We start from the raw sequence: 134,414 nt of genomic DNA on the forward strand, positions 1-134,414 counted from the left end.
GGGAAGCCAGCTCGAAACTTGTACAATAGCAAAAGAAAGTTTCTGCTGGACCTATGTCAGGATGACCATATGACATTACTAAGACTTGTGTAGAGCTCTAATTTTAGTTGTTCCTCCAGGCTAACTAACAATTTAGCTTCAAATTTGGGCAAATACGCTTAGAGGAACTCCAAGTCATCAGTCTAGATAGAAACACACTCTCTCACACATATTAACTCTTGATTATTAGCAAACTTTCAGTAGGAATGTCTCAGTAACACAGCACACTCCAAACAAAACCCCATGCAATAAGCTGTGTTGCTTACCCTGTCTACTTAAAGCAGTTGAAGGCTAATTGCAGACTGCAACTGTGAATCTATTGCACCCCTACAGGCTAGGAGCCTAACACAGTAGTGTTTTCACTCCTGCTGTTATGGTTACTAGGTTTCCCCACTACAGTTCCTCACATCAAATATTAAATCTTTAATTTTGCTAGCGCCAACGTAGTTGAAGTTGCTAATCTTGAGACATCATGAGAAACTACCTACTACTGCAAGCTTCTTTCCTTCCTTTTCTGTGAGACTGAGTCCAAAAATAAGTTTTACCTCACCAAGATTTCAGGAGATGAAATACTTACGCAGCCAGAAGAATCGCTGCTGTTCCGACAAGCTGCAGCTTCCCTCTGAGAACAGACATGCAGGAAAGAAACCTGTCCAGGAAGTTCACTGCCAAGTACAAAGTCTCTGTCCGAAGTTTATACTCTTCCCCTACTTCCACCAGCCAGTCTACCAAGATGGCACGCATTCCTGTTGTGATATCTGGCTGCTTCTTCATGTAATAGGGCTTGGGCCTGAATCTTAGCTGTTTGGAAAGAGTTGGATCAGGATGTTCACCTCAAAGAGAACTATGGATTTCTAAGCTTGTTAACATTCTTTATACTTACACTAAAATGAGCAGCAGTGTTCCACTGTTAATAACTATTACTACTAAGTACAATTATAGTGCCAGTTGTAATAATTACCAGCTAGTGGCATCTCTCTACACTGAAGAGATAGAAGCTACTGTATTAGCAGCAGAACAGTAAAAGACTTCCTGGACTACAGACAGCCTTTGCCATCAAACAATTAAATCATTCAGAAGGACCTGAAAATGAACAACTCATATTTTCCCCCCCTTCTTATTAGGAGCCTGCACTTCACTACTCTGACACAAAGTTAGGAAAAACTGCTTCTATAGCAAGACAGCTGTCAGTGGGATCATATCAAACTGCTTTAGTATTTTTTTCAGCGTTCTATTCCCATCTGCAAGAATTCTTCATCCCAAAGAGTTGAGATGCTCCGATCACAGGAAATTTCAGGAACACAATAATCCTGAAAGATCTTATCACTGACTATATACTGCCTTCAGAGATGACTTTTACTATTTGCTTTCTCTCCTCGGTAGTTCAGTGGCAGCCTTGGGTTATCCCAGGGCAGCCATACAGCCATACATCTCTGCAATACTGTAGCCCATCACAGGGACCACAAATACCTGTAAGCTTCTTACAAGCCACTCACTTCAGCCTCTCGGAGGTACTGATGGATGTCTTCTGCATACTCTTCCACAGTCAGAGTTATGACATCTTCCATGTGATCCTCAGGCTGGGACTGGAAGGATGTGTCCACTACCATAGGAGATCCTAACAAGTAATACGAAGCAGCAAGACATTTGTGTAAGTAACCTCTTCCTTCACATCCTCCTGCACCTTCCTATTTTAACTCAGAAGTGTTGTGCCTCATGTAGACACAAACAAAGTTATCTTGAAGTGTTATTTATGTAACATAAGCTACTCACTACTTTACCAGCCTCACAGTTCATAGGCACCCTAAGTGTAGTTGCACTATGGATACCATCTGAGTAGTAACAGGAGTTACCTGAACTCAGATCCAATAGCAGGTGAATACTGGATGTCATTGCACTAGTATTCAGGTCACACTGGCTTGATTCCAGCTCTTCAGACACTTGGTAGCTGTAGTTTTCTTTATCTTCTGGGTCATCTATGTAGATAGCAAATCCTTGCTTCGATGAAGCATTGAACAAGCAGCTGGGCACTTCATCTTTTCCAGATGAAGGGATGGTGTTTTCAGAGCCAGGGAAGCGCTTGGTAACAGCAGCACCCTGAAGCAGAGCACACAATATAAGCCGTGGAAGGGCAACTCAGGGAAAAAACAGCAAGTGCCACTTGTTTGCAGAAAGAAAACCACTTTCCTTGCCTAACAGACACCAATAACATAAAAGTTCATGGAAAAAGCCACCAGCTACAATTGGTGCTTCAGAAGTACCACCTGTTGCTGTCTTGCTATGACAAACTCCTCACAGAAAGGGTGAGGTGTAGTGAAAATTAGGAATGGGGGGGGGGAAGCAGCCCCACATTCAGTGCCTAACACCAAAGAGAATAAGGGTGCTGCTTGGTTCTAATGCGGCTGGAAAATGCAGAGTCTGCTCCACATTCAATTCTGGCAAGGAGCAGCTGCAAGTGCAGCAAGTTAACAGAAGTGCTTAGGTATTGCCACAGACTTATGAAGGACTTCACTTGCAAGAAGGCGCTTCAAGCAGAGTTGAAAAACTGAAGTCCGAACTTTTGCGCTTAAGCATCGCAATCCCTAGGACTACAGGCTACAGTGTGACCAGGCTACAGTCCTTCACATTGTCTACTACCAGTAAGCCACAAACTGAGTTAGGGGCTTTATAGAGTCACAACCAAGAAGAGTTTGTGTACGTGTACTAGCTGCTATGTTAGATCCTGTAAGTCAGCATGGTAACATTTTCCCTGCCACACTAGCAGACCCCAGGAGGACCCAAGGAACAGAAAAGCCAGACAACCTGCCAGGAACTTGAGCTTCTTGAAGGCTCTGGTACCTTGAAGGGAATATGGCCAGCACACAGCAGTGGGACCTTTGGGTTAGCATCAGTGAACAGCCCTTCCTTAAACTACCCGCTACACTACAGGTGGTAAACGCTCAAGTCTCCCTTTTTTCCAGGATGAATTATTTACTCAAGAGTATTTCCACGAGGAAGTGCCTGCAAGTTACGACTGAGCAGGGCTTCTCGAGAAACTCACACTTATATAACTGGAGCCTGAGTCACCTACTCACCCCGTCATCCCCAGGCCTTCACCTGCAGCCTCGAGAGCCGGTGCGCGCACCGCTCCTGCCGGCGGCAGGGCCCCAGCCCCAGGGCCTGACCGGGACGGGGAGCTCACCCACGGCGGCCCGCGGGGAGGACTGCGGCCTCTCGGCGGGCAGGGAGGGAGGCTGTACCGACGGCAGCGGGGCTCACCTGGCCGCCGGGCCGCTGCTGCCGGTTCTCCGTCAGCACCCCCAGCACGGCCTGCCCGCCGGTGCTGCGGAGGGCGGCGGGGCACGATTGCCGCCGCCCCACCCGGCTCTTCTCACCGGTACGACGCATCGCCGCCCCGACGTCGGTACCTTTCGGAGGAGAGAAAAAAAACCCACAAAAATAAAATTAAGTTGTGGGAGGGGGCATTAAATCCTTTAAACCACCACAAATAGTTGGTGACGCCTCGGGCAATGCCTGCCTGCCTGCCTCCCTCCTGTCCGCCCCGCTGCCAGCGAGCCCGCACCGCACCGCGCCGCCCGACTCAGCTCGGCTCCGCTCCGCTCGCCACTGGCCCACGCAGGCAGTTCTGCCGCCCTGCGCCACGGAGACCACCCCCCAGCCCGGTGCCCCTAAATAGGCGGTGGGTGCGTGTAGGCGGTGGCTGTTGGCCGCGGCCGGTTGGGAGCCCGGCGGCTCAACCCCCGGCGCGCCGCCCCACCGGCCCCAGCGGCGGCGGGTCGTCATGGTGACCCCGGCGGGGGCCGCGGCCGCTCAGGGAGCGCTGCGGAACGCGCGGAGGGTGAGGGAAGGGTGTGGGAGCGACAGCGGCGGCTTTGTAAGTTCGACGTCCCTCTTTGATAAACGAAGAGGGAGAAAAATGAGATTATAGTTCATTTAAGCGTGGATTTGACTCCCGTGGCACTTCGATATAGTCCAAGGCAAGGGACAACTAGTTGCGGAACTGCATGCGGGGCTGTACGGTTACATGTCTGAGCAGTTCTCAGCTGCCAGCCGTGGAAATGCAGAGCTTTATAAACGCAGAGGTTCATCCAGTGCAGCGAAGTTTTCCACCCGTGATATGGATAATGACACAGGCAGCACGCTTGCTGGATTTGTGGGTAACACCGACTGTGCTGCTGAGAAGGCTGGGAATATGCTGGGGATCAAGATTAGATTTCAGACATGATCTTGACAAACTAGAAAAATGTTCTGGAGACTCAGGATGCTCCTGAAGCACAAAGGCAAGGTGAAAGCCAGTGGCTGCTAGGGGTGGAGAACAGCCAAGTATGGAGCAGCTCCATGAAGAACAATCAGATTATAGTGAACCTCAGTCTGAGCATGATTCACCAGGCTTATGGCTATCCTAGCATGAACAAATAGGAATATAGCCTGTGTGGCACATGAGCGCTCTGAAAGTCCACAGTGAAGACGAAAGAGCAAGCAGTACAGCAGATGAAACCTCAGCATGAGATTTAGGTTAGGTATCAGAATTGTGATGCCCCAGAAGAGACAGCATGGGAAATTTGGGGATTTTCCTTGTTGCAGATCTGTAAGAGCAAGTTAAAGAGACTTCTGTCAAAACTGTCTGTGCCTTGGCAGTGGTGGTATTTCTTGAGGTGCTCTCCAGCATGCTTGAAATGTAGGAGTTATCTGAAATTTGGATATATCAAGCAGGGTCTTATGTCAGAATTGATTTTTGCAGTTCTTGTGATCCAGCCTGTCTTAAGGGCTGTATTTTTTCTTCCCAGTTTTCTTATATTTATTTTTTAAGTGACTTCCCCTGACCCCCCAAAAGGAATTTACTATAGGAAGTAAGTGGTACATGTGAAGTTGAAAAACTTTACGTGTGTTTAATCCGTTGTCCATGTCACACTACTTTTTTCCTTTTCGGTAGGAGAAGCTTCATGTCCTTGCAGCAGCAGAGTTGTAAGCAGGTCGTTATCATAGTGGAGCTGTCACAGCTGCAGGTGTGGGCAAATGCAGGTCAGGTGGACAGAAGGTTAGGCTGTACTTCTGTGTTCTTCTCCTTCTTTAATTTCTGAACTCCAGCTTTGTACAAGGAATGCTTCACTTGAGGACATTTATTTAAATATTTTCATGTGAAGTTTGAATTTCTGAAATAAATCAAGATAGTTTCCAACCACTGAAATTAAACATCAGCTTAAGCGGAACTTTAAATACTCCTTGTCCTATTGTTTTGATGGGATTATTAAAAAACGTTGAAGAAATCCTGTGCTGCAATATATGTAGAACCTAGAGCAGTGTAAGAAGGTTAATGTTATTCAAAACAATTTCTAAGTGTGTGACTATTCTACATTTTAATTAAAATTTTCAGATTTGATAATATTTTTAAATAAAAGGCTTTTGAAGTGTATATATTTTATGAGTAAGCAAAAAGTCCAGTTGCACACTTTTTAGCAATAAAGGAATAAAAAAAATTAGGTTTTTCCATCAAAGCAAAAAATTTCTTTTGCTTCAAATTACAATTTAGAAACATTTCTGTACTTCAGGAGTATGAGGACTGATTTCTGTCTCTAATTATATTTTAAGTAGCTGACACTATTCTGACCTTAAATCAATACTAATTGATAGTTTCAAAATCTGCTCCGAAAAGAATAGAAATTATATATTCAATAGTAAAACATTTAAATATAAAACATAAGGGAATGAGTCAGGAGACTCATTGCCTCAGGACATCTATGAGATGATGGTTCTAGGACTCAGATCCCCAAGAACATACATGTCCCTGATGCCCTCATTTCACATCTGTTTGCATTCAGCATGGTCTGACCTGCTGTGGACAAGGACTGTCCTGCTCCCAGCCACTCATTGCTGCTGCCACCCTTCTGCTGGCAGAAGAATTTGTGTGGTTGTGAGACAAATCAAGGACCTAGTCCACTTGAAAAGTAAAACAGCTGCAACAACAACAACAGCAACATAGTGTTGCTACTGGCAGGGTCGGTCCTCTGAGTTTGGTTTCTAGACAGCTCCATGAACTGTAGGTCCAGCACAAAAGAAATTATGAGACCGCATCAAGAAGGAAGTGGGGGTGGTGCCATCCCTTGTCTTTATAGACCTAGTGCTCCATGACTGAATAATTTTAGGTGCTGTTAAATTTTTCACAATTTTAAAAGTGTTATGCTATTCTTTGTCAGCATTGAAAATAACAGCTGTTCTTTCATTTGGCAGTGTCAGAGCTGGTTTTTATTAATTTTCAGTAAAAGTGTCTAGGAATGATACTGAGGTAGATGAAACATTATATAAGTACATATTTTCAGAGAGGTAAATGCTGTTTGTGAAAACTGCCTGTAGCTTATAAAAATAATCTAACCTTTGCTCAAATCTATTTTTCTAACTGCTCAGTCTCTCCATATGGTATTTGTCATGAGGAATGTTAGAATTTGGTAGTTACAGGTGTAACATTTAAGTGCATTCATAGAAAGATCACGTCACTACTAGCCAAATGTGTGGATGGAATTTACTTACTGAATTCATCTTCACTCAGTGACCATCCTTTATATCCAAATGCCAATATTTGTATTCCATTTAGACATAACTGAAGAACCTTGGCTACCCAACAGATGACTTACTCATATTTTTATATATGAGCAGTATGGGTATACTCAGTAGTCATACAGTACATTAATGTAACTGAAATGCCTCTCGAATAACTTTTAATGAGGTTATGTAAGCTCCAGTTTCTCAGGAGCTCTTTGAAACAGCCCAATATAGATTAGTACCTGGGAGAGGCCAGTGAGCTTTGCCAGCCACTACTTTAATTGTAGCAGCAGATCAGATAAAGCTTTGGGCCATTAATCATTTACTTTTGAGCTTCCCTGTATGTGCTTGAGAGGAAACTGAAGCCTTCCTGAATGGACTCCTTAGGGCTTCTTGCGGTATTCACTGTCTTACTGATGATTTCTAGGAAGACAGAGAAGTCAGAGCAATTCCTGACTTGGTGAGGATGCTTCCTCTGTGACTCTGGTAAAGACAGTGTTAGAGGGCTCTGTCTCTGTCTTGTGAATCTTTCCTAACCCCTTAGTTCTTTCTCCTTTTTGCAGGTTTTGCTTCAAATGTTGAAATTTCCACCTTTGGTACCTTTTTCAGCTAAAGGGCTGTGGGAGCAGGCACTGGCTCCTGCTTTCCTCTCTGAGGACCACTGTTAATTCCCAGCTTTTACACAGCAAGCTCTGCATAGGCTTCAGTTCACGGATATCCTCTGCCCACAAATCAAACCACTGTCGCCTTCTCTCTTAACCCTTTGAAATATCTTTTGGCCTCTACTGTGTTTTAATTCGTAGGCTTTCATCTTGGCCTAAAAAGCTATTGGGCCTGCACCCTTGCAAGTAGCATCTTCACTCGTAATAAAAAAAACATAGTCTTGAGAATATGTGTAAGTATAAGATGAGAAGCAGTTAATGGAGGACGGTTGCAGCTTCCCAGCCTTGCTTCTCTAAGTCTCATATTGAATTACAACACACTATTCATAAAGAAAAACCCATTCAGACAGGTGAGACACAGAGTTACCTTGGCCAGGTCACATTCAGTATTCGGCAACTTTTTCCAAATCAGCATATTAGCAATCACACAGCAGGCCCACACGTGCCGCAGGCTCTTCTTAGGTCAGCTTCCTCGCAGAGCAACAATGGAAGTCCCCCTGCATAGCAAATTTGATGCACAGCTGCATAACACCCTGGAAAATGTGCTATGGGAGCAGTTTTTGAGTTCAGAAAGCTTCTAAAAAAGATTATGAAATCTCTTTGACAGCGAGACTTGCCTGGACTCAGTGACCCGCAAGGTCCCATCACAACCTTGTTGTATGGTCCTAAAGTAGCAAAGCAGTGAAGAACACGACTTCTTTTCTTTCACATGGCTATGGTTCCTGGGGTTATGAGTAGTCCCCTGGCTGCAGAGTGTTTTGATTATCACACCAATAAATTAATTTAATATTATTTGAGAATATGTGGATTTATTGTGAGTTTCAGTGTTTTTCTGAACCGGTAGAATCAGCAAAATGGTCAAGAAGTAACACATTAGTCCAGGGCTCAGGAATTGTTGGGCAAGGCATAGAGACAAGACTAAGAAAGTCTTGGTTGAGCCACCAACTCTCCACATATATTTGGTAGATCACTTTATATTTATTCTGTCTGTACTGGATATTTAGCATAGACCCAAACTAGCACTCAAGTTACTTAATATCCTTCTGCATGAAAGTCCACAGTGAACAGTGAGTTTGGACAACTCTGTAGCCGAATATGGAAAAGCTCTGTGCACCCAAGCACCTAACAGATAGCATCACATATCGCTGGTAGTGGTCAGTCACAGACACAGTCTGTATTGCATGGTTTGTGACAGTGCATTAAAAAGGGCCAGAAAATGTACACTACCATGCAGTTCAGTCATCTCTACTGTACAGTTGTTAGTACAGCTCTGACCTGATTCCTGCTGCAGCTCAGGCTCATGACAGATTGTTCTTTTCAACAGTTTGTGAGCATAATCCAAAGGTAAACATGGCCAGTTTTTCTGAGGCTGTATTCCTAAGCATAGAAGACATGGTCTGTGGCACCTTCCAGAAACTCAAAAAAGGCCATAACTGAAGGAGGTTGTCAGGATGCAATCAAATCAGTAATCTGCTACCTGTTTTCCTCTCATCTTTTTGTGTTTTTCCTTTTGCCCTTCCTTAACTTTTCTAAATGCCCTTACCTTTACAATGTTACACTTGCCCAAATGAAGAAGTAGAAGAAAACCAGACCTATAATTTATTCTGTTGCCTTCACAGACAAAATGTGGGCAAAAACATAAAGGAAGAAATACTGTTTAATAAATTAGAGTTTTAAAACACTAAATTGCTTTTCTAAAATGTTTTAGGAAAGTTAGAAAAATGTTCTGAGTCCTAGAAGATAGAAGATATATTGAGATGTTCATGACTTTTTTTTTTACTAACACTTAATCTAAACTTAATAATGCAGGTTGTACTGATTATGTAGTGTTAATTGGTATCATTTAAATAGGGCTACATGAATGCTTGTCATACATACAGGCTATGTATAATATTTACCTGTAATTTAAAACATGTAAAAGAAAGTAGCTTCTTCCAAAGGACATATTTCTTTAAACTGTTGCTTATGCATACCTGCTATACTTTAAAATCTACGTTTCCCCTTTAAGCTGCTTCTGTGAATGATATCTACATAATTTTAATTTGTAATGCATCAGTATTCCTTATGCTTCTTTAGAAAAATATATTTTCCTTTCAGAACCATATAGTGATCAAATTTGCTCTTGTAAATTGCCAGTGTTCTCTATTAAGGTTAACTAGGTTTCATGCACTAAACCTTTCAGTTATACAAAACAAAACAAACTGACATAAAAAATATTTTATATTGGGCAAAATTATTATTTCTCTGTGTGTATTAGAGCTGTGCTTTCATACAAACTTTTGTGTATTTTTAAATATACTGACTTTCTAAGATCAATTAGCTCTAAGGCTTAGCATTAAAGTTTTCTTCCTGAACAGAGGCCTAAATTACTAACTTTTTCTAGTTACCTGTATGATAGCAGATTAGCAAATCTGAGAGCTGAAATTTAAGTGGAAAGTGAAATAAGTGTTTTTCCGGAAGAAAAAACCATCAGTCAGTGGGAATGTTTCATATTGCTTGGCTTGCAGGATCAATCAAGCAGTCCATTTTGTTACATGGAGTGCTATGAGACAATTTCTGATTCTTGCTGTACTACATACCACTTATATTAAATGTAAAGTGAGCATGAGGGTGGACAGTAATGTAGAACCTTAGTAAGTAGAATGTTCTTGAAAATCCATTCTGTAGAAGAGCCCAGAGGCAACCATGTGAAGCTGGTGTAAGAAGAGCTATGATGATCCCAGAGCAACCCTCAAAAGCAGATGTTCCCCAGATGTTGAACATGTTCAGTTACAGTACACAGTCTGTGTTCTTGGCAAATGCTTTGCAAGGTGAGATGTGAGATTTACTTGTATTGTGCACATACTCATCCGCCACTTGCTACAGAAATCATCTGATGAAGTCCCAGGGCATCTATGTAAAGAAGGGAAGCAGCGACATATCCTACATCCCAGACGGAGCCATAAGTCTGGATTCCTTTCCCCACCCTCGGCGTGGGGTGGCCCAGTTCTAGTTCCGTTTCCATCTGAAGAACCATTGCGACGCTTTGAGGGATGGGGAAAGGGAAACTCCAGGGGTTTCTCAGGGTTTTTTCAGGCCCTGAGCCTGGAGGGGAGAGGTGCTCCCCCCTCCCCCCCCCCCGCACGTGGCCCCATGGTCGGCACGGAGACAGGTCACAGGACACCGAGCGTGGAGAGGAGGCAAGAGAGCGTTTATTGTGGGGGATGTTACATTTATAGGGTTTAGGAGGATTCACAGAGTAACCAATTAGAAGTCTCAAGGGGTTTACAGGAACACCCAATCACAGGAAGGGCTCAGGACACCTTCCCAGGACATTCCTGCATGGATAACATGAGGGGTGCTGGGAAGAAGAAGCATGTGTTTGCAAAGACACCACCAAAAGCCATTTTAAGACATGTTTAAACCACAGTTTTCCCATATAATGCAGGTTTAATGCTACACATAAGCATCTTGTTCCCTGTACAGTAGGAGAATGCTTGCCCCTGTGCTTGCAGCTGTGTTGTGCATGCTGTGGTTGATGCTGGGAGAAGCCTGATGCACTCTACATCATTATGGTCCCCTGACCTTGGGGCATAGCCTGTCTGCAAATCCCATGGCCCTATTGCTTGATAATAAAGGAACCCTTCAGCAACAATCCTTTGCTGCTGTGTCTCATGTCTGATAATAGGCAGAGCTCACCTTAAGGAGCTACCAAAGTGTCACAGAGCACCATCCGATGCCCATAGCAGGGAAGCAAAGCCTAAAACCTTAAGCAGCTGCAAGATTTTTTTCCTTTGGGATTGTAACAATCCTAATGAGAAAACTATTGTGCATCAAAGAGTTAGTGATCCATGTAGGGTGCCAACATGAGCAGGCATAGGCCAGTGCTGTGCTGCACTGTCGTGCAAGTACAGCTTGTCCTTCAAGCTGGGCCATGGTAACAGAGGAGCCCGCAGGCAGCTCCCAGGCTGTGTGGCTGATTACACCGCCTGTGTGGCCTTTTCTTTTTCTTAAAGAGGAGCAGCAAGCTCTCATGTAAACATGTGGTTGTTTGACAACAGATATGATGAATACAATATTTTTTTCTAAGAAAATTCTAGAAGAGGGCTCAAAACCAAAATGTACTTTTCTGTGGTACTTTTCTGTGGATAGGATCCATACATGCCCTGAGCAGAGGTCTGTCTGATGCTGCACAACTCAGGGCTCCCAGTACCTGAAGGGGTGTAAGATTATTTGTATGCTTTCTCTTTGTTGGGTTAGCTCCAGAAAATGGTATTTTACACAATAGCTTATGGAGACTGAGTGCCTTTCTTACTGGGATCATAAGATACACTAGCCTTGTACTAGAGGGTATCAGCAGAATAGCTTGAAGTTGACCCCAAAAATGTTTCTGAATCAAGTGGTGTAACTGGTGACAAATACTGCTCCAAACATTTCCAGCTTTGGGGTTGCTTCTCCACAGCAGTCTTGGGCTGCTCGTGCTAGCTTTGTGACTATATAGGATGCCCAGCACCACTGCAGTTACTCCCATTTCACCCAGAAGTACAAGAAAATGAGATTTTTCAATATCAGAACAGTGATAGAATATAAACTATACCCTTTAGTGCTGTATTTGAAGGGAAAACACCAAGCTTAAAATCAAATATTTCTGCTGTCCTTATTTTATTCCCTTACAAGCTTCTCTGTATCATAAAGCAGCTGATAGCATGCTTTAGCCCTGTGCATGTTTTAAATTAATATCCTTCACTGAACATTATTATCTCAACTCTGCTTTTCATTTCAGAACAACACAGGAAAACACCCATAACTTTGACAGAACCTTGAAACAGTACTGCATAATTCAGAAACAGACATTTCTGAATTCTTCAAATCACTTTCTTTAATAACCATCTAGCTCCACTGCCAGGTCCTTTAGCCCGATATTGCTGAAGTGCGTGCTGAAATGCCCTTGTTGTGTACTAGGTCTGTCTCAGTCAGGCCCCTAATTTATGGTCCCTATTCTCATGGTATTTGTTACTCAGCTGTTATGGACAGATACTGTTCATTTCTACTCACAATTGAAAAGTTTCAAAAGGAACTTATGTTCTAACTTCATGATTCTGTGGAAGCTGGCTCTTGGGCACTGTTTCTCAGGTTACAAATCACAGACTAGTTCTCAGAGTGCAGCATCTGGACAGAAAGCCAATTAGATCCTGGGCTGCATGAAGAGCAGTGTGGCCAGCAGGTCGAGGGAGGTGATTCTGCCCCCCTGCTCTGGTGAGAACCCACCTGGAGTGCTGCATCCAACTCTGGGGTCCCCCACACAGAAAGGACATTGATCTGTTAGAGCTAATCCAGAGGAGGGCCACTAAGTTGATCAAAGGGTTGAAGCACCTCTCCTATCAGGACAGGCTGAGAGAATTAAAATTGTTCAGCCTGGAAAAGAGAAGGCCCTGGGGTGACCTAATTGTGACCTTCCAGCACCTGAAGGGAACTTATAGGACAGATGGAGCAAGACTATTTACAAGAGCATGTAGTGACAGGACAAGGAAGAATGGATGCAAATTGAAAGAGAGTAGGTTTAGATTAGATACTAGGAAAAAATTCTTTACTATGAGGGTGATGAGGCACTGGAACAGGTTGCCCAGGCAAGTTGTGGGTGCCTTAACTGTGGAGGTGTTCAAAGCCAGGCTGGATGGAGCACTGAGCAACCTGGTCTAGTGAAAGGTGTCCCTGCCCATGGCAGGGGAGTTGGAACTGGATAATCTTCAAGGTCTCCTTCCAAACCAAACCATTCTGTGATTCTGTGATTAAAAGAACAGTTAATTTGTTGATAGCAGTTCTACTTGTTTGTGTTAGTAATTAAAATGTAGTGGCCTGTATGCATATAAAGCAGATGAGTTTTGCTTGTGTGACTAACTGAAGATCAGCTATCTGTAACAAAGTTGAGGCAAAATTTATAGCAATAGCAACAGTAATCTTGGGAAATATTTTTTATCTTTGTTGTTTGGAAAAGTAGGTGCAGTGATTAACATCTGCAGTGTTGTGAAGGCAAAGGCTATTCATGAAGGCCTCAGCTCAGCAGAGCTCTGAAGTACCAGTGTAAATGCTGTATGTTAGATGTTGACAGTGGTGACTTCTTTGTGACTTTGCACAAGATCAAATTTATGCTGAAAAACTTTGCTGCAGCTAAACTAAAGGATGTGAGCAGAACTGGTCATTATAATTGTCTGAAACCATTTTAATATTTTCTTTAATAGAATAGCAGTTTGATATGAGATTTCCTTTTCGACTTACAATAGAAAGAATTCAAACACTAAAACTTTCAGATCTTATCTTTCAGTAATTTAGCTTTTTTGATATTTCAAGAATTTATTTCAAATTGAAAATCTCTGTTGAAGGCATGAACAATCTCTGAACAAAATCAACGCATATTTTGGTTTTGGAGGAAATTATCAAAATAACAACTATTTATCAGAGTGAATCTTGAAAATTAACTGTTGCTTTGCGTGAAATATTAAGCATTGTGGAGTCTGGTAATGTTTTATCTAAACTAGAAGAGAAGTTGTCCTCTGAACTCTATGCATTAAATGTTAAGTACATGATTTCATGCCACTACGCATGGATGAAAGAGTAGACAGAGGATGGCTTAACAGAGCCATTGCCTGGTAGATTCATGTCACTGGCACTCATTCCCCTTCTTCCTCTAGAAGGCAGTGATTAGATGCATCAAAACTGTCAGATGAGCTCCTTAAGACATCAGGCCATCAGTGTGGATTCCATAACCTGTGAAGCAAATAGGCTGTACTGTACTGATCAGACCTGAAGCACTGCAGTGTCTCTATTTTCAAAATAAGAAAAATGTAAATATATGGCTGCTTGCAGCAATGCACTGTTTGTCCTGAACTGTATACCAGGATTATTAGCCTTATGGCCAGGACAGTGTATTGAAAGAGGAAACGAAAGTAGCCAAATTCTTCCATTACTTGGATAGTTCCCCTGCATTTTTTCTTTGGTTTAATTGGAATAGTGTGTGGTTTCTCCACAGTGTAGTGGAGAAATTTTAGTTGGCCCTTGATTGTTTAAGTAAATTAGTTAATGATGTTTGCTCATCGCAATTACACTTTCCCATTGCAATTATCTGAACTCTACTGTTTCAAGTCACCTATAATGTATCTGTGTTCATAATCACAATGTATTCATAATGTTTGTAGTAGATGTATGGTACATCACTGCTTATGTACGTGCACAGCAGCTGCTCTTTAAGTTGAGCTCACACATTTAAGTGAGCTCTCTACAAGTTGAGCTCACACATTCTTATTGCTTACTGCATGCTTTGCTAGTGATAAATGATAGCCATTTTTCTCTACCACAGCCAAGAACAGAGATTAAAACTGTAGATACCAATCTGATCTCACAGGTCACAGCTTGTCTGTGTAGCCCATTTTATGTTGTAACTGATAGCAGTAAAAGGTCTTTCATCAACCTTGTTTATTTATGTCTGTGATTCACAGTGATGATGATTTATAGAGCACCTGTAATTGCAAGTGTATACCTCTCACGAAAATGCAATGCAGAGCTGCAAAAAATGACCCTTTGGGAGGGAGAGGTATTAAAAGACTATTATGAATAAAAAAAATCCAAACACTGTGAATAAAGAAATCCAAACAATAGGATAATCCAATTATTAAATATAGAGCAGATCTGTATATAAAGAGCAGAGATGGATAATTAGGAGGGGAAAATAGAGGACTGGAAAATTCAGCACATCTATTTTACATTGTTTAAAATTTTAAAAGCCTATTGGCGAAGTCATATCTGCTCTTTGGCCTACTTACATTAATCTTGGCTACATCTTGGACATCTGAGAAGCTTTGAGATCATAGAGTTTGGATTTCCAAATTCAGTCTAGTGGAAAATAACTCCATAATGTAGAAAACACAATGATTTTAGTAGGGAAAACCAAAGTCTGCATATAAAAAAGAGGTTGAAAGTGTAGCAAAGGATGCAGAACAAAATAAATGCTAAAAAAAGAAGGGGGAGGTTTTTATTAAAAAAAAAAAAAAGTGTGTTGCAGGAAGAGATTTAAATATCTTAACATCTTACTAAGCAGAAGACTGAAGGATGACAGGATTGCATTAGGATTCCCCTGGGAAGAAGATACCAAGCCTGAAAAGCCCATTTATTTTAGCAGACATGGAGATAATAAGATTCAGTGATAGGTACCTCAAAACAGTCAGATTCCAATTAGACATAAAGCAAATGTTTGTAACATGACCCATTACAGCAAGGCCCCAGGGGAAAGCAGGGTGTCTTTCAAGGTTTTCAGTATGCCTTTACTGAAGATATACATTGTATAAAAAATATACATGCTACCAGACTGTATACTGGAGTAACTGGGGAAAAACAGATTTTGGTATGCTAATAGGTAAGAAGATCAATGTAATGATCTAACAGACCTTTTGGCCTCTAAGATCAAAACAAGTCTTCTCTGAAAATTAGTTCCTGTAGAGCTATGTTTGGACTGTAGCATCACAGGCTAAGTGACTCCATAAGCCCTCACCTGCATGTTTTTCTTTACCTAATTTCCTACACTGGAAGCAGGTCTTTCCTCAGAAAACATAGTAAGAGAACTGCAAACTCTTTCCTCCCTTTTTACTCTACACAGTCAAGAGATTGGTGTCTGCTCTTCTGTCCTGGTTTTGTCTTCGGCTTCAGCTGTAGTCCATTCAAGCCTTTCATGCTCTTTATACATTTTAACAGGTGAAAGACGATTGCTGCTTTCTTCTAAAACCTGGGAAAGGGCACTAATAGCTTGCTCTGTGTTCCCAGAAAGTCCAGCATCCCTATATTTGAACACCACAAAAGATTTGGCAGTGTTTTCCCTCTAATCCATAATTAGTTAATGGAGTCAGGTTGCTTGTTACAAGTACAACACTGACATCTTTTAGACATTCACATGTAGCCATCCAAGACTTATTGCATCGTTCAGAGAACTGTCAGAGTCATGCTGGGGATGCAATTAACTATTTTTTGGTTTTGTTTACTGCCATTAAAAAGCTGTGCTCAAGATGTGCTCAGACACGGTGGGGGGGGGGGGGGGGGGGGGGGGGGGGTAGAAATCCTCTCAAAAAATTAATTACAGATTTTATTAAAAGCATCCAGAAGACTTGAAGCATAACTAAGTGAACAATCATTGTTCTCTCATTGTAGGAGAAGGGAGAAGAAAGAGTTCAAGTGGCAGGGAGCTTAGTCTCTTTTGACAAGAAGGGAAACACAGACCTCCTAATTAACAGTGCAGTTAAGGAAGGGTGAGCAGCTTGTTGCCAAACATAACCCCAGGGAAAACTGTAACTGCTGCAATCAAGGGAGTTATTTACCCAGTCAATAAAAACAGACTGAAACAAATTACATGACCATGAAGAACTGTGGTTTAAGAACAGGAAGTTACCAAGGAAGGTGGCTGCTGGCAGGTGGTTCTCCCTCAGTCTGGAGGAGTATGATCTGGAGGGGTGATGCAGGTATTGGACTGAGGGTTTGCTGTGTTGTATGTGCAGTGATAGGCACTGAGCTTGGATTTCATTCTTGTGAAATAAGAGAAAGACAAACTTTCATCATGTCCACACACTGTGAATATCCAAAGTGAAACGATGGACCAAAAACTCCTCAGCTGTTGATCCAAGTCAACTTCCTGGCTACTGGGTGTTGAACTGGGCTGCACTGTTTTGGATTTTGTAAGGAATCTCAGGAGATTGGTGTCTTCATCTAACAATGACTGGAGACAAAATGAGGTTTTCCATTCATCGCAGCATTTATTGGATTAGGACTTCATTAAACAGCTGGTTAGCCATTTTCACAACCTTGATATCATCTTTCAGAGCACTCTAGAAAGGAATTTCACAAATCTCAATCCAAAAGTGATTTGGCATGCCTCAAAAAAGCAAAACAATGCTGTTTATGCTTTGGCTGACATTTAGGATACCTCTAAATGCTCCAGATTTAGAGCTTCCTGGTCTATCCTGGGCCCCTCAATGCTAAGTAACTCAATGTCAGTGTCAGGTTCAGTCCTATGTGCACTGTATGGCATGAGCCAATGATAATAGCTACTATGGGTTTGCTTTTTTTCCCCTCCCTCTCCTTATTAGATTACACAGAACATCTGCCATAGCCTCATGTAATAGTCCATAGGCTCTGGCCTACATTGCTGATGTCCTGATGTCTTGATATCACATGGATCAGTGACAAAAGGTGGTTAAAATAAAGCAGTGGCTACATATTTGAAGAATACTGGATACTGCCGATTGGAGTACCAGTAAAATCTTAGTGCATATAAACGTTTTTTTCTTAGCTTCAGAAATATTAATGTATTGAACCTTACAGCCAGGTCCAGGTAATACGTGATCAGATTTTGTCAGACTCTTTGGTACTCCTTCTACAGATGAAGAGGGCTCTGATAAGGAGGAAGCGGTTGAGTAAGTCAGACTACTGGGATCAACAAAGATTTTAAGGACTTGGTCTGACATACCATAGCTTTCCTCTAAAACTGCTTTTTTTATTATCTTTAATGCAGTCTTCTCAACTTGTGCTAGCAAGAAAGCCAGCCAGTATTTTTTGTAAAAAATAACATAAAGGTGATTGTGCAATTGAAATGATTTCCAGTTTTTGGATGTCTAAGTACATGTGTCCACTCTGAAGTCAACTGCTTTTTTATTCAGACTGTTATTTCTACACAACTCCTGGTGGACACAAAGGATCAGATTCCAAGCAGATTCCCCATCAGGCAAGACACTTGCGAGATTACATATGCACACCCACAAGATGTGAGTCATTGGTCTGATAACTACTCATTCCTCTCTTGTTTTCACAGGTTTAGCAACTATCTGGTTACACCAATGCAAATGAGTGGAGGATGGCACCCATCAGATGTGAGAGACCTAATTTTCTCATCCCCACAAGTGTTAAGTGAAAGTAAACAATGGAAACAACTAGATTTATAGTTGCAAAAAAAACTTTGAAGGCAAATGAAAGATCTGACTCAGCTGGAAAATCTGCTGTTAAGTCCTTCAGTAAACTCTTCTGGTTGTTCACTTTCCTAGAAAATAACTGGAGGCAAGGTTCCTAGGTACCAGGGGCAGTGATAGAGCAATTAAAGTGTCTCTCTGTGCTCCCTGTGCCACAGATTTTAACATTGCATAATGCTTGTCATAAAGGCTGTCTCCCATGAGGCCTGGGTGCTAATGGGTGTTTGCTCACAGGGCTGGGGGATCCACAGTTGCCAGACTTACCATACAGCCTTGCCTACCGACTCTAACATCCCTCAGCTGCACATGCCACAGGCATTCTTGCAGCATGGAGAATCGGAGATTAGAGGGAAATGGAGGGAAACATTTTATCTGCATAAAACCATAGGAATGGCTATCAGGAGATAGATCCAGTTGAGCTGGGTGTTCTGTTACCATTATTTAGGCTTTCTGTGAAGCAAATACTGGGTAAGAGACAACTTTAACATTGTGTAATGCACATAGCTTTTAATTGCAGCATGGTAGCAATGGCACCTGCTCACAGCACACATCAATCTTGTCTATAACTACCCACATCATTGCAGAACACAGTTACAACTGTCTCCTAAAAGTATATTATTTTGTTGAGTGATGAATGGCATTTGATATATTACCTATGATCAACACCCATTATGGCAAAGCTCATTAAATTTTTGACAAATCTAGTGTTGACAGCACTTTAATTTTGTTTTATTGCTTCCTTTTATCTCCACAATTTCTGTCTCTGGTTTACAGTTAATAATGAAAGACAGCAGAACTGCACTGTGCTTGAGAATCAGAAAAATAAGTATTCATCTTTTAAAAAGTCCCCGATTTAGGCCATAGGAACAGCAGGTACTAAACAATGCACTCATTGAGAAGGTGATTAAAGTTTAATAAAACTGTCAAGTGAAATAACCAATCTCCTTGCAAAACACTCTGTTTGCCAGGTGCTTGGATTTTAGCTGTTAAAAAATTCTCTTTCAATAGCCCGTTTAAATATGTAGCAGACTAATGTTGTGACTACCAAGACACAATTCATTTTTTTGCATGATCTGTTGAGACTTGCAAATAAAAAAGACTGCTGAAACGATATATTCAGAAGCCACTAAAACAAGTGGTTTGCGGAATAAATGCACGATTAATTAATTAATAAAAACATTCCTGTCTCTTAGAGTCCAAATTAGGCTTTAGAGCCTGGTCTTTCACCCTTGTCTTCACAGAAGAGGATTGAATTCTCCACCCATCTGGTCATCTGTAAATATCCAAACTGTGTCACTATCTGCCTGACTTGATGGAGCTTTCTAGCATTTTTTCCATATCCATATGATTATACAAAATCCAAGGTGGTAAGAAATCAAACACATATGCATATAAAATCTATAGTTCCTAAAATCTATAGTCCCTGTAACCATCTGAAACAACCTTTCATCACAGAACTGTATTAAACTTTAGAAATTGGTTGTTATTAGTGGATTACTAATTATTAATCGATTTGCTATGCAGTACCTCAGGTAACATTTTAAGATTTTTTTTACAAGTTGTATTCTCTGTAGAGCTGTAGGTGAGTTAATGCAGAATGATTCATGATTGACATATTCCTGTGATTCTGCCCAATGTATCAGTGTAAGCACCATATGTCAAATCTTTCCTCTGTGTGGCCTCTCTGAAGAAAACAGGTCAAACAACAAACTGAGTTCCTTGAAAGTCAGGATGTTCCCAAGGGATTCAGAGTTACTTTATCGAGAACATCACCTTGCCTCTCACAAGTTTTGCAGTGCACACTACACTGGGCCTCTGACTCAGGGACAGCTCTGGCCAATGGGAGAGAGAGACCTCAAAAAACAAGGAAACAATTACACCCCAGCACTGCCCTGATTTACAAAGGCAACGTGGCTCTCAGGAAGACAAGCATTTTTGGGTGCACTCTGGAAATACCATGTGGCCTTGACTGAGAGGGGAGAAATGTCCCACTGAAGAAATCTGTCTGTGCAGCTCCCAGCAGAGCAGGCTCCTGCTTTTCCCTGATATCAGAAGCAGTCAGAAATACCCACCCAGCCAGATGCTTGCTACATAGGAAATTAAAAGAAGAGCTACATCTACAATGGCTTGTGTATCTTGGTGCTATCTGAGACATCCTGTCCTCTCCCCTTATTCTTCCCAATGATGATTCCTTTCCCTTGCAACTTATTTTAAATTATATTGGAAAGCTCTTGGGAAGAGAGTGAATGTCCCTCTGTCTGTATTAGCTCAACTTTAAGTGTGAATTTTGTGTTGCTGGTGCAAGTACTGCTACGGTTAATACACACACATATAAAAGAGCTCTCTTAATATGACAGCATTGACTTCCCCTCCAAAAGTTCAAAACAAAGATAGTAAAATATGCAAAATTATCAGGTCATATGCATGTATTACATTTTTAATTACCCCATACTTTTTCTGTGCTTGTGACAAGATGAGTGAATTTATACAAAGCTTTGATTGATACTGGATAGTGAGAACTGGAAAGCTTTATGAAAACACACATTTACAATTTTATCTGGAGGCACCTAAAGAAAATGAGATAAACTTAATATTTTTTCTTCCCTTGTGCCTGGCTTTTCAATAATACTACTGGCATATATTGTACAATGCACAGCATTATGTATAGAAACTCACTGCAAAGTAAGGACATTAGAAAAATAAGATATGCTATATTTAAAGAAATAGAATTTTGTTTCTTTATGCTTTTGACAATGAATTTGAAAAGAGTGTGCATAGCCTCTGAGTAAGGAACATGCATGACTTTTTCAGTGCACAAAAATCACGCTTTGTAGCAAGATCCATGTTAACTGATATGCCTGGCATTCCACTGAATGCATTGCCAAAGTGTTTCACTGAGGGGGAACCCTGCTACCTGAAGCGGGGCTACCAGAGGGATCCATTCCTCTAGTCAACACCCAGGGTTTGAATCTGCTGCCTGGTAGCATAGATCAAGATTGTGGCATTATCCTTTTTTCTTTTCTGGCCTGACCAAAAAAACCCACCAAAAAACCAAGAAGGTATACTGAGATAAAACAAGTATCTTCAGGGAGTTGCATTTATTTGATTTCGTAACAAAGGAATTTTTTTTTCTGATAACTTGTTTTAAGACCATTGAAAAGCCTGGGAAATGACAACCTAGGTTCATAAAATTGTTAGTGCTGGTGGTAACAATGCTGAGCTAATAAGTGACCCAAGCTAAGATGGGGGAGGCTTCATGCCAGATGTCTCCTTAACAAAGGGAATGTGAACCCTGTCCCCTTTCTGTCCTAATCACTTTATAGACTGCTCCCAGTCACCTCAGCTCTAGAGCAGTGGCCAGGGCAGACCTCTATAAAAATGTCTTCAAGTAGAAAAAATAAAGTGTAAATGGAATATGACATTGGATAATGTAGTAATTTCATTTTTGGAGTAAAGGGAAAAATACCTTCTTGACAAGAAACTTCAGTCTAATGATCTAGGCCACCAAGGGCTCTATATTCATTTTGATTTTTGTATGTTAAACAACTCTTTCTGAAAAAGCTATATTTAGCAAAAGTGGAGATTTTTATGCTCAGAGTGCTATCTAAACCTGGAGTGGTTACCCTTTAATTCTTGATCTCCATTGTCTCATAGGCCTAGAATAGTCCTTGAGCCCCCATAGGGCAGAGTGTGCTAAGGAGATTATTTGAGCTCTCTGTGGTGGGAAAAAGCAAACATCATGTCCTGCTAAGACTGCCATCAACTTGCCCAACCTAGCCTTATCCTGCAAAAATGAAGTGCTAGAACCCTGAGAAAGCTGCTGCCTGCAAACTGGTCCCAAAGCTTATAGGAGATTCTGATATGCAGCTTGCAGGGTCAGGATCTTTTGGCTACACATGATCTTGAACAATTTGTTACTGCTTTCCTTCCTACTGAGAAATAGATGTTTTGGATAGAAATGTATAGGAATTGCTGCAGAAAGAAATTTTCTCCTGCAAGTCTTTTGCTGCTGCATGGCAAGAGGATGAAACAGACTGCCCTGGCCTCATGTTGGCTCAATACACCTCCTTAATCCACAACCTCATGCATACAGCATTCTCTCAGACCACCTTTTGTTGATTTGAAGGAAGATGAAGGATGCCATCTTTCCCTCTTGTGCTTTTATCTTGCTTGGAACAAAGGAGTTTATTCTTGTTATCTCCCTCTGGTGAGCAACAAAACATAAACCACAGGACTTAGAAAAAGCTGAAAAAGAAAAGATGAAAAGAGTGAAAAGAAAAAAGGCCGTCTGCTGCTGGGACTGCAGACAGGCAAAGCTGGTGGGGTGCCCCATGCACAGCACACCCCTCTGGGCCTAATGGATGCAAGTAAGGTCAGAGAAGAGTAGCAAAAAGATGACAAGGATGTCTCTCTCCAGTGCCCTTTGGTCTTTGTTTTAGCATTCACTAGGCACCTTCTGTGGTGCCCAGATCTGTATCTGGATTTTTTTAAAAAAATCTATAGCTTTTTAAATTATTATTATTAAAAAAGAATGGTTTTGCTTAGTCTGTTTCAAAGAAATTGTTACTACACCTTAAGCTCTGTATAGATTTTACCCCTACGGCTTTAAGATCCAAAATACCAGATCTTCTAACCTGCACTGTCTTTCACTAATAGACTGCAATACCTTTGTAATTCCAACAGTGTAGCATGACAGTGATGGCCACACATTTCTTCAGTTATGCAGCTAGTTGTAGCACTGCTGATATTAGCTACCGAGAAAGCTTCAAGCTGATGTGCAGTCATGCTAATTAGGACTAGTTTACACATCAACTAGCTTACAACTTATAGAAACTCATAATAAAACCAAATACATGGGAGGTCACTCTCTTCCACTAGTAACAGCTTCTCTAAGCAGTCTTTTATAAACGACTGTTTATCAAGAGCCACCTTCTTTATGTGCCTATTGATATTTGTTTATTCATCACTGTAGAATATTGATGTGCAGTTCCAGTGATACTAGTCTCAGAAGGAAAGAGTAAATGAGTGATCCATATTGTTTCTTTACTGTCTGTCTCCAAGTCATAAACCAAGTGTTTTTCCAGCTTTAATTAGGAAAGAGTGAAGTGATAGGATTTGTTTCATTTTTAAGAACACAGGACACTATTTTTTTGAATCAATGTAATGTTTTAAGACTTGAGTTGTTTGTAAAGGTTATGTACATCAGGAGAACTAAGGTCCAGTGGTTTTTCTGGCTTAGAATTTGCTTGGAGGACAGACAAGCAAATTCAAGGTGATCACTAAGTGTAATTTAAGCTGTAATGCAGTCTCCTACTAAGAGTTTATATTGATTCCGTGCAATGATGACTGCTGAAACAGATAATACCGACATATCTAGAAAACTAAAGCAATAGAAAAGATGGTATCGTCACATTATTCATTATTATTATGCCTATTTCCAAAGGAACCACAGTAGGAAAATAAGATGGAGATAAGCAGGGTTTCAACATCATTTTGGTAATGATAATAACATCTATATAGAACATTTCATTCAAAAAAGCTTTGCATCCAGACATTTTAATTAACTGCATACACCAGACAAAGGAATCACAGAAACTCATTAATTTCTGAGGAAGAGCACAAGCAATTCTACAACAAACATGAAGGATGAACTGTGTAAGTCAACTTCTCCAGCTGATACACAGGACTTGCTGCTTACACTCACTCAAAACCACAGGGTCAGTCTAAGCAGCTGTCCCCAGGGCAGTGGGGAGAGGCTGGGAAATGCAAGGACTTATTATGTGGGTCTTGGCAGGGATGAAGCAAGATGGAGTTTGTCAGTTTTCAAGCAACTGCTGCTGTAGGAGCTCCCACAAGATATGCCCACCCCCACATCTCAGATGCACAGCCTCTTGTGCCCTTACATACCAAGCTGGGCTGGACCATACCTGTTCCTGTCCCTCCCCCTGTCCTTGGCTGCCTGGCTGGGGCTCCCCCCCACCCCTCATGCCACCCAGCACTCTCACAGCTGCCAGTGCCACTTCCTGACACCCCAGGTGCTCTCAGCAGAGCTAGCACCCCACATCACCTGGGCCTCTGCAGATATACAACAGTTACAGCAAACAGACCTTCCTGCAGTTTTCCTAATTAATTGATCCTTATTGTCACTTCTGCAAGAAGTGCAGAGACTTCAATAAAAAGCGAGTGGTGCCTGGAGTGCCTGTCTGAATATCCTCACCACTCCTGGACTTTCTCAAAGTCCAGCTCTCAGCTCCCACAGCAGCTGTGGCAAGGGGAGCCAGGCAAAAGTGAGGCTCACAGCCAGACATCAGTTTCTTGTGCACAGGCCATCTTTTTTGAAGCTGTGGGCAGCCAGCAAACCTTGAGGTATTTCATTCCTCACAAGTTCTTGATCATAAAGACATTCTCATCTGATAGTTTTAAGAATGCTGACATTATAAAAGAGCAGCAAAAGATGTGCTTTAAAAGGCTACAGCCCCAGATCAACCTAGTTGCTAACATATATACACATCAAATGACAGAGCCAAAATATTGATTCCTTAGGGAACAGTTATTCTATGGGGAAACTGAAGAAATTAGTGGTTTTATTTAAGTGCAATCACTTCTTTGCAAGTACTTGCTGTTATGGTGCATTGGAGGCATTAGCCTGTGTCAGTTCCAGCCCTAAAAGAATGAGAAAGAAGAATCAAAGCATCTGGAGAAAAAAAAGGGCAACTGCATACAAGACATGGATTCAGCTTCTGCAGGTAGGGATATCCTTGCACCTTCAGGATTGGGAAGCCTTTTTCTCTTCTCTTTTCAGTCCCTACACAAATCCCTTCATGTACAGAGGACAAGTTTTCAGGAGTCACTGTGAGAATACTGCACACCTCCTTTCTATGTGTAGATTGAAAACACTTTGGTTTTCAACTGCTTCACAGTAAACTTGTATATTTTACCTGTCTCACAATGAGACACTTCCTCGGCTATATAGAAAGCAAATCACAAAACATGAACAAGGCATTGGACATATGTCCTTTTCCACTTTCGGCTTAAGAACTCCTGGCCCAACTGCAGCCACTATTAATATCTATTAATTTACCTTTCACTGACAGCTGATAATGTATATGTAAAGTAATATACTCAAGTATCCCCAGAAATGCCAAGGCAGTGGAAAGAGTTCAAAAAGTTTATTTAGAAGGCCAGAACACAAGAAACTTACAAAGTACAGTTTACACACCGGGCCCCAGGGAGAAAAAGGTAAACCTCCTGTTTGCTCCCTAGCTTTATCATCACTGGCCCCCTTGACTCTCACCAGGCTGCAACGGCCCTGTAGCGTTTCTGTATGTTATCCCTCTCTTCTCACATGTCAGAGAGAGAGGCTGAGAACTTCTCTTGCTATGTGTGGGGGGGGAAGAAAGCATTGAAACTGCCTTTGAGAAAGTTACCTTCTAGGCAGAAAGCCTTCCAAGTGAAAACAGAGTTCCTAGCTCCCGTTACAAATTCTTCCAGAAAACAAACTACCCCTACAGTGTAGAAGGATCATTTTCCTTGATGATGTAAGCCACCATCCTCCAAATGCACATACCTCCTTGTGCACAGAAGTGTGCCTTTCTCACAACACCTTAGTTTTGCAGAGCCGCTGTTCTCAACAAAGAATGGTGATCCATGTCCTTATTGTTAGCTTATGCTAGCAAAAGAAATGAACTAACTACTGCACACCCCATAAATAGCCTAGAGGGTGTATTTTAGATACTTAGGGTGCTGCTGGTGCCTTATTTTCTCTGGCAGTAGGGCTATTTTAACAAGTTCCTCACCTCCAACTGCAGTTCATCATCCCGTCAGATCTGCAGATGATGGGAACCTACCATGAATAGCATCAGTGCCATTAAAACACCTGCCAAATCAAAGAAAAAGAAACAGTTTTTAATGGCTTATTTTTGTTTGGTTGTTTTTTAAACCAGGATGATTTGACTGTTAAGGTAATTATGGTCTCGGCCTTTCTGCATTCCCTGACAAAGCAAACGGCATGAATTCCTGCATTTTTGAAGGGTGAAGTGAATATTAGTTCATTTGATCTGCAAGAAGGAAATTGATCCTACAAGTACAGACTTCAAGCCAGGTGAATTCCCTAATAGCACGTATTGAGATGTTGCACATAAAAAAAAATCTAGGTTATATTAAGCTGCATAGTATGTTTTCTTAAATATTTTAATAAATTAATAATATTTGAGGGTAATAAAATAATCATGATGGAATATAATAATGTCTCAAGCACTGAGGGAATAAAAGGTATGAAACTCATTAAAATGTAATCATTGAGATATTACCTTGTTACTTGCATTTCAATATCATAACACATACTTTATCATGTAGGTTAAAGAGTTCTCAGTAATAGTTATTGGGACTCGTTTGTTTTAAATTAGCCCCAGAAGGGTTTTCCTTGTAATCCTTTTATAAAAAGGAAGGATATTAAATATTTCAATTACAATAATTCTGAAGTCTAATGTAAATTCAAGAAAATTAAAAAATACTAATTTAATTTCAGGAAAGTTTCGTGTTCATGAAATTTAATACATATTTCTCCTTCATTCAAGAAGATTGAATGTAGAAAATAGTAAGTTTACTGTAATTTATGAATACAGTTTTAGAACAACATGCCAACACCTGTACTAGGCAATTTATCTATGGAAGTACATAAAGATAATTAACAAAGAAGCTTTTTTTAAAGTTCAATTTTTATATATGCTTCAGGTACTTAAGTATTGTGATTTCCAAGCTGGAATAACCATGAGGTATGTCTGAATAAAGGATGCAGCCTCCTAACCTAGAAAGAAGAATTAGCATAAGCCAAGTGGTTAACAGGTCACAAATTCTCTAGACATTAGGACAAAATCCTACAGATGTAGGTCCAGTTACAGCAGGTCAGTCATTACATTCAGTAAGTACCTAGGTCTCTGTATCATCATGGTCTCATATTTCTCTATGCTTAGCAAATGTACAAACAAATCGAAGCATACTGCAAAGAAATATATTACCTAGCATGTTTATCTGTGTATTCAAGGCTAAGGCTTCACACTGAGCTCTCTAAATATTGATAACAGATCTGTGAATTTTCAGGTGATTTTTTCATTTAACTTTTACAGCTTCTGATGATGAGATTTAATGAACTATTGACCATTGTTCCATATTATACAGCTTTTTACTATGAAATTTACTGACCTTTGCTTGATATTATCCATCTGCAGAAACTTTGGAGCTTTATTTCAGTTTCTGATGGCAGTTCTCAATTGAACTGAAAAATATAAAAACTTTCCGATAAACTAAAAAGCACAGGCATTGGATTTGCAGGAATAAAGCAAGCTTTTATTCTATGGGTTAGCAAGTAATGCAGTCAAAACAAGGCTGTAAAACCAGAATTACTCAATAGAAATCTAATTATACATTTTTGCTAATAAAATCATGCTTAGGCTTTACATAATGACTTCAAGTAGATATGTCCACAGTATAACCCTCAGTGTTATGCAGAAATACTGAAAATAGTTTTCAACATCTCTGTACTGTCCTATAGTCTGCAGTACAGATAGATGCTGAGCAAAGCCTGATTTTCACTGCAGTATTATTTGATTTCAGGCTGACATCTCTGCATACTACATAGTTATCCTGCTTTCCTTTCTGCAGTTTAGTCCATAAACTAGAGATAAGAAAGTACAAAGAGTGTCAGAAAAGGTTCTTCCAATGGTACCTCCAAGGAGAGTTAGCTAACATACATAAATAATTGAACTGTGATAGCAGCACTAAACTCAGCCCTGTTTTATGGCTGAGGCCACAGCAACAGCTCACCAAAAAAGACAATGCCAGGATCTCCTTTGGCCTCCAGATCAGATCAGCCCAATCCTAAAGGCTCTTATGATTAGTGTCACCATTGAAATGGTGGCTAGCACCTGTGGAAAGCCACTCCTGTAAGCTTTTCCTCTTCTTTCTCCCTGCTAGGGAGCCAACCTGTCTGATGTAGCCCACAACCATTCCCATGAACCCTTCAAATGCAGCAGAGCTGATTTTCAGAAGACATCATAAAACACTAATTTACTGTTTAACTTACTTTAGTTTAAGGGTCTGAACAGTCCATGGCTTTCTTGGACTTCTCATCTGTATTCTCTGCTGTCCTTATGGATAAGACAAGTCATTCCAGCTCAGAAGCTTCCCTGCTGTTCTCTTCCTCACTGCAATCCTCAGCACAGGAATGTCAAGCAAAGAAATGTTCTAGGAAATATTATCTCATGAGTAAATGAATATATCATTTTCATACATTTAGAGACAATTTTTAAGAAGCCAGAAGTGGAATTGGAAAAAACAGAACCAATGGAAAAGACCCTTAAAATCATCAAGTCCAACCCAGCACTGCCAAGCCACCACTAGACCATGTCCCCATGTACCATGCCTTCGTGGTTTTGAACATTTCCAGGGATAGTGATTCCATAACTTCCCTGGGCAGCCTGATCCAGTGCTTGATAACCCTTTCAGTGAAGAATTTTTTCCTAATATCCAGTCTAAACCTCCCCGGTGCAACTTGAGACCATTTCCTCTTGTCCTGTCACTTCTTACCTGGGAGAAGAAGCTGGCCCCCACCTGGCTACAACCTCCTTTCAGGTAGTTGTAGAGAGCAATAAGGTCTCCCTGAGCCTCTTTCTCCAAGCTAAACCACCCCAGCTCCCTCAGCTGCTCCTCATCAGATTTGTGCTCCAGACCCTTCATGAGCTTCATTGCCCTTCTCTGGACATGCTCCAGTACTTCAGTGTCCTTCTTGTAGTGAGGGGCCCATAACTGAACACAGGATTTGAGGTGAGGCTTCACCAGTGCTGAGTACAGGGGGACAATCACTGCCCTGGTCCTGCTGGACGCACTGATACAGGCCAGGATACATTGCTGATACAGGCCAGGATGTCACTGGCCTTCTTGGCTACCTGGGCACACTGCTGGCCCATGTTCAGTAAGTAGGGAGAAAAATGTGATAATATTCTGAAAGGTTCTTGTCCCCTTACAGGGTGAGGTGGGAGTTGGTAGGATTATGCTTGAGGGAGATCGGTAAGGCTTGGTGGGATAGATGGAAGGAGCTTGTTAGACGTTGAGAAAGACTTTGTCGAATAAGAATTTTGTTCTGTGTCTGAAAGGAAGAAATTTTGTGTATCATCAAAACAAGCTTGTTGTAGATTATTTCATGATACTATCATAAACATATATTTCCCTCTAATGCTGTTTAAAGTAGCTTCTTAGGATCTACTGTTTCCCTATTCACTGTGTTTACAGATTAGCCTATTACAGACATGTTCAATAGCTTGTGCACTTTACTGTACTAAGTTCAATTGCTTTTGTAATTAAATGAATGATTTTGGAAGGTTTTCTACTGAAGGAAAAAGAAAAAAAGATAATTTTAGGAATGATTCAATACCTGTTGAGTCAATTAAATTTTCCCATTACTATTGCCTCAAATTTTAGAGAAATGGAGTATGTACATAAAAAGAATGTATTTTATTGCACTATATTATATACAAAATTCTTAAATGAGTCTTATATAATAATGCATTAGTCTGTTTTCAAATATGTAGACACATAATCAGATTTTTATCTTTTTAGATAAATGGGGGAATATACACTTCATACTCATCTGTAGGGCCAAAGTATGCATCTCCAACTTAGACACCTAAATGAAATGGTCAGATTTTCAGATGTGTTAGGTATTCATACATTCTTAGGCAGCACATTTCAAAACAGGACCATGCCATTTAACTGTTACAGAGCAGCCAAATTTTTCCAAAATTCTTTTAAATAACCATAGTTTTTCTCAAAGCAATGTGAATGCTGCCATCTAGCTACACAGTATCAGCATATCTTTAGTCCAGTTCTGCTAGACACAAACCTTTCCAGTTTCAGTTTGGAATAGAGCAGAATAGAGATACAAAAATTCCAATTGCACTTCTGTCAATTTAAAGAGGTGATGGCAGCATTCATTATTAAAAAGAAATTATAATATTATAAAATACTCTTTTGCATGCTGAAAGGATAAGAACAAAAAGGTTAAAATTGTAGCATGTGATGGTGAACAAATTTACGAATGCAGGATCTTATTTTTCAAAAGTTTATACATGCCTTCAGTTGAATGGAGTTAATGATTAAGTTAAAACACACACTTGGAAATTGAAGTCTAGATCTGCTTTCCCATTTGAGATTGATCTACCAGATCTACCAGAGGTCAGTATTTCTACAAAAAACTTTGTTTAACAAATATCCTTATTATCACGTTTGATCCATAAACCATTTGGAAGCATTCTCATTGTACTATTTGAGTTGTACTGTGGCTGTATGGAGCCACTTCAGGATGAATATCATTGCATGTTCAAGATGTTGATTCACCAAGCATCCTACTGAACACCTCTTTGGGTAACCAAAGGACCAAGAGACTGAAGACACATGCACAGGACTTGCATACTGAGAGGGATATGGGTGGGCTCAGCATACAGACTTGGGAACTAGAAGAACTGATTTTCACTTTCACCCAGAGCATTATGTACAGAGCTGTGCAGAGTCAGACTCTTGTTTGAGTTTACTCAGTGGATAGTTAGAATCACTCTGGTTGAATTCCTGCCCATCAATTTGAGGAGCTTGTATTTCAAGACAATTGGAGATATACAAGTCCTTCAACTTTCTTTTCTAGGTGGAGAAAAATATTGTAATTACAGGACAGACATGCCACCTAGTTAAATACACAGTCTCTAAGTGGAAAGCTATTGGGAAAGCTATCTGCTTCCCACCTGAGAAAAAAAAATTCTACTTCATCTAGCACACACAGAGTCGTACTCTAACTAGATTGTAAAACTTATCCAGAGACAGACAAACATAAAAGGAGAGGAAATCTACATAAGCAGATGTCTTTTAACTAGTATTTCATATATCCATACTGAACAGGACACAAAATATGACATATATCCTTGCACAGGACAAGTTAATACAATTCTTTAGTCCAAAAACTGCTCAATACCAGATTCATCAAAGGAAGATGCAAGAATACATGTTGTTATTTACAAAATAACAGCCATCAGACCCATTTAATTCAAGCAACAGGAGATTAGTCTGAGTTTCAAATTGCAAAGAGCTGAGATTACAAGAAAACAGGGTCACATATTGCCTTATCTAAATCATTAGGAAAAGAGGTGTTTTCCCACATCATCTGTGGCAAAATCTTGATGAAAGTTGTTCTTACATACAGTATATCACGGGGCCTTAATTCTGCCAATAAGATTTTGGACTGGTACAGTTTGGGTATATGTGCTTTTGTACACACATGGACACTCACACACAGCTAGTGAGAGCTACAGCTTCTTATTAAAAGATGAAAAGACTATATGCAATCAAATTACTAACTCAATTTATCACAAAGGCAAAGCCCCTTGGCCACTGAAAAACAATAGAAAAAAACACCTGATGTCACTGGGGCTATACATTAGTTTTCAGTTTGACACATTAGTGCTTGATGGTGGTGTGAGCCACAAAAACCAGAAGACAAAAAAGAAGTTATCTTCCTTGTTCCCAGAAAAATTAATTTATGATGCAGACATCTGTTTCTCCCAAACATCAAGAGTGTTTAAAAAGTGTTTAATTATGGATACAGTATGAGATGCACTGCTTTCTAATTCTGCACTTTCACTTTTGTATTTTTAATCTTCTGTGTAGCCTTACACCCCCCCCCCCCAAAAAAAAAAAAATCCCTAAAACAACCACCAAAAACCCCCAGGATAAATTGCAAAATGCAGTACTTATTAATCGTAAAAAATTTCACTCCCAGACTTATGAAGTGCAAAGTGCCCTTCCAACTTCGGTGCTGAAATAAATATAGTTCACCACCTCTGCTGCCTTCTGCAGTATGACAGTATGTAAAATCATTCTGGAAAACACATAGCTGCTATCTAATAAAGTAGCCAGTATTCCAAAGTGCCATAAAGGGGCATGATGAAATACTGACTCCATCAGCATTTGAATTTATCTTTTCTCTGAACCGAACAAGCAGCATCTCAATATTGTAATCAACATGTATGAATAACTTGAGTTTTGTGGTGCCCAGCTTTACATCCGTCTGTCCTGGCAGAAATGTGTTTATAAACAATCCAACAGAAGAGCTTTGTTACCACTAGTCTTTATAGAGCCAGGTGTTTCCCTGGTATTTCCTCTTCTAACCATTTTGTTAATTTCTGACCATTTTTGTCAACTTTATGTACTGCTGAATTAACAAACTGAACTCCCAGTCAATTTAAGCTGGTCCCTCATCTGTCTCCTTAGTTCTCATATTTCTATCCCCATTGCTGCAGGCCCTGCTGTTAGCAGACCCGGCAAGAGCACCCTGATCCCTTTCCAGAAAAGTTTTCCTTGGGCTGGACTTGAGGACCATGCCTGTAGAACCTCTGAAGGTGAGAAATGTTAAATCTGGGGTCCCATAAAATGGTCTAAGTTTTCTGTGCTTACTCTGAGGGTACTCCTATTCAACATAACAATACAGCAGATATAGACAGATTTAAGGATTGCACACATGCAAATGACTGCTCACAGTGAAGGGCAGGACAAAACCTTGCACAAAATGTCTGTAGCTTGGCAAGTGGTCAAATGCAATGCAGAGATGGTATCTGGACCTGTATCTGTGTCTTTGAATTGGTAGAGCCTCCTCCTTCCCAAGGCAGTACTGTTAACAGGCAGGTTATTCCATCACCCTTTGGGAGCGGGAATACTAGATGAGATTGTCTCAGGACGTAGGTGCCTTTTCAGATGTTTCACACTCTTCTGCCATCCAGGTTGTTAAGTGCATTACCCCTGCTTGTAGCTCAAGGCTATCAACACTGCACATACACTCTGAAGACAAGTTCTTGCACCTTAACGAAGTGCCAGTTCACTCTGAGGTCAGTGGCTGGCATAATTTTAAAAAGGTGCAATGTTACCTTTGTCAGACAGCTGATATGGCAGAGCAGCATCTGGTGATAGGAAATGTTGTCAGGGCCATGTGCCTGCATGCTCCTGACAGCTCAGAGCACACAGCTAGGTGGCTTTGGTGCACACTTGACCAGCTCATCCCTCTCTCGCTTGTGACACTACTGTGCCCTTTACCGACTTCTGGACCTTGCAAGGCCTGCTCCCACGAAACAGCGTTGGTAAAGATACCCCCTGCATGCTTAAAAAAAGAATTAAAATGTCCCTCTGTTGACTTGCAGCACTGCTTCAGAAGAGAGTGCCACTTTTCATCACAAAACTGGTTTTTATTTCCTTGCAAAACTTGCATATATGCACATAATGTAATTCAAGGACATCTAGCTACCCAAGCCCATCCTACCATCTGTTTAAACAAATGTTTATGGCCCTCTCCACCTGTCCAAACCCTCATCTGTATGCATACTGCTTCATATACAAACATCATCCTCACTATATTACCCTCACTGATGTTTGAAGAGAGGAACTCTCCCTGATTTTGTGGACAGCTCGTCTCTCCTCCAGGTTGCTCTCTATTTCTTGTTGGCAGGAAAAGAAGCGAAGAGTGGGCATGTGAAAAGTTTGAAACAGAGAATTCCTAGATAAACATTATGCTAGAAACTACAATGTGTAACGAACTTCCAGAGATATTTTGGAGCTAAATGAAGCTAAGAGGTAAACCCATCTGCCAGGGCAGGGATGGACAGGGCTGCCACTACCTAAACACAATGTTTACTTTGAATTTCCTGTGTTCTGTGGTCCTGAGTGTGTCAAAGGTTGATTCACAGTCAACATGCACATCACAGCACCTGAGAAAGCAAGTTAATGGGCCTCAACATGCCCCAGACTCAGCGAGTTCCGGAAGAGCTAGCTCAGGTAAAGAGCCATGCACCACAGAATGCACCCTTGCTAGATTTAACCTGGTTAGAAATTTTCTATGTGGAAGTCAAATTGCAGAAGATTTTTAGCACTGATTATCAAAGTTGCAAAGCAATAATATATTGCCATATTATATTCAGAAATTCTAACAGCTGTTTCACTGAGAAGTTGCAAGTTTCATTGATAACATGAGTGTTCATGTTCTAAGGCAAGTGCTGGAAATTTACTGAGATAATTTTTCTTTGGGATTTTTTCACACCGTCAGTGCACAAATGCAGCTCCCCTGTCCCACAGCCCAGCACTCAGGGTGATAGCCATCTCCACCTTGTCCAGGCTGGGAAACGAGTTCCACCTTGAGACAGCCACCTCTGGAAACAAGGCATCTTTCCAAACAATGCAGCTAGTCATTTTGGCACAATTAAAGTAAAAGTCAAAATGAAATTTGAAAACGTGACATGAAAAGGGAGACTTTTAATCTTCAGAATTACAGCTTTTAGGGCTTATTTTTCCACTTTTGGATACTGATATCAATTATTTAGCTAGATTTTGGGTATATGAACTTTTGTACACACATTCACACACTCAGCTAATGAGAGTTACAGCAAAGATGAAAAGACTACATACAATCAAATTACTAATGCAATTTATCACAAAGGCAAAGCCCCTTGGCCACTGAAAAACAATAGAAAAAACAATACTGGCTATCACTGGGGCTATACATTAGTTTTCAGTTTGACACATTAGTGCTTGATGGTGGTGTGAGCCACAAAAAACAGAAGACAAAAGAGACGTTATCTTCCCTGTTCCCAGAGAAATTAATTTATGGGGAAGTAAATCCAACATGCGGACATCTGTTTCTTCCAAAGAGCAAGAGCATTAAAAAAAACTGTTTAATTATGGATACAGTAAAAGACGCACTGCTTTCTATTTCTGCACTTCCAATTTCTCATTTTTAATCTTCTGTGTAGCCTGCCCCCCCCCCCCCCCCCCCAGAAAAAAAACCCAAAAAAACCAAAAAAAACCAAAACAAGAAGAAGAAGAAACAGGATAAATTGCATAATTCAGTATTATTTATTAATTGTATGAAATGTCACTGCCAGACTTAGGAAGGGGCTCCCGGGTCGGTCACGAAGGGGTTCTCCCCTCGGTACCAGGCCCAGCGCTCTCCGCCGGGCCCTGGGTGACGCCACAGCCGCGGCCCCGCCCGCTGCCGCCTGACCCGGGAGGCGGTGGCGCAGGCGGGGCTCACTCGGCTCGGCTCGGCGGCGGGGCCTGGCTCGGTGAGCGCGGCCGCGGGGCCGGATGCCCCCGGGGGCCCGTGGACACAGACGCTGGTTCAGCTGGGGCGGGCGGAGGGCGACGGGACAGGCACGGAGCAGGCCAGGGCAGGGCAGCCGCGGGGAGCCCAGCGGGGCGGCCGGGAGAGCGGCGGGCAGGCAGGTGGTAGGTGGGAGGGAGGGAGGGAGGGTCGGGGGGAGGTGTGATCAGGGCAGGTTGAAGTAGCCATGGTGATAAATAATGTATTGAGTGTCTCCTTATGGACGCGAGAGGTTATTTGTCAGAATACTTTGTATAACTGCTCCTTGTATTTTGTCTTTTTCTTTTAAAGGATTCGTGTTAGATAGTTTTGAGTTGTCCGAATGTGTAGAAATGTTGGCAATGATCAGAAACTGGCAGGCACACAGATAATGAAAAAGTATTAAATAGCAATCTTATGTAATACTGAATTTCCTATGATGACCTTGAAATCTTTGGCCATGGAATGGGAGGCAGTGTTTTTGTATGTCGGTGCTCTGAACGATGTCTGTGCTGGGCATTGTCTGTCCGACTGGTTTTTCAATTTCCCTTTTAGAGAAGTGCCAAGTAGCCTAAAAGCTCTGCGTTGAAAGCATGTGATGGAGATACACACCAAGGAGTCGGGAAGGAAGTTCAATTACTTGGACATAAACAGCTTGAGACAGCAGTAGTACTGAGAAGAGGAAAGTTAGACCTGCTGGCTGGGTGAATGTAGGTGCTGGGATACCAGCCTGAGGTGTAGGTTGAAATGTCAGAGGACGAGAGTTTCCTGAAGTATCTGGTAATTTTGAGAGTAAGAATTACTGTCGTATATCAGATCACTGACTTTCTCTGTTGTCTGGTCTGTGATATCATCTAGCCCTAGCTGCTTATAAACTAGCTGTAGGCCAGCACTTAGTGAAAAATTTAAGGGCTTCTTAATTTAAATAAACTAAAAACATGAAAAGGTAAATTTATCAGCTAGTACCTGGCTTGTATTGTTTTAAATTCCACATAACATTTATTCTAATTCAGTTTGTTCTTTAAATTCTTGAAAATTACTAATACTTTCTTAATTGCTCCTTCTCTACAGAAATAAGTCTTAAACAGTTCTATCTGCATGGTAGTTCTCCTAACGAGTGGCTGATAGAAAACAGTTGACAAATAGGAAAAGCTCTTGGATTAAGGGTGGTATTTTTTTGTTTGTTTGTTTTGCATTTTCCTCCCCTATACCTCCCATGTTTCAAAAGTAGTGAGTTGTAAAGAATGTCTTACCTCTGTCAGTCAGGATGTTTAATCCTCTCAATAAGTCTTAGGCTTCATATTTGCCTTGTGCCACTGTTTAATGAAGTGGGTTTTGCTGCTTAAGGGGAAGGATGGTCATCCAGATAGTTGAGATGCTTACAATATCAAACTCAAGTTTCTCTGTTGCACTGTAGCCTCCTTTGGTCAAGACATTTAAAACCACAGAGTATATCTGGACTGATAAAAGAAAAAGGGCTATGGAATGAGCTCAAGCGCTGGATTGATCTGTGATAATCTACAGTGCCCATTAGCTCTTTTCTTAGCTCAGTGTTGGACGTGCTTTCTCCAAGACAAGTTCCTCTAAATCTTGTTTTGCACTAAGTAGTACAGATCTGGGCCGATCTGAACTGGCCACAGGACCAAAGCTTGGCTTGCAGTGCTCTCATATGCACTTTGCTTTAAAACAGAGGAAATGAGACTTTATTGTATGGAAATGGATTACAGAAAAATACTAAAACATACAGAACACTTAAATACTATATTAAGTTCATACATTGAAAATAGTAATGACTGAGGATATTCCTTGCATATGATCAGAATGCTACTTCAGTGTTCTGTTTCAGAGAATATTTATTGTTGTGTTGTGAGGGAGCAAGTAGGTGTGCTTATTTTATACCATCCATTACTTTGCATTAGTTTTAATAAGTTACTGAGAATGAAATTCAATTCTTTGGGCTTTTAGTCATGTTGTGTTTAACTTAAAATCTACTTTGAATTCCTTCCTCCATTTCCAAGTGCTTTGCCACCCAAATGCATAATTTGGTAGTAACTACACTGCACATATACTGCGAATTTGGGATGTTTCAGACAATCAGAGATGAGTTGCAACAATCCCACTTTTCCAAGTTGCTGAGCCAGCTTTTGTACCTCCGCTGTGCACTAGTGCTGTGTGGACACTGATCGTGCTGACATCTCTGTTTTCTTACAGACCTTTTCTGGTGTTAATAAAGACTGAGCTTTAGCAAGAACAGTGCTGCTGACAGTATGACAAGTGTACAATGAATAATAAATTAATTAACTATTCAGTTGAAATGTAGCTCTGACTTCAGGATTTTACTTGATGTCTCTTCTTGTTACAAAAGAATTATTTGAAATCTGTAAATTATCTTCGCTTTAACCTCACCCAGAATAAACAAATCAATATACATGGGGCAAATAGACTATAGAATTGCAGTTGTGTTCACACAAATGAATTATTTACTTGAAGTCTTAAGAAAGGACTTTATGCACGATTGGGTATACAGGCACTAAAAGTCTCAAATCACTAAATTTTGCTTATATAGAAGTAACTGTGATGATAGATAAAACTTGCCTTTCTCTGTTTTCTAAACATCTTCTGTGTTTACATACCTACAATTCTCAAGTCAGAGGTCTTTGATGTTAAATTTTTTTTCACCTTTATACTCTTCTTGAACAGTGGATTTTTCAGTAGTAAATACAAGCATTGACATAAGATAATGTAGTTGCCAGGGTTCTTTTGCTCTAAATAATTCAGTTACGCATGTCTAAATGGTTCCTGTATAGATCATAAAATATATTGCATGATTAAGTATAATCTTTTGTGTAAGGACCCAGTTATGTTCACAAACTCGTGAGAGTTCTTTCCAATTATTTTTATTATAATTGTTTGCTGTCGTGCTTGTCAGAAGCATGCTTATAAATTTAAAACTTGATGTCCTTGGAGGTTATTAAATATACACTTATGCCAGTGTATGAATCAAAGATTCTGAACCTGGTGGCAGTAACTGACTGCAATCAATCAGAAAAATCTCCTACAGCCCAAGATTCATTTTCTGCTACGTGATGGGGAATTAACAGTGAGCATAGTGGCTTGAGTCACTGCTGATCTGCTCCATGTGGGTTGCCTTCTCAGGCTGTCCCTGTCATATTCCTAGCTATGTCTGTCTGTCGTTGGACTGAAACCACACATCTTGTCTTTTGCATGAAATTGGATCCTGTCACATCATGAGAACAGATGCATTCCAGATGACATGGCATTTCTGTTGTGTGATGCAGATGCATCAGTCATATAAGTGCTGTCTGCATTTTGATTATAAAGGGTGTGGGAGTAGAGCACAGCATTTCATCTTTGCCTCTTTAAACCTCTTTTAATGACCTGCACTTCCTAAGTTTCTCTGGATTTGTTGGACTAGAGGAAAGATATTTTCCAGATTTTATATATATATATTCTTTTTTTACTTAGTTGGTAATTAGACTAAAGCAAGAAGAGACATTAGATAAACTTAAAAGCAGGTACTATTTTGGGATTTTATTAAAAGTTTGGATTTCAATAATTCTTTTTTTCTTTACTGATTTACTTCCTTCTTTTCATCCATTATATTTGTGTAGACTAATCCAATCTCTTAGCTTTTGTTGTATTGGCTTGGTAAGCCAAACCTACATCTCTCTAGGGAAAAGTGATCAATTCATCCAGAAAAAATCAGTAACTTTCTGCACACCTCTTCCTGTTCCGGCGCAGCTTCCTTGAGTGTGGCTCAGAGTTGTGTGAGTTCTCACCAGAGCTGCACACAGGGACATTAGTTCTTCTGTATGTGCAATGGCAGCGTTTTTATTTTTGCACTTGGGTTTTACTTACCCCCATGTTTTCTGTAGTTTGATATTGTGATTGACAGATGTCTCCTTTCTTTCATCCATCTTACACAGAGAATCATGGTTTTGCTTGAAAATATATGCTCTTTAATTTTTATAGAAAAGACAACGCAGAAAGAATCGTGCCTTGCAGAATATACCATCTAAGGAGTCTTTCTGCTGTGCCTTTTGCAAGTGGACATGCCTCTCTCGTATTGGCCTTTTTAGCCACCAACGTGCTTGCAACAAACGTGGGTAGAGACCTTCCCAAATCTTCGTTCGCAAAGCCAGGCCATGAATTTTTATATAGTATCACATTTTTGTTGTTCATGGTACAGTCTTTTCTAGTATAATTACCTGATTTTTCTGATTTGACAATGCCTCTCATGGCTACCAGCAAAAAAACAGATCACTGGCATTTTTTACATTGTATGTTGTAAGCACTATCTTAGTCCAAGAATGATTTATATTTTCTGCATTTGGCCAAGACTGAGAATCTGCATACCATTAAAACAATGATTTTACACAGTTTAGAATTCAAATAAACCTACCATATTCTTTTCTGCCCTTCAGTTGTTGAAATATATGAGGCAGTTTGAGGAATACATTCCAAAACAGACCTAAAACCTGAAACCTTTTGTACATTTTGGTACTTTCAATTATTTTTCACCTGTGGAGCAAGGAGTGTAAAACAAATTGTCTTTTCTTACTCTATAAACACCGTAAAGGAAATAAGTAATTCCCTGTTTTCATTCTGTAAAGCACAGCTTTACCTGTTCATACTATTTCCCAGTTCTGTGTATTGATGTTAGCTGAAGCTGATCAAGATTTGTTTAAATATGTTGAGTGCTTTCTCTTAAATTATTCAAATAGAAATGTACTGTTTGTTAGTTCAGCCTTTATTTAAATAGACAAAATGTTAACTAAATTTTTTAATACCTTAGAGATGTTTTTGGAAAAGTTAAATTTTTTAAGTTATTTGTTTACTCCTCTGTTTGCTACTGATCTTTAAGATGAAAGTTTTAATATCAGGCATGTCCATGTTCTTCTGATGTTTAACTTTTAAGAAATAAACGTCTTTGATGTAACTAGATTTGATGGTTGTAGATTCCTTGCTGTCTTGGAATCATGTCAATGTGAATGTTATTAGGAGATAACCATAATATATCAGATGCTGTCCCAAGCAAATAGATTTCTGCTAATACATGCAGTATGGTTATCATTAAGAAGACATTTTATTCTAAGGTAAACATCGTTTGGCTTTATTGATGAATATTTTTATTGATTTTTATTTCATTTTGCAGTAATGGAACAACTGCAGGATCCAGTTATGCAAGAAGATGCAAATATTAAAGCTATTAATGAAGAGTACAGGAAAGCCTTTATTTTTATCAATAAAGGACTGAATACAGATGAACTGGGCCAGAAGGAAGAGGCAAGAAGTTACTATAAGAAAGGGCTTGACCACTTGCTCCGAGGAGTTAGCATTCCATCAGAGGGTCCTGCGTGTGTAGGGTCCCAGTGGGAGTCTGCCAGGCAAATGCAGCAGAAGATGAGGGAGACCCTGCAAAATGTTCATGCTCGACTCAGCAGTCTAGAGCAAAACACCCCACCTGTACAAGCAAGTCCTGCTACGATGGATGCCACTCCTGGGGTGCCCAAGTTATATCCATCCATTCCTTCCAAAGAAAAGCCAGAAAGACCACCTGCCCCTAATTCTCTGTTTGCACCAAGTCAACCATCTGCAGCAGATGGAGGTGTTGCAGCTGTGAGCCAGGGTCAAATTCCAGCTATGAGTCCATCCTCTGGAAAACCTCTCTGTCTGCCAAATGAAGCACCTCCTGCCTATACTCCTCAAGCTACCAATGGCCATTTTACTGTGTCTTATGGCACAGACTCTGGAGAGTTTTCTTCTGTAGGTGAGGACTATTACAACAAATGTACTCAGCCACCTCCCCTGGAAAACCTGGGAGTGGATGCAGACGAGCTGATCTTGATTCCCCACGGAGTACAGATATTTTTTGTGACTCCTGATGGGCAGGTTAGTGCTCCTTCATATCCTGGATATCTACGCATTGTGAAGTTCTTGGATACAGATAGTGAAGCAGCTCAGAATCGTCCACCTGCATTTCTTCAGGTAACAGGAAAATAACTTTCGCCTTTAATTAAAATTTCAAGAATTGTCATAAAACTCTTAACAGGAAATCTTCCTCAGTTCTTGCTCTTCAAAGCCTAAATATCTTTCTGATAATATGAAGAATGTTTAGATGTTGCAGAAATGGTTTTGTGCAAGTATACACTTTTATGACTTTTTCTGTGAAAAGTACCTCTGTGTCTTCCCAAGGTTGTCAAGTGCCGACTGTTCTGGTGAATCCCACTTTCTAAAGGGGTTGACTGAACGCATCTTTTCATTTCATAAAATTAACTTCTCTTCCTTCACATAGAGAAGACATATTGATTCACATACTGTAACATGTCAGTGTCAAATGGGCTTGCAAACTACTCACTTCATTCTCATTTAGTGATAAGGTATTGAAGTTAGGGCGACTGATAATTTGGAATTTGAGGGCCCATTTTGTACAGATTCTGAACTACAAATAAAAAAGATGCATTATCTGTATTTTTTCAGTCCTTGCTTGCTTCATGTGGGCATGTTCTGTAATGAACGTTGTGGATTCTGACTTTGGATCTCCTTGTGTTTGCTAAGATTGGCTCTTGGAAATCTCATACAGAAAAACTACTTCCTGGTTTTGAGTCTGCTGGTTCAGCTCCACCTGTGTTAGCAGTCTTCAGCAGTAGGCCAGTGACAGCCATACATTTTATTTATCCTATCATATAAACCTGCCCTGAGTTCTACAGGATGGTACAGGCACTGTGAATCCTGACTTTTTTGGCAGTTCTTTTCATTGACTTCTATACCTTCTATACCTCAAGACTAGATCTCAGTTAAGAGGGTACCAGCCTGAATTACAGTCCTGTGAAAATTAATATTTTCTCTATATTAGACTGTCAGAACTAATGAAGAGTTGTATTTCCAGAGTCATGTGGGTTGTAGTTTTTTGAGATTGTTTTCCTTTTTTTTGTTTTTAAAAGATGGCATAAGGCTTTTTATTTTTCATCATAGAATCATAAAATAGTTTGGGTTGGAATGAACCTTAAAGATCATCTCATTCCAACACCCCTGCCGTCAGCAGGGAACCTTTCACTAGAAACTTTATGGAAAATTAAGTTTGTGGTGCTTATCAGTATGCTCTGTCTGTCTTTCTTTTTAAAAGCATCTTTTAATTCCTTCATGTACTTGTCTTTTCTAGGTTTGTGACTGGTTGTATCCTCTAATGTGTAACCAGTCTCCTGTTCTGTGCTGCAGTACTGGAGTCTACATGTTCCCTGACACAATGTCCCAGATACCAGGGTCCTATGTAGGAGTAGTGCTGTCTTCAGAACTTCCAGCAGCTGACAGAGAGCTGTTTGAGGATCTCTTAAAACAGATGTCTGACCTTCGAATCCAGGTAAATTTCTGAGGTGCCTGTTTATACCAATAAGGAAAGGTATAAGTCATCAATATATTCTCACATTTACATTTAGTTGTGTAGAACTGCAGATTTTTGTGTCTTGCTTGGTAAGCTGACCAGTGAGAAATAGATAAAGTAGGCCAAGATTAAGCAGCTGTGTAATGAAGCCGTAGATCCTGTGACATGGGAGTACAGAATTTTTATAATACTGATTTGTAAGCACAGACCGTAGTTGGAGACCATTTTGTTTATTTTCTCTATTTTTCCAAAAGAGAACATAGAACCCAAAATAAAAGTTGGGGTTCAGGAGAAAGCATGTTTTTCCCTGTGTGCACACACACACACGCACACAAATTATGATGGATGATACCATTCTTGGAGTATGGTGCCTAAATGTGTTTACAGTTCAAAAATGGTGAGCTGCCTCAGAGAAGATCTGTGAAAATAGTGTGTACTTCAAAAATCTGCCTCAAATAGGATCTCAGATAAATCTGGTGCCTTATTGCAGTAAGATATTGACAGGTAGAGAAAACAGGAAAAAAACCCCCCATAATCTAACAAAGGTGCGATAACATACAGTGACTGGAAACAAGGTGCAAAATGTTACTGTAAGAGCAGTGAAGCACCATTTCAGGAAGAGTGGTAATCCATAACTACTTAAGAGCTCATAGCAAGATTATGTGTTTTCATGAAAGAGAGAATTTTGTTGAATCAGCCAAGAGTTGAATGCAGTGATGATGGACCAGTTTGGAGCATGCCATGAGGGTGGAGTTCTGGTATGGTATAAATCCTGTCGAGTTCAGCAGGGAATTTCACCAGCACAGGTGGCCACTAATTTTTACTTAAAAGGGGAAAGTACTGCAGAATTATTGGCTATTTCAGTGCAGGACTCAATGGATAAAATGCTTTCATTTTTCCTGCGTAGTAGGGGTTCAAATTTGATATCTCATTAGCTCCTTATTGTTCTAAAACTTCGTGTTTTTGTTAATGTTCCCTGATACGATGTCACAGGTGCCAGGATCCCATGAGAGATTAGGGTTATCTTCAGAGCTCCCAGCAACTGAGAGAGCGCATTTTGAAGATAAATTTAAACAGATGTCTGGCCACAAAGTCCAGGTAAACGCCAGGACAGTCATTCCAAAATTTATAGTAAACAAAATAAAATAGTCACTGGAATGCATGTTAGAAAGCTGATTTGACTGACAGCAGCAATGTATACTGTGTCCTGTGGCTGTTTTTTTGTTGGGTCGTTTTGGCTTTTTGGTTTTTTTGCTTTGGTTGGTTGTTTTTTGTTAAGAGCAATTGCAGTTACTGCAGGCTACCACATTTTTCAAGTCAGCATATTTCAGGAGTTTTGAAAACTCTGATATAGCACAAATATTTCAAAGCCTAGTCTGATAGCCATTTAATGTGTCTGTTTTACATGGTATTCATGAGGATCTAGTTGACAACTATATTTAATAGAATTATAGTAGTGAGTCACCTGTCTTATTAGAGAATCCATTTCTGTTCCTTAGTATAGTCCTCAGAAGTCTTGTTGACAGTTTTTCTACATAGTGACCCAAACTGTGGTGTAACTAAATAACATCTGGAACATAGTCTGGGTCTTTTAATTGTTTATTTGTTTGGTTGGTTTTTACCTATAGCTGTTTATTGAGGTAATTTGGTCACATGCTGAAAATGTTTCTTGAACACAACATTTCACACTGCTGTCAAGCAGTAATTGTGATATGTCAGTGATACAGTGTTAACCTTCTGGGTAGCAACCTTCTAAGTTTTAATGTACTCTTTTCTGTTAATGTTGGTTTGGTTTTGTTTTACTTCAGCAGTCAACTATGGGCAATAGCCTGCCTTTATGTCCAGTAAATGTTTCAGGGGAATTCCATGTAATAGCAAATATTCTATATTGTGTATTCTGTTCTGCCAATGGGTTTAATCTAAACAAAAACTTCTTTTCTTTCTATCTGTCATTAACTAGCGGTATTTTCAATCTTTGAAATGGTTTGGGTTTTCATTTACTTTTACACTGGAAAAGTTCTAAAAATCGAATCTTAACAAAAACCTAGATCTATTACAATTTTTTTTGCTTTCTGTAATTAAAGTTTCATTGTACATTGTCTGTGATATGTGTAAAGTGATGTTACACTTTTTAGAAACACTAAATGGCCTGTGTTGGTGGTTGCTGTGTTTGAATGATTAACATCTACTCCATAAACTGTAATGTTTGACACGAAATCACACAGAACCTGTCCACCCAGCTTTAAATAGGGAGCAGTATCATGCACAGCATTGTGTGAGCCTTGGCTGTGCCAGTCTGCAAAAGCATAAACAGCACACAGCATGAATCATGTCCTTTATTTTTTAATTTGGGAGGAAAGGATGAGGAAAAAAAACAATCAGGACAGCTGCATTCCCTTAGTGCAGCTGGATTCGCTGACCAAAGACTGCAATTCTTATGCTGAATAACAACAAAGTGGATTTCTCTCTAAGATAAAAATGATAGATGGGCAAGTCTCTTATCTGTTTTGCTAGTGAACTTGTACTGTAAATTTTCCCTACTCAGCTCCTTGACCATATGTCTATATTGGCAAGCAAATATTTTCATTGTAGCTGGATGAAGAAAGTGTAGTTAAAATGCTGACCTATCTGATAAGCTTTTCTGGATGTGTAGCATTTTGGTGCAAAAGTAATTGCGTCTTAAATTTCCCTTGAGTTTCTCCACACTTCCCCAAGGCATGCACAACATTAATATTATTTGATAATGGATGTTGTATGATCCTGATGATAAGCTGCGAAGTAGATTCTCAGATGTTTTGCTTTCACTTGTCAGCCTTCAGAAGCCTCTAGTGATGCAGTTAACTTGCCTCAGACTGTACATATCCAACCACAACCCGAAGGAGCAGAAAATCAGAAAGAGTTACCAGAATGGAGTGAAAAGGTTGCCCATGGTATCTTGTCAGGTACTGTTGTAATAAGAGCACTGTGTTGAATATAAACCTCTGTGTGTTGGTAGAAGCTGAGTGGTCAGAAGTAGTTGTTCACTAGTTCCAGTTGTGGTCATCTAAAGGATGCCTTGATGAGCTTTATAAAAACAGTGCAGAATATATATCCATTGCCAACAGTCTTGTTCATTGCAAATCAATCTGGCTCCTCATGTGACACTGTTAGGATATCACCCCCTGTGACTCAGACCATTGTGACAGAACAATTTTACCCCTGTATGAGCAGTTATATTACAGCAGGCACCTGTTGTGATTTCTGCAGATAAACATGTGGGTTTTTTTCCTCTGAGTGCCTTTGGAATATACTAATGACCACTAGCTGACTGTAATAAATATGAATCTGCAAGGAGGACTAGAGGGTTTGGTTGCATGTTTTCATGAGTGTTAATAGCATTGAGATGTGCCATTCTATCACTTCTCACCTAGCTGGGGCTTGGATATATGTTAAGAAAATTATTATTTGTATTAAGCTGACATTTGGATGAAGGCTGACTGTATTAAACTTAAATAAAATTAATTTCAAAAGCGGTGGTTTAGGAGCAGAAATGAATGTAGGAATTCATGCTGGACCATTCAGGGAAGAGTATAAATGCAGACTATGTAATCAGGACTGTTTCTAAAGTCAGTGTTGCAGAGGTAGAGGAGGGATAGCTGTAGGAATCATAATCTGTAAAATTGTACATCCTGAGAAAAGCAATTTTTGCCTTTTAGGTGCATCTTGGGTAAGCTGGGGCCTAATGAAAGGAGCAGAATATACTGGTAAAGCTATTCACAAAGGAGCTTCTAAGCTGCGAGAACACCTTCAACCAGAAGAAAAACCTGTGGAAGTCAATCCAACTGTAGCAAAGGGACTTCATGTAGCAAAACAGGCTACTGGAGGAGCTGTGAAAGTCAGCCAATTCTTAGGTAAAAATTTCCATCTAATAATATATATATTTTTTTGCCTTAAATAATAAATACCTCATAAAATGAGAGCTGGTTTCTCTAGCCAGTTAACAGGTGGAGGAACTGACCTGATGAAATCCAGAGAACAGTAGTTTGTGCCTAGTTACCTCCTGCAACAGACATGCTTCAGGATTAGTATTTATTACTTGGCCTCCAGATATCTTTTTAGACAGTTAATTTGAACATTGTCTCTTTCTTTTCTTAAGTTGATAACCATGTATTTTAAAAGCTCTCTTGTCACTGTATATATTTTTAAACTCACACACTTGAAATAAATCTGTTTGACTACATATAAATTTCCAAATAGAAATGGCCTGGTGTTCACAGGTGCTTGGCAACCCTAACAGCTCTCAGTAACTTCATTTCATTATTTAATTGCATATAATGTTCATATGTACAGTCTAGTGACTCAACCAAGTTTTAAAGAAAATTGTGCTCGTTGTTATAAAACTACTTTGAAGAGCTGGAATGATTGTAAGAAAGTCTTCTACAGAAGACAAGTCAGGAAAGCAGCAGCTTGTTCCCTATCTGCAAGTTGGGGATAACAAGGCAATGGAATCAGTTTCTTGAAATTTGAAGTGTGAGATGTGTATGTATTTCTTTTAAAGCACTTTTTAGCCATAAGACCAACCTTACTTGTTTCTTAATATCTGAAGCTGTGCAGAATCTGAAAAATAAGGTTGCTCTGTATCAGTTGGGTACTTGTGTGGATTAAAGTCTGTCTTTCAAATAAGCATATTTAAATAGAAGCAACACTTAAAACTTCAGTGAAGCTTTCTTCTAATTAGGAGTAAAGATTTTTAAGGAAAGATGTTCTGTGTTCTTACTAAATAATCTGCATGCCATTGTTTCATGGCAGCTGAAGGAGTATGTTCTATAGCGAGCTGTGTCGGAAGGGAGCTGGCTCCACATGTGAAGAAGCATGGCAGCAAATTAGTTCCAGAATCCCTTAAGAAAGATAAAGATGGCAAATCCACTTTTGATGGTGCTCTGGTTGTAGCAGCAAGTGGAGTTCAAGGTAATAAAAATTCTTTATACTTTTTAAAATTGCATCATTTTCAAGTTGTGAACTCAAGCTGATCATTTTTACAGGGTTTTCAACAGTGTGGCAAGGTTTAGAAAGTGCAGCGAAGTGCATTGCTAAAAGTGTTTCAACTGAGACTGTAAAAACTGTCAAATACAAGTAAGTTATATTTTTATTGATTTTATCTTCTATGGTACATTGTCATTCTGTTTGAATAATGGCAAAAAAAGAGCTTATGAAAGTGCAGGGAAACTATCTGAAATACCTGCTTTGCTATAATTATGTAGCACATGATAAGGTGCTAAGTGCACACTAATGAGCATCTCTTGTAAGCAAAAATATGAAATGAGTGAATGACTGTGTGAAGTATTTTTTTAGCTCTCTCGTAGAAGTATTACAGCTTCAGGCTGTCACAAATAATGTTCAGATTTTTATCTTCGCTCTACAGTATAATGTCATTATGAAAAAAGTTACTAGATTAAACCTCTTGGCTCTAATTCTGAATTTTTGCAAACTTAGCTAAAGTTAAGAAAGATGGAAGAACTTCATCTATCAGCAGGTCTGGCTATAGTGAGGAGGTACAAGAAAAGAAAACTGTGTAAGGAAATCTAAGGCATAAATAGCAATAATAGAACAGCCTCGACTTGCAAAATACAGATGTTCTTAGAAAAAGATAGTGGGGGAAGAGGAAAGTGACATTTGGGATTAAGATGATGTTTCTAAGATGATGGAAAGATGAAAGCTGAGTGCACATACTGGAAGATGCTATGGAGAAAAAGGGAATTGAAATAATTGTGAAAGATAGGAAATGCACCCCTCAAAAAAAGTGCAGTAGGTTTAATAGAAAGTGAAGAGTAAGCCAAAGCATGTAGGTTAAATTGAACAGGTGGTAATCATAGCAAAAGAGATATTAAAAAGGGCTGGCTGAAGGTGCATACAGGCTCCTAGCAGAAGGTAACAAGATAAATATCAGCATACAGTATTAAACAGATTGGTGTTCAGGGTTGTGTTGTGATGCATTTCAAATAGGAGGCCAGACAGTGAAGTTCTAGTCAGTGGTGCTTTACTGCCAATGTTTGTTTTCAGTAGGTAGGAATGTCAGGAGGTATTGTACTGGTACTCATTTTACATAAATTCAAATTAATGTTTTTGTTTTAGATATAAAACCAGAAAATATGGAGATGAGCAGACAACAGATACTCAGTGAAAAACAATAAGTAATTAAATGTTGCAGCTAATTGCAATACAATGGAAAATGATATTTAATCTTTAAAACCTATCTTTATAATTGTATTAAAATTCTACATAATCTCTCTTTTGGAAGCTGTTTTTTGTCACTGACAAAGATTTCTGCCATTAAAAATACCAGTGAATGAGCCAAATTCCCCTTAATGGAAACAACATAAAAGGAGCACCATCACAGTGCCTCTAAATCAAAAAAAACTTGGCTAAAACTTAGCTACAATACCTTTGGAATTATATAGAGATGGTCATCATTTGCATGTTGATCAGAATTGGGGGAAAACATAGCTTCAGAAGTAATACTTCAAGTCCCATGCTACTGTCTTTTTTACAAACAATTTAAATAAATGCAGTATATAGCTGTGCACAACTTTTTTCTTGAAAAAAAAAAGTTAATTATGCAATTGAGACTGGCAAACTAAAAAATTAGTTATCAGACATTAAGAAGTTGTTAGTTTTACTGTACTGGATAAACTAGAGTCTTGCTTTAAATGAGGTTACCTGTTTTACTGATATTATATACTGGATTATGATGCTCCTGAGGTGAAAATAATTAATTAAATTGACAAATACTGCACTTTGCTGTGAGATTAATTCTGTGATCTGCAGATCCAGTGTTGGTGATTCAAGGCTGTTGCTCTGTCAGAGAATTAAAAGCAAAACAAAAAAACACACTAATTCTTTTTATTCGGTTTCATTCTTGGTTCCAGCCATATGCTCTGGCTGCTGAACTGATAACATTATAGATTTTTGGATTCTTTGATATTCTGTGCTTCTCTCTGGCTTTATTTTGAGGTCCTCAAAGAATCTCTGGTCATAAAAAACATAGGGGAAAAGTAACTCTGGCGACTGCTGGAATTCTGATGCTGCCAGGAATACTTCCCTTTGGCCTGGTTTGTCTGACTGCAGTGCTCTCTGGGGAAATGTCTGGCTGCCCAGAACAGTTGGAGTTACTGCCCTCACTGTATTCTTGTCCTCCTTCAGTGCTCAACTCTCTGTACAGTTGAGTATATTAAGTAGTTAATATGACACTAATGACTTCGCCCTAAAGCATAAAGAAGCTGGACCCACACCCCATGGGAGACACCAAAGGTTTTTATCTCTTCATAATTTTCATCATAGCCTCAAGATAGCTGTGTCGAGCCTTTTGGGGTTTTATATGATGCAGTACTCCGGGTGGGGTCTCACCAGAGCAGAGTAGAGGAGCAGAATCACAGCCCTCAACTTGCTGGCCACATTGCTTTTGATGCAGCCCAGGATACGGTTGGCTTTCTATATAGAGGGTATAGGAATATTATGTAAGGACTTGGAGGTTATTGCACTTCTCTCCCCTTCCCCTTCTTATGGTTCCATAGATGTCTTCTACTCTTCAACACTAGAGAGAAAAGAGAGAGGAAAACTGGAAGGTTTTTTGAGGAAAAAGGGCAGAAGCACATTGGTATTTTTAAAGGGTAATCCATCTGATAGAGGAGCAGCCTTTACTCAAATGGCTTTATAATTTCTAATTTTATTCTTAAGACATTCAAGCTCTGTGCTTATTATTTGTTCTTGGTAATGCCTAAACTTTCAAAAGAATTCCAGTGAAGATTAAAAAACTAAGTATACAAATCTACAAAACTGCTCTCTTTCTTTAGGTATGGAGAGGATGCTGGCCATGCTACAGACAATGCTATGAATTCTGCAATCAATGTTGGTGTGACAGCATTTAACATTGACAATATTGGTATCAAAGCTGTTGTAAAGAGAACTGCAAAGGAAACTGGCCATGCTGTGCTAGATGAATATAAAGTATTGGATAATGAGAAGAAGGGTAAAAAATGAAAGCAATTAAATATTTCTCAAAACCTTACATTAGAGATGAAACTTCCTATTTACAAGTAACTGCATTGCTCATCTGCAATTGAACATAAATCACACTGTACTTTCCAAGCAACTGTTAATTAATTTGACATGAAAATGTAAAAATAGGGAGAGCATTCATAGAAAACAATGAAAGTTGTCAACTCCTTGTTCTGTATTGAACAAGAATTTTAAACAACTGGATCAGGGCTTTAGGCAGCTGGAAGATTATGAGTTTGCAGTTCATATACTTGCCTCTGTAAGCACTTTTTCAAAATAATATATGGAATAATAGATTAATATAGTAATACTATTGTGAATATTTTTGTAACACTTTATAAAGAAGGTGGTGATACTGAAAAAGTAGGATTACTAATTCTGGAACAAGTAGAATTATTAGTTTTGGGTTTATAATGATCCTTGAGTTAGTTTTACTAACCTAGCCTTGTCTTATTTAATATGCATTACTAAAATAAGCATTGGGTTTCATTGTTTTATAGAGAATTTATCTTTTCAGCTACCAAACAGCTAATCTTATCCAAAGTTCATGTTAGGAGAAATGAAAGGTGAACCTCAGGTAACTAGGCAGTTATTCCCTTTTAAACTTTTTTTTTTTCATCCAGCATATAAGTAAACCAAAGATACCAAGCATTTCTTTTAAAAGATAGTATTTACAGCTCTAGAAAAATGCATTTTCCACTTGACTCCATAAGGAATATACAAAGATTCTTTGAAATTCAGATTTTTATGTAGAGAGGAGAAGTATGTTTTTGCATAAATTATTTTTCTCTGAAAATATTCTGTAGAATGCACTAGGAACTTCTGTGCATTCTGTACTTTGCAGGCAATCCAGAAGGATTCAGATTATATATCATGGCCTCCTAATGGAAGACAGTATATATTTGAACAAATAGTTCTAACAGTCATCATCTTTATTCCATTAAATTCATAGTTGCACAAGGGTATGAAGTCTTTAAAAAGGGTACAAAGGCAAGCCCTTTTAATGGAGAGAGGTGTGTAGAATAGATGCAACTGTGTAGATTTGCAATCCTCTTTGTAGCCCAGTGTAAAATAACTGGGTATGTCAAATCCTTGAGATGCTTTGGCACCACTACTTATTTTAACAGTTCACTATTGAGTTTTAAAGCTGCTGCATATTCTAATATTGGCTGTACCTGCAACAAACAGAATGCCATCAATTTACAGCTTATCTCCATTTCATGTAAATGGAGAAAATAACTAAATGGTTGTTAGCAAGTGATATTTGTATCAGATTAAAAAAAACACAGTAACAACTAATGTCTATTAAAATGGTAATAGGTGCACATTTTGTGGTAGCTGCTGTAGGGTGAGAAATGTGAAACACAAGGATCTAACCACTTGAAGTCTAACTTTGATTTATGGAAATAAAGATGAAATTAAAATTGGGTAATCTGTTCTTGACCTTTTTATGACAGGAAGCTTCTGTAAGGATTAGTGAGTGGAAAAACTAGGACTTTTGAAGTAATAAAATAACAGTATTGAGGTATGTCTGCAATATAAACAAGCTCATCAATTAAAATATTTCAAACTAAAAAAGTCCATCTAAAGTACACTGCAACAATTTCTGTTACTGTAGTCTGCCACTTGCCAGCACATGTAACCAGTTATAGGCTACTAAAACTTCACACTAGCAAAAGCATTTTTGTTGCTATGAACTGCATTTACAATAGGGATGTATTATTTGGGTTTTCCTTCTCCCACTTTGGTTTTGTGTGTAGCTCATGCTCTTTTAAAACAACAGTTAAGGTCAAGGTCTTGAAGAGACCAAGAGTAAAAAAAGATTTAAATGCCATCGGTATCAGGCAAGCATTGTTGTTCTGCTCAACTTGCTGTTGTTCTGTTCGTGTGTACCCAGTCTTTCAAAATAGTATTTATCTACTTTGAGACTTCCTTTAATGATGCCTACCCCATTTTACAGTTTGTAAAGTGATACATCCATGATCTTCCCTTTTACATTGTTCCAAAGTTTAGTTAATTCTCACAGCTGACTATGATGCTACCAAACTTACTTTGCTTCAGCTGTCACTAGTTTGGCCCAGGGTAGCAAATCCATAGGCTTCTCCCCACTTCCTCTACCGTATGCAACAGTCTTCTCACACTTACGGCCTTATCTCAGCTCTCCCTTTTATACACTAAGCTCCCTAAAGCTCATATCTTAGGTTTGCTTTCTATTCACAGCTCGATTTTGTTTATTTGGACACTGAACATCTTTTGATGTATGGCAGTCCTAGAAGTCTTATAAGACTCCTTACTGTGTACTGCATGAACTACTACCCTATTCCTAATGCATTCCTATTTCCAAATTTATTCAAAGTCTTTTCTGCTCTAATATTGATCTCGAATCTGGTCTTGGGAAGATTACTTTTAATGATCTCCAAGTCATTCTAAGCTACTGCTGTCTGTGGCATTTTCAGCATTCTGTAGGTATAAACCACTGTTTTTACCTCAAGTCTAAACCCTTGTATTTGAATAGATTACCCTGGATTCCAAGAGTGGGTTGGTCTGTTTAATGCTGGTTTAAAACCAACTTACAACAGCTTATTTCTTAATGTTCCTTGACTGAATCTGTAATCCTTTAAAAAGAATTGGTAAAAGTACCTTCTACTAAAACATGCTGACCAGCTTACCACAGAATGGTGTTGGAAGGGACTCCAGAGGTCTGTAATCCACCTTCCTTTGCAAAACAGGTCCAGCTGGAGCACAGTATTCTGCCAATTCTGCTCACATTTTGGTTATCTCCAACAGTGAAGACTTTATGGCCCCTCTGGGCAACCTTTGCCCAGCTTGACTGTGGTAAAGGTAAATATTTCTCCCTTATACCAAGCCAAAGATTTTCATATGCGTTTTGGTGCATTGCCACATATCCTTCCATAATGCACACTGGAGGAAAGTCTGACTTCTCAGTCTTCTTTACACTTTCCTCTTACATAGCTGTTTACAGCACTAAGATGTCCTTATGCCATCTCTTCTCCAGACTGAACATAGGCCACGTGTGCCAGTCCCTGACCTAAGGCAGCTCTTGGGAGTTGAAAGCTAAGCACTCCAGCATGTGGTCCCGTAAGTGCTGAACAGAGTGGAAGAACCATCTCCCCAGGCTCTTGGCCAAGCCCTTGCTGAGGCAGCCCAGGCTTGGCCTTGTTTGCTGCAAGGTCTTGCTGGCTCATGGCAGCTTGTTCACCAGAGACCCCTGTGTCTTTTCCTATGAAGCTGCATTCTGGTTACTGCCTCCAGCCTGTACTGATCCATGGGTTTTTCCCATCCCAGATATCAGGCTTCACATTTGTTTTTTGTTGAATTTGCTTAGGTTTTTTTCAGCAACCTGTTTTTCCAGGCTGTACACCCTGCTGTGAATGGTAGCCCTGCCTCCCTGTATACTAACTACTCCTCTCACTTCATCATCAGCAGCAAACTTGCTAAGAAGGTGCTCAGCTGTGGTGGTTTGGAAAAAAAAATTTCAAAAAACTAATTTCAAAAGTTTTTCTGCAATTTGTTCTAATGTGTGTAGAGAAGTTTTCAGACAGGCACAACTCAGTATGGGGGAAGGGAATTATATTACAATTTATTACTTAATAAATACTCTAATACATATATGTAACAATTTTAACTATCTCTTCTATGGTGAAACAATATATATATACATAGGCCGTCTCTCCTTTCCTTCAAAAAAAAGTCCAGAAAGAAAGAAGTCTTCTTTTCACTTTCAGGCCACAGCTCTTCCAAATTAATTTCTGCAGCACTAGGAAGTGTCTCTTATCTTTAAGGCAGTAGTTTTGATTTGTTATAGCTGGAAAATCTCTCTTTCTCTTCATGAGAATGCAGGGGGTCTCTCTTTCACCCCTACTCGCTCACCATGGTTGACACCATGGAGTTGTAGGGAGTTAAAGCTTAAAGTCTTTATCCTCCATTCCGTGGGGGGTCCCTATCCCCGGGGATCAAGCTCCCTGCGTCAGAATGTTTTTTTTTGGTTTTTTTTTCGGTTCAGTTCTTACCCCGAAAACGTTCCAGCAGACCTCTCTCTCCGTTTTGTTCTGTTCCTGCTGCCCCTTCGCAGGGGCCTTTCTGCTTCGAGCTGCTATGGGAGCTCGGGCTACTCCTCTGCAGAGGTCTGCTCAGTGGCTGCCTCTGCCTCAGGGTTCTAGCTGCCGCTTTGACTTGTCCCGGGCCACTCCATGGCTGTGTGCTGCAGCTGCCTCTCCAAGGATCATGGCTAATCAGCCTGGCCCACTCCTGCACCCCTCGACTTGTGCTGGCTCTGCTCCAGCGCCGTGTCTGCCCACCGACTGCAGCCCTCTGGCTGGCCGATCAGGCACCACGCTGCTGTTTTTGTCCCCCTGACAGTGTGTGTGTGGGGGGGGGCACAGTGTTAACTCAGCATCCTGGCCCAGCTACAAAGCCGTGCCAGGTCCCACTGAGTTAGGGCCGGGAAAGGAAAGAAGCCCCCGGCCCCAACGGTCAGGACTGGGGGAACCCCCCCCCCAACCCCCCGCCTGCCATTTAATATGTGGCCTCTCAACTCATGGCTGCCTCTTTTCCAGCTACGCAGTTAAAATTAACCTCTTCTGATTCTGTGAGTATGTAATTTCCACAGGGCACACTAAGTTTTTAATGGGCCCAGTATCAAAAACACCACCTCTGGAGCAGACCATCACCAGCCCCAGGGGGAAAGGTTTTTTCCAAACCACATCAGTCTTCCAGGCTGTTAAGGAGGAATTAAGGGTATTGGCTCAGATATTGATCCCTGAGTCAAGCAGTCCTACTGCTGACCACCACACTTCAAGCCTGATGGCCCAGCCAATTTTCCATCAGTCTTATTACCCAGTTTTCCAATCTGTTTTCCAAGCTGACCAATTTGGCTATAAAGGTACTGTGGGAGACTATATCAAAGTCCTTGGTAAAGTCAAAATACACAATATCCACAAGTTTCTCCTTGGCCACATAGCCAGTCATCATACTTTAGTTACTGGTGCTACAGAAATAACTACTTCTTTGTAATTTATGTCATAATCCAAATGCTTGTCTTCAGCAACTGGTCTGCCTTGCTTTTAAGTAACTCCTGCAGTTTATTGCCTTCATATAATATGAAGTTAGATATTTAAGTATAAAATTCTGCTTTCAAAACACCTTGTGTTGTGACCAAGTTTCCTAACTTTTCTTACTAAACATTTTAACCTGAAAAATAACATTATAAGCTTTAAAACTATGAAAATACCTTTATAGGTAGCCACATATCTAATTTTAACAGGTTTATTTGGAATAAAAAAATGGAGGAAAATTCTCGTGTGTTGCAAGTGTCACTATGTTACTGCTGTGATTGTTGAAAATGTTGAAGGTTTGAAGTTTTACACACACCTCAGTTCACAAGAAACTGTTGCTTTTCTCCCACTGCAGTTTCCAAACCAGCAGGTGAAGCACACTGCTAGACCTGCTGTCCTGTACCAACCCAACCGGTGTGGTCTGGGCACATCTTTATGTGCATGGTGACATAGTTCCTGAGAGCTTACCTAGTTAAGACACCTGGTAATCCCTGAGTTGAGGCTGAGACCTGAAAGTATCCTGAACAGGAGGTCAAATGAAAGTCTCCTGGAGCGGAGAGATACACTGTGATTGGGAAAGAGCTCTCAGTTCCCCTGTGCCCTCTGTTCTCAGACTTCCTTCTGATTCCAGGGCTCTTTCTGAGATCTATGAATGTGCCCTCCTTGTGGAGAACAATCCTTCAGGCTGGTTAAATTAATCTCGAAGCAGTTGTTCACAAAAACTGGTAACAAGAAAAATGGTTACTGATTAGCACCTTTGCTGCTAAGATTCAGTATCCTGAGTTAGTTATGAATGCTAACGTAGGTCCAAGTCATTACTTAAATTACTGGTTTCGTATGAAATGTGTTGTCAATATGAATCTTAAAAAGGTAGCACTCAGTAAAACATGAATGCAAAATGAGCAGCTAAATTTAAATGCATTTACAGTGCAGAACTCTTCTTCAATTTGTTTCTTGATTAAATTATTTCAGAAAATTTTGAATTCAATCCACACCTCGTGATAATTCACTGATTAGCTGATAGCATCAGTTATAACTTGAGACTCAAATTCTGCTCTAATATATATCAGACAAGTGAAATTACAATGACTTTTTCTTCTTAGAATCAAGCTTCCCACTCTCCATTCCTAGTATTCTACTCCCAGACATTAGATCCTGCTGGATAAGTGCCTCGCAGTATCAGTGAGCTGTTGATTTGCCCACTCCAGTGTCACACACTACCACTTTAGGATTACAATTCACAACATTTCAGGGCTGGCTTTTGGATGGCAGTACTGATTTATGCTATGTTAAAGTAATGGTGATACATAACCCATGTTTTAAATTTTAAAAGCAGTGCCTCTGTTACCCAACAAGTGGTAGGGCTATTGCATTTGGCTCGCTACTCATGCAACAGACTTAGTGAACTGAGAAACTACACCCTTCATTTTTTCATAGTATATCAGTAAAGGAAAATTAAAGTCCATCTCCTTCCTGAGAAAGTGAATAGATAGTTCACTATCTGTTGATCTAAGAGTGCACTAATCACTCCCACTTTAACGCTGTCCCTTGCATAAAGTCCAGTACTTTTCTGTGCAGCTGGTGAGCCTTTTCAGCTCACCAACCACCAGGAGTTACAAACATTAACCATTTTCCCTGATGTAAGTTTTCAGGGTTTCAGGAGCTGTACTGGCTCATTGGAGAGCTGCATAAATGTCAAGAGCTGGCACTGAAGCAGATGGGAGAAGGTAGCATGAAGAACCTGACAGAGGTGATGCCACTCTTGCAGCATTAAAACTGATAGATTAACTCAGAAATCTTTACCTTGACAATGCCCTGAACTGATCTAACATTTCTTGTTTGAAAAATGAAACATCAAACATATTTTAAGTATGAATCCAGACCAAGGTAAGACATAAAATATTTGCCATTATATATTGACTAACTAACTCCATTGACTTGATCAGTGTTAAGACCTGATTATTCCAAGCTTTTCTGTCTCAAGTTAGGGTCTGCCAAACCAGTTTGTGCACAACACAGATCAGAATTACTGAGGGTGCTAAACACAGACTAGGCACGTCGTAAGACCGGGCTCCACCAAACTATGCCTGACTTCACACGTGGGCCACAGCATTTATTTAAAACCGTGCTACTTTCCATCCAGAGTAAGTGTTTTTCAAACAACCGTCACACAGCCATGTTTCCTCAAATTATGGAAAGTTCGGCACAACAGTTCGCCCTACATGGCCTCTGTAACTGGGCCAAAGCTGTTTCGTGTTTTTCCCACCAATTTCTGGTGCTGCCCGAGCCACGTGCCGGGGGCTTCGCTGGGCAGAGGGCAGAGAAGCGCCGTCACACGCGGGGCCGTCCCGGCAGCGGCAGGCGAGCGAGCGCCGCTGCACACGCGGGCAGACGGGACGCGGCAGCGCACGCCGGGGCCGGAGCAGGTGAAGATGACACCGGCCGCCGGTCGCTCCCGGCCCTGTCTCGCCCTGAGCAGAGGGAGAGCCACATGGGCTGCGGAGAAAGGAGTGCCCGAGCCGAGGGTCAGCACTGCCGCCCTCCCGCCCGCCTCTGGCCCCACCGCGCCGCTCCCTCAGGCTCCGCCGGGCGCTCCCAGCCGTCGCCCCGCGCAACGCCGGCCGACGCGGAGGCTGCGGGCGGGGCGGGCACCGGCGCCCGCAATGTGGGAGGGCGGCGAGCGGCGGGCGGCAAAGCCCGACCGCCTGGCGCTGGAGCTGGGGCGGGAGAGGCAGAAGAAGTGAGTGCGGGCGGGGGACGGGGCGAGGCCGCATCGCAGCGGCCCCGGGAGCCGCTCCCCAGCACCGCCCGTGCGGGGCCGCCTGCCGCCTCCTTGCGGCAAAATGGCGGCTTCTGCCGCGGGCGGGTGCTCTGGGCGCTGCGGTGTGCGGGGAGCTGGCTGGGGGACCGGGGGTCTGCCTGGCACCGCGCCTGCGGCTGGTGCGCAGTAGGAAGGGCTGGCCCGAGGGCTGGGGGTGGGACAAGGAGCCTGAAGAAACAGGATAAGTAATACCAGCCGAAAAGGAAAATAGGACCATCTGCAGTTAACCGCAGCAGGCAGCTGAACGCTACACAGCCCTTCGCTCGCTCCCCTCCCAGTGGGATGGGGGATCGAATCGGAAGGGTAAAGGTGAGAAAATCTGTGGGTTGAGACAAAGGCAAGAGAAAAGATAAAAAAGAAACCCAAGAATAGTAAATGATTAAAAAACCCCGAGGTGCTCATCACCAGCGGGCTGATACCTTTTCCAAAGCAAGGCAGCCCCACCAAGCCCCACCACCCCAGTTTTTATTTCCAAAGATGACATTACATGGTATAGGATATCCCTTGGGTCAGTTGGGATCAGCTGCCCCGTATATGTCCCTTCCCAACTTCTTGTGTTCTTCCAGCCCATTTGCTTATGGGCTGGTGTGAGAAGCAGAAAAGGCTTTAACACAGTGTAAACGCTGTTCAGCAGTAACTAAAACATCCCTGTGTTATCAACACTGTTTTCGTCACAAATCCAAAACATAGTCCCATACCAGAGAATTAAATGGATCCAAGGCAAAAACAGTACACTGTGATTGGAAGCCATGTTGGAGGAAGAATAGAGGAGCCCTCCCATGGGTGCACGCCTCGTTGGCGGAAGATGAATAAAATGGACAATGAGGTGCTCTTTATGCACTCTTTTTTCCATGGTTTTGAGTAAAACTGGAAAGCTGGATTTTCACCCCTCTCTGCTGTCAGTAAATAGCTCTGTAATTTACAGGGAAGGTACAGCATCTCTGTAATGCAGTTTGCAGAGATGAGGACTTGTTACTGTTAGCAGTCAGTCCCCTTGCTTAAGCAGCAAATGTTTCAGTGCTGTGAGGATTGTTGGTGCTCGTGCCATGGCATTCTAGGTTGGTTTTCCCCCAGTTTGCTTAGGAAGTTATACATTTTTCCCCTATGTTAAACAGCATGATTGCCTTTTGAGTGTTAGTAAATTAAAACTTAGGAAATGTCAGAAGCTCCCATGCAGCCTTAATTCAGACCCTTGATATTTACATTTCCTTGCTATTTTCAAGCATTCTGTTCATACTGATTTTCCCCCTGAACAGTGTTTCTTTCAGTGTCTGAACTGCAGATCTCTTCAAACTAGTCCTGCAGTTGGGGACTTTATGAAGGGTTTATTCACAAATGGAAAGGGGGAAACCAATATTAACAAAGTCAGAATGGTTATGGGCACCTTCTGTGTTCAAAATGGCACAAAAAGGAGTTTGGACATACTTGCACCACTGCGTAAGCAAATTTCATTTCACTAAGTTCCCTGACTTAGTAGTGTGTCAGTGTAATATATCAGTTATCCTCTGCATGTACCAGTTCTTTTACCTGACACATGATCCTGATATTACTGGTGTTCAGGTAAGAAGTAGAATTGTATTGGCTTTGTTTCACTGCCTGAATTTTTTTTTTTTTAATGAATGAAAACCTGGATTATTTATGTACCTTAAGTTCTTGCTAATATCCCTGAGGATCTTCTGCAAGACTGTGCCCAAAGTTCAGGTCAAGTTGTGGTGACTTATTTACTGATGGAAGCAAAATATATATTTAATAAAATCCTTAACGTTGATGGCATGACAGTAAAAGGTGCTCCAGGTGGATTCTACAGCTGTTTCCTGTGTATTTCTCGTGTGTACAAAGAGACAATACCATTATTGCCAATTTCACAGGAATTATTTATTCAACGTAATTGCCAATGACCAGGCTTGTTAGACCGGTGACATGTATAGTCCCTGAATACAGAGAGGCTTTTGGAAGGTGTGATTCATCTGACCTACTTTGCCTGGCTGTTCTAGCATGAGATGACTCACACCCTAGCAGGTGCCAGTTTTTTTCCCTTGGGTATAAAGCGAGCTGAGGATGAGTGGCTTGCAAATGGACGTCTGCATTCCTTCACAGCCATCTCACACTTGTTGTCTTTTTACTGGCTTATTTGATTATTGGACCATTTAAGCAGTTTTATAACAGCCCATCTACCACTCTCAGTCAGGAGGAGATTTTTTTCTTCACAGAATAAATTGAATCATCCCTGTGTGTAAGGGGTCTGTCTCTAAAGTACCTACTGATTCTCAATGATTGTGGATCTAGTGTGAAATCTTTCAAAATCTTTTCTGACTCTAGTGGAAGTCAGCTTAAATGTGACTCTGAATTGTTGTAATCAAGATTCAGTACACGATTGGGAAATGTCATGACAAATGTTTCAGAGAGAGAAGAGGCACAAAATACTGCAGTATCCTTAACAGACAAAGAGGTCTTAAAGACATATATTTATGCATGGTAGCTGCTTACTAATATTGATGGAATTGTGTGTTAATTCATGTTATGAGATTTCATTTTCTGTGGCTTTTCTTGCCAGGAAAGCTACAGCATTTTCCCAGCACACTGCTGACTGCAAGTGTCACAAGGCCATAGCTTTCAACACTGTATGTGCTCTTCCATGTGGTGCCTCTGCACTGTGCAATATTGTTTCTGCTTTGTTCATAGCTTCTGAAGGCATCTATGCATTTTGTCTTCTACAGGACTCAGTAAAGGTCTGCCATATTATTGAGCTGATGCCCTAGAACTGATGACTTGCCCTGAGCTTCTGCTGTAATGTTTCACTGGTTTCTCTCTCAACTATAGAAAATTGCTTCGGGCAGCCTTTTGCCTGATACATGTACCAGATATCCAGGTCTGGGTAGAAAAACGTGCAGGGAAATGGCTTTCATCCTAAGTGGCTGTCATTTTCAAGTAAAATAGCACCTGTACACTGCCTTAAAAAGAAACTTAGCATTTTTTTCTCTTTTGTAGTTTCAATCAGAGCGTGCTTATCTGAACTGCACTTTCCTTCTCCTTTTCTCACAAGAGCTTTCTTGTTACACTTAGTATGCAAGGATGTTGTTAAGTTCCCCTGATGACTTAAATGTGAGCTTTCAGGATTTGTGGCTTTCTGCTGTGATGACTGTAAATTGTCCATTGACATGGAAAAGATTTATAGGCCTTGAATATGTCTCATTATGTTTTAACACGTAAGGTTGCAGGTAAAATCACAGCACAGTCCCTCTAAGTACAGATCAAGTCTCTGGGCAGGCAGACAGCTGTACACAGCTGCATTAAATTCACACTAATAGATACATGGCACGACCACCACTTCCTATCACAATTAGAAATAACTCCAGAAATGCAAAATACTCTGATACATTAAAAAGCCGAAATATTTACTGAGTTGGTCAGAGTGGTGTATTTCTACATCCTTTGTCTGCCAGAGAAAGGATTGTATTTTACTGCATATACATTGACTAAAATGGAAATATTGCACCCTGGATGCATTCCGAGTGCTATTGGAGTATTAAATGTTTAATAACAATTAGTTTTTTTAAATGGGTTTCTATTGCCAAATGGAAATAAGACTTTCTGTCAGTGTAGCAATTACAGTGTGACACCTGACAATTTATCATTTCTGTAGATATATTCATCAGGACAAAATATAATTGTAGTTTGGCTTGCAGTTTTGCTAATGGTGCAGAAAGAATAATAAAATCTAACGTGAGAAATATTGTATATAGTCTTGGAATTAACAGAAATTAAAACCTGAAAACATTGGATTTAAAGAACTCTTTCTTCATGTGTTATCCCTCTGCATCCATCTGAGCACTTAGTTAAGATTTCTTTGAAAAGGAAAACAATTTCATTTTGGTACAGCTCAGCTCTGGTTACAGCTTTAAATGTTTCTAATTTTCAGTGTTATTTCCTTCAAAAAATTTAATTTTAACACTCACTGTCATCACGATTTCCTCTTTTCCAAACTCTGAGAGGTTGATAGAATATGCTTTGCAGAAACCTTATCTATTTGTGTTGGAATGATAGCAGCAATGTAGTAGGATTTTATCTTTCTTCTTTCTAGCCATCTGCCTCTTTTATTTGGAGTGAGAGCAAACAGGCAGCAGCAATCAGATTTCCTTTGGTTTTCCTGCATCTAAGCTTTTTGACTGATGTTTCAAGGCTGTCTTTGGCTGGGTTTCATCCAAAAGGACATCCTTTTTTGTCTCCTGCAAGTTACCAATGCTGTCATTATTTATTTTCCTCTCTAATTTCATGTTGCTAGGGGCAAAAAGAGCAGTGGAACAAGGAGGGCTTGGAAGACCCAGCTCTTCTTTGCCCCATTCAAGATGTCTGTCTTACTGTTGTACAGGGTGTTTCTTTCACTGAAATCGTACTTGAATTACCTTAAATTACTCTTCTTTACATTTCTTTACTATTTCAGCTCTTCAGCCGTCCTTATTCCAAGCATAGCTCTTCACTTCCTTATGATCAGTTGATTTGTTTCCGGTTGAAATCTGTTGTTTCAAGCGATGAAAAAGTGTCATCTACTGAAGGTTGGTGCAAGGAGTGCAAGAGGTGATACTATTTCTCGGTCATCATCTCTGTTATCAGAGCTCTGATTTCTCATAGGCTAGATAACTGTTTCTTGAAGAGCATTGCTCATGAACTATTAGGAAAATGAAGATCCATGTTGGCAATGGAAGCTCTGCTTTAAAAAATAAACACTCCTCCTATGAAACAAATATAAAGCACAGTAATTTTCTCTGTTGCATGTTTTAATGAACTAGACTAGGGTTTCAAAAATGTCAATAGTCATATTGACATTTTAGAGCATTTTCAAAAGGGCTTTATTTGCAGAGTTGTGTTCTCAGTTCTTTTGGACTATCTCAGTTTGGGCTCTGAAACACTGAGGCACCCAGGAACCATTGGTTGCTTTTTGAAATCTTGGTCTTTCAAATTTAACTTTAAAGAACAAAACCACAAATTGCTTTTGCATTTTGATGTGTTGTGTTTTACTTGCACCCCTCCTGATGTGGTTTGAGATCTCACAGGCAGGAGCATTTCTCCATAGTCATCTCCTCAAAGAACCAGGCTGTTGGCATAAATATGGTCAACAGCTTAGCAGTAATTTCCTCTTGATGTGATCAAGATCATATGATGCATTGTAACACACTAAACTCCCATCTTGCCACTTTGAAGGATTAGAGTCACCCAGCACATCTGATGCATCAAAGTCCTCTGCTACCTTCTGCTTCTGGTCATACCTTCTGAGATAGAAAGAGCCTGGTTTTCATGGTACCTTTCACTGCCTGGCTGACCCGTATACAGAATTAATCAATGGGCAAAAGTATTTTTTCCTTCAATATTAAGGTACTGAAAAAAACCCTGTGGCTTTAGCTGCTGTATATTTTTAACACTCACTTTAATTACTGGCTTTCTTTTCTGATAGTCATAAAACATGGTTTGTTTTGATTGGTTTTGTTATGGGTGCAATTTAGAAAATGACTGTTAATCATTGAACAGTGAGTCAAAATGAAGTATTAATTCACAACTTCAAATAGCACATCTCTCAGGCATATTCTTGTTTTAAAAAACATGTTCATTTTCTTTTAGATGAAAAATTAAGGCCAATGTCTTATCTACATTTGTTTAATTCTGATGATCTGTTAGAAAATTATTCTATTTTAGGAAATGTCAATCTTGTGTTTTTATGGAAGCAGTCTTATTCACAAAGTAGAAATGCTTCTAAGGCACTGTAGTATCCATAGAGAAAAGAACATTTAAAAATGGACAAGATAATGTAATTACATAGGAATGACCAATAGATACTTCTTCTGAAAATATATTTGATCTGTTTTTTCTAATTTCAGTAACAGGACTAATGCAATAGCCAATTTATTGCCTCCTTTAAATACCACAGGCAGATGCTTGAAATCTCAATATTTGAACTGAGAAACTCTGTAACGGAACTGGAAAAAAGACTTAACAGTATTGAAGATGAAGGTAAGTGAATTACAACAGAGTCTTGCTAATTGATTAGGAAATACAGAAAATTTATTCTTTTGGGAAGCCCTTACAGTATAGAGGTTCAAATTTTTATTTGGAAATTTAAGTTTTCCCTTTTCAAACATGACTGGGTTGTTTCAAATTGGAAATTAAGGAATGCTACATGCAGCCATGTTAGCTTTTTTTCTGTTAATTATTAATGAAATTATGAATAACATGAATAACATGAGTTGGTTAATATTCTGGCCACAGTAAGCCCAGTGAAAATTTTCCTTGATTTATATTTTCAGGCTCTTTTGTATGCAAAGATCCTTGTTATGAGGATTACTAACTTTCTCAGTCTCCAGTTAGTTAAAAGGAACAGTTTTAAAAAATTCTTTTACTTAAAATGACATTAAATAATCTGGGAAATATAATAATTCTCTATTTTTTTTAAGGTAATGAATGGAAAACCAGATATGAGACACAAGTAGAATTGAACAAACAGCTGGAAAGGCAAATTAATATCCTTCGAGATAAGGTGGAGCTTATTCGTGGAAATCCAGCAGGTAGAAATGGATATTCATAACTTTTTCAATAGAATTATTGCTTATATATTGACATTATATCAACAGGTCACATTTTCTGCTTATTTGTAGATAAATTGTCCATTGTTCGCACATTTGATCATATACCTGTGGTGAGTACTGTGACATTTAGTTGGCTCAACAACAAATCACAGTGTAATTGAAAAACTTGTATAGTCTTTGTTTTTTCATGACAAAAAATAGCAGCAACCTGGTATAGAAACCAAAACAATCAGTCCTGCTTATGTTTGTATTTTTTCAGATGTGCAGTTGCTTATAAATTATAAAATATAGAATAAAATCTTTAAGTAGAAGGTACATAAGACCTGAATGTTGGGTAGAATCATGTAGTGAAATTTTTAACTGAGTAAAGGGTTTATGATTGAATCTGCAGTAAGGCATGTGAGATGGAGTGGCTGAACTAAATATAGTAGTTCTAAAAATAGATGGGAAAATGTTAAACCTTGGTCACAAAATCGTGGAATCATTTAGTGTTTGACCACTCTCACAATAAAAAAATGTTCTTAGTTGTGACCAAATGGAATTTTGCACATTTCAGTTTGTGCCTACTGCCTCTTGTCCTCTCGCTGGGCACCGCTGAGGAGAGCCCGGCTCCCTCTTCTTCACTCCTTCCCATCACATATTTATGCACCTTGATAAGGATCCCTAGGCCTTGTCTTCCCTGGGCCGAACCGTGGCAGCTCTCTCCTTATCCGTCAGATGCTCCAATTCCTTAATCATCTTCATAGCTCCATACTGGACTTGTTCCAGAAAGTCCAATCTTTCTCATACTGAGGAGTCCAGAACTGGATCCAGCACTTCAGATACGTCTGACCAGTGCTAAGGAGAAGGGATGGATTACCTCCCTTGACCTACTGGCAGAGTTCTTCGTAATGCACCCCAGATGGCCATTGGCCACCTTTGCAGAAAGAAGCATTGTTTTCTTGTGGTTACTTTCATCATCAGGACCCCAAGGTGTTTCTCTCCCAAGCTACTTCCTAGGCAGTCAGCCCCAGCATATATATACTGCTGCCTAGGCTACTTCTCCCCCAGGCCAGGACTTTGCATTTCCCACTTTAGATGATTCCTCTCTGTCTATTTTTGCAGCCTGTTGCGGCCCCTCTAAGCGGCAACACTATCCTCTCTTGTATCAGTCAGTACTCCCAATTTTGTATCAACTGTGATAACATAGATGAATAGTTGCAGTAACATTTTGCATAGTATAGTCACTGGAAAATTCGTCACTGTACAGTAAATTTTTACATCAATAAAGGAAATATCTGTTTTAATTTTTTTAATTTTATTCCTTATCACTCATACTTCATGCCCTGTATTTCAAGAAAGCGATCTTGAGATGAAAACAGCAAGAAAAAAACAGCAAATGTTTTGGCCATTTTGTTTTCTAAAGTGGAAAATGAAGTGCAAATCATTTTAGATTTAGAATGACTTTTTCCTTAATCTACCATCTGCTGAAATCTTTGACGCCTTTTCTGCTTCTTACCCACTTTTAGAAATAGGGAAGGTAGATAAAGATGTGATAATGCCTTTTAACATAGGCAGGGATAATGAACATTATGATGCAGGGCTCTTAGTATTTTTATTCCTGTTGCTTATGCTTACAGAAGTGTTACCATCTAACTTTTTTTGTGCTTTGGATTCTGAAGATTAATGGGAGTTTACTGAGCCTAGAGGAGGCTGCATGCTCCATTAGTGGGAATGATTATCTGTTGTAAGCAGGGTGTGAATAATTAACTGCTTTTTCTGATCTCCTCCATGGCTTTCAGACAGTAAACATTTTTACCAGTTTTAGTGTTGTGCTAAGACCATGGTGTTTTCTAGGTAGGCAGGACATGTTTTATTCTAAACAGCCAATTAAAAAGAGAACAAAATCTTTCACATCTCACTTTTCTGTTTCACTGAATTGGTTTAAAAATACAACTGAGTTTGAAGAAAAGTCTTGAAGACAGAATATTGATCTAGAAAATTTACGGTTACAGACAATGTTATTCCTGTCAGCCTGTAAAGCACAGATTGACGTGCATGCTTACAGTATCAGAAGTGTTTATTTCCGTCCAATTGCTAGTACTCTCTTAACCAATCCAATTACACCTTGCCAAGCACTCCAGGAGACATTACCAGTGAGATAATCTCCTTTACTGGAAGCTGGGCTGCACCAGTCCAGTACATTCCTAATCCGTACTAAATACGGCATTGCCTCCTCACCAGTTATAGTGAGTTATGGTTCAGAGAGGTTTGATTACTGTTCCCATAAAGGAAAGAATGCCAGCACAGCTGAAAGGTGCATACTTACCAGGAGTCTAGAGGACAGGATGAAGAGTCCTAGGCTTACTTTGTGAAGTCTGGGCAAGCCCGAAGCCCGCATGCCATGCCATGGCTTTTTCTTCTGCAGTTTCAAGTCCTTCCTTCAGTGTTCCAGCTGAATGTTAATACATTCTCCTGTTTGCTAGCCAGAAAGGAAAGAAGAGCGCTTAAGGATTTAGTGAAATGTTTCATTTTTATCTTGTTTTGATTTTTGGGAGACTGAAAGAGCAGAAGAAAATAGATGTATTTTGTGGGTTTTGCTGGTTTGTTTGTTTTCTAGGTTCTTGCTTTTTGTTTTGTTGGGTTTTTTTACTGAAGCTATCAGAATAGTCAGTGTATATTTACAGATACTCTTGGGGAAGGTAGAGCTGCTTTTTCTTTTTTAATATATTTTTAGGAGGTATAACATTGGTAAAAATACACAGAAAATTTTGTGGTGTTTAAGCATGTAGGTTTGTTAAAATCCTTTTTGTATTTTTGAGAGTTTTTCAGGGGACTAGGGGGAAATATTTAGCTTTTTCGCAGAAGAGAATAAAAGAGAGATCTGGTGAGTGAGTAGAAAAACAAAGAGTTTTCAGCTAGTCATCATCGTACATTTGCTCAAAGTAAAAATGTAGAGCGTGGGTATATAAAACATAGTGTATATGTCTGTAACAATCAAAAGTACACTCTGATATTTAGCTTTCAACTTGCAGTTGCACATGAATAGAAATATATTTCTATATGAAAATATCTTTCCTATGTGTATTGCATAGGAAAAAAAACCCCTTCACCAGAGAGGTTGTCAAGCACTGGAACAGACTGTCCAGGGAAGTGGTTGAGTCACCATCCCTACAGATGTGGCACTTGGGGACATGGTTTAGTGGTGGACCTGGCAGTGCTGGATTAATGGTTGGACTTGATGATCTTAAAAGTTGATTCTGTGATTTTATGAAGCTCTGTGGAAAGATCACTAAGTGATTCTTTCAGCAAGATCATACAATTTCATAATGTGGCAACTGTAGATAGTAGATTTTGTTTTGAGCAACATATTTAGAAAATTAAATATAATTTTCAAGTATTTTTAACCTGTGTTCCCAATGAACTTAGAATTATACAGTTACACTTATTAGAAGAACCTTTAATAATTCTTAAATTACTAAACAATTTAATCTGTGTTTAAAAGAGGAATTATCTCAAAGATACTAAAGAGATTTATCTCACTCAGCTAGTCATTTAAGGTCCTGCTATAGTGAATAGAAGGAGAAAAACACATCTGTACAGTAATTCAACCCATTTAGAAATAGGCAGCATAAAATATTTTCTTGATATCAAGCACTTGAGGGAAAATAAAAAAAAAGATTAGTCATCAGGGACCGTGGTAGTTAGCAAGCTGTAAAAACCTGAATGATAGAGTAGAATACAAATGCAAATTCTGGAGTGATGAACAAGGAGGCACAGGGGATTTTCTGTGTTGATAAATTGCAGCAATTGTTACAGATGGCTTGCACTATTTTTGATTTAGAATTAGAATTGTATTGATGAATGATTTCTTGCCATTGAAAACACCACCAAACCATTTAAATATACAGTTATCTTTCTGAAGTGAGACAGATATCTGAAGTGATACTGATGTGAGACAATCCTTTTTTTTTAATACAAAAAAATCACGTAGGTGTCACGTAGCAGTAAATGCAGAATCAATACCTTGAACACACAGTTTGTTACAGCCAGGGTTTAGAAAATAATTTTTGTGTACTGAGGGCAGATTAAAAATAACCTAAATGGTGAAAAGCGCAAGGGAGTTTCAACAGTGAAAACTGTTTGGTCAGTAATTTCCTTTATGTCCCAATGAATAATACAAGTGTCATACAGTACTTCAGAAATAATTACAGAAGGAATGCCTTCTCTTTAAGGTATAACATGATGTGAATTTTACTTACTTCTTTTAAACATGCTGCTTTCATTTGTTTGCATTTTTTCATTAAATGAGTTTTGGTAAAATACATGCTTTCTGCTTAGCATGATTTTCTATATAAGCAGAAAGAAAACTATTCCTTTCTCTCTCACCCTTTCTGCAAGAACAAAGATAATGGCTTTAGTATGCAAATACTGAAAAGCATACTACAAAATCAGTTCAGAAGAGCACACTCCTGATAGCATTGCCTTAGCAACACTCTAGTTAAGATTAGCCAAGGAACCAGGGTTTCTGGGATAAATCACCATTTTCCAGAATGTCCAGCACCACAGCTGAGAAAATTCTGACATTAAGGCTCAGATACTTGCCTTACAAAGCTGTCTTTATGGGAGCACAGTGACCACAGAACTGAGACCCTCACAGAACCACCTCAGGGGTTTTGCTCTCAGTTTTAAACTGCAAGCAGAAGGTGGGGCAGTGTCACGCTGGAGACATATGTGATTGCAATATGACAGGAAGGGAATCTTAAGTTTGTGAAAACATGCAGTGAAGACTTTGTGTTTCAGCAGGTGTTGATAACTGCCTATAGGGAACATCAGCGCTTTATAATCACATGGGAAATGTTGGCAATTCTAGAAATAACTGTTAAATGAACCCTGTTGCTCATCCTGGATTAAGTCGTCAGTAGCTGTATGAGAAGAAGAAATCTGGTATCCTAGCTTTTCTTGAAACTTGGAAGTGTTTTGGAGAAAGTTCTGTAGTCTAGTCTGATTGTCTTAAGCTGTATTCTGCCTCCCCCCAGATTTCCCCTTCCTACTCCTTTCATTTGGCCTCAAATAAATACTTCGAATTCCTCCAAGAGACCTTTTTGATTTGCATTTTTTCCTTTAATTGTCATATTTGCATTAGTTGTTCCTCCTGGTGGCCTTGCACAAACCAGGAGACTGTGTTACTCAAATCACTCTGTGGTATGCCCAGAGGCAGAATACACTTCCTGTTTCAAAGAAAACAATCAGGGAAAAATCTTGGAGTCAAGTGACATTCTTATCTGCTGTTCTCAAGAATTCCTTAGCAATTGGTGGGGACTCTGGGATATCTTCCAGAGAAAATGTATAAGGAAGCAATCTCCAGCCCTTTTCAGGCCTACCAGGAGAGATAGCAAGTGAAATATTTCAGAGTCAGCAACTCCTTGTTCTGTCAATTCTGAACTACACCAGTGGAGTTCTCAGTTTTAACTTCCTCCTGCCCAAGTCAGCAGATAACCTGTGTGAGCAAAGCTGTGGAGACCACTGACATAAGGATTTAGGGTATCAACATCCCACACTTACTACATTGTGTTAAAGTAGTTCCACTCTGGGTCTGGTTTGGAATCTAAAGATGATGCTGACCACAAGGGGGCACTTGGCATTTAGGCAAGTTGTAGTGAGGTTTCTGTGTCTAGGTTTTGATAACGGGGGATGAGGGCTACAGGGGTGGCTTCTGTTAGAAGCTGCTAGAAGCTTCTCCTCTCTGGTGGACCCAATGCCAGCCAGCTCCAGGACAGAATTCCTGCTGCTGGCCAAGGTCAAGCCAATCTGGAGTAATAGTAATGCCTCTGTGATAACATATTTAAGAACAGAAAGGTATTGTGTAGAAAGAATTCCAGCCAGGGAAGAGTGGAGTGAGAACATGTGAACAACAATGCAGACACCAAAGTCAGTGCAGAAGGAGGGGCAGGAGGTGCTCCAAACACTGGAGCTGTGCCCCTGCAGCCCACGGAGGATCATCGGGGTGCAGAGACCCACCTGCAGCCCATGGAGAAGACCATGCTGAAGCAGGTGGATATCTGAAGGAGTTTGTGACCCCGTGGGAGGCCCAAGATGGAGCAGGGTCCTGCCGCTGACCTGCAACCCATGAAGACGGAAGCTCACACTGGAGCAGGTTTTTCCTGGGTAGGACGTGTGGCCCCTGTGGGGGACCCTGTGGGGGATCCATGGTGAAGAAGCTCATTTGTGAAGGACTGCACCCCATGGAGAAGTGAACCACGGGTTGGGAAGAACTGCTGCCCGAGGGATGGACTCACGCCAGAGAGGTCTGTGAAGGACTGTGTCCCGTGGGAGGGACCCCATGGGAGCAGGGGAAAGACTCTTCTCCCTGAGTAGCGACAGAAACAGCAACTGATCGAAACCCCCATTCCCCGTTCCCCGCAGGGGGAACATGGAAGGAAGGAGGGGTGGAGGGAAGGTGTTTTTAAGATTATTTTACTTCTCACTCTTTTGCTCTGATCCTGTAAGTAGTAAATTTAAGTACTATCCCCACCATGAGTCTGTTTTGCCCATGAAGGTAATCAGTAACTGACCTCTCCCAGCTGTTATCTCAACTCATGGATCCTTAGCTGTTTTGGTTTTTTTCCTCTGTCCAGTTGCAGAGGGAGAGTGAGAGAGTAGCTTTAGCGGGTGCCTGGCATCCTGCCAGGGTCAACCCACTACACAAGTATATGGAACCTTTCCTCACCTGTCCTAAAGCTCTTACAGGATCTAGTGTATATATGTCAAGTGCATGTTGGATGTCAAAATATGAATAATTCTTAGGCATAATTTTTTCCGTAATATATGACTAGTGAGTTTATTGATAACAATCTAAAATCAATTTCCATTTCGGTAAAACTAAAGATGTAGTATTTCTTTTTGCTCTTAATGAGTTTAAAATGATATGTTAAAAGATTTCAGCTAAATTGGCCAATGAATGTCACCTCGTAGTGTTGGGGGGGAGTTTGTTTTCTAAACAAAACTTCATTTCATTTAAAATGTCAAGTAAAATGGATTGAAAAGGCTTCTGCTGTTTTTTGTTCTACACAGCTGACAGGTATATTGCTTCTGTTCTAACTCATGGAGAAAATTTACAGAGGATTAGAGCGGAAGCAAATTGCCACAAGTATCAATAGTCTGCATGAGCTGGGCTCTGATGAAAGCAAGTTTGAGCTGCTTGATGATGTTAAGGATTTGTCACCTTCTCTGCTGTGTAATTATTGTAAGAAATTGTCACCTCTGTTGCCACTGATAGCAGGGCAAGGAAAAATCCCGAAAGAGCAACTTATGTGGGTGAACTTAAAATTCAACTTTCTTTCTGTATCTTTCTATATAATTTCATTTTCTGGCAAGCATTAAGCCAAATATGTAACTTCAGTCAAGTAAAAAGGAAATTGTGTGAAAAAAAGAACTGGAGAATCGGTGTTCCCTTTGTGAAAGTCTGGGCTTGGTCACTGCTGGACACAAGATTAATGTACAATTGTTCCTAAAGTGAATCATGCTAAGCCTTGCAAAATTCTGCTACATAAAGAAAGTATTCACTTAAAATCTCAACGTGTCTTTTAACTTACCAGCTTACTCTGAGTGGACAATTTACTGAAAACTAAGGATCTTAAATTCAGGTTAAATGCCTTAGTCAGCTTATGTCTCCTTTTCAGGAACACATTGTCCAGCTGTTCAAGGCTTAGTAGAAAAACCTGTATTGAATTCGTCTTAAAAAAACCCAGACATTTCAGTATTCAGTTAAGCTTTTTCAGAATTTATCTCACTGATTCCTTCTGGAGTTTTGTTGGCAATTTCTCCTGGGGGAGTGTTGCATAGCTGGGAACCTCCTTCTGGTTCTTTTGAGTTCTCACTGGTCCTTGCTTTGTTTTGGGGCTTTTCTGTGATGCAAGAACTCTGCTACGAGTCTGTGTTACTGTATGCTTTAAGCTCTGTTTTCTGTGAGATTTTGCTTTTGTGTCGTTTTACAGTACTAAGCACTAAGCTGCTCATACAATCATGAGCATTGAGAATTCAATTTGTTTTGGTGAGGTTTCTTTTTGCTTGTTTCCCACAGAATTCAGGACAGGCAAATCCAGCCCTTAATGTTTTGGCTGAGTTTATATGCTGGTGTTCCTCCTCTCTTGATTTGTATTGAAGTACAGCAGCTAAAGACTTCAGATATATAAGGAGTCAGCTAGTTCTCCAGTTACTGCATTAAAAGTAGGGATAGTAGGTAACTTATAACCAGACCTGGCTAAAGTAGTCCTCTAGAACATCTCTGAAGTTTTACCATTTAAAATTTTCTAGTGTCTATTTTTGAAATTGCATTTAATAGTATTTGGCGACTTGGAGAGGTGTTTTAGTTGAGTAGGAACATCTGTGTTGCAAGATTCCCATAGAGTCTTCAGTATTGCCTACTGAACTCTGCATCGTCAATTAGGTACATGAATGCAGGAACAGAAGTCAAAAGGCTGAACTAACTGACTAAAGTTCCTAGGTATTAGCTGGGAGAAAGGCAGTTAGACTGGGATTCACAACAGATTACATATAAAGATGGAAAACCAATGGGAAGTTGATAAGAAATACCCAAGAACTGTGGCTGAAATCCTGCCTCCTTTCCAGAAGTAGACATGACCTTGCAGCCTTTCTCACTTGTTCCTTTTTCCTCCATATAAATTTTTGCATTTCTGACTGATTAACAGCCTGGCTTCAAAAATTATCTCAGCACCAGTAAAGTATGATGGTGGCAAGGGCATTTTCAGGATATGAGATATCAGAATGCAAGCTCTTAGGGTAGCAGAGGACTAAAATGTAACTCAACTAATTTCTTTCTGGGTTAAATTCTAGGCTGTCAGATAGGGTCATGTACTTTCTTCCTCATGTAACGTGGGTAGAGCATCCTTGCCAGTCTGTGCTCTGTTAGAGAGATGACCTCCAGGAAGCCTTGCTTTGAGACTCCATGAAAACTTTTAGCAGCAAACTAAGCAGCTCAATTAAGCTTACACTTATGGGCAACCACAACAGCAACAGCTCAGATGCCTACTTGTTATTCAGCAAAATCAAATGTGAGGAATGTAAGACATTGCATAGACTGCTTTACTAACGTGAGGATGTTAAATTCTTCCTGAAGTGCTGTGTCAGCTCCAGTCCTATTTTGATTTTGGGTTTCACTTCCCAATCTGAAAATTTGGAGTATTTTACAGCTTTCTTATTTCACAGGAGAATTGTAAGCATAGGTTTATTACAATTTATGAGGTACCCAGATACTGTAGGGATGGTAACTGTATGCTTTTAGTCACATTATCAACCTATTTCCATCTGTTTGCTAATCAGAAGCAGTGTAGTGCCCCATTTGTTTGCTTGCGTTTGGATAGCATCCTTGCTTCAGAGCTGAATGAATGCCCAGGCATCTGCAGTGGACCAGCTGCATTGGCAGCAAAAAATAGACAGTGCTTCTGAAAAGACTAATGAAGAAAAGATCTAAAAGTAGTCTACTCTGTAAGTGAAGGAACTCAAAGAAATTAGATGAGTACCATCACTGAGGAGATACCAAATTGCTCTGTCGTAAGTAACAGCTGCAACACCAAGTCCTGCTGTCTTATATAATACTGATGGACAATCTAGTAAGGAAATAAATAGTGGGCTGTGGATTTACATAGAACAAATCTGGAGAGCAGCATAAGCTTCTGTATTTATTGTATTTAAGCTTACTGTGGTGATACAAAATATGTAGTAAGTGGTACAAAATATGCTGTACAAAATATGCTGCCAGATGGTCATAGTCTTTAATGTCCAGTGAGGTCAAGAAAGCAAAAAACCTTAGTTTCATAGTTGGAAGGCTGAGGCCTTCTCTATCTGTCTTGTTTAGTTCCGTAGAGACACTGATGTTGAAATGAAATAGCACATGACCCTAGTGGAATTTAGCCAAATCTCTTTAATCTGCAGCTTACTTTTTCTCCTTGAATTGGCCAACATTGCCTGTATTGACTGTAGGAGTCCTCTGTACTAGGACAAAGTTTGCATCTGCATCCAAGGTACTTCTACTTTAATTAGGAAAAAATACCCAACAACTCCTCAATTCTTTTCATGTCTCAAGTTCTTTTTCAAGTCTCTGTTTTAACAGATTAAAGTTAATAACAATTCAGTCATATGTAAAGTATTCTCCAAAGATGCATCTCTTCTTCTCCTTTTTTTTCATATTGAACAGTGGGAGGAGTTATTCTTTTTTGCAACATGTTTTAAAAGTACTGTGCCTTTTACCACGCTCCTTCAAAATCTTAATTTCAATAGAAATCATTCTGAGGGAAATCTCAGTAAAGGCCAGGATTTTTTAAATGAAAAATAAAATTTGAAGCCAAATAACTAACATGTTATACAGAAAATTACGCAAAAAAAAAATTAAAGATACCATGATCTGTAGATGCTAGAAAAGACTTGAGACTTCAAACAGGCAGATGTAATTTTTTACTATTAGCAAACATTCATAAACTCTCTGAGAAATATACCATATAGGGATACTGGCCTTCTGGATCTGAGATTTGCATGCTAAAAAGGGAAAAAATGCTGAAATTTCCATGGAAAAAGAAGATGGAAATATTTGGAGAATCATGTTTTCTTCCTTTCCTTGTTTACTGAGAAAATCTGGTAAATAAAGGCCTAGCAAAACATGAAGGTCATGAGAAGAAATAATTGATTATTAAGGCAATGATCAGGTAATCAGTACAAAAAGTGAAAGGATTCATCTATTCTGACTAAGGAGGTTCTTGTGTTAGAAATAAAAAGAAACAAAAATTCTGTGACAGATAAGTATTTTACACAGGGGACCTAAGCAGACAAATTGGAGAAGCTGACAAGCTAGGAATGCAATAGCATTGATAATGAAAACATGAAGGGAAAACAAGTATTAAAGATACACACTTGTCATGAAAGAACATAACAGTGATAGATGTGGTATGTAGCAGATATGAGAGACTTTTACCATAAATGTTGTTGGTTTTTTTCTTCATCAGCTGTTTGGATGAATTCATCTTGAGGATGGGTAGGGAAAACAAAGTTTAGTCACAATAATATTGGGAAATAATATTGAAATATACATTGAAACAATATGATTTACTTAAATATTAGGACACAAATATTTTCTTTTCTCTATATGGATGTCTACCTCTTGGCTAGATATTTTAATTCCTACTACAGGCAGTGCAGGTCTTATTAATACAGTCAGCTGAGTACAGAGATTTGTATCTAGATTTATCTAGGTTGGCATCTTCTGTGGAATAATTGTATAAATGGTCTTGCAGATGTTTCAGTGCAGAGTAGCCCACTACTGCTCCAGAAGGATGTGTCTTGTGCAACCCATATGTTGTATCTGCCACACATGAATGTCTTGGCCTCTCTAGAACATCTCAGATGGCAACTAAGTTGAGCTCTTTAGCTGCTTAGCTGAATGAATCACTGCACATCAGTGATTGTCTTCACTGTGGCTCTTAGGAGGAGCTCCGTTCACATATTGGCACTCAAACGTAGATATACTCACATCAGACTAAATCCCATCCATACAGTCAGATATAGATATAAATATAACATTTGCATGGTTGAATTTGGCTATAATATTATTAAATTACTGCCAGAAATTGTATCATATGTGATACTTATAAATAAAGACTAAAAACCAAGGGCTAATAATAATAATGATGAGGCACAGATATCAGTGGATGTGATAATTAACGTATTTTATCAGAAAATACTGAATAAAAAGGAAGTAATGCTATTTTAGATTTTTTAAATCTACAAATCATTTCAGAAAAGGCGGTCAAAAAGCCTGCCAGGGATCATGAATTCATTCACTTTAAATTGAACGTATATATTGCCTAAGTTTTCAGTAAAGGTAGAAGCAATAAAATGCAGAACAAAGGGAAAAATAGCTAACATCAGCGAGTGCTTGGAAGAGGAAATAACAGTAACCAAATCCTAAGGAAAACTCAAAGAGCTGGATGTGCTTAAAATGAGGGAAATGGGTAATCTGTACCTTAGGATTCTGAAGGAACTGGCTTGCTACATCACTGATCTGCAAGTGGTTTTAATAAAGATATGTGCATTGTGTGTGCTGGAGTAAAGCACTTTTTTCAGTTTTAAGATAAAGAGAGAAATAATTGTTGCAAAATGAAACTGAAGCATGGATTTATTAAAAATGTCTCATGGTGGGCAAACCTGTTGACATTCTGTGATGAGACAGTAGATTTGTTGACACAATAAATATAGTAATCTTATTAATTGTGACCTCTGATAAAGACACCATGTCATATGGGAAGTGACTGATTAATTGAGAAAATGAAAATGAGTAGATTTGTTGAAAGAATAAAGAGCTGGCAAATGGAACATGATAGCAGTGATTAGTGAGGGAGTCTGCTGGGAGAGTACAAGCAGAGTTCTTCCAGGACCAGGTTTAGGAAGAATCTTAATATTTAATGCATGACCTTGATACACAAAGTAGAATTAGATTATGATATCTCTCTCCTGAAACCAATTATATAATATAATTGGGATCTGGATGTTGTCTAGGAAAAGAAAGACACTGAAGGCTAGATTATTAAAAATGGGAGTAAAATTTAATAGTGCAGACCAAAGGATTTAGGAAATAATAAAGAAATTCTGTTGTGAATTGAGAGCTGATACAACTGCAGAGGAACATCTAGGTATTCTAGCTGATTCGTTGTTGACTGTGAGCCAAGTTCAGTTTATTTATCCTAGTAAAATGAATGTTGAAAAAAGATGCTCATGTTTTCAGTCTATACATGCTGGGGACAAACACTAGGGAGGAAGAACATTTATCTTAAAACACATTTCAGTACAAGAACAATCAGGTACAAACTGACCTTGAGTAATCATAGAATAGTTTCGGTTGGAAGGGACCTTAAAGATCATCTAGTTCCAACGCCCCTGCCGTAGGCAGGGACACTTTCCACTAGATTAGGTTGCTCTGAGTCCCATCCAACCTAAAACACTTCCAGGGACGGGATATCCACAACCTCTCTGGGTAACCTCTTCCAGTGCCTCTCAGTAAAGAGTTTCTTCCTAATATCTAGTCTAAATCTACTCTCTTTCAGTTTAAAGCCATTACCCCTGTCACTACATGCCTTTGTAAGACAAAGTCCCTCTCCAGCCTTCTTGTAAGCTCCCTTCAGGTACAGGAAGGTGCTGTAAGGTCTCTATAGAACTTTCTCTTGTCCAGGCTGAACAACCCTAATTGTCTCAACCTGTCTTCAGAGAAGAAGTGCTCCAGCTCCCTTCTCTGGACTTGATGCAGCAGGTCCACATCCTTCTTGAGGGCCCCAAAGCTGGACGCAGTACTTCAAGTGGGGTCTCAAGAGAGCAGAGCAGAGGAGGACAGTCACTTCCCTCAACCTGCTGGCTGCACTTCTTATGATGCAGCCCAGGATATATGGTTGTCTTTCTGGGCTGCAAGTGCACATTTCCAGCTCATGTCAAGCTTTTTATCCACCATCACTCCCAAGTCCTTCTTCTCAGGGCTGCTCTCAATCCATTGTCATCCCAGCGTGTGTTTGTGCTTGGGATTGCCCTGACCCAGCTGCAAGTCCTGCACTTGGCCTTGTTGAACTTCCTGAGGTTTGCACAGGCCCATCTCTAAAGCCTGTCAAGGTCACTCTGCATGCCATCCCTTCACTTGCTGGTGAAGACATAGGCAACGAAGTAATTGAGAACTTCAGCCTTCTCCATGTCCTTGGTAACCCGGTCTCCTGTTTCTTTCTGGAAAGGGCCTACATTTTCCCTGGACTTCCTATTATCACTAGCATACCTATAGAAGCTTTTCTTGTTGCCCTTGACATCCCTGGCCTGGTTTAATTCTATCAGGACATTAACTTTCCTAACCTGATCCCTGACTGAACAATCTCTGTATTCCTCTTAGGTTACTGTCTGTGTTTCCACCCTCTCTAGGCTTTCTTTTTGTGGTGGAGCTTGTCCAGGAGCTCCTTGTTTGCAGGCCTCCTGGCATGTCTGCCCAAATTCCTCTTTGTTGGAGTGCATTGTTCCTGAGCTTGATAGAGGAAACTCTAAGATAAGGAATTTAAAGTCATCTATGCTAGAGGCTTCTATAAGAATGTCTCTACTGGACCAGTTTATAAAAGGGATTATGAGAAGCAGTTTTCCATGGTAGAAGTGGAGGAGGTCCTGCTTGAGTGTGTGTTTTACTTCCATTACACAGCAAGCAAAGATTCAGCTAGTGCCAGTAGTCAAAATGGACTACTGCTGTTACCCTAATTTATCCCAGTTGTAGGCAAGGTAAATGACTGAACACCTAAGACAGAGTTCCCACAAAATACTGCTTTCTAGCCAAGTTGGTATGAGTTGCCTTTGACATCCCATGTGCCTCTTCAGCCAGTTCAGCAGCTCTCTCAGCAAGTGGTTTGAAAATGGATGTGCTGGTAAGATCTGAAATCAGAGGAAATTTTGGTTAGAAGAAGGGAGCAATTCTGACTGGTCAGCACAAGGTTACTTTGCTAATCTGTCAAGGAGCAGGAGCATGGAAAGCTGTACCTGCATCATTTTTAACACAGTGGAAATGTAGTGTATAACTAATAATTGTAGCATATGGCTAATTGCTTCTGTCTCCGCAGTGTGCCAGCCAGAACCATGAAAACAAAAAGTGCACAAGAACCAAAGAGAATGACAAACATCATAATGGTTAAAAAATAAGGGCTATGGTGATGACATCTTTATTCAGAATGGAAATATTTGTAAAGCATTGTTTTATTTACTATAACCACAGGGTTCCTTAAAGAAGGTTCTTAAACAGCTGGAAGAAGAAAAGAGTCGTCTCCAGAATCAGCTAAAGGACTATGAGCTTAGACTGAAACAGGAAGCAAAGGTTTGTAATCACTGTATGCCTCTAATCTATAAAAGCTATTATGTTGTCTGACAAACAGTGTGTGTGGAACACACAATAGAATAGTTCCATAAAATATGTCACTGGAAAAACATTCTGCTGTATATTGGAGTTTTCCTGTGTGATTCAACTTTTAAAAATTTTGTTTAATGATAACCTGTATCTCTTGCTTTAACTGTAGGCTTACCACAAAGCTAATGATGAGCGGCGCACGTACCTCTCAGAGATCTTACAGGTAAGAAAAATGTGTGACTCAGTAACTTTCAAAAATCATTGCACTTTCTTAATATGGCAACAGCATCTGTTAATGCTGTTAGGTCAAAGTGTTTCATCACTTCATTCATATACCAAATCCGTTGCAAAAGCTGCTTTTTAAAAAATGTTAAGAGCTATAAATTGAAAGATTGCTACAGTTTATTAATTTTAAATACTTTTTTGCTTTTGTATCAACTGAAGTTTCATTGTTTCCTAGCATAGTCAAAGTGCTCTTAGCTGACAAAGCTGAAGCAATTTTCTGATACTTGCTTGCCCATCCGTTAGTCACAAGACTGCTGTGCAGTTGAACAGGATAGAAGCAAATTATTAGCAGGAGTGACACCTACCTTGAGTATCAATTTCTCTTTTTCATATTTTTCCTTTCTTCTTTTAAAGACAAACTAGGCAACCAGTTCAAAATTACTTTACAGCACATATTTTCATTAATTTTATAAGATAGGCATAAGACACCTTGTTTTGGTAAATTCACAGGTTAAATTTTATTGCTGCAAATTACATAATACATAAAATTTGATACTACAAACTGGAGGAACCTGCAATGGAATCTGTAAAGATTTACAGTACTTTTTATTCTGGAAAAGCCCTTAATTCCTGAATAATGTAAAAGTAATAGCTTAGTGTGACACTCAAGAAGGCTGTCTCTGAGTTACTGTCATAGCTAACTGGGGTGAAAGCCTGTAATTAGCAGTGTTTCATGTGTTTGCACAGTGGGCAACTTATTATCTTACATGGTTCATTACTGCTTAGGGAAATCTGAAAGAATTGCTTAAACTGACTGTCCAGCATGAAACCAAGAAAAAGTCCAGGAAATGCCCATGATAACCATTAATATCTTTACTTTAACAGTGAAACTAAGAATTCCGGAGGAAGAATGTAGGAAATAAAAGCTGATTTTGTTGCTGAACATGCTAGCAAGCAGAGTGCCTGTGTTCAGCTCCCTAGAAAAACACTTAAACATGCATAAAACATAGTTTGAAGTGAAGTATATGCACTGGCATGTTGCTTAAAGGGAGCAGTGGGGACAGGATTTTGCCCATGACACTCAGGGTAGTTAGTGCATTATATTTTCAGCAATTAATTATTTACTCATATGGTTTCAGAATCATATGAGAGCAAAATAGTAATCTTCAGATTAATATTCCTATCTTTAGTTCTCTGAATGTAAATTAGCCATTCTGAAGTAGTTGCAGAGGAATCTTCTGTAATCTATGGAGAGCGAATCATGTCTAAGGTGCAAACCATCACAGCTTTTTTAGGTCAAGATGAAATTAATTTCCTGGGGACTTTTCTGTTTAGACGTCTACCTTTTACATTGCTAATCTGAACATGACAGTAAACCTAACTGCACTGGTGCAGCTTGCCACACTTCAACTACTCGGTGCAGTTTTGAGCACTTCAGTATAAGAAGGGCATCACACTATTAGAGTGTGTCCCAGGGAGGGAGAACAATATGGCAAAAGGCCTCAAGGGCAAGAGTTATGAGGAGACACTGAGGTCACTTCGCTTGTTCAACTTGGATGAGAGAAAGCTGAGGAGTGACCTTACTGCTGAGTGGTGACCACATCCATCACAGTATACGGCTTCCTCAAGGAGGGCAGCAGAGAGCGAGCTGCTGATCTCGCCTCTGTGGTGCCTAGAGATATGACACGAGGAAATGGAATGAAGCAGCATCAGGAGAAGTGGAGACTGAACATTAGGAAAAGGTTCTTCATTGCATTGAGAGGGTGGTCAGTCACTGGATCAGGATCCCCAGGGAATTAGTCACAGCACCAAGCCTGTCAGACTGCAAGAAGCATCTGGACGATGCTCTTAGTATAGAGTTTAGTTTTAGGTAGTCCTGCAAGGAGCAGGGAGTTGAACTTGATGTAGTTTCCATTCTTAATGGTTTAACCATTCAAAAAGACAACTAATTGACTACAATTTGCTTTGTTTTGCATTCAGGGAAGTATGTTAGAAACATAATGCTTCTTCATTGGAAACGTGGAGTTATAGGGAAAATCACCAAAAATATGCTGATTGAAATTACATATTCTCTCATCATCCATCTTAATAAATAATGGTATTTTTGCACAGCAAGGGATTTTGGTATGTGTTCAATTACCTAAATCAATATGGCATCAGTATAATATGTGCTTAAAATACTTTAGGTCAGTAAGGCCAAAGTACGTCAAAACTAGTTTGGAAATATTTACTTCCTTAACTGTGATTGTGGTTAGGATTTAACTTGTTTTGCAAAAATTTGGCTATTACAGACCTCAACTCCACTTAAAATTGCTGAAAGGCAAAAACCAGATGCTCTGACTGGCAAGGGAGAAAAACAGATACTGAGGTAAATTTCCTTTATATTTCCTGTTTTCTGATTTATTATATGTTTTAAACATTGCAAATTTCTGTTCATGGTAAATATCACTAAGCATAACCCCACTGACGAAGTATTGCTCTTAACATAATTTTTGATACTGTTTTTCAATCAGTTTTATTTAATATTAAATATCTTGCAATGTTGAAAATACATATATTTAAATGGCCTTTTTAAATCTTAAAATACTTCAGATGATTTTTCTTTTTAACCTGTGTTTGAAATGGATATTTTTTTTTATATTACTGCAGAGTTGAGAGCAACAAGTATATCCCTTAGTACATTAAGAGTAAATCAATTAAATAAGTGCCTTGCTAGGTCCTTTTTAGCCGATGGATTGTAAAGCTTTTTGTGGATGATAGTGTGATTTTAGATGTCAACATACAAAGGCTTCATTGTTTAACAGATTTCTCTTTAGTTGTATGGGTTAGAAATATAAATTTGAAGAGTCCACCTGCTCTGAGATATATAGAAATAAAATTAATTTCTGATTGTAATGCTTGTGGATAAGCTTGAAATTGGAGATTTATTTTTTACCTGAACTAGAAATGTTAAGAATATAAAGTATGAAGAATAGAGGGAATCATATCAAAAGTTTGTTGAACCCAGTAACTTTCCTCCAGTGCCCAAAAGCAGATACCTACAAAAGTGTGTAAGCAAGCAGATATATTTGCTTTTGGAACTCTCCCAAATACTTTGTATTGAGAGACTTCTTAAGCTAGTATGGTTTCTAGGTATTTAGTATCTCACATTAAATACCCTTCCACAAACCCTCTTACCCATATTATTAAAATGAGCATACACAGTATATATTGGCATCATCTGAAAATATAATGAGTAAATTATGAGCATGAAATTGTGTGGACATGTTTGCCTACCAGCTTTATCCTCTCATTCCATGTAAGCACAGAATCACAGGATTTTGTAAATTGGAACAGTGAACTTTCATGCTCCAGAAGAGGATATTAGTAGAACATGAATTAATGTAATGCAATGTGAATTCAATTCTGTAACTGAAGTTTCTCCATATAGAAAAAGCACTGTGGGATACTAAAGTGCCCCATATGCCAGAGTGTTGCTTCTGGCTCCAATGATATTTAATATGGTTCATATGGAGAAGATTAGAAAGCTAGAACCAGGAGAATTCACTGCCTGTGCATTGAATATCATCAGCCAGATACTGAGATTTGCTGAGAGTTAGCACTGACCTGAGATTATGTCGGGATTTTTTTACAATCTATTTTAGTAGAGCATTACTACCCTGAAATTATACGACAATGTGTTTCTGTAATTTTCTTTGTATCAAACAAAAGAAAATGAAGTGTAAAATAAAATAAAGTGTCCTGTAACTGCTGGCCTCAGAAGATGTGTATTATTACAAATATCCCTTTTCAATCCATTTTACCTAAGAGGTTTTCTTTTTTAACTATTCAAAGGACATTAAATCCATAAAGATAATTGTTCATCTTTTAAGTTGTTCTTAGTATAAAAGGACCTAATTTGCAAAGGATTGCCTCTTATAACCAGTGACTTAGAACTTTCAGAACAAACTTTGATCTTTGTTGGCAAAATGGATTTAAGAATGGGGATTTGACATACTTTGTATTTTAAGGAAATACTGGAATCTAAGTATGCACTCTCTGATCATCACAAGGAAACCACAGCCATTGTCATATTATGCCCTTATTGATTTACAGCCTGAGGGTTGTTTGTTCAAGATGACATTAATGAGAAAACTAATTTCATTAAAATAAGAGAAAACCTGCATGATTGAAATTAAGCATATTCTTGAGAATAATTTGAAGATTTTCTGTCCAGACTTCTTATTTCACCTCTGTTGCCCTTTCAAAAAATGCCTGCATTGGGTCTCAAACCGTACTAAGAAACTATGGTTAATGTTTGTTTTAGCTATAGGTACAGGTATGGAAAGCCCAACCTGTATATTAAAGCAACACTGAACACATTTTTGATTAGTAATTGTGAACACTAATTGTTGATGCATTCAGTTCAGTAGAGGTCCTTTTTATGGTTATTCAGAGGACAAGAAGATAGGCTAGCTGAGGGTTGGGAAGAACATGGATGTCCTGATGACTCATATCTCTGATGCAACATGAGCAGCCAATTTATTGTCATTCTGAGCCCTCTCTTATACTGAGGCATATAATGGGGCTGATTAACTCAGCTTCAACACTGCATTGCTGCAGCTACCTGGCTTTTTAGTCTGTAAATCCAGCTGGTTTTTACTGAAAGAGGTTTTGTGCCTAACAAATTCCACATGGATATTTTCTACCTGCTTCATCAAGCCATACAGTCATCTGCAGATTAATCAACTGATTTTGAGTAATCGACTAATTTGAATTTAAACAATTGATTATTGAGCATTCATGGGGGCTTGGGTTCTGATGTTCCAGGTGTGAGTAGAACCATCTCCATATCTGTATGGGCACAGTTCTCCCTTCAAGACCCAAGACCAGTTGTCAGAGCTGGAACAAAGGATCTGTCAGGAAGACTAGTGATCCCTAGGGATGACTTTGTTGGCTCTTTGCCTGTAAATTTGAAACTTGCACAGATCACATCATCACAGCTTCTACCACATATCTGGCTATCATGATGAATATAATGATTTGATGTTGCGATATATTTTCCCTGAAAATGCCTTTACTTGAGAAAGACACTGAAACTCTGTATTATTATTGTCATTGGAGTATGTAAAGTGCTGTCTGTCCTCTCGAGTAATGAACAGGAAGAGAAACAGAGGTACGTTGCACAGGAGTAGAGATGCATGCTGCTTGGTCATGAGCATAATCCTTCCAGTTTGAGGAAGAACCATTCTTTCTCTGGAGAATTGCTTACATTTCCACTGACTTCTTAGATGATCAAGATGAAACTCTAGTAGGTTTCATGTAGGTGGTGTATGTATTCATGATGAATACCACTTCAGAAGTCTGCTGGAAGCATTTCCTATGGCCATTTCTTACAGTCATGGGCTTGAGAACCTGGGTCTCCAGAGTGGAATACCTGCACTGTAATTACATCTACATGAAGTGTTTTTCCATTTTCTGATGGGGATTCTTTAATTGACAAAAATGCCTCCTTAGGCAGGTGTCATCCTCTTAGTGCCTGTGTTTAGTATTCTATTCATGTTCTTCAAATACCATCACTTACATAACAGGAATCATGAGATGAAGATTGAGTTTGTATGCAGAATAATTAGATGCTCTGCTAACCTGCAAACCCAGAAGTATACTTGTTTTTTTCTATCTCAGGTTTATTAATTCATGGTAGTAATCAGATATGCAAATATAAAAAGCATGCACATTTCTAGCAGTTAAAGCTTGCAGGGAATGTGACAGTTGATGACTAACTTCACCCGTTTTATTTCAGAGGGAGATACAGTGTTCCAGGAAACCCGAAGATGGTTAGTCCTCGAAAACGATCAATTAAAAAGACTGTAGGAGTGAACAAGCTTCCACAACTGATATAATAAAATATAAAGCACTGATATAATGTTACTGCCAAGAATTTCCAGTCACTTTTAAAGGTGATTAAAAGTTTCTAAATTGAAAATGAAAGTATTAGTGCCTTATTGTAATGCCAGACATGTCTTCTTGGCAGCCTTAATGTAAGTGTGCCTCTGTCTAATGGAATTTTTCTTCTAGTTGCCATCTTTCCACTGGTGATCTCTGATCCTTTCCATTCTGCTTCACATCAGTGATTCTGGGTGTGAGGATGTTAGAATACTTGGAGAATATTTAATATCTTTATACACTGTGTAGACCCTTGAGCTCTGCACATTAACCATGGAAAACAAACATGCCTCTAGCAATTTTGACCTCTCAACCAAGAAGAAGAAAAAGGCAAACTGATGTAACCTATTGTCTCAAACATAACCTTTTTAAAAGCTGGCTTGCCACAGATCCTGTGTTGACTCCCACTTTCCATCTGCGTGGTTCAGAAGCATAGCAACATTTCCAGCTACTTTAGGCAGTAGTAATGGGTAGAAATAACAGAAAAATTGAGCACTTTTTATTAAGGATTCTTCAGAGCCTATCTTATCAAGAGGTTGTTTCTTTTAAACACTGTATCCATGTTATTTTTCCTGATATTGGTATGTTGCTCTTTGAAATTTGAACTCTCTGATGAACCCTTGTATCCACAGTCTGTGTTCCATAAAAATCTCTTGTATTCTTCAGTGGCACTGATCCCTGTATTTTTAGGGTCCAAAATAGCACCAGCCCTAAAATTCATCTCTTCAGTGAAAATAGAACTACTTTGTCTTTTCATTCTTAAACATGCAATTATTGTTGCATTTTTATTACCTACATTTTAGTCATTAAACTTCAGCAGAAATTTTTCAAGTGGCAACAGGAAAAAAGTTTTGGTAATGAAGCTTCGAGCCTCTGGGTTACATCTTAAAAGCTCTTGGCAGAGCAAATGTGCTTGCTTGACTTCCCTTTATTATTTTAAGAGCATCTCTAGCTCTTTGCAGTATGAAAGCTTTTTGCCTCTTTAAGAGCAGTGCTGATAGTTCTTTATTACTGGCAGCATTAAAGTGTTGCTGTAATTAAACTCATCCAAAAAGACCAAAGATGTAATTTTGAAATGCATAGGGAAAAGACCTGCAGCCTATTCAGTATGGAAACCCCATTTTTTCTCTTACATAGTATGAAATTTATTACGAATATTTCTAATGTTATCATAATGCACCTCGTATCATTCTTTCGTAAGCAGGGTGATCTACCTGGCCAGTTTTTTTTCTCACAGCCTAGCACAGCTGATTAGGTTAGCACTCTTCTGTTCCTGTTTTTTGCCTGGAAAATTTCCGAAGGTTGATTGTGCTGGCATTTGTCTTTGTGGATAAGAAAAGGGGAAAAATCTCCATAATGGTCCTATTGGCATAAAAGACAAGGGACATCTGCAGTAGTAAAGAAGATTGAGTTCTTGGGTTCATGCAGCAGACATTTACTACTGCTGAATCAAATGTTAGTTAATGCACTCAAGTTTGGACCCTGTAGAACCTCAGAATTGGTGGAAACATTGCACAAATATGGCAGAACAGCATTTATTCACAGCAGGACACTTGGATGCTGCCCTCATGCGTTGTCCGCACTGAGGACTTAAAAAGAGACTTTTTTTGAAGCTTAAAAAGAGACATTTATTGGTACAGTTTGGTACAGTAATGACCTAAGGAGAAGAGCAGACTACATCCTATTTAGTCCCTGTTTCAGCTTGCCAGGAACAATCTCGGGATTTGAAACTCAGTAGTATGATAATTAAGCGCTAAAACATTCTTATTCTAATCCAATGTCCAGCTGTAATGTTTGCTGTGCAAAGTGGTTATAGTTCTGTACTCTTACTTTGAATTACTTGGCATTTCATTTTCTTTCTGTCTTTCTGAAAATAAGGACAAACCTGATGATTGAGTTTGACAACTCTCCTTTCTTTGCAACAGCAAATTAAGTTTTTGGTTTCAGAAATGCTGCGTTGTCTCTTTGGACCTAAATAAAACTTTTACACTTCTAGCTATCCCCAACCATGTAGGAATTTTTTGTTTGTTTTGGTGGGTTTGGGTGGATAACTGTTTTGAAATTCCTGGATTTATCTGTGTGGGATTTTCTTACTGCTATTGTATTGTCCTGTGAAATGTGGTTTGTTGCCATTTACACAGTGAACAGTTACAAAGCTTTATACAATATCTTCTATACGAATATTTCAGCACATTTAGGATTAATTAATCCTTCAAAACATGGTATGTATTATTATTTTAGGCATAGAAGACAGAATCACAGTTAGGTTTAATTAAAGTAGATATAAGAGTGTAGTGATGTCGGGTTTTCCCCTGATCTCACAACAGTGTGATTTTTGTAAAGTTGCTGACCACTGCAAGGTAAATCCTGTCTCCTCTAAAGTCTCTGTGCATCATACATGAAACTGAAGGAATCTGAAAGCAAAAATGGGAAACTGAATTGCTGACAGCTGTGGTCAGTGATTGAATGGAGCTAAATATCAGAGGAAGACAGGATCAGAAGTGAAGGTTTGAGTCTGGCCAAACTTCTTTCTGCAGCATAGAATGTAACGGAATTCCAGATATACTGGTTGTAGTGTGTAAGTGCCATTCATAAATGTACTGGGAAATTCAGCACTTGAGAGGATGCTTCCTTTACATGGTTACTCGTGTAAGTCCACTGATTTCAGATGAGTCATGATTTTGAGGTAACTAAGGCACTTCAAGTAATTACCCATATTGTTTCTGGAAAATATAAATTTAAAAGCTCAAAATTAAAAAAAAAAAAAGCCTTGTTTTTTCCTTTTAAAGTCTCATGATTTAAGAGAGTATTGAATCATGATTTTTGTTTTTAATGAATCAGTATTGCAGCAGTGTATTATTCTATGATAGAATAAAATTCAAATGTTTATTGGATGGGCCTTGACTGTATGGCTGATTATTGTGTAATTATGCAGCATAACCACAGGTTCCAGAGATCTTGGGTGATGAGCTTCTTCATATTCAGGATATTATTAATAATAAGCAAGTTATTTCACTGCTTAAATACTTTGTTTAATGGGTCCTCTGTATAAAAACTGACTAGGTGGCAAATAAATAAATAAATTAATAAATAAATGAACCTCTGTGTTATTATGCTTCTGCTATTTCTGCCAGACTGGTGTCAAACATAAACTGTTCTTTGAACTAGCTCTATCTGGAAGCAGATGTAAAGTACATGGACTAAAATCATAGCTAATTGCAATAGTTTTATCTCTTTACATATAGGAGTCACACTAGTGGCAGACAGCTCTAGAATGGATAATGAGGTGGCAGTACTTAATTTAACTTGGCAGATCAGTTTAACCCTCTCTTCCAAAAATACAAACGTTTTATGTAGTTCCTCATAGGTTACAGCTTGCAATACTTCACTAATCTTGGAATACTTCACTAATCTGTGCCATAAACTACCAACTAAGAACCATGTAGAGCCCAAATGAGTATCCCACATCTTCAGGAGCAGCATGCGGGTGGGACCAGGCTTTCCCTGTGTTTCTTTGAGCAACCCGATGCAACACCCAAAGACCTCCTTTCTAGGCTGGTAATGTTCCTATGCTCTGGTTCCCTTGTAACTTCCTCACCTCTCCCTTTGTTGCCTGGGAGAAGACAAATTCTGCTTCAGGTACCCATCTGTAAATTGGGCAAAATAGTATGTTTCTGATGCTGAGAAGTAATATGAAGATAAATACACCAGCGCTGGAAGGAAACCAACAGGTAAAACCACAATGAATCTAAGTAAGCCTGACCTAAATCAAAGGAATAATATTGGTGCTATGTTGGTGCAGAAACTTAACAGTTGTGGCTTTACCAGTAAAGATTCATGTAGGGGTATTTCCCAATGAACACAACCCAGCAGTGACAGCAGTTGCTCTGCGAGTCTTGTCAAAGGGAAAAATGTCAACCCTGTAAAGAGAAGGATCCCATGTGAGGTCCAGGACATGCCTTACTCCCCCACCGTTGTACAACAGGCACTTACCCCTGCAGCTGTCTTGTCCCGCTACACAACTAGCAAGTGTCCTGTAGGGAATCTGCCAAGGGATGATGTGGTGTAACAGAGCAATGCAGGATAGGAACCAGAAAAATCGCGCACAGCTGAAGAGTTATTTTGGGGGAAGTATGAAGCAACAAGGGTGTGCACCCTTGATTTGTCCTGTGCAGATCAGGAATAGGATACTGAGACATCTTAAAAAAAAGAGGAAAAGAAGGAAAATTAGTGTGAGAATCATCTGTCCCAACTCAGCTTAAAATTCCTACATCAAAGTCTAAGATATTGACTCCACGAGCAGTCAATTGGAAAAAAAACAGACACCTTCAGAGTGCAGTTCCTCTCATTCTAACAAAGATGCTTAAAATGGATCAGATGACACATCAACCGGATTTGTCTCCACTGACTAGAAAGGAATTATAAGATGACAAATTCAGAGTAACCTGTTTGAATCCTGTTCTTGAAAATGTCTTTATTTTTCTTTCTCCGGTTAGGGACAGTGACATCCAGGATCAGTAGAGGGTCTGGGCTAAGAAGCAGTACTGAGCTGCAATTTGACTCTTTGAGTCAAATTTGAGTTTATCTTTTCCTCTTGCAGCAGCTCAGCACACAACAGAGGACCTGTTCTTCAAGCATCATATTTACAAGGCCCACAGATCTATTCTCATGTTGTATAAGTATTTACAAGGACAAATTACCTCTTTTTTTCCTTCCTTTTGAAGACATTTGGCAAGCTCCATACTCTTTTGAAATCAAACCAACAAGCTGCTGCGTTATGCTAAAAAGCTCTCCCTAAAGCCTATGGATCTCCAATATGAAGGTGGGAAAATAGACCCCATAGATCAATTCACTACAGACCTTAGAATATATCTGATGCAGTTGTGATAGGAATCAATAACCTGGAGAGCAATACTTTTTTGTGTGTTCCTGTCTCTTAAAAAGCTGAGCTAGGAATTTACTAATGACAAGTCAAATTATTGGCTGGGCAAATGTCTTTTTGGAGGATTAAAATGCTTTGTAATTCCTGCCAGACCTGTAATAGCTGACAGCATAACTTTGTTAGTATAATATATTTCTGAGGCAAGAATAATTTGTCCAAATACACTTAAAGTGTTTGGATGAAATAATCTGCCTTGCTTTAGGCTGCTGTCAGAAAGCACATCTCAGCCTTGGCTCAGAGGGGTGCAAGAGCCCTGTGTCCTTGGCTGGCTGGTGAGGAGAGGAAGTGGAAGAGCAGATGTCTGTGCTTGTGTTTTCCACTCCAGATATCTGCAGCAAAGCACCAAGTCTGAAAACATACTGTGTTGTGCTCGTTACTGCCTTTGCTAATGTTTCTTAATTTGTATTAATACCTCTCCAGTGGCTGGTGGTTTAGGGTGTATCCACAGATGTGCTAAGCTGGACAAGTAATGGGAATTCTTAACAATCTAAATCAACAAAAGGCTCGACAGAGGTAGAAAAAATATCTCTTTCCAACCTAATCGAAACTAGAAAAAAACCACTTTATATTAGAAAACCATTCTCAATTTTTTGGCTCTGCTTTGATGCCTGAGTCATCCTGGACTGGGCCTGACCCTGGTTCCCCTCACAGGAACCCAATCTCCAACTCCACTTGCAGGCAGATGTCATGTCCCAGCCATGGCTGTTCACATCTCCAGGGAGGTTCTCGATGCCTGGGGCTGGGATTGCCCCTGGTGCCCACCCCCCCCGAACCACTCCCCCAGTTTGTGCTGCTCCTGGCTGGGACAGTAAGATGGTCCCTGCCAGCCCTACCCTGCCTGCCTAGGGATCCCCTGCAGTTCCCAGCCCTCAGTATCAGGGGTCACTGGCTGTTGCCCATCCTGTCAAATTTGCACTCACTGATAGTGCTGACATAAATAACAATTCGCTGACTGCAGGAGTGATTTACTTTAAGCACTTTAGCACCTGCTGTTGCTCCTTACGGGATTATCATGCCCCAGATTGTTACTAGCAGCCCAGGGTTTACAGCTTTAGCATGTGTGTACAAATTACCTTACAGGAGTGGGTTCATGCACTTACTCTGTCCTCCCCACGACCCTGCTTCATGTTAAGATCTCACATGTTACTGGAAGCCATACATTTAAGACATGTGATGACTGGAAAAAAAAATCAGCAGTTATACTAACATGCATGCTTTTAATGGTATATATTAGCATTTGACAGTATCTCATAGTTCAGAATAGCAGAACGTTCTCCATTGTTGGCTTATTTTGTCACCAGGTGGATATCACTGGTAATTCCAGTGATATCCTTCTTAGTCTTTCCTGAAAAGGCTAAGAAGGATATAGAGGTGGAAGAGTTATGAACTTGTGCTAAAACCTCTGCAGAGATTTGGCATTTCACACTGTGCCCCTGGGCTGGCATTCAGTGTGAGGAGCTATAGCGGTTTTCAGGGCGGATATTCCAAAAACCTTGGCAAAAACAGCTGTCTCACTCCTCTACTTAATTGCTTTAATTGCTGATTCTTCTATTCTCTGCAGTTTGCAGCACCTCCCTTCTCACCGAAGCATTTCACAGCACTGCAAACTTAGTCCTTCATCTCATTTTATTAAAGTTGGTCACGTGCAAGTCTGAACCATAGTAGAGTTCAATCATTATTTTCTAGTCTGGTAGTTTCCCAACACCATCTGCTTCCTAGTGCCAGCGCCAGCTACAGTGGTGCCTGCTATACCCTTTTTGAACTGTCTGTCCTCTCTTCTCTCACTATCAAAATTTTCACTGGAAATTACTTGAATTGCATGGCTTAGTATGGCTTTGTGGACTACTTTTCTGGTCTCAGAGAACTGTCATTTAGGAGAAATGCCCATGGCATTGCCAAGCAGGTAAAATGGAAGATTCTTCTGTGCCCAAAGTTACGAAAGACAGAAAAAAGAACATGCTAACACTACAGAGGATAAACAGCACCCTGCTGCCTTCCCAACAGTGCTGTGATGATGTACAACAAAAAATCCCACACAAACATCAAAAAAACACCAACCCAAAACAACTCCCCTAAAATCTAAATAATAGGTTTATACAATGAAAGGCAGAACTGGTACATACAAGTTTTGAGTTGTTTTGTGGAAAAATTCAACATGAATATGAAAACATTGTAGTATCAAACTTCTTATAAATTTCAAATTTAAATAAGCATTGATACAAAGCAGGGGTAGAAGAGGAAGGTTACCCTATAAAGGCCTTTGAATGGTTCGCTTAAGAAATACCTGAGGGACTATTTTAAATATAAAACTGTGTTCAGAAGCAAGGAAGATACTTCTGCTACAGAACAAAAGAGATTTACTGAGGACATTTATTTACTTAATTTATTTACTTGTAAAGTTTAACAAGTTTAATGGACTGGTAGAATTCTCATATAAAGAAAAAAAGAGAGAGAAGATGTTTTAAAGTAAACCTGCATGCTTTTGGCATTCTTCTGAGCTGGAGTGTAAGCATAGCTGAGTTACTTGCCCCACATATCTGTGCAAAGACTGTCTAACAGCATTCATTAGATTTCTGGACCCTTAAAAAGTGGGTCCAGATAATACAGAATGGGGTGTTAATGTTTACGTTAAGGCAGATTTTAGAAGGACTTTACAGAGTAAATTCAAAGAGGACCCAAATTATATAGGGCTTGAAAGTTAGGTTCCAGAAGGGGAATCTGCTGATGACACTCTCTGTAGGTTCCATTGGAAAGGTTAAAAATCATAGGATGAGATTTGCAGCACTCAGATGCTGAAGAGGGAGAAGCCTAAGCAGCCAGCCAGTAGTCCAGTCATCAGTATGATCACCAGGAATGGTGGAGAGCTCCTGTCAATTCTGCTTTGTCTCATCCAACCCAAGTGGGAAGAGATTCCATTTCAGTTATTGGCCACTTCATGATAAAATGTAGCTTAACCAGAAAATTATGTACTGTACTCCATTTCAGAACCCACAAATGTCTTTGGGACAGTTCAGTGTTTAGATGTTTTCGTGTTAACAGAGTTTAGAAATAAATACGTCGCTGATGTCATTGCACGTACATTGCAATATACATGTTTTCCACAGTCATCCAGAATTCTCTGGTGTTTGACAAACACAAAATGCCCTGCTGGAATGATTGTATAAAACAGGTTGTTAGTTGCTTTTTTTTTTTTAAATACCGCTTTATATTTTGACATTTACTTGTACAAGAAGACTGAGAGTAGTCATAATCAAGTGAAAGGAAAAGGTCTTTTTAATAAGGAATGCTGAAGAGACTTTTTGTAACCTTTTCACCCAATCAAATCAACAGGCAAATCAACATTTCTGATATGTACATCTCTGGAAGAGATGCTCTTACCAGCTTAGCTATCTCAGTTGTTGCCCAAGAATCACTGTTTTAAATATAACAAGTCAGTCTCCCTCTTCTACTTTTTCACTAACCTTAAACACAACTGATATTTAAGAGCCAGAAATTGTGATTTTGACAATTTTAACCCAGTGATGGCATCAAAAGTCTTCTGCCTCTGAGCTGGTTAGTCAGGCTGGTGAATCTCAGGAAGGATAAGTTTGGGTTTCTTCAGCATGTGCAGAAATACCAAAAGATTTTCTCTCCAAGTGTGACATTGTTATCAAATAAGCCTTTTCTATTCGTACATTTCTTGTCCTGTGTTTTTAAAAGAAGTCTGTGGTGAAAGCATTGAAGGTGCTAACATCTAAAGTTACTTTGAGGCATCTAGGTAGTGGAAACACAAACCTGAGAAATGCAGGAAGTTTTCAAAACTGCTTGAATTTCCTGGTAGAAAAGGTAGGAAATCAAAGTCAATCTAGACAACGTGTGCCATGTCTAAGTTTGCAGCTTCTCAGGGATAAAGATACTATTTCCTATGGGGAAAAAATAGAAACCAAGTGTTGATGCTTATTGTTCTAAAATATGTATTTGATTTGCAATTAAAAAAATGGAAGCAAATCTGTGGGAAGTATTTCATACCAAAGATTTTTAATAACTTTTATGACTCATATTTATGAGTCTTGGTTTTGTCTTTGAATTTTCAGGTAGAAGGCATCATTTCAGCTACTGAAAACAGTGTTTTCATCATGGAAAAATCCAGGTATTGTTTTCTGGGATTAACAATTACCATCACCATTAGCTGTGCAATCTTGCTCAGCTGGGGGTGCATGTACAGCATATCTGCCCACTTGGAGGAGATTTGCATTCCATGAGAAAACTTGAAGCTAATGTATGACAAACCAGAAAAATCTGCAATACCTGTAATTTTCTACTCAGGTGACAGTTGTGTAACTGAAAGAGGATTTTCTTGTGTTTGTAATAGAAGGGTTTTCTTTCTTTTTGCTGTATTGTACCTTTAACTATCAGTAGCATCTTCAGGCTGGTGGGTGGAAATTGTAGGCAAGCTACACAGCTCTTTGGAAAACATCCCATTCATCTGAGCTGAGCTCTTGGGAAAACATTTTTGAAAGGAAAAGTGGTTGAGCTAAGAATAGATGATTACTTTTAAATTTGCTTTCTAAGGGCCATTAAGTAACCAAATTAGCCCCTTTGACTGGGAGGAAAGCTCAGTAAACCAATGTAGTGTTGAGTCACAATGTGTACTAGTGAACACAGGGGAGGGAGCTTTGCGTGTTTGGGTGGAAAGTTCCCAGTGATGGCCATGATCCATTCTCTTCAGCATAAAGCACTTCATCAGGTGAATATTGACTAGCCCTTACTTTGGCCTGCAGTACCTCCTGAGGTCATCCTGCAGGTCGTGACCCAGCCTAGATGCCCAGAATTCAAATGTGAGCTGATGTGTTGTCCCGGCAAGGCACTTATCTTTAAGGCTTCATTTTACTTAGATGATTCTGAATATGGAATGATGTTATAATTAGGACACTTGGCTGGGCTGTAGGAGATGATGATGATACAGTGACTCAATTTCTCACTTGCCTGTGGGATGACAACTGTTTCCTGTGGGCGTTGTAAGCACTATAATTCTGACATGTTCTAGAGGTGTTTCCAGCTCAACATGACAGGCGTTACCGGTTAAATCCTGCAAATGAGTCCATGATTTCTAACTCAGAAGAAACAAGAAGATTGAATGAATGGTAGAAATTGTGCATGTTTATATTTTTATACACCAAAAAATGCAACTAGTTGGGTTTATTGGCTGGCCACCCAGCAAGATGTAATACCCAGGTTTCTACAGTGACTAGTTTCCTGCAGGCTGCTCAGGCCATGGACTGCTTCTGCAGCACAGCAGAGCCCTGATCCTGATTCTGTGTGACAGCCACTTACACCAGTCTAGACTGAGTAAGTGTGAAAAATCATGGCAAGTTTATCATGTTTTTCATTCTCCCTTCCTGAAGGCTAAATGTTTTCTCTGTAGGCAGAAGGACCCTCCCATGGGTAAAGCAGAGCAGTCCACATTTGCAGGCAAAAGTACAGCCACCAGTAGAAATCAATACTCTCTTCTGCAGAATGCTATGGGCATTATTTTTAAGTAATATTTTGAATTATTTTGAATTAATCTGTCATGTTCTGCTGCAGAAACTGATGCAGGAAAGTGTCCTTTATTCTTCCTTTCCTTACTGGCACAAGAACCAGACAAAATCTGCTATTTTGTCCTAGCTGAGAACAGTACAGAACATCTACTATAACTAAATCATTGCCAAAAACCCTTGGGTTACAGAGATGAGCCTGAATGAAACTGTCGACTGTACTGGGCATATTTTTAGTTCCCTCCTCATCCCTGACTCCCCTGCTCTGCCTTTGTCCACAGCTTTTCAAGGAAAAGAGTAGGATATTTGGTTCACATTTTGGATTTCATCCAGGTAGATGTAGCAATTAAAACATCTTCTTATTGCCCAAACTGAGACAAACACACACAAAAAATAATACAGAGAACATTTGTATGTTAAAACTACTTGGGAGCAAATTGAAAGGCGTAATAATAATAATAATAATAATAATAATAATATGTAAAGTGACTTCACTCTGTAAGTGGTTCTTCACTTGAATAACTTTTAAAGTAAGAGTTTTTGTCTTATAACTTAGCTGTAGCTGATTTCAGTTTAAATTCTGCAGGCTTCTCAATCTAAGCAAGAGATCCACCCACAAGAAACAGCTTGCAGACTCAAACCTTTAGCTGGTAGAGTTGGGTGACTTATGTTGATCAGCCTGCCAGTATATACTCTCCCTACTGTCTTCTTAAAATAACAGTAGCTAGTTGAAAATTTGTTTTCATGGGGTTGAGGAAGTGAGAGGAATAATAAAATGAATTTATAAGCCTGGCTGTCCATCATGAAATATATCTCTTGATTCTTATGTGTATTAGCCAGTCACATATGGTACATGGCTGCAGAGTTCGCAGTAATGCCATTCAAGGGGATTTTGACATTTAAATGTCAAGTAGCACCACATTCATTGAGAGAGAGCAACCCAAAAAAAAAAAGTGAAAGTGAGTCTCAGAAAGAAAAATTAAGGTAATGATGGTATGATAGCTTGCCATTTTGCTTACAAGTTGTTTTGAAGATCAGTAGGTAAAGGTTTTTTTCTTTGACGATGAAATATAGTTCTAAAAAGGAATTTATAATGGTAAGCCTCTGGCATAAAAATGGTTACAGCACCTATCTGCTAGAGATCAAATAGGCAAGGCACTTTGAAAAGCAGAGGAAACAACAAAAGAATTACATGACACAGGCTCTGCTGTCTGCCTTCTGCTTCCTTCTTCAAAGAGCTGGCAACTGAACTAACCTTGTCTATGGTCCATGCTTTCCTTCATCCCTTTGCTTCTCTTTTTTTCTTTGAATTTTTTTTTGTCAGACAAAAAACTGGTAGTTCTAGGAGAATGTAGTTATTCAGAAAGAAGAACCAACTGAGTTGGTAAAGGGTCTCTTATTCAGCTTAAAACTCACTGAGTCGTGCTGGCAGAGGCCCCTATGTGCATAGTACTGTTATTTGCACAACCTAAGGGAAATTAAACATTTTTTTTAAGCTCTTGTTGTTACAGCACTTTTATAATAGCCATAACCAGAGTAAAAACCTTCAGGAAAAAATGAAAACATTTTTATAAATTTGTTCTGTTGTGTAAGAACTTAAAGGTGAAACCAACCTTTCCCCCATTCCAGAACAAAAATAGATCAAGAGCACAAATAGGAGATTAAATTCTCAGCTTTTCTTGAAGTCCTTTTGCGATTAACACAGAAGTGTGGTTTCTCAGCTGGATGCTCTCCGTGTCTGTAAGTCACTATTTGTTGTCTACTTTTCCACACCATCCAACTCACCTGAAAATCTGCCTTTGATGTGTGTTGTTAAAATGAGTCTTTAAGCCAGATTGTTAAAAGGCTGACATTTAGCTAGATGGGAAGAAAAACCCACATGACTGTAATGATAGCACACACTCTTTCTTCTCCATCCTTCCAGCTTTCAGAAGGATGAAAGCAGAAGCCTGTCTTCTTTCAAGGCATTTTCAAACTTCCAGTAATGAGTTAGCAGGAAATTATTGTCAGAAACAAAACACCATGACTGCCACTGCAGAGTTCCCTACAGAACTGCCATGCACATCATCAACATGGCTAGTTTGAAACTACCACAGGTAGTTTCAAACTAGCTGCCCGTTGTCAGGGAAAAGAGGCAGCGGACCTTAAATCACTTCCAATATGCAAGATTTCTAGAAAAAACCCCCCAAGACAGTGAAGGGTCTCCCACTGGTAGATTATTATTTGTCACTGCAATATAGAACATGGAAAATGAAAATTAAAGTGTTTTCAAACTCATAATTGATTAGACTGTTGTTTTTACAAAGTTTCTAAATTATGGTTTTACAATCTCATTATTTAATAATGAAAAGAGTAAAGAACAAACACTACAGATGAATGTTTGTAAAAGACATAGAAGACTAGTCAATATATTTAAGTTGACGTAACCAGAAAAATTTACCTGGATCATGCTGAATAGGGAAAAAAAGCAGTAAAATATATGGAAGTAAATTTAAAGAGGAGCAACAAGAAATTCCTCTAGACAGTAAATGTTTATTTTTTTTTAAGCGGTGAACTCACTTTACTTTCTGATGCACCTCACTAATTTGAAGATTTATGCCTGTATGAATGGAAGAAAATATTAATAATAACTTGTTAATCCAGATGTTGTAATGTACAACTTCTATGAACATTACTTTTCAAGGGATGGAACAGTTTTGTCTCTGGGCTCCTCCACTGTGGTACAAAGTCAGGGCACATGAAGTGAAATGGGATTGTGTTCCTTGGGAAGAGCTTGAGCTGCTTTCCCCCTACCAAGAAGAAGACAAGATGGTGAGCACTGTTGTTAATGCATTAAGCAACTACTGCAACACAGCTTGCTTTCAAGGAGAATATAAACTCTTTTGATTATTTTAACTAGAAAACAAATGAAGTATTACTATTATCAGCTGTTTGATCTCCTACAGTAAATAAAGGACAGGAAATTATACTATAGTAATTCCTCAGGTACTATCTGGTTATATAAGTTATATCCAAAATAGGGTTTCTCAGACACTTAGAACTGATTAGGATGTGTTACAGTATTTTACACCCTGCCTAAAAATATTTTCCTATGCTTTACTGAATTTCCCCCCCATCTTTACACTGCAAAAACACTTCAAAGCAATGAAAGGACTCATAAGAGGCATCTGATGCCTGGACTTCCATCTCCAGCATCCTGTGTCATGTCACAGAGATATTCCTGACAGATATGGGTCCTTCAGGATCTGTATCTCAATCATTCTTCTTCACTGCTGACTGTCAATACAGTAGGTCCATGAAACATGCACAAGAAGACAGGCTGAAAGAGTTACAGTGTTCAGACTGGAGAAGAAAAGGCTCTGGGGAGACCTTATAGCACCCTCCAGTATAAAGGCACCAAGTATATGTAAGTCTGTCGTAGATGCTGTCTGAGACTAAATCCCTTGGCACCCTGATGTGAGTTAACTGGAAGTATTCCCAAAAGCAGTTCTGACAGTTTTATATTCATGTTGTGCAGTGCTTTGCTCTCCAAAAACCAGGGCCAGACTTCTGTCTCAGGATTATGTATCACCTTCTCTAATGAGCTGGAAAACACACCAGAATACATTGCTTGGAAATTTAGTAGAAATGACCACACAACAGCTACTGAGGGAGTTTTTTTCACTCACCACAGCTGCCAAAGGAGCTTTGTGCCAACAGGAAAGGCAACATGAGACTGCAGCAAGTCATTAGCAACACCCTAGTCAAAGAAATAGCTTGCTCTGCTACTTCAGGAGTCTCAAACCAGATTTGACTTAAGTGACCTTTAGATTTCTTTCACAAACAAGCAGAAATAATCAAATTAGAGATGCTTTGAGCACTGGTCTGGGCTTTCAGTTTTCCTGAGGATCCTGCTGAAGACCTTTACTGGGCTGATTTATAGATAGTGTGTTACTGTAATTTTTTTTTTTTTACACAGGTGCCTGTCTTCCATTTCCCATCAGCTCAGCCAGCCAGGCTGCAGCCGAGCTCCATGAGAATACCTAAGAGTAAACAGTTGCAATTAAAAAGACCATAAGTTACTCCTTTCTATGGTGGTGGGTGAGTACAACTTGCATTGATCCAGTTCTTCATCCTAGAATCCCACTTTTCTAAATGATTGTCTTCAGCCCTCACCCCTGCCTTTCACAGGCAGCTTTTAAAGCATGCAGAAGTACAAAGCAGAACTTTCTCATTTCCCCATATTTGCAAACTGAGCTTTGCTAACACAGGTTTTCATGAACGAAAGTACTCTGTAAGTGCAGGAGGATAGAATTGTCAGGAATATGATAAAATATGACTGGTCAGGATTAATTTTTAATTTTTTTTTCTTTTAGATTGTAAGCAGGGATGCACCATACTCGTTGGGGCTATGGGGCAATCAATGCTTAGTTCAGAATATGGCAAGCCACAGGAATGGACTCATACATCTCAAGAGTTCTTAGGAGAAGGTGGGATGATTTTCTACATTGGTTAGACCATCTCCAGTCATCAGAGGTTGTGCATTGCTATGATATGCACAGAATGGACTACAGCCATGCTTTCTAGTGTAGTATATAGTTTGCTCTGGATTCTTTGACAACAGGAAATCAGTAAAAGTGAAATAACAAACAAAAGCTAACAAAAACAAGCAGCCTCTGTCCTGAGACTTGACCTAGGCACAAAAATGTAAGCATCAGTAAGAGGTTACAAGATCACTTAATTCTGCCTCTTCTGGTGCTGCTAACAGTTCTTGTCAATTGAAAATGCCTCAGCAGTGTCTCTTAAGGACCTTCCTCATCCCTTTGTTTTCCTCAAGGAATTTATGTCTTACTAACCTTTAAAGAGTTTTATATCTTTGCCCAGCTAGTGTTTTGAAGCCCTGTAGAAGAGTTTGAAATATGCATCTGTGTAGAGTGTGTACCCGGGTATAATAAATTCTGCAATTTGCAAAATTAAGTTCCCAACACGTTATCATATAAGTGTGTTATGTTAAATATCTGGTTATTTGGGCAGGGTAAAACATGATTTTTTTTAAACTCAATTTATATACGGCATTACCAACATAAATATAAGCTGATGGTCAGATTTAAAAATTTATTGAATTCTCATTAAATAATAGTTACTGTGTGCCTAAGTTAATCTTCACTGTTAATTACTATCCAGGTACCTTTTTCTTGCAGTTGAAGTTTATTTAAGTTAAGTAGCTCAGGACTTGCATCTTGACATCTTTTAATATACTGAGTAAGAATCAAGTGTGTGGGTTTCCATCACCTTGATCGGCCTTTCCATCAGCAGGAGAAACTGTGAAGCAAGTAATCACAGCAAAAATAAGATCATCTGCTTTTTTTTTTTTTATTTCAGGCAGAGCACTGTCAGTTTGCAGAGGAGTAAAATTCATACCAATAAGAAGATTAAAGGCTGCTTAGACTACCATCATTTGTGGTCCATGGAGAACTTGAAAGCAATATATTTTACCAGTAATACCTGCATAATTGTGAAATACTAGTAACTTGTTTTCCTGAAATGATTGTAGCTGCCCATGCCTACAAGCTTTAAATAAAGCTAAGTATCACAAAGGAGAACAGACACCAGGCTCACAAGTAAAAATGTCTGCTTTCAGTATGAAAATGTCTGATCTAAGAAGCTTTAAAATATAATTGAAATTATTCCTTCATCCCTACCTTTCCTCCTAAAATGAAATCTTTACACAGTTGCTCTGTCAAAGCAAAATGGTGGGTCTAAAGATAAACTAAAGAATTGTATCTGAATTACTGACTTTCTATTACCTGAAAATAGTTATCTCACATAGGGCACCAAGGGTTATTTATTAGAATCACCAGATTCATTCAAACGTTACCCAGCAGTATGTGGAATGAAGCCTTGCAGGTTTACAACGCTTCCAAGAAACATAGAATCCTAGAATGAAACAACCTTTTGGATTGGATATGATCACTGTTAACCCAGCACTGCCAAGTCCACCACTGAACCATGTCCTTCAGTGCCACATCTACACGTCTTTTAAATACCTATAGGGATGATGGCTCAACCACTTCCCTGGGCAGCCTGTTCCAGTGCTTGACAAGCCTTTCATTGGAGAAATTTTTTCATCTGAAGGAAAATCTCTTTTCATTGCTTTTATTTTTTTAACTTTTTTTTTTAATCTATAAAAAATTTAGTTAATTCGGGGTTGAGTATAATTTGATTTATGGACCTCAGAATCCACAAAAACTAAGAAAAAAACCCAAATTCAAACTTGAACTTCTGGAATAGAAAAACTTCAGGCACCAACAGGCTGGGAGCCATCCACTGAAAAGCAGCTTTGGAGAGAAGGACTTGGTGGCTCTAGCGGATGACAAGATGACCAAAAGTCAACAGTGCACCCCTGAGTCAAAGAAGGCCATCAACCTTCATGTCCAGGTAAGTGATTCTTCACATGAATTTGGTACTTTTGAGACCATATCTAGAGTATTTGTCCAGTTTTGGGCTCCCCAGTACAAGAAGAACATGTACATACTAGGCTGAGAGACAAAGAGGAATTCTGCAGGATGAAGTTAATCTCACTTTCACTATCCTTAATGTCCATGTGTAATTCAGGGGCCCACCGTGTTTTTGTATGAAGCATACCTAGTTCTCTTTAAGGAGAGCTGTTACGGTTTGAACTTTCTAAAGGAAACCTAGCAGTTTACCCAGTTTCATAGAATCGTTCCTTCTGTTTCCTTCTAAGCGGCCCACAGGGATCATCAAAGTCCAACTCATAATCCTGCACAGGGCAGCCCCAAGAACGACTCCTGATGTGATTCTCATGTGCCTGAGAGCATTGTCCAAATGCTTCTTGAACTCTGACAGGCTTGGTTCATCCTGAAGAACTAAGTCTTACTAGAAAGTACATTCACCATCAATGTGCCAGCTCATATGGAAGTTCCGAATTTCTTGTCTCTGTCACTGTTTTGTGTCCTTCACTGTGGACAATGGCAATCTGTTTGCTATTGGAGTCCTCCTGAAGTTCTAACAGCTGTTGTCCTGTTTCTTCAATTAAGTTCTGTGCTGGATGTAGCTCTGTTATCCAGTCAACTTCTTTAAATCAGAATAGTACCATTTGTTTACAAACACGTGATTATAGTGAAGGCAGACTGTCTAGGCTTTTTTTCCCCTCTTCCTTTCAATCCTGAAGAATTCCACACACCAGTTTCGGGTGTGAAGACTGACATTTCCATAATCTAATCAGAATATGCATAAGAACATTCGGACGACTTTCTTCCCTTTACAAAAGTTTAAGTGACACAATCACATTGGGGTGTTTTATTCTAGGAAAGAAAAGAGTACCTGAAAAAGTAGTTTATTCCTTATATTCTGAAATATTATAATAATTACTTTCTATTTGAAAGTAATCAAGATGACTTTGTGCAATTGTTGCGTGAAGTCAGTTGTTAGTTATTTGTTTTCTTCCTTATGCAGTTATTCTTTCTACATAATTAAAAATTCCCATCCAACGAGAAGTCTGCATTCCAGCTGAGTCTGAGTCTCCTAGAGGGAAACAGTTTTTTTGTTATTGCTGATTTTTAGTCATCCCCTGCCGATATCCTGTCGTCCAGTCAAAACAGAATGAATTTGCAAGAGGCTTTCAGCAGCTAAAAAGTCTCTGAAGTTTTGCTGTAAAATAATATGTAGAATGTATTGGAAAACGGTTGAGCTCAGGTGGAATATAAAATCGTAGTAACAACCACTAACCAGTTTGACACACTGAGTTCACTATTGATTTGAAACAATTTCACATAGTTCTTGTGCATCGTCAAAATGGGAATTGAATTTAATAAAGACATTAGAACAATTAACTTATAAAAATGTGTGAGTGAAGCAAATAATCACATAGAAGTTTTAAATGACTCATAAATATTTGATCAAATTTCATCTTACAGTGGTGAAAGCCTTGTCTGTTTTGTCTGAGAATATTGTGACATGCCTAAGAGCAATCAGGTATCTAAAATAACTTAGAATCCAAATGAAGACTTAAAAAATACCCAAAACATTTCCTAATTAGTTTGACTCACTTGACTGCCTGTGGACTATCAGTGCTGATGCAAGGAATTGGCAGATTCATGCACAGTTGGAGACAGAGTCTTCTAGAAGTCACCAAAATAGAATCTGAAGATAATCTACAAATACACAGAGTGTTGTCACTACTGAATCCTGTGAAAATCATCACATAGATCAGAAGAGCACAGAAAACAATCTAGATTCTGGCTCAAACACAGGACAGAAGGTTAATCTTAACATAATCTGTATTTTAAAATCAGTTTAATCAAATTCTTGAACACAGTTGAGTGGACACACTTTTCCTTTCTTTTATTGTATAAGAGAGGCAATATGGTACACCAGTCAGAGATGTGGGAGTCACGTATGTACAGCATGCTTGTGCATCTGTCATACACAGCATGCCAGTGCATGTGGATCCAATACCATTGAGCAAATCTATTCCTTGTTGCATTTTGATGGGGCTTTCTAGATCTTTTATTGCTGCAATATTGCAGACCATAGTCAGCAATATTGAGATTTATTTTCATGTCTCCTGCATAGAGTCCCTGAAAACAGAATTAGTAGGATATTTTCAAAGAGTTGCTTCTGAATGGGCTGACAATCTGAGACAGTAGAAAGGACTTACCCTGTATGGTCTTATGTATTATTGTGAGACATTTTATTCAAATGAAAATTTTGTTGCCCAGTTTATTCTGTATTATTCTTCTGTCTTTCTGTCTTCAGGTTTTTCAAAGCTTTTACATACTTCTCACACTTCTTAAAAGATTTGTGTGAAGAAAATGATACATACAATCACTGTTGTGCTGAAAAATTTATTAAAATATAAGATCTTCATGATTTATTGCCAATTCAGACAATTAACCTGTTGCACTGAACATTAAATTTAAATTGTTTTATACAACAAAAACATTTGGAATACACAAATGCTTTCCAAATATTAATTAGTTATCCAGCTATTTTTCTATCCCTATTACACTGCAAACTTGAAAGTGCATATTACAGAGCCAAACATGTACAGGGTATTAGACAAAAGCAATGGGCCAAATTCAGACTGATGAAGCTCAGCCAGATTGTTGTGTATGATTCAGTAAGCTTTTACTGTCTAATACTTAAATCACGTAACAATGTTATGCTACTCATTGTTTACGTATCTTCCTTTGCAAAGGTGAAATTGTTCTTTTCTCTGTGGAACCACATTTACATAGATCTGACTTACTGAGAAACAAAGCTAAACTCTTGTTAAGGAACACTACAATGGAGGAATGTAAGAAAGGTAGGGGTTCTGCTAATCTCAATTACAGCCTTATCTGTTATCCAAACCTGATATTAGTTACATGAGAATTAGTATCTTGAGCCACCTAATTTATTCCACTTTTTTTCAATTCTGAATTAATCCAAAATACAGATGTTTTGCTGGTCACAAGGTTAGAGGTTGAATACTATCATATACAACTTAACTCCTTATTACCCTATTTTGTTCCCGATCCATTCTTGATTTTGTGACTGCAATAACTCCTGAATGTGCTGAATAACTGAGTAAATAAATCTTTAGATATTTTTTTTCCCTATAGTGAAGATCTGACATGAACAACCAACTCTTTAAATTATTTTTTAAGTTATTCAAGAACAGCTTCATTTATCTGAGATTTAATCTATGGAAAGCACAATTTTCAAACAGGTCTTAATAGTATAGAAGTTCACAAGGTGCTGTGTAATACATAATAATGTTTTGCCATGAAATTGTTTTGTGTGAGTGTTTTCTATAAATACTGTTTGATCTAATGGAGCTTATTTTAGAACTCTACTGAAACAAATCAATTACCTCTTGAAACTTTTCCCAGTATCATCTAGCATACTAAACCCATAAATTTTAGTTTCTAAAACAGATAATTTTATATAGTGCTCTACTACTTTCTGAAAATTTCCAGATTAACTATAGTAGAACTTCCCTTTATAAAACAAATTATTTTTACTCTCTGATGGGGCCTTGTTCTGCTAAAAAAGTCAACTTGATAATAACTTTCCATTAGGAAATAAATTTTCAGTAACTTTGAAATATGTGATTTAAATTTGGTCTTCATTCACAAAACCTATTTTGTAAAATATGAATTTTTAATAAGATCACAGTTCTAATATGCCAGGAAATATTTATATTTCAATGCCTCTGAGCCTGAAGATTTTTTTTTTAAATTTAATTTTTTTACATAATGGTGAAATGGAGGATCAAAGAATACAGTCCTTCTACACCTGTGGTATGCAGTTAAAAAGGCATCTCAGTACTTTTTTTCTGTAATCTACCCAGTAGATTGAAATATGTTGTAATCTGCTGTAATCTGCAGCTCATTTTCTCACAGATCACGGTGTTTTTTTAGTCAGTTTTCTCCTCTCATTGAGTATGTGGAGGAAAGCAAGGAATTCTTATGCCAGCAACTCCCTACACAGCTGCCTATCAAACACCAAGGCCCCTGAAGCTGACGATCTTTTCTCTTTGGCATGCAGTGCTCTCTGTGCATATCCCTAATACCCTGTGTCATTGCATGTCCAGCAGCATAGGTGAAATACTCCAACATGGCTCATACCTGAAACAGAGGTCTGGAAACTTAGGATGACATTCATTTTACCCAGTTTTGCAGCCTGTTTCAAGAATTTTTGTTCCCCATATGTACTTCCCAGGAAGCACAAACTCATATGGAAGGGTTCAGATGCCTAAAGGACAAATAACTTTTTTTACCTTCCACCTTTTTTATGACCTTCTTGGGTCTCATACAGCTTTGAATTGAGTCAAGGGTGGATCTCCCAATACCCAGCTCATACCCTTTTGTGCTCCTCACACCTACTTGTATGAATAATTAATTTTTTTTACTTCTCAAAACAGGAGACAAAACATAACCTCTTATAATTACAGAATCAGTGAAGCTGAAACCTGGAACCAATGGCCACTTAAGTGGTTAATTCCAAATGACGTGGCTGATGTCAAAGGAAAGATGCAAACAACTGGAATCAATTTAGAGCAAGCCACTGAATTTGATTACTTTGAATCTGTGTTTCTTGTTAGAAGTCAGCCTTAGCCTGTGATAAGATATTGTCATTTTTCACAAGTGACTTGGTTATATTTTTTTTAGAGAGCTATTAGACTCTCTGAATGGTTAATGGAGAATTGCGTATTCATAACCTATTCTCAAGGGGTACTTCATATCTACCAAATATTTTAGTCCCTCCATTGTCTTCTGGGTCTCAGCTCCCTGATCGTCAGTACTGTATGCATTAGTCCAGCAGTAAGCACTACTTTAGACTAAAATATTTAGTTCCCCACAAAACAAAGTCTAGGTGCAGTTCTAGGGATAATTCAGGCTAAAAACCATTCTCCAAAGATGATATTACCTTGCACAAGCTAAAATTTCTGCATTACATTCTTACAATCCACTCTCAGTAGTTTTTGCTGCCTCAAGCAGCCTTACATGTCTCACCAAAACAGGTAATACATGGTTTCTGTTTTATGCTATACAAATATTGCTCTTGAAACAAGATCCTCATATTTTTTCAGACAATTTCAACTAGAATAGACAAGCTATTAAAAATCAATTACTTTTCTCAGCAGCCAGGGCACCATATAGGTCCTTGAGAAGAAAGCCGAGGGCTAGTGTGGGTGCAGCCAGATTGTTTGAGTGGGGGAAGTCCCAGTGTGGACATAAGCCATCCTACACCATGTAGGGCAGGGTCAGGGATGTCACTGTAGTGAATGCATTTAACAGTGCGGGTACAGCAAGAGAAACTAAGCTTTACCAATCATTCAGGCAACTGATGGCAATCTCACAATTGTATAAGTGACACCAAACAAAACCAGCAGAACTTGTCCACCACTGCACCTTCCTGCACAAAAGATGTGTGCTTTGTTCCCATGTGTATTTCATGGGTTTTTTACTTTGCTGAGGTATCCAAACACTTTATTATGTATCATGCCACAAAAATCTTTTGAAAAGTCTAAATACCTGTCTTTGGCATACACTTCTGCATATACATTACTTTGCTAATGCAAATAGCTTCATTGGGTCTCAGCGATTAATCATGTATTTAGGTCTTCTTTGGACTGGGTCCCAAACTGTATTCAGAGTATGAGTGAGCAAGACAACTTGGTATATAGGCCTGCTCCACCATGACCTCTAAATAAAAATATCTGCAGTCCAGTGACTTCAAAGACTAATAGTCAGTCCCTTGGGTTTATAATACTTACCTATAATAAAATGGATGCTTTTTTGATCATGGGAAATAGTGTTCAGTTAAACTATATTTTGTTATATCCATCTCCAGGTTTCACTCATATGCCAAATGTCTACTGCCCCTGCAAACCTTGAAATTATTAAGAATTTTGCTACTGTTAGCAATATGCTGAATCAGGATGAGATTTTCTTCAACATAAATGTGCAAATCTGAGATGAACAGCTCAACACAGCTTTTCCGCTCTGTGAACTTGGCTGTGCTTTAGAGAAGCTGAGTTCATTCACGAGAGCTGTTCTTACAGTTTTGAGCAGCACAATCTTTCCTTACATAATTACACTTTTTTGTTCAATCCCTAGCACTTTCTTAAAACTACTAGGCAGGCACACTATTTTATGTTATTTCTAAACAAAGTAAAATTCCATGATTCCTATAGTTTAATTAAAGGAAGAGATTTAAGTAAGTACTTAGGTTTACTGATTTCTATGGGCCTTAAATACATACTTCAGTCAGCATATAGGTAAATGTACTGCTAAATCATAATTCTGGGTTTTTTTATAATAATTGCATTAACTGTCCTGTATTAGTCAGTCTAGGTCACCCATGCTCAGCTGTTGTTTTGGACACCTTCTTCATCTCACCCCTCTAATATTTGTTCTCTGTTTGTCTTTTTAGGAATTCAGAAACTACTTCTTTGTTTACTTTTAGAAAACAAACGTTTTCATGATACCAATTCCCCACATACGCAGTCCTTCTATCACTTGCTAAACATGAAACATCAATAGCTGTAGTTACTGAGGAAGATGCTTCAAATCTAAGGAGAATTGACTTGATTTTATTTTACAATTAATGTGATCAACAGAAATACTACTTCCCAGACATCTTCAGTCTCATGATACCTTTTTGCTGCGGTGGTCAAGATAAAACATGAAACATTAGACATGAACATAAAGCATTGAAAATAAAACAGATGTCCTCACCTCTCTTTCAAAACCAGTCTTTGAAAGAAAACATTCAGCAATGATCTTATAAAGATACTTCATAGAAACCTGTAATGCAATTACAGACAAACCCTCCAGTCCTTGCAATTTCATAACCAAGGACTGTAGCAAAAACCCTTAGGGATGGAGGGGGAATTTTCATTTCCTACTTGGTTTTCATTTGGCCCTTTTGGGTAAAGTAAGACAATATTCAGAGCCTATCATCACTGTTCATTTTATTGTGTTTTATTGCAGACCTATGTCTGCAAAGAAGACAGCAGAGACTCTTTGAACCTGCCATCAAAGATCCATATGAATACTTCACTGATATATTCTATCTGGATAATAGAAGTAAAGGAGGCAATTAAACAGTCTCTGAGGACCACGGAGGCACATCAGGGTGAAAGACAAGCTTTAGGATTAAGGCTTTAGGAGGATCCAGGGTAGAAACTAAGCTGAGAAGATGCTGTCTGACATTACTTGAGGTAGACCTGGTATCATGATTCTGTACTGAGTCCTTTAACTCAGAACTGTGTCACCAAAGGGTTAAAGGGTTTACCTTCTGCTGGTCATGACAAGACACAGCTATGTTCTCTTTGCTGATGCCTGGGCATTATGTCACTACAGGGTTTCCAGAGTGCTTTGTAGGGAGAGGCAGAGATGAATGTGCAGATATAGCCCTTTCTCCCATTATCACACTATACTTATTTCCACAGGCTACTGGTCTGATTAACTAATACTAGTTTCCAATTGTTAGCGTAAGAGAACTGTTAATTTTGTAAATGCCTTAATACTCTATACATAACCTAATAATTGCAAGAGCAAAAATCCCTGAATACAACATAAACTGGGACTAAGAAGAAAAAGGATATCGTGTATCCAGTGGCCTATTACATCCCCCCTCAGCTTTTAGGGATAATTTATATGCCATTTGTATCACAGTCACATGCAAAGGGCCACCACTGCAATATACTGAATCATAAAACAAATGGCAGTATTTTCTTTAGCACTGTTTAGATGGTAAGCATATGCTTGCAAGTATTGCACAAATCACACCATGGAAAACATTTTCAAATGAAAGCCCTGAGAAACCAATGGGCTGTACCTCTCAAACAGCACCTATATTATATATGTATAGGTTTAACCCTGGCTCTCTGAGAGGTAGATTTGTGATTGCTTGGGATAGACTACATTTCCTTTAAGGATGCTGTATCATGTTTCAATTTAAAACCAAACCAAACCAAAACCCCCCAAAAAAGGCAATTTGCTTTCCTTTGAATTTTAGCTTCTTCTTGTATGCAAGAGGAAAAGAAAAAAGGATATATAAGGAACTCATAAGAAAAAGCATGGAGAGGCTAGGATATCCAACATAAGAGTATCTGTGCAAACACTAAGCAGTTAACCTCCCTTGTCTTATTTTACATTGTGTCTGATGTGTGTACATGGGCGTATGTATCTATCCTTTTCTTTTCCTGTTTCTCTCTCATTATCACTGATTGTCCCCAAAGTATATCTTCTTATATCAGGCTTGTAGGCAGTACCTTGTCTTTCATCTTTATATAACCATTCTCCCCCTCAGTTTTCAACACAGTAGCCTGTTTTTAACTCTCAGCTCCCACATGGCAATCACCCCCTCTTTGCTGTATGGCTATGCAGTCCCTCAATTCTCAGCACATACCCATATCTAACTTTTCATAAATTCAGGACTATACCTGTTCAGCTTTTGTTCTGCTGGATTCTACTTGTGAGAAAATGTTCTGGGACTCCTTATGTGCCCAAGGGAGAGATTTTAAGTAATACTATCTTATAACAAAAAATCATACACATAATTTGTTTAGGGTATCATCTCATAAACTTGCTTTTCTTGAGTTTGGAAGATACACTGCTCTTTGTTGTTTCAAGACGGCACATGTGAAATATAAATGGGACTGACCCAACATGGGTCGTAATTAGTGCTCTTTAAAACCTATAATCACAATTTTCATTTTAACTTGAAGATAGATGTAAGAGCATATGATAGCAGATATACGTAAGAGTGCATGTTCCTACTGATTAAATCTGCGTCTTTTTACACATATAATATCATCAGACACAGTCATAATACTATAACCTGCAGCATACATTCTAAAGGCCTATCTTGACTTTGTTTCCTCTTTTTTCTTCCTTCAGCTTTGTGCTTGTTTTATCCTTTCTCATTCAGAAGCTTTGTGTCTCCTCTCTAGCTTGAGAATGAAAAAGTATGAACACCAAAAACTCTGCAGGGAGTTCAGGAAAATCGCTATTACAATGTTGTTTCCTGCGGTTTTCATGGCTTCCTACACAGACAGAACCACAGAAATGGTGCAGAAACTAGGGCAATTCTTCCAGCTTTGCACTATACAGTATGTGGCTATGGGGAAGCTCACTTGTATGTCCAACAACAATAAAGCAATCCCTGTTGAATGAGAAAGGAGGAAGAAGCATTTTTCATTCCAGATATTCAAGGATTCACCTTACTATGGAGTTCAGCCTTTGTTTGTCTAGGGTCACTTCAGCTCCTTTGCAAAATACAACTACCAACTTCTAACAATATTATTTTTATCTCATAAGCCTGTCAAAAGCACAAATTTTGCTATAGGTACATTTTTCAAAACTAGTCACACAAGTGAAAAGTAATTATTATTATAATTTTTTTCTTTCTTTCTAATCCACCTTTTCCTTTTGCTTCCTTCTCCCTCTTGCTCTCTATTTCCATTTGCTGAAGAAAGGGGAGAAAGCAGAAAACAATGCAAGTCATTGGTTTTTCCTGTGTTCAGATACCCACTGTCTGCTGGACTATTTCTCTATCCAGCATCACCAGGGATTAGATAAAATACAGGATCCCTGGAAAGCATAGTCTAGGAGTTACATCTTTGAGCAACTAGTAACTAGGCAGTATGGTTATGCTCCTGCATGCTATCAGCCTGCAGATGTTACACAAGTAAATCAAAGGGGAGTGTTGATTATTCTGTAGTCCTACTTTCATTACAGAATATGAAGTAGCATAAGAAGACAATTTTCTTACTGCGATTATGGGCGTTTGGGGAACATGCTGAGCTGGCCAAGGAATATGCAGGGATTACATAAATGGATCTGTCTGTCAGACATTTGCTGAGACAGAAGTTTTCTGCACTGGTTCAGCTAAAGATATGAAACTCAGAAAATTCAGTAATGCTCAATTAAAAATGAGCTTCTCTAAAGTATGGAGCAAATACTGTCAGACTGAGTACCTACGTGAACTTTCAACATGTTTTTGGCAGTGCTAAGGTGTGGACCATCCATTCTCCCAACAGAGACTACACACACTCTCTGGAGGATCACTGCCAGCCTGCTACCATTGGTGAGCAAATCCGTTCAGCTGCCTCCTCCTCACATGCAGCCACTGGAAACTGTAATCAGATTGGACAAGAGGAGAGAGCTCAAGTACCTTGAATTCCTTAAAATGTGAAGTGAGGCAGCTGGCTAGAGGGAAAGGGTATTTGTGTCTGTGCTGAGGAAAAGATCAAGAAGCTCACTCACCATTGGACATCAAAGAATCGATACAGGCAAGATGTTTTACTGACTGAACTCTATTTGTTCTGCTGCTCTGGGAACAATTTTTTTAGCATCTGTCTTAAAAGTGAGGGAACTTTCTACAACTGATGATAAACTTTGCTTAACCACTTTTACATTATTGGTGACTTTTATCTAGCTAAGTGATTACCATGGTGTTGTGCAGTGCATTTATCACTTCTGGGTTTATTCCCTTTTGCAGGTTTAATACAGTGTTTTACTACCAAAAAAAAAAAAAAAAGTCCAGGTTCTTTACTAAGAATGCAAATTTAAACTATTTCAGGCTGATATTTTTATTTTAGTTTTGAGGCATATTTTTTTTCACCTTTTGTTCCTCAAAACACTTAAATAGCTCAACTAACATGGGAAACAGGTAAAAAAGTTATAATTTTTTAACAGCTTCTATCTACCAACTTCTGCTGTGTACTAGCTTAGACATTGCTCAAATCTAAGATGGTAAAACCAGAACTAATACTCCTCAGAACATTTGTAAAATATTTTGAATCATAAAGACATTATATATACTTAAGTACTTTAGAAAAAAAGAAAAGTGCATTTTCTGAAAGATTAGCTGTCAAATTTTACATTGCTTCAGTTTTCAATAAAAGGCTTTAGACCACTGCCAAACAGCAGTGGAAAGCTATGCTGATGCTAAGAGGGAACAGAGGAAATACTCACATAAAAACTTAAAAGAATCTTCATTAAACAATCAAAACTCATACACATAGAGGATATTGAGGTTTCATGTTTTTCCTCTGCTATGTGTAAGAAATAATACTTTATATTAAGTTACTTGTCATCTTAAAATGATTGAGCCTCATGTTTTCTGCATGGTTTAGTACTTTCAAAGTGGGACAAGTAATTATCTCTTACATAACAAACCATCTGCATGGATATAATTAAACATTTGCTCAGTTGTTTTTGATATTAAACCAGAAAAAGAATGTGTTTAAGAAGCATTTATCATGCAAAAGATGTCAAAATCAGCTGAAAATCCATCTATAATATCCTGGTTAGTTGCTAAGCTTTTGAAGGGGTCTTGAATAGATCTTGAATGTGATGCTGCATAACTCAGGTTGACATGGTAACATGCATAGTAAGGAAAATCTCAGCTTTATTATCAAGTTCATTTTAATTCCCTCCCCTTTTCATATACTCCCTTCAGCTTCTGGAGAAAATGTATCTTAAGAGTCTCTGATTGTAACTCATAATTATTTGGCACAATTAAGATGGTGTAGTAGTCTTTTATTTTGTAGGCAAGAGAATAGTAGCAGGTCTATGAGATGAATCCCCAGCAGCATTTTTTTTTATGACCATGTTAAATTTAGAGCTATTCTGAGAGAGATTAGGTGTATTACTTGGTTAAAGGGATATTTGCTATATTCGGAGTGATCCGGCAGCACCGTGCCTGAGGAAACAGGCAGAAAAGAAATTTTCTGTGTAGGTATTCTAACAAACATATAAGCTGTTAAGGGTCAATGACCACAGCCATAGGTCCTGAAAACTCTTGTTGAGAAGACAAGGCCAGAAGAGCCATAGCTTGAGAAAACTGAGACATAGTCAACACTTCTGGTATGTTTTGATAAAAACGAGGCTTCGTAGATGACCAACATAAAATTGTATATCTTAAAGGAATATAAACATATCTTTAGATTGCTTTTTTGTTAAAAAAGATCTTTCTAAGAGCTTTATTTCTTCTGCAATGCACATCATACTTCATACATTCCTTAATTATCTTCTTCTGTGGATGGGAGAGCACTACAGATTGGTTTATGGTGTGGGATGTGTCTGGCACCTTATAACATGTGATTGAGCAGAGGGAGGAAGGGAGGGAAGGAAGTAACTGCAGAGCTAGGATGTCATCTGAGGAACATGACAGACTAGGAAAGCAAAGTATTATACTGCATGAATGCATGAGGTACAGAAAGAGATAAAGAGGAGAGGCAGGATCTGTTTAATTGTGTGACACTTCACTGGTCTGCTGGATACCCAAAGGTACTCAAACTCATCCAACCTTTTCAGTAAGTTATGGATGACAGAGTACTTCAGCTCCGAGACTGACTGAGGGATAGGAGAACTGTGAGATTCCACAGAGGATAAATTAAGTCAGTGACCAAAAAAAAGCTTAGCTGAAGCTTTCCCTGCAACCTTGACATGGGTTACTCTTCAACTCCCAAAGTAACCTACTGCTTAGAAAAGTGAGATATTACCATCACACTAGAGAGCAGTGTTACAGAGTGAGAAATTAGTGCTTAAGCTTGTCACCTGGCTTTACAGGGAAACCTCAATTTACCATGGCAATATTGACATCACTGTGAGAGATCTCTTACAATGGACATATAATTAAGGAACTAGAGATACTTGAAAAGGAACCTGACCAATGAAAGAACAGAAAAGATCTTTCTCTTCTGTGATAACTATGTAATTAACAAGATTGAAAAATGGTTGAAACTAGCTTCTGTGAGAGCTTCTGGCTCCATAGAAGTTCCACATATCTATTTAATGTCTGATTCCTTCCACAGTGGCATTCCAGAGCATCAAAAAACAGCCAATTTTTTAAACTGAGAAGTAGGTTTTCTGTTGGTTAGATAATTCTAAATGTAATAACTCTGATAAAATTAAACTGAGGAAACAAAACAAGAATAATTGTTTGGAGGCAGTTCCCCTAGGCCTACATCACCCAAAAAGGAAGAAAAAAGATAAATTTTATTGTCATGATCTACTGCTATTGTCACTATCATAAATTAATCATTAAGCCTAAAGAAATACTGCTTTTTCCACAATAAATTCCATTATTGAAGCTTTACAAACTTAAACCATGCATGATTTAAGGTTCTTTAAAGAGCTGTAATTCTGTTTCTGTAAAACAGCCCTTCATAAATTTTCAAGGGATATTTTACACTAAACTTTCATATACTAAAGCAAAATTAATTAGTTATTCAAAACAGTGGACTCTGAATTCCACTGTCACGGCAAATTAGGTTTTGCGTTGTTACTATCTAAAACCATGCGGATTAGCTTTCTTAATACTACTTTCCTTCCTATCCACAATGATTTGAATGTAATCTTAAAAATTGTCTTTGAGTTCTTTATGGCTATTGATTGCAATAGCCTCTTTTTATCAAAATTCTTGTGTAAGGCTATATGTGAATATATTTCACATTGACTGCACCTAAACCTTCCAAATATAATCACAGGGACAAGCAGAAGAAGAATTATCAGCCAGCTACCCTATTTTCTTCTAAACCTCATTAATTTCCCCACCTAAACATAGTTACCATATAGATAACAATGACCTTATTTCTGACTAAGCTGACAATCAAGAGAATTTTAAAAGTAGAGCAAACATCAACCTACCCCAGCCCAGAGCTTTTGCCTTACGTTTTCTAACAAGTAATTCTAAAACAGCCACTCCTGAAGATATTTCATTTTGAATCATTCCAGATTATTGTCATTTAAACTGGCTGAAGACTTTTCAAGCTCAAGTTTTTAATGAACTTTTGGGTAATTCTAGTTTGGTGCAGTAGAACTGGAGGCACCTGGAACTGTCCAAAAGGGTATTGTGTTCGGCTGATTTCAGTTTTGTATTTAGGTTTCTAAAGTCTGAGTACACTTTTAGGCATTTAAATTCTTTCTTCAGGGGAAGGTGAGAAGACTATCAGTTATGTTTAGTTGTCTTTCTGTTTAGTTTATCTCAAAGAGTCTCTAACTTTCATTCTTTTTCCTTTGTGTATACTAATTTGGTTATCTGTGCATCCCTGGCACAATTTCTGATGACTATGGAATATTATACTTTGATGTGATTTTAGCTTGAGCCATGTTACCACAAGAGTCACAATTCATGGCTGGGCTTCGCGAACAAAGATTTGGGAAGGACTCTACCCACATTTGCTTCAAGTACACTGGTGGCTAAAGAGGCCAATGCGAGATAGACACATCCAGTTGCAAAAGGCACAGCAGAAAGACTACTTAGGTGGTATATTCTGCAGGACACGATTCTTTCTGTGTTGTCTTTCCTCCTCAAGAGTGATCCTGCGTGCGTTCTCAAAAGAAGCAACAGTGTTATAGATGGTGTGTCTCCAGACCTCCCAACTGGAGGCCAGAGTAGACCAGTGATGATGATTAATATGGCCAAGGCTGAGATGTTGTTTCAGGGAGTCCTTGTATCTTCTCTTCGGGGCTCCTTGCTATGGTGTATCCCTTCTTCTCCTCATAAAATCCTGCCTCAGCTACTGTGATGTTCCAACCCTCTTCTGACTGACCAAACCCACATTGCAAAAAAAATTATTCAGGGATTTACTTAAAAAGTACCAATAGTTGGTGAAATATGTCACCGTCTAAATCCTTTTGGGAAGCAGGTCCTTTTTAAAAGTAATATTTGTAAAAATTTTGTTCCAACCCTAGCCCCCCTAACTTACATTTTGAACTCTGGTAAACAAAACTACTACTTATGCTCTTCTTAGGTCATTCAAAAAAACAGTTTGTGTATTTATATTCATATAACATTCCAGCTTTCTCTCCAAATGAAAAAGACATTCCTGAAATCTTCAGCTTTGAGCTTGTGAATACAACTAAGATTGAGTTAAGGTTATTGTTGACATACATATTCTAAATTATTTAAAATGCTGCTGCTAAAGGTTACCAGTCAGTAAAGAATATCAATTCACTTTAATTAAATTGAACCAAAGCTGAGCAAAAATTAAGCTTCTGCACTTCAGAATTATTCTAATTCAGCTTCTTGGCAACCTGGAAAAGAAAAAGATTATAGGAGCAGTTTATTCAGATATACATCTTTCTATACTACTTGGCAATGGAGAATATTTTGGAGATGCATGGAGTGGTTTCACAGGTAGGATTTGACCTGCCACATGGATGGTTCATTTATAATTGATAATCCCAAATTACAGATTCAATTTGTTAACCAATATGGGCAAGAAAATCAAATCAGAAAAAACAGCTCTTTAAACACATCCTTAATAATACCTGAAATAGTAATAGTAATATTTGAAACATCTCAACAATATCTGAAAGAAAAATAAGAGACATAAGTTTGATAAACCATGTTGAAGGTCTTTTGTTGACATAGTGAAAATATTGGTGGAATATCAGAAAGTGAAATGAGAAAATTTTCCAATACTAAATGTGTTCACTTTATAATGGGACCTCTTTCTAGTGGGCAAACATGTAGAAATAACTTTAAGAATGTTTTATCCAATGACCAGCAAGTATTTAGATCTGCTATATGCAAAGAGAATTAACTCTTGATTTGTCATCTAAAAAGATGAATTTCTTGAAGAAGTCAGTTACAAGCCAATAAATGAGCAAAAAAAGTCTTTAACATTGAATGGTTTTACCACTGAAGAGAAATATAGAAGATCAGACAATATAGCAAAAGCTTTTCTTTTGCCCATTATTTGGACAAGTAAGTTTGGACAAGTGAAATATCAACAACAGACATATGACAAATTATCAGTGAGAAATTTTACAGCCAGAAATACTAAGGAAAAAGAGGAATTAAAAAAATATATTGTGAATAAAAATTAATCCTAGAAAAATGATACGATTGTTATTAGAAGAGAACAGTTGAAATTGTCAATAATGATCCAGAACATAATGTGGACATCACGTATGCATAATGTGGTTCCATCCTAGTCAGGAATGTAATATGCTTTTGCCTAAAATAATATGCAAATAATTTTTCATACATGAGTACTTTAAAAAGAAATTACTACTGGTCTGCCTGAACATTTAATGTTGCTATTCAGAAAACAGAAGGATGCTAAGGAAGTATTAAAAACATGGATAAAGCTAGGGTTACATTTGAACAACATAAAAATATGATCTTGGTTATATAATTCTATCTATGCTGGAATCACTAACAGGTAAAACAACTGAAGGCCTGATATGTGATGCCATCAATACAGAAAATGATTGTGTAATTAGTGACAGTGAGCATGTCAAATTGGGCTGGGTGAAATTGTTGAATATGATTGATAAAGTTGACTACATTGACATATCCTTCTGTAAAGCAACAGACACACAACAGTATATCAATCTAATTAGAGTGATTAGCATTATACAAAATCAGTGTAACACATAATAATTAATTAAAAACCAGCTAAATAGAAGATCTGCAAAAGTAACCATAAACAGCTAATCATCATCCCCTGGGTAATCTTGAGGAATTCATATAGTTCTGTTCTTTTTCATAAGCGAGTTCTTCCCAATGTGTGGCTGGTGCCAGGACTCCGCCACCCCACCCCACACCTCTGCAGTGCTCAGCTGGCTGGTGCTGCTCCAGTTGCTCAGATCCCTGCTGGGAGCTGGCACAGACTGTTTGCTGAACTGGGCATATGTGACAGCACTAGCACCAGTTCCCTTGGCCTGGTTTGGCATCCTGAGAGCTGAGTGCTTCTCTGACATGAAGTGGAATGAGCTATAAACACACCCTTGATACCGCTGCCTTGGGGGATTGAGCCCCACATTTTAGAAAATGCTGTCCTCTGCTACTACATAAATTTATGAGTGATCTGAAGAAATATTTAACAGCATTAACTGTAAAATTTACAGATGACATCAAATGCATAAAGCACTAAATAATGCAAATAAAAAACAGTTTTTCTGTAGGGAAATTGACATCCTTTAGTAAGCCAGGATCATTTGAACATGCTTTTTGAGACAGCTGAATGCAAGGTCATTCAGCAGGAACAAAGAATGTAGGTCACGTTTAGAAGACTGGAGACAGTGTCCTGGAAAGCAGTGACTCTGAAAAGGATTTAAGGGTCACAGTGGTTAGCCATCTAAAGAGAAGCTCCCAGAACAGTGTTCCAAGGCATTTGGTATAGCCTTCAGATACAGGAGTGCTGAGTGGTGACATAACTATATCCAATTCTAGTTTGACAAAAGTGTTTAAAAATTACAAATGTTCAGAACAGCACCGCTGGAATACTGTTAGATCTGAAAGTCTTGATTAAGAATAACAGAGAGGAGAAGTCCAAGTTACTTATTTTATCCAAAGTGGGATTAAGAAGTGACTGATTTGTGGTTAAAAAAGATGCATTACAAGGGCTCAGGAAACGCAATACTTCAAAGTCTGTCCAACAAGGAAAGATAATTTTGTACTAGCAAAACAATATGTTTTGTTAACAGGGTGACTATATTAAACTTTATTAAATTTTATTTAAGCTTTGTTTCTAGTTAGGATGGCATTGTTTTAATATGAGAACAAACAAATGGAAAAAGCTAAAGAAAAAACATATTTTAAAGTGCTTTAAAAAGAAAAGTACTGTAAGCATGCTTGACGGAAGCAATCAGACTGTACACTCTAGTGTTGTGTCTTCATGTTAGACACAAAACTGTAAATGAACAAAACAACACATTTTAAAAGATACTTTCCTACTGGGTTTATACTTTTGTATTGATTTATATTGTATTCTTTTCTTTGCTTTTAAATATAACTGGAGTGTAGATCTTCCTTGAACATCTGTGAAATACTTTGCACACTTAGGCTAGACGTAAATAATACATGTTAGAGAGATGTAAACACCAATGGGAGAAATAAATTATGTACGTGAACATGGGGCACTATAGCTAAAGTAATGAGCTGAAACATAAGAAACTTCCATTAACCTGATCATCAGAAAAAAATTCCTTATAATTGGAAGAATTCAACTTCGAAGAGATGTCTCCTTTGGGAAGAAGAAGCCCCATTACTCGAGACATTTAAAATGAACTGGACAAAGTAGCAGTGAAAAATGTTAAAGAGCAATCCTTTGTCAGAACCGTGATAGTATTTTCCATCTCTAATCTTTGTGATCTCCTGGTTTTTCTTATAATTTAAGATAGTCATGAATATTTTACTTGACTGTCGACCTACAAAAGAAGTGGTTTAAAGACTAGAATTTTGTTACAAGACTATCAGAATTATTTTTAAATTAGTTTCCATTCTCCCACTGGGTGTACCGACATTACTAATATCACTGTATCTGTTATGGTTAAACAGAGACCAAGAGATTTTCAAAAACAATAGACTAAAAAGCAATGTAGCTGTTGAAATACTCAATGGGGAGGTGCTCCTCTTCTAGGATTTTGCATCTGAAAAACAACAGCCTTTATAGTAAAGTGACTCTGCACCCACTGACCATAAAGCAAGAATTAAGTTCCTTAGAACAAGATCTACAAATACTAAGCTAGGTGGTAAGAGCGTGCTGAGGACAGAGTGGTACATTGAATTCTGAATATTTTTGATGTTCAGGTATTTTAATGCTATTACTTCCTTGAGCAGAGGTTTTTCTGAAGGTTTTAGGTGCTCATTTCCCTTTCAAAAAAAAAAAAAAAACCCTAATAAAAAAAGTGAAAAAAGTGTAGCCAGAAGACTCCTGTCTCTGCTCTATACTTTAGTGATTAAAGAACTTCTCCAGGATGATGAAGACAGAGAACAATTAGTTTTTCTCCTTTAGGGAATCTCCTGTTTCCTAAGAGCCTATATGTGGACTACTCAAGAGGAAAAAGGAAAGACAGAGTGTGCTCCTTCCCTTTCTTCTTTTGAGCCTCTTACACTTTTTGTAGACTGAAGGCTTCATTTGCCTTCAGACAGATTAAGCAGGAGCCTCTATTCTGATTAGAGGAATAGATGGGAGCAGGGCACCCTGGGCTTAAGTCCCTGCTCCACTGATTGTCTCTGGATTTATCGATATAAAACATATAAATTGTCCGTAATACAGACACACAAATCCATCTTTTGTCCTTCCCAAATGAATGCCATAAACCGCAAGGTTATAGACTAATTCCCTCTCTCTGATCTAATGCATTTTTAATTCTTTCAAAGTCTAGCAGCTTCAACAGAAGGGACAGACTGTGTTTTCTTCCCTTCCATGTCCCCCTGGACCATGCATGGGCTGTTTACCTGACAAAAAGAGAGTTTAAGTTTTCGTTGCACAAACAACAAACCAGATCCTTCACCTCGAGAATGTTTTAACCACTGAGATTTTTACATTAAAGTGAAGAACAATCAAGCCTATGAGTAGAAAGCTTCAGCTATGGCTGAATTTTTGTGTGGAGGTTGCCTTAGCAAACATGCTCCAAGACCAGAGGGGCTAAGGCCATAAGAGGAGTGACTCAGTCAGATGAAGACTGAGATGCCCTCGGGCAAATACAGCTTTTGGGAAATTTAAGCATAAAAACTGTAGCAACTGTGGATGTTAGTCACCTCCAAGGTCAGCTGCAACTAAGCAAGTGGTGTGAATAAGCAAGGCTTCACTGGTTTTCATACCTAAATTCCACATCAGTCCCACCTTCAGCACCCAAACCCTGTCATGGGGCTTTGGGGACTGAAGGTGAGCTTCATGGAAATACCAACTCACACATTTGGTAAAATCACTTCTCAAGGCGTTTTTTGGACGCCGGGCCAGCTGGCCCCGCCATACACGGCCCTGCCTCGGGCACCGGCATCTTCCGATCGGGCACGTCTCGCTGGCCGGGGCTCCCCGGGGCGGAGGGAGGCGCCGGGCGGGCGGCTACCCGCGGTGTGACCAGAAATTCCGCCCCAGGAGAGCCTGCTGGTCCCGGGAGGGCTACCCTGGCACCCGCGCTCCGCGGGCAGGGCGCGCTGCCCGGAGCGGCTCCAGCGCCGATGGAAGATCGGGGCGGCAACGGGAGGGAGACAGAGAGGGGGAGACAGCGGCGGCGGCGCCGCCCTCTGGAGAGCGCCTGGGAGAGGCTGGTGTGAAGAGCCGCATTTCAATGAGGGCCGGGCTAATGCAAATCACTGCAACCGGCAGCAGCAGAAGAAAGGCGAAGCAGCTGCAGCCCGGGCTCCCCAGCAGCGCGCTACAGCCAGGGGAGGCGTAACAAAGGCAGTGGAGCCGCTTTCTGCGGCAACTACTGCGCCTGCAGCCGGGTGGTCGCCGGGGGGAGGGGGGAGCCTCCGCTCCTTGGCCGCTTCCCATTCCGAGCCGCCGCCTTCCCTCCGCGCCCCGCCGGCAGGTCTGAGCGAGGAGGTGCCCGCCAGGCTGCAGAGAACAGGTAAGGGCCGGGGCCGTCCCTGCCCTCTCTCTCTCCTGCGCGGGGGCTGCGGCGTGCGGGGCCGCCGGGGCGCGGTGGCCGGCGGTGCGGGGCAGTGCGGGGTGCGCACCTGTGCCCATTGTGTGGGGCGGCGGCCTCGGCCGACGCCGCGGCGCTGGCCCCGGGCGGCTCCGCGTGTGCCGGTGCGTGTGCGGGGGCGCGGGGACCCGCCGCCGCCTCCCCTCCCTGCGGCATCCCGGCCGGATGGCCCCTGGATGGCCCCGGCAGCCCGGGGAGCGGGCGCGGTGCTCCCCCGTGCGCCCCCGGCTCGGTCACCGTGCGGGTCACGCCGCGCACAGCCCGACGCGGGGCTGGAGTGCTTGGTGCCACCTCGAGCGGGCTGGGGGTATTTCAAACACGTTTCCCATACCCCAGCATTATAAGCCCCTTTTTCATTCGTGAAATGCTGCCGCATTTATCCACGTTTCCCGGTTCCCCCCTCCCCCCAGTGACTAGTAGTCGTCCTGCTGCTTAGTATCTGTATGATCTGCACTGGGTCCCAGGCACATCGCTGCGTGATGTATTTTTTTTTTTTTATCGACATGTGTGATTGTTTCATGGAAATGCTCACCCACACCTGCATTATAAATAATTCTTTAACAGATGTTAGGGTGTGAAGTGTTGGGCATGGTGGTTTTCCAGGGGTGTGTCCGTTCGTTTTTCCGTATCTGCCTGTATACGGCTATATATTTATACACAGACAAACGGAAACATCTGATGAGATCAAATTGTTTAGGATTTCTTTGTCTGCTCTGACCTTGTGGTTTGAACATGCTTTTCTGTAAATAGCAGGACTGTGGTGTTAAAGGGGAGCTCTATTTCTGTTTTAAAGGGCGAAATTGGGAATTACAGGCGCTATTGATTAAAGCATAAGCGTGCAGAAGAAAGGGCAGTGACTCACACTTCTTCCTTCTCTCATTCAAAATTGGTAAAGCTGAAAGCTTCTTAAGAAAGTATATAAGTATATCTTCACCTAAACTTCTCTTTTTTGGTTTTCTTTTGTGTGTGTGTGTTTGAGATGGTTTGAGCAAAGGAAGCAGCAGACCAAGGAAAAATCCATTTTTCTTGGCACAGGCATCATTGCTTTTGAGATACAGTTTCTGAATTGTGCATTATGGGATTGTTTAAATCTGAATAACAGGTTCTCACTGTAATTGAAAATGAATTAAAATAAGTGACATCATTTTTTGAATATGAAAACAGAGGTGGTATAATCTTGATCCTTAGCTGTGGCCACTAAGGTGTATTTTGTATTTAGCCTATAAAGAAACATCAACAAAATGCTACAGCAACATTCTTGTTCATTTCAATTAAGTGGAGTGTATGGGAAAAACATAAATTAGTCTTTTTTCTTTTATATATAAGAAAACACAAACATATACTGCATCATGTATATGTTACATGCCTTTACAGTATTTCCAGGTATAAATCCTGCATATACACATAAGCATATGATCCTGTGCCAGTGTAATAAAATAAGTTGTGAGCTGTAACCAAAGCAGGGTAAATAATTTCCACCAAGGCCCTGCATTTGCAGTGGTTAGCTTTAGGTGCTTGTGGTAGTCAAGCACATGAGCTGCTCTGAGAAGTTGCTGAACAAATCCACTACAGCTTTGCAGCATCAGAGTCCAGTTGTGTAATCATTAGTTTCATACAAACTTCTGTAAACCAAAGAACAACTGTAAGTTTTTCTGTATTTCCTCCCACTGTTTTACAACTGGTCTGAATACAATTTTTTTCTTAACGATCACATCATTATGAGTGGTTGAAACAAAGCTAGTGCTTGCCATTTTTTGTCTTTTTATTGGAAATCAATCAGAGAGGCCACTTCTAAATTAGGTCTGTATATCTGTGCTATAAATAAACTTACTGTGCTTTGCTGTTCTGCAGACAACTGCAGATCTAGGTGGCTCTTAAAATAAAAATGTTTTGAATCTAATGATTTTTTGATAATTCTTTTTTTTATTTTATTTTTTTACTTCTATTTGTGAAGATTAACCTGCTCTTTGTAGAATTTAGTCTTGTGTTGGCTGTAAAAAGGAACAGAAGTATTTTCCTCTTTGGTTTCTTTTCAGAACATGTGAACGTCTATTTATGTGAACTGTATTGAACAACTGGGATTGTTTTGGTCAGGGCTGATGGGTTTTTCTCACTGTCAAGCGTGGGAGGCACCAATTGCTAATCTGCCCAATGACACTGATTTTATCCCTCCTTTGGTAATGGCAAAAAAAAGATATCAGCCTTAATCAATTTGAATATTAGACTTAGGATGTCAATAATACATCTTGCAAGTCTTACAGAGCACTAAAGTAGCTTGCTCATTGAAAAATACTAGTTTCCTCTCTACCCCAATATATTTTTTCTTTAATTTCATGCCAATTGAGCCCTTCTGTTGGTTTAGATTGTGTAAAGCATTTGCACAAGGACAACTGAAGTAATTTATTACAAAGCTTAGGCTGTAAGGAAACCAATGGTTGGAATATGCAGGGACTTAACAGTGGGATTGACCCACTAAGTGATAGTCCTCATTCTCATTACCAACCTGCGAGATCTGTTCCTCTGGAAAGTTCTTAATTGCTTATTTGTTGGTGACTGGCTGCCCTTCTGAAACAACACCTCTTGATATAGAAGTTGGAACAAACAGTTCAGTGGGGGCAAGCTGTCTAGAAGGTAGACTAGACTCAAATAGCACCTGAATATAACATGAGAAAAAGTAGAAAGTTGATGCGTTTGTTCCTTTTTTCCAGTAGCTCAAGTTTGTAATCTAATTTCAGAGTTACTGAATTTGAACAAACACTTCTAATGTTTTCATATCACTAGCAGTTTGGTTTGATGAGTCATGTTTCTATGGTGTACAACAGTCTAATTTATAATCTTAGTTTTATGGCATGTGTGAAAGGACCATGTGAATATAGCATGGTTTTATTCAAACATTCTTCTCAACCTAGAAAGGAGTCCTCTGTAATGTACAGTCCTCTGTAATGTAATATAGTCTCAAAGTGAGCTCCCTTAAAATGTCTAAGTTTCTTTTTCTCTTCTTTTGTGCATCCCTTAGGTTGAACTTCAAGATGTCCCTTGGGAGAGATATGGAGCTGGAGCATTTTGATGAGCGTGATAAAGCGCAGAGATATGGCAGAGGGTCCCGGGTAAATGGTTTACCCAGCCCCACTCACAGTGCCCACTGCAGCTTTTACCGAACCCGTACTCTACAGACCCTGAGTTCCGAGAAAAAAGCCAAGAAAGTTCGTTTCTATCGTAATGGAGACCGGTATTTCAAAGGGATTGTATATGCCATCTCCCCTGACCGGTTTAGATCCTTTGAAGCTCTCCTGGCTGATCTGACCCGAACTCTGTCCGACAATGTGAATCTGCCCCAGGGAGTGAGAACAATCTACACAATTGATGGCTCCAAGAAGATTACCTCTTTGGACCAGCTAGTAGAAGGTCAGCAGTAAGATTTGGAGGTGTAAAGTTAGGTTTGAGTCAGTGTTTGTTTGATCTGTTAAGTCTTTCAAAAATAGGTAATGGTATTGTTCTTATTGATAAAGGAAGGATCTTCAATGGTCTGAGTAGAATTGTGAATATCTTAAATTATGCCTTGAAATATTATTGCCTTGTTACTTATTTCCCTCTTGTTGAATGTGTCTGACCTTTTCCTGTCTCTTAACCTAGTGTTGGTAGTCCTAGATGCAACAGATTGTATCTGTTCCTTTTTTTTTAAACATGCAAGTTCAAATGCCAATGAGAGTTTAGTCTGTTAAACTTCACAAGGTCTGTGGTGCTAATGAAACCTATGTGAATTTCAGTTCTGATGGATTTTTATTTTTGTTTAAGTCTCTCTGTACCTTGTGAAGAGCTCCAACTCTTCCCTACCAGTAAATATGCCTTAAGTAAAATACTAACCTCTCATGGAGTGGCATAAATGTTGTCAGCCTGTTAAAAGAGTAATATTGTAGCCATTGTTCAGCTGGAGTAGATCTCAAACTTTTCTCCCCTGTAGCGTTTCCCTTCTCTTACCCAGTCATAGAGTTGTTAAGGTTGAAAAAGACCTTTAAGATAATTGAGTCCAACCGCTAACCCAGCACTGCCAAGTCCATCACTTAAACCATATCCACTAAGTGCCTTATCTGCGCATCTTAAATACCTACAGGGATAGTGGCTCAACCATGTTCCCGGGCAGACTTTTCCAATGCTTCACAGCCCTTTCTGTGAAGAAATTTTTCCTAATACCCAATCTCATCCTTCCCTGGCACAACTTGAGGCCATTTCCTGTTGTCTTACTGCTTATTAACTTGGGAGAAGAGGATCAACAGCCACCTTGCTACAACCTCCTTTCAGGTGGTTGTGGAGATCATTGCATTATTTGTTAATAAGTCTCATGTACCTGCAGTATAAAGTATTATTGGGGTCCCTTACAGCTTGGCATATTCTGTGATTCTGTGGTTCTTGGTGACAGTCAAACGTCGGACATGCCAGTTGTTAATTTGCCCATTAACACTGAATTCATCACTCCTTCAGTGATAGTTTTATTGGCAAAAGAAGCTGTCAGCATTAAGCAATTTAAATATTAGGCTTAGAAAATTAATAATACTTTTCACGAGTTTTAAAAGTAGCTAGAGTAGCTTTTCCAACGTAAAGTGCTTCTGGCTTGTAGTGGGTTTCTAGTATAAAACATCAGAACGTACAAGGTATGAAAGCATTAACTTTCATAATGTCAAACGGCCATAAATGAGGTTGTTTTTTATCTGTAAAGTTTAAGTGCAGGTGCTTGACTGCATTCAAAGAAAATAGAGGTGGAACAATTCTTTCACTGTTGCTTCCATTCTACCCGTGGCTCTAGTGTGCCATGGGCAAACTTGTAAAGGATGAATATATAGCCGCTGGACAACTAATTTAGAGTTGTAGCAGAGATTGTAATTTCTTTGTGATTTCAGTTTTTAGCAGCAGGAGAGAGAACTTGCAGAATCAAGATGTAATGAGAGCCTTCTGTAATCAGAAGGTGGCTAATGTGGGGAGAGAAGAAAAGGGAATGCCAAATAAGGTTACTGAAAGAGGAGCACATCTTTGCATAGCAGGTGTTCAGCCACCATTGAGTTGTCTCCTTTTTATGTCATAGCAGAGGAAAGCTTTTTAAGGAGAAGTTTTGAGAAGCAGATATTCTTGGCAATCTTCCTTGTGTGAAAAGGAAAGTAGGAGACAACGTGAAGATGCTCCAAAAAGAAAATTTAAGGGGTGGGATTGTCCGTGAAAGTAAGTAGTTTAGGGATTAGGACCAGATGTTTAGTGAAATGGAAAGGAAACCAGTCTTAAGAGCAATGTTATGAATTTGAGGGCAGAGTTTAAAACTATATTTGTCAGGACAGTGTTTAATTGGTGGAGAAAATCAATTTCTGGAAGGAAAGACCAATATTAATCAACATCTGTTTAAAAGCAGTGTTTGTGCATTTTCTTATTTGATTGGTGTGCTCATCTAGAAGCAAGTTTCATTGATGTTAGCGGTGATTTGCGCAGTCTTTTTGCAGCCAGTGAGAGAGAGCTTTTGAAAAGAAAGAATTGAATGCAGAAATAAATTCAGCAACCTGTAAGATTGGTTTATTTTGGCATCCTAGAGAAGAATAATACCAGTTATAAATCAGTCAGTCAAAAAGAGTGACACTGCAAGAGCTTATTTTAAAGAAGGGCTTTGGTATTTTTTTTAGTCCTATGGGACTTTATTCCTTACCTCTTCAATGAGCACATCTTCCCTTCCTGGTATAGTTCAAGTTGGACAGTCTTACTTTCTTGTGCCATTAACACTGTGGGATTTACAGAAGTCAGTCTTTGTGTGCAAGTAGAGAGCTACATCATCATTCCATCTGAAAAGGTATTTATGTTTATTTGTATAAAACTGCAGGTAGCTTATTTTGTAGTTTCACTTGTAGAGCTTCACAGTGCACTACAGGTTCGTATATTATTAGCTCAGTGATGGTTTTTGTGTAAGCCCCTTCCACTCTTTATTACAGAAATTTATTAGTTTGGCTAGTCTGTACAGCATTAATTAACTTGAAGCTGTGCTTTGTGTTTAAATAGCTGGAAAATCACTTGATTTTTGCCTCTTGTCAAATGACATTTGTGCTCCAGCTATTGAAATATGAAGCATTGCTTTTTTCATGGTGAGACTATTCCCTTACTGTATGAATTCATTAAGTAATTTAATGAGACTGTTGTGAATTTAGGTGATTGTGGGACCATTGATTTTAGCGACTGCATTTAAAGGCAAATGTCTTAAGCCTCGATTTGGTGTTGGTTTTTTGTCTTTATGCCTGTGACAAAGTTACTGTATTCTTACCTTCCCATGCGGTACATGAAGACAGAGAAGCAACTAGCTCCTGGGGGAAATGAAACAGGAGTCACTGTCTTTCAACCCAGAGCTAAGTACATAGAACTATATGAAAGATAGTCCCAAAGGAAAAAGATTGTAAAGGAGCAGTTTTGCTTCAGTTATATTTAGTTTCATTCTGCATACAATTCAGAGCTGGCATGGCTGTATGCTGGTACTGTAGGTTATTTTGAGCTGTGTGGACACATTTTCTCTTTATTTGAAACTAATGACTTCCCTGGTTGTGGGGGTTTTTAGTTTTAGGGTATGTGAGATTTGTGGGAATTTGACAACAAGGGTTATGTGCTGTTGTAAAAAGTTTCACATGCTCTGTAACTTCCCTTCTCCTGTCACTGTAGATGAAGGAAATAATGCAATGGATTCAGGTTACCTTCTTTTGTCAGACCTGATGTAAGGACCCTCTTACTTTTAAAGAATGGTTTCCATGTGTGACATGACTTTATTCCCTAGGTATGACATGCAACCAAAGCATGTAGAAACAATAAAGTTGCTCTTAAAAGCTAAATTTTCTAGCTGTAAAGAAAGTCTCGGGAAAGGACTAAAGGCCTTTTGCTTCTTCAAAAGTGTATCATTAAAGCTGAAGACAGAAGTGGACTCATAAGTCTTACTCCCAGAACTACCAATGAACAATGTACAAAGGAGTGAGCATGATAGCTCTGAAACAGAGTATTTACAGTTTTTACTCCTGGGGTGCTGCTTTGTGGAACAAAGACCACAGAATCAATCCATAGCCAGACCTGCATCCCTTTCTTGTTATTTTTTATTATAATATTGCCTCAGAGTCTTGATTATGAACGAGAATCGATTTGTTTAGGTTTCCACAATACCTACCACAAAGTTGAACACTGCAGCAGAGAACTGGCAGTCAAAGACAAACCGATAAACCCAAACCACGAGGCTGAGTGTGTACTGGGAAACAGTGTTGTCACATGTCAATATTGGGTGCACTCCCAAATGATTCTAAAAACTTGTATCTGTATGTGCATGTTTTGTATAGGCGTAATGGCAAAAATAGTTTTAAGGAATAATCTGAAAAAGAAAACCAAATATTTCTCAGGGATTATCTTGGAGCTGCAATCCTCATTGAAGTACCAGTCTGAATATACCAGCTTTAAAATCCAGTAAGAGCTGTAACTAGCTAATAACTCTTGGGAGATATTAACCTTGCTGCAGGGCAGAGGAGATGATGGGTCACATGAGGACTGCAGGAAGGCTCTTGTGATGGAGGCAGGCAGTTTGTGTTCAGAGCAGGAGAGAAGCTACCTGCCAGTGGAGAGTTCAAAAGGCAGTGTCTCCTTGCTAAAGGGGTAGGCTGCAACAGAGTTCCTGACTTTTTTTGTATATGGGTCTTGCTGCTCCTACTGTCACCTCATTCCTTTTATCTCAGCTTTTCCCTCTCCTAGCTGCTGCTCCTGCTGCCTTCTTGACTGTACCGACCACTCCAGTGTTGTTGTTGAGAAGCCCAGCCAGGCCAGACTGTAGGAATTGATTGACGTGGTCTCTGTGCCCTCTGCAGCTAATGCTCTTTCTTCTTAGTCATGCCTACCTCAGCAGCTGGGAGTTGATGGGCTGGAAAGATTCATATGCATATGCAATGTGCTATCAAAATAATAATAGTAAAGTATCTGTTTAAATGTTTGTAGAGTTGAATCTCTGTGAAATGTGGACATTTGTTTGAAGGATTAAATTTACACTGGATATTTACCATGGACTTGATCCAGGGCTATCAAAGTTAGTGAAACTTGGACTGGATCCTGAGGCAGAAATGCCTGCAATTCTTATATTGTTTAATAAACAAACAACTGAATAATCCTGTTGCATAAAATAGTAGAGGGTTATTCTGGCACTGTTTATTTGATTATTTTCTTCATCCATTAGCTAGTTGATTCACATTGTGTCTTCCCTAACAAGTTCTTGGAAGGCCATGGGGTTTCTTATTCTAGGTGCTTTCCAGGTTTTTTTTGTACAGTACCTGTCTTGCTTGGAGCAGAAATTTGAGGGCAAAGTATGTCTTTATTTTTTTACTTGGTTTTTGATGAGGGAAAAAGAGTTTTCAGTCTGAGCTGAGAAAAAAAGAATGTTGTGCAAAAGAAGTCCTTTAAAATGTCATAGAGGATCTGATTTAAAGTTTCTGGTGCATCTGATTGCTAGGTGAACATCTGTAGGCTGGATTTATTTCCTGTAGATGCTCCATCTCTTTTACACTATTGCATTTTTTCAGGCTTTGCAGAAAGACAAGGCAGCAGCAATGTAGTTAAAGTAGGTTATTGTTCTATTAACTAACACATTTGGGAACTACCAACTATCAGTAACTTCTTTGATTCAGGTCATCTTCCTTTTGCAATCTGCTCTGTGTGGTGAGGGATAGTCGGAATTCTTTGTCCTTTCTCCTGAGAGGTTGAGATTCTGCCTTTTGTATGTACAAAAAACAAAGGGTAGAAGTGAAGAAAGGCAGGTGTACCTAGGCATGGAGTGCTGGGGATGCTAGTCCCTTCCCTGTTCTCAAGATATTTCTTGCTCTATCCATTGGGGAATCAGACCCCAATAAATCACTGCTGAACATTCTCACTACCCAAGTGTGCAAGTATTGTATTTTCTCCACCTTGGAGAGGCCTGTTGATTAACTTCCCTTTCCTACTGTGTACTCTACTCCAAGGAATCAACACTATTTTCAGTGAATTGTCAGGTCCTGAAGCCTCCACAAAGAGTGGGTTGGTTGTTCCCTCTCTGCTTGTATGATTCAAACAGTTTCTCTCTTCCTTGTTGAGTTTTCGCCTAAGATCAACTGGTTTCCTCATGAAGCCGTTTTAGGCCAAATCACGTTAAGCACAGAAAAGCAATACAATAATTTTAAGAGACAATGCCTTGATCGCAGGGAGAATATCAGCAAGCTGAAGAAAATAGACTAACTGCTAATACCAATATACCAAAGAGGGAAACACTTGCATCAGAAACACTCCAGTACTTACACACAGTGATTCAATGTCTCCTTAGCAACCACTTTGTACACAGATAATATTTTAAAAAATTACATATTTAATATATGGAGCATGTCTTGAAATTCTGTAATGACCTCTAAGAACTATCCTTCAATGGTGCATGTCTTTAGTGCTGTGCATCTTTTTGGAGAGTGTGTGTTTCATTTGCACTATCACTTTTAAGAGGCTATCAGCCACGGGAAACCTTCCAAGACTTAGTAATCACTTTTTTTCCTAGATGTCAGATCTCCTAAAACAGCTGCATGTTCCCCTTTTCTTTTTCTAATGGCTATTGATGCTGTAATCAAGAGTCAAAATTTCATTAGTTACACCACTGTGAAAGACTTGCTCCCCTCTTGGAGAGCTGCAAACAGATAGACACTTAAGTGGGCTGTATTTTCTGTGCCTTTTGCCTAATCCAGCATCCGCAAAGAATCCTTCTTCAACGTGTTCTGTTCTGAATCTAGTGTCTGGAGATTGTTACTTTCTTCCTTGCAGTTAGTCAAAGCTGATGATGAGGAAGCAGTAACTAAAGCAGAGGGTGGATTTATTGGACTTGTAAGTCATGCCCTTTGTGAAATGTCTTTGCAGTCTTCTCTCCTGAAGATGCTATTAAACAGAAGAGATGACAAAAATCTAGGTGAAGATCTTTTGTCTTCTCTGAGATTTCCCCTGCGTACAAACACCATAGGTTTTTATTCTTACAGACCTGACCCTTAGGACCAGCATGGCATGCATGAGAACTGTAGTCCTTGCCTAACATCTAAAACAGTCTTAAATAACAGCATTATGGGAGAAGTGTCTGTATTTCTGTTGACCTATATAAAATAACTCTTACTAAAGATATTTCATCTTAAATGGCCTTGGATACTCTACCTCCAAGATGTTCTGAAACTAAATATGAAGCTCTTGAAGGGAAAATAATATCTTCAATAAAAAATTTATTGATGTAATATAGTACTGTTGGAAATGAAGAAAGGGCAAAAATGCTGATGTTCAATTGTATTGGTTTTTTTTATGATTATTTACACAAAATTAGTTACGTAATGAAGAGCTGCTGATGTGCAGTTAATTTCTACAAGGAATCCAGCTGACCTTTAAATATAGCTGATATTAAAAATAATATGGAATGCTGCCCTTCCAAGAAGGGGAATCAAAAGCATTCTTAATAAACTGCAGTAAATCTTCTGAGTTCACTGTGCATGGCCATTTATTTATGCACCTACCCTTTGAGAGTCAGTTTTAATATAAAGACTGACCATAAAATAAGATGTTTCTGGTGGATTTCATGTCTTACAGCAAGCACAAGTGGAGACAAGTTTTCTTTAAAAATTCATAAATGACACTTCTGCAAAGTATTTTATAGGAAGGTATTTATTGTATTGAGTGCAGTCTTAATCG

At 39.2% G+C, this 134,414-nt stretch overlaps 4 protein-coding genes across 21 annotated transcripts in view; 3 read left to right on the top strand and 1 right to left on the bottom strand.

Annotated features, from left to right (window-relative positions):
* Positions 1-3,653, bottom strand: part of CCNA1 (cyclin A1) — a 6,690-nt gene extending 3,037 nt beyond the window's left edge. Inside the window, exons 1-5 of one of the 5 annotated variants that reach the window (XM_027650808.1) lie at positions 3,561-3,653; positions 3,298-3,446; positions 1,893-2,136; positions 1,536-1,657; positions 617-840 (exon numbers count right to left, since the gene is read on the bottom strand). In XM_027650808.1, the coding sequence (XP_027506609.1) occupies positions 617-840; positions 1,536-1,657; positions 1,893-2,136; positions 3,298-3,426 (719 nt within the window). In that variant the 5' untranslated portion in view covers positions 3,427-3,446; positions 3,561-3,653. Of the gene's footprint in view, positions 1-616; positions 841-1,535; positions 1,658-1,892; positions 2,137-3,297; positions 3,449-3,538 lie in introns of all 5 variants that reach the window. The other 4 variants (XM_027650797.1, XM_027650779.1, XM_027650786.1 and 1 more) reach the window with 4 other exon arrangements.
* Positions 3,654-35,316: 31,663 nt separating this feature from the next.
* SPART (spartin) lies at positions 35,317-53,346 on the top strand. 5 transcript variants are annotated; one of them, XM_027650734.1, is made up of 9 exons: positions 35,317-35,361; positions 40,555-41,387; positions 42,562-42,759; positions 43,774-43,878; positions 45,593-45,722; positions 46,476-46,670; positions 47,569-47,727; positions 47,802-47,892; positions 50,610-53,346. In XM_027650734.1, the coding sequence occupies exons 2-9, from the start codon at positions 40,557-40,559 to the stop codon at positions 50,794-50,796; spliced, it is 1,896 nt and encodes a 631-aa protein (XP_027506535.1). In that variant the 5' UTR covers positions 35,317-35,361; positions 40,555-40,556; the 3' UTR covers positions 50,797-53,346. The 5 variants fall into 5 exon arrangements, with proteins under 5 accessions (XP_027506535.1, XP_027506551.1, XP_027506542.1 ...); XM_027650750.1 differs by lacking the exon at positions 35,317-35,361 and adding an exon at positions 35,442-35,517; XM_027650741.1 differs by lacking the exon at positions 35,317-35,361 and adding an exon at positions 35,445-35,524.
* Positions 53,347-58,516: 5,170 nt separating this feature from the next.
* LOC113950716 (coiled-coil domain-containing protein 169-like) lies at positions 58,517-102,546 on the top strand. 7 transcript variants are annotated; one of them, XR_003528861.1, is made up of 11 exons: positions 58,517-58,629; positions 64,631-64,713; positions 65,154-65,264; positions 65,355-65,395; positions 80,059-80,157; positions 80,357-80,410; positions 82,704-82,780; positions 95,353-95,408; positions 98,425-98,535; positions 100,754-100,875; positions 102,157-102,546. XR_003528861.1 is itself a non-coding variant. In XM_027650826.1 (8 exons), exons 1-8 carry the CDS (start codon positions 58,553-58,555, stop codon positions 86,292-86,294), a joined length of 642 nt encoding a protein of 213 aa, XP_027506627.1. In that variant the 5' UTR covers positions 58,517-58,552; the 3' UTR covers positions 86,295-88,336. The 7 variants fall into 7 exon arrangements, 4 of the variants coding, with proteins under 4 accessions (XP_027506627.1, XP_027506638.1, XP_027506648.1 ...); XR_003528863.1 differs by lacking the exon at positions 102,157-102,546 and adding an exon at positions 101,151-101,235; XR_003528862.1 differs by lacking the exon at positions 98,425-98,535 and having other exon boundaries at positions 102,157-102,545.
* A 20,625-nt stretch (positions 102,547-123,171) lies between these two features.
* Positions 123,172-134,414, top strand: part of DCLK1 (doublecortin like kinase 1) — a 246,565-nt gene continuing 235,322 nt past the window's right edge. For 2 of the 4 annotated variants that reach the window (XM_027650913.1, XM_027650922.1), the window contains exons 1-2: positions 123,179-123,617; positions 126,712-127,100. In XM_027650913.1, coding sequence (XP_027506714.1) covers positions 126,725-127,100 — 376 coding nt within the window. In that variant the 5' untranslated portion in view covers positions 123,179-123,617; positions 126,712-126,724. Of the gene's footprint in view, positions 123,618-126,711; positions 127,101-134,414 lie in introns of all 4 variants that reach the window. The other 2 variants (XM_027650951.1, XM_027650903.1) reach the window with 2 other exon arrangements.

Source organism: Corapipo altera, unplaced genomic scaffold (genome assembly GCF_003945725.1).
Source record: "Corapipo altera isolate COAL_440 unplaced genomic scaffold, ASM394572v1 0, whole genome shotgun sequence".
Classification (NCBI taxonomy): Eukaryota; Metazoa; Chordata; class Aves; order Passeriformes; family Pipridae; genus Corapipo; species Corapipo altera.

Bases quoted from the DNA above. Each gene is read 5' to 3' on its own strand.
- SPART (XM_027650734.1), top strand. From the start codon at position 40,557: ATGGAACAACTGCAGGATCCAGTTATGCAAGAAGATGCAAATATTAAA. The intron at 41,388-42,561 runs GTAACAGGAAAA...TGTCTTTTCTAG, and splicing joins GTCCACCTGCATTTCTTCAG to GTTTGTGACTGGTTGTATCC. The intron at 45,723-46,475 runs GTACTGTTGTAA...TTTGCCTTTTAG, and splicing joins TGCCCATGGTATCTTGTCAG to GTGCATCTTGGGTAAGCTGG.
- LOC113950716 (XM_027650826.1), top strand. From the start codon at position 58,553: ATGTGGGAGGGCGGCGAGCGGCGGGCGGCAAAGCCCGACCGCCTGGCG. The intron at 65,396-80,058 runs GTGAGTACTGTG...CTATAACCACAG, and splicing joins CATTTGATCATATACCTGTG to GGTTCCTTAAAGAAGGTTCT. The intron at 82,781-86,194 runs GTAAATTTCCTT...GTTTTATTTCAG, and splicing joins GGAGAAAAACAGATACTGAG to AGGGAGATACAGTGTTCCAG.